This window comes from Phytophthora cinnamomi (assembly GCF_018691715.1).
Source record: "Phytophthora cinnamomi strain GKB4 chromosome Unknown Contig15, whole genome shotgun sequence".
Taxonomy (NCBI): domain Eukaryota; phylum Oomycota; class Peronosporomycetes; order Peronosporales; family Peronosporaceae; genus Phytophthora; species Phytophthora cinnamomi.
In genome coordinates, this window is record NW_027150948.1 from 899239 (window position 1) to 1013439 (window position 114201).

At 53.7% G+C, this 114201-nt stretch overlaps 19 protein-coding genes across 22 annotated transcripts; 12 read left to right on the top strand and 7 right to left on the bottom strand.

The window, feature by feature from the left end:
- Positions 1-16588: 16588 nt before the first annotated feature.
- On the bottom strand, positions 16589-16954 carry IUM83_09578 (uncharacterized protein; the record flags this gene model as incomplete). The annotated part of the gene is made up of 1 exon (XM_067934026.1): positions 16589-16954. One exon carries the CDS (start codon positions 16952-16954, stop codon positions 16589-16591), a length of 366 nt encoding a protein of 121 aa, XP_067796970.1.
- Positions 16955-17405: 451 nt separating this feature from the next.
- On the bottom strand, positions 17406-63005 carry IUM83_09579 (uncharacterized protein; the record flags this gene model as incomplete). Its single annotated transcript, XM_067934027.1, has 3 exons — positions 17406-17812; positions 21821-21972; positions 62839-63005. 3 exons carry the CDS (start codon positions 63003-63005, stop codon positions 17406-17408), a joined length of 726 nt encoding a protein of 241 aa, XP_067796969.1.
- Positions 37744-43875, top strand: IUM83_09580 (uncharacterized protein; the record flags this gene model as incomplete). The annotated part of the gene is made up of 3 exons (XM_067934028.1): positions 37744-37824; positions 43664-43776; positions 43869-43875. The coding sequence occupies 3 exons, from the start codon at positions 37744-37746 to the stop codon at positions 43873-43875; spliced, it is 201 nt and encodes a 66-aa protein (XP_067796987.1).
- A 735-nt stretch (positions 63006-63740) lies between the features above and the next one.
- IUM83_09581 (uncharacterized protein) lies at positions 63741-64035 on the top strand (the record flags this gene model as incomplete). Its single annotated transcript, XM_067934029.1, has 2 exons — positions 63741-63759; positions 63833-64035. 2 exons carry the CDS (start codon positions 63741-63743, stop codon positions 64033-64035), a joined length of 222 nt encoding a protein of 73 aa, XP_067796988.1.
- Positions 64036-64388: 353 nt separating this feature from the next.
- IUM83_09582 (ATP-dependent RNA helicase dbp5) lies at positions 64389-65759 on the top strand (the record flags this gene model as incomplete). Its single annotated transcript, XM_067934030.1, has 3 exons — positions 64389-65294; positions 65369-65467; positions 65544-65759. 3 exons carry the CDS (start codon positions 64389-64391, stop codon positions 65757-65759), a joined length of 1221 nt encoding a protein of 406 aa, XP_067797003.1.
- A 180-nt stretch (positions 65760-65939) lies between these two features.
- Positions 65940-66928, top strand: IUM83_09583 (ATP-dependent RNA helicase dbp5; the record flags this gene model as incomplete). Its single annotated transcript, XM_067934031.1, has 2 exons — positions 65940-66089; positions 66161-66928. 2 exons carry the CDS (start codon positions 65940-65942, stop codon positions 66926-66928), a joined length of 918 nt encoding a protein of 305 aa, XP_067796989.1.
- Positions 66929-67095: 167 nt separating this feature from the next.
- Positions 67096-69858, top strand: IUM83_09584 (Drug/Metabolite Transporter (DMT) Superfamily; the record flags this gene model as incomplete). Of its 2 annotated transcripts, none has more annotated exons than XM_067934033.1 (2): positions 67096-68283; positions 68500-69858. In XM_067934033.1, the coding sequence occupies 2 exons, from the start codon at positions 67096-67098 to the stop codon at positions 69856-69858; spliced, it is 2547 nt and encodes an 848-aa protein (XP_067796990.1). The 2 variants fall into 2 exon arrangements, with proteins under 2 accessions (XP_067796990.1, XP_067796991.1); XM_067934032.1 differs by having other exon boundaries at positions 68974-69858.
- A 1281-nt stretch (positions 69859-71139) lies between these two features.
- On the top strand, positions 71140-72246 carry IUM83_09585 (uncharacterized protein; the record flags this gene model as incomplete). Its single annotated transcript, XM_067934034.1, has 1 exon — positions 71140-72246. One exon carries the CDS (start codon positions 71140-71142, stop codon positions 72244-72246), a length of 1107 nt encoding a protein of 368 aa, XP_067796992.1.
- A 182-nt stretch (positions 72247-72428) lies between these two features.
- IUM83_09586 (uncharacterized protein) lies at positions 72429-73933 on the bottom strand (the record flags this gene model as incomplete). Its single annotated transcript, XM_067934035.1, has 8 exons — positions 72429-72545; positions 72617-72625; positions 72689-72764; positions 72827-72903; positions 72989-73057; positions 73138-73596; positions 73675-73789; positions 73860-73933. The coding sequence occupies 8 exons, from the start codon at positions 73931-73933 to the stop codon at positions 72429-72431; spliced, it is 996 nt and encodes a 331-aa protein (XP_067796993.1).
- Positions 73934-74407: 474 nt separating this feature from the next.
- Positions 74408-75130, top strand: IUM83_09587 (Mannose-binding lectin; the record flags this gene model as incomplete). The annotated part of the gene is made up of 1 exon (XM_067934036.1): positions 74408-75130. One exon carries the CDS (start codon positions 74408-74410, stop codon positions 75128-75130), a length of 723 nt encoding a protein of 240 aa, XP_067796994.1.
- A 481-nt stretch (positions 75131-75611) lies between these two features.
- Positions 75612-76228, top strand: IUM83_09588 (uncharacterized protein; the record flags this gene model as incomplete). Its single annotated transcript, XM_067934037.1, has 3 exons — positions 75612-75740; positions 75815-76068; positions 76129-76228. The coding sequence occupies 3 exons, from the start codon at positions 75612-75614 to the stop codon at positions 76226-76228; spliced, it is 483 nt and encodes a 160-aa protein (XP_067796985.1).
- Positions 76229-79507: 3279 nt separating this feature from the next.
- IUM83_09589 (uncharacterized protein) lies at positions 79508-81232 on the bottom strand (the record flags this gene model as incomplete). Its single annotated transcript, XM_067934038.1, has 2 exons — positions 79508-80433; positions 80506-81232. The coding sequence occupies 2 exons, from the start codon at positions 81230-81232 to the stop codon at positions 79508-79510; spliced, it is 1653 nt and encodes a 550-aa protein (XP_067796986.1).
- A 1689-nt stretch (positions 81233-82921) lies between these two features.
- IUM83_09590 (uncharacterized protein) lies at positions 82922-84128 on the bottom strand (the record flags this gene model as incomplete). Its single annotated transcript, XM_067934039.1, has 3 exons — positions 82922-83809; positions 83885-83950; positions 84075-84128. 3 exons carry the CDS (start codon positions 84126-84128, stop codon positions 82922-82924), a joined length of 1008 nt encoding a protein of 335 aa, XP_067796880.1.
- A 178-nt stretch (positions 84129-84306) lies between these two features.
- IUM83_09591 (DNA damage-binding protein 1a) lies at positions 84307-87744 on the bottom strand (the record flags this gene model as incomplete). Of its 2 annotated transcripts, XM_067934041.1 has the most annotated exons (2): positions 86351-86357; positions 86417-87744. In XM_067934041.1, the coding sequence occupies 2 exons, from the start codon at positions 87742-87744 to the stop codon at positions 86351-86353; spliced, it is 1335 nt and encodes a 444-aa protein (XP_067796878.1). The 2 variants fall into 2 exon arrangements, with proteins under 2 accessions (XP_067796879.1, XP_067796878.1); XM_067934040.1 differs by having other exon boundaries at positions 84307-87744.
- A 311-nt stretch (positions 87745-88055) lies between these two features.
- IUM83_09592 (HAD-like domain) lies at positions 88056-89492 on the bottom strand (the record flags this gene model as incomplete). Its single annotated transcript, XM_067934042.1, has 6 exons — positions 88056-88221; positions 88287-88438; positions 88517-88543; positions 88624-88686; positions 88769-89127; positions 89180-89492. The coding sequence occupies 6 exons, from the start codon at positions 89490-89492 to the stop codon at positions 88056-88058; spliced, it is 1080 nt and encodes a 359-aa protein (XP_067796877.1).
- Positions 89493-89609: 117 nt separating this feature from the next.
- On the top strand, positions 89610-90347 carry IUM83_09593 (uncharacterized protein; the record flags this gene model as incomplete). The annotated part of the gene is made up of 1 exon (XM_067934043.1): positions 89610-90347. The coding sequence occupies one exon, from the start codon at positions 89610-89612 to the stop codon at positions 90345-90347; it is 738 nt and encodes a 245-aa protein (XP_067796876.1).
- A 118-nt stretch (positions 90348-90465) lies between these two features.
- IUM83_09594 (uncharacterized protein) lies at positions 90466-91236 on the top strand (the record flags this gene model as incomplete). 2 transcript variants are annotated; one of them, XM_067934044.1, is made up of 1 exon in its annotated part: positions 90466-91236. In XM_067934044.1, the coding sequence occupies one exon, from the start codon at positions 90466-90468 to the stop codon at positions 91234-91236; it is 771 nt and encodes a 256-aa protein (XP_067796883.1). The 2 variants fall into 2 exon arrangements, with proteins under 2 accessions (XP_067796883.1, XP_067796884.1); XM_067934045.1 differs by having other exon boundaries at positions 90517-91236.
- A 2722-nt stretch (positions 91237-93958) lies between these two features.
- On the top strand, positions 93959-96355 carry IUM83_09595 (Multidrug/Oligosaccharidyl-lipid/polysaccharide (MOP) Flippase Superfamily; the record flags this gene model as incomplete). Its single annotated transcript, XM_067934046.1, has 5 exons — positions 93959-93986; positions 94064-94227; positions 95541-95615; positions 95702-95815; positions 95879-96355. The coding sequence occupies 5 exons, from the start codon at positions 93959-93961 to the stop codon at positions 96353-96355; spliced, it is 858 nt and encodes a 285-aa protein (XP_067796882.1).
- Positions 96356-98074: 1719 nt separating this feature from the next.
- Positions 98075-99892, top strand: IUM83_09596 (uncharacterized protein; the record flags this gene model as incomplete). Its single annotated transcript, XM_067934047.1, has 1 exon — positions 98075-99892. The coding sequence occupies one exon, from the start codon at positions 98075-98077 to the stop codon at positions 99890-99892; it is 1818 nt and encodes a 605-aa protein (XP_067796881.1).
- Between the last annotated feature and the right edge of the window lie 14309 nt (positions 99893-114201).

Below are 114201 nucleotides of genomic sequence, written 5' to 3' on the forward strand. Positions count from 1 at the left end.
ACTCATGCGAATCGCGAAGTGGTCGACCCGGCTAGCGTACCGCTGCCGACGACTCCGAAGAGGACAATCCGCGAAAACCCCAGCCGAAAACCCACCGGAGGGGTGTTTAGCGCGTCAGGAGAGCGATCCCCGTACTTTCAAGACTCCCACATGGTGACTCCACCAACTACGGGCTACTCAGACCGCGCTGGACACACCACCGATGACTCAAAATCGGCCAGGGGCACGAAAAGCAACTCAAGACGGAGCACGATCCGCCGCAACGGGCCCACCGACGACTCGTCGGACGAAGAAGCGGACTTTACCGGCGATGGAGGAGCGCAGATGGGCGAGTACCTGCGCCAAATCCGTGAGGTGACCGAATCCGAGTTGCGCAAGAGCGAGAACTCGATGCAATGGCTTCGCGCCTTTGTCTACGAGATGAAAGGAACACGAGCATCGCCCAACGATTGGTGCATGCCTTTCGAGCTGAGTCTTCGGGACGGCGCTCTACATTGGTACCGACAACTGCCCAAGAAGACCAAGCGAACGTGGAGCCTCTTAAGCGAGGCTTTCATCAAGTACTATTGCTCCCAGTTCAGCCAGTCAGCGGAGACTCGCTACTACTCAGCCAAGCGCGAAGACAAGGAACTTGTTTGCGACTATCTAAACCGGCTCAATGGCTATGCCAGGAACGCCGGAATTCGGTTTGAGAGCAACGGCCGCAAGGCACGCGACCACGTCAAGCGGTTCCTCGAGACTTGCGGCGACCGAGGACTCGAACGGCGCCTGTGCCACCTGCGCATCTCAGACATACATGAGTTGGAAGAGATGATCCAAGAGATACTGAAGATTGACGAGCGTAGTAAGTCCCGCGAGTCGTCGCTGCCTCACTCTCGAGCTCGGGATGCCTCCAGACGACGTGATGACAGACGTCGCGATGACTCGCGCCGCCACGAGCGCTCGGAGGACGCTCGCCGACGTGATGACCGCCGCCGCGACGACTCGCGGGATGCTTACAGCCGTCGCGACCGACGCGAACGAGATTATGAGCGTCGTCGCGAACGACTCACACAATATGCCTCGCGTGAGCCTAGCTGAAGCATCTGTCGCTGGCATCGTCGCCAAACTTCATGGACGGGACACGCGGGACACGCGGAGCGAGCTGCACCAACAACGCCACAGATATGATGGCGACAGCAACAGCGAAGATGGAAGTGAACACGGCAGCGACGACTCACAACGTTGCGGCGAAGACTGGGGTGATAGCTATTCGTCAGACGGAAGCGACCACTACCTTGCGGCAGCCAATGACAACGAACGACGAGTCGCCGCTGAAGGCACGTACGCCCGGTCTGCCAACCGACAACCCTGGGGTGACTCAGCGGGGCGCAGCCAAGGCCGGGACAATCAGCTCCAGAACCGCGGTTACCGCGATGAGAAACCTCGCCAGTATGGACCGTGCGCAGCCTGCGGGGGTCTCTATCACTCGGCACACTACTGCCGACGTCGGTGCAAGCTGTGCAAACAAGTGCACGACGCCAGAAAATGTGAAGTGTTCCATGAAATCACCAAGATCATCAAGTCCAAGGTGGACAAGAAAGACCTCACACCCGAGCTCCAAGAACTCCTGTTTTCGGACCATTTAAACTAGGCAGCCCGCCAACTACGACTGGGTTGGTCCCAACCGGGCTGCCACAGTTAGCCGAGCCCGCAATTGAAGCCGAGTGCATCTTTGCATTTGTGGGCGAGTGCGAATGGACGAAGGTGGTCGGCGCAGAAATTTGACAAGCGTGTAAGGATGCGGACACTGGTGAACGGAGCCGTGAACGACTCGCGCACGAGGATATTGCTGGACACCGGGGCAAACGTCAGTGTCATCTCGGAGAAACTTGCCAAGCGACTGAAACTCCGCGAAGCAGTGGGGCATGGACGTTGCATGGATGTACAAGGGATCACCAAGGGCAAGATGATGACGACTCGCCGAGCGAAGGTGAAAGTCACCCTTGGATGGGAACGCGTTTATGTTTTTGAAGTCTGGATAATGGATCACTGCGCCGGGGTAGAAGTGGTGCTTGGCACTGATTTTATGATCCCGGCCGGTATCCGACTGGACCTCCTACACGCAACGGCCAAGCTCCCCGACGAGGTAATGATCCCGCTGATCAAGACTCAAAACATGATGGACGAGGCCGAAGGAAGCCACGTCGCGTACGGTCCGACGAAACCAATGCAAATACCGGGCCATGAATGGGACGAGTTCAAACTACAGCGGCGACAACCCGAGCCGACGACTCACGTGCCGTGGATCCGCCGAACTGAGACGTTCATCCCGACTGTCACCAGGTTCTACAAGGGACGTCCGGTCAGGATTCGACTTACCAACGCCACGGATAGGATGGCGAGTTGTCCGGTACACTTCCCGGTGATAGTCTGGGTTCCGATTGGGTCGCTGCCGAAGACTGAAGGCTACGTGCGGCTAGATTCCGCAAAGTACAAGGAGTGGCAGGTACTCGCATACGCTGCCGCACGAGACAAGACACTACTCAAGTGGGAAGCTGAACTCTACCAACAATGGTTGGCCAAGCAGCCTCCAGTGGTGGAACAAGTGCGTTACCCGACACCCAAAGGTATCTTGCAGCGACCTGACGAAGACTCGGCCGAGAAACCACCCGTAAACAGTGAACGTGACAGTGCCGACGACTCGTCGGTGACGGATGACTCAGAATGGATAGCGGAAGAACATCACCGACGACTCGACGCTACTGCCGGCGGCTCGACGGGGGTGACGACGACTGACGATGAAGCCATGACTCCAGAAGCAGCTGGATCAGGACTGGAGACTGCTGAGTCGACTGTGCGCCGCGACGAAGACCAAGGACTAGAGTGCAGTCCGAAGAGGCATCCACAGATGACTCAGACTGCACCCAGCCGAGAAGCCGGAGACATCTCAACGACACTCGACCAGACGTTCATAGAAGGTACCGTCGACAGTAGCGACGAGACGGCGGAACACCCGGCGGCGGACATCGAACTGGAAGACTACGCACATGAATTAGCATTCCTCCCCGATTTATCAGAAACGGCGCCGACAACACTCGACTACTCGGCGGTGAACGTCAAGAATCCCGAGTTGTCGGCAGACCAACAAAGGAGCCTGATCGAAGTACTCCGACGCCATGAAAGTATCATGATTGCAAGCGGGAATGCACTCCCACCGCCGGCATATGGCGTTGTCTGCGACATAGATGTGCAGGGGCATGCGCCGATCAAACAGCGGGCCCGACGGATCCCATTCAAGCATCTCAAGAAATTGTACGAACTCCTCAAAGGACTGCTCAAGGCAGGGCTCATCGCGTTCTCGGACAGCCCGTGGGCCTCGCCAATCGTCATTGTCCTCAAGAAGAATGGCCAAGACATCCGCCTCTGCATAGACTACAAGATGGTCAACGCGGTAACGGCAATCCTGGAGTACGCCATGCCGCTCGTCGACGACTTGCTCACATACTTGGAGACTTATCTTTGGTTCTGCTCGCTCGACGCGGCCAGCGGATTCTGGGCCATCCTGATGACTCTACGTGCGCGCAAGATTTCGGCATTTGTGTGTCCTCTGGGGCACTTCGAGTGGCTACGAATGCCTTTCGGCCTCAAGAACGCGCCGATGATCTACCAACGGATGATAGACAACGCATTGTGGGGATTTGTGCAACCTAAGGGCGGCTGGAACGCCTTTGCAGCAAAAATGAAGGCCGCCGAAGACTCGGCAGAACACTGCCGACGACTCGAGTCGTCGCCTCGCCTACCAGGCACTACAGCGACGACTCGAACCAAGTTTGCAGCTGCCCGCGATGACTCGAAGACAGCTGAACCCATTACTCGACTCATTAACAGCCCCGAAGCCGATATGTTTACGACCAACGAAGCCGACGAGTCGTCGCTGGTACCTGTGTTCGACCGGCGATCCTTCGTGGACGATATCTGTTTCGGTGGCGAAGACTTCGACAGTTGTTTGGCGACGCTGGATCGGCTCCTCAGTCGTTTTGAAGAGTGCCGGATCAGCGTCAGCTTTACCAAGAGTACTTTCATGCAAGGACGCGTTGACTTTCTGTCCCATGAAGTGTCAAAAGACGGCATTCGGCCCGATCCGAAGAAGCTGGACGCGATCACTAAGCTGTCTTTCCCACGAACGAAGAAGGGAATGCAGTCTTTCCTAGGTGCGCTGAATTATTACAACCGCTTCATCCAATACTTCGCTGTCGACGGCGCGGCGCTGTACCAGCCGAAGGAAAACGATTTCGCGCCGGAGGGTGACCTCACAGTTGCCCGCCGGAGTTTCCAAGCTCTCCAAGACAAGGTTGCGGCAGCGCCGATACTCCGCCACTTCGACCGCACCAAGGACGTGCGCATCATGCTGTTCGCAAACGAGTGGGCATTAAGCTCCACGCTGCTACAGCTGCATGACGACAAGTTGCACCCTGTTCGCTTCTGCGGACGTGTATTGAAGGAGGCCGAGATGAACTATCATGCGGCGGAGAAAGAGGTGCTAGCACTGTTGCTACTGCTGAAGACTTGCTACACTCAGTTGGCGGGACGGACAATACGAGTTTACACTCGCTTCTCCACATTGGAGTGGATTACCAAGTCGAAGTCACTCTTTGGGAGAGCTGTACAATTCGCGGTATTGCTCTCCCCGTGGCACCTGATCGTCCAACGAGTCAAGGAGAAGGACTGTGCCTTCACCCAGCTGCTCCAGTCGACGGTGACCAACTTCGTGGATCTCGATGACTCATTGGAACTGGTTGCCCCGCCGACTAAAGGCTCACCGACGACTCGCATGGACCCAAACTTGCTCTATGCACGCCTACCGACGACTCATACAGGCTTCGTGGTCTCTTTCGACGGGTCAGCGAAGACTGAGAAGTACGGTGGTTACGGCAGTTGCTCATGGATCGTGTGGAGCCTTCCGGAGTGGAAAATAGTTATTGCAGCGAACGCTTACCTCGAGCAAACCACGGTCAATATCGCCGAGTACACCGGCATGAACAACGGCGTTCTCGCCGCGATCGAACACGGCGCCGAAGACTTAGTGATCGTGGGAGACTCCAGACTCGCGATCCAGCAATCCCTAGGGGTGATAGCTTGCCGGAAGGAATCACTGATGGCACAGCTGAATCATCACAAGGAGATCACAGCACGGTTGCGGTCAGTCAAATACCTTCACGTGGTACGCGAATACAATGCTGCCGCGGACTCGTTGGCAACAGAAGCCTTGGAGTCAAAAGTTTCCAAGGTCATTCTGAGTGAAACCCGGAAGGCAGAGTTGGCCGGACTCAATCGGATACAAGAAGTGACCTACGAATCGCCGCCGCAAGGATCAGAAGCACAAAACCTGGTTCCAGGAGGCTCTATTCAAACTCTGAGCGGCGTCTCGACCGTGAAACGCAAGACATTTGCTGATTTCGAACGTCCAGAACCTGGAATGCTACTGGCGATGACTCGGGCGCAGACCAAGAGCAAGAAAAAACATGTCCGATCACACACGATAAGCCGAAGTCACCGCCGAAGACTCGACCTAACCGGAAACCTCCTGAAATTCAACCCCCGGAAACGACCCAAGCTCCACCAGCAGCTCCTAACGCACAAGACATTGATCCTGTGGAAGTCCAAGAAGAAAGACGACGACGAATAGCTGCCGCTCAGGACGAAGAATTGCGATGGGCTAAGCTGAAGACCCTGTTACGCGGAGATGTGGAGAAACTTGGATACCTAGCCGCCAGAGATGCATGGAAAATCGCAGATAAGTTCTTGTTGTCGGAAGACAATTTGCTACACTACATGGAAACGAATCGTCGGCGTGACGCTGAGTCGCAAGATGAGATCTCGTTGCGTCTGGTGGTACCCACCACGATGATTCAAGAAGTGCTCCAGAATTGCCATGACTCGCTGGAAGGCGGCCATCAGGGTGTGGTGAGAACCTACCAGCGAGTCAAGCGAGATTACTACTGGTTGGGACTCTACACCGACGTGGAGAAGCACGTGAGATCGTGCCCCGATTGCAGCACCAGCAAGAGCCGCCCCCAACTGAAAGGATACTCTCCTGGCAACGTGCTGGCGGAACGGCCTTTCCAGTTAGTGTCTATGGATTTTGTGATACCACTGCCGAAGACTCGGAGGGGCAACACAGTCCTGCTACTCTTCCAATGTTCCTTTACGGGTTTCATCATTGCGAAAGCCATGGCGGATACGAGCGCACTCAAGGTGGCACAAGCATTCGAAGAATGCATATACCGACGATTCGGTGCGCCATCACTCATCCGTCATGACCGCGACCCACGGTTCATGAGCGAAGTGTTCCAAGCGTTTGCAGAAATGATGCAGTCAAGGTCCCGAGCAACGCTGAGTTACCGGCAGCAAGCCAACGGACAGCAAGAACGGTCAGTCAAGACTGTAATGCAATCCGTCAAGGTATACGCCGAAGACCCGCTCCAACAAGACTGGGACGAGATCGTGGAGCGCTTAGTCTTCGCCATCAACAACTCACAAGACACGACTCGGAAGGAAACACCATTCTACTTGGTGCACGGGTGGGATGCCCAGTCAACGCTGAAAGCCATGTCATCCTCGCTCCGACACGGCACGCCAAAGCAGTCAGACGCACTGGCGTGGCGCCGCGAAGTCAACAGACAACAGCAGATTGCTATGGAAATGGCCAAGGAATACCAGGCCACCGAGAAGACTCGCAGAGCCCGGGAACACAACGCCAAACTCAGTAGGAAAGAGAAGACAATACTGGCGAAGACTCGGGATCACGAGTCGTCGTCGGCGGCACAAGACCAACCGTCTACGGGACAGGGGGGACATGTCTCTCGGGACAGGGTGGGTCCACCGAAGACTGGCGGAATTGAGCCGATTGCAGGCCGAAAATCAATGCTACCGGTCCCGTTCGATGTCGGCAGCAGGGTCTGGTTGTACATGGAGAGAGTCAAGCCCGGCCTTACCAAGAAACTGGCACACCGGTGGCATGGACCCTTCCGGATCAAAAAGAGGATCGAAGACTATGCCTTCGAACTCGAGTTATCGGACCGCAGTGGATACCGATTTTACCCAGTCGTCCATATATCCCGACTAAAGCTGGTTGATGAGTTTGGAGATCGACCGAAGACTCGCCTCGCGCCCGGACTCGTCGACGACACGCGACTAGACTTTGACGAAGAACTGCTCCCTGAAGATAGTTGGGAGCCAGATCACGTGACAGGAGAGTATGAAGTTGAAGCCATCCTCGACGACCGTGTGCCGTTGTCCACGGGAACTGAAAGAGCAGTGCGCGAGTTTAGAGTCAAATGGGTCGGCTACGATGAACCAACGCGGGAGCCAGCCGCTAACCTTTCTTGTGGAGGGCTCCTCTATGATTACCTACGGCGAAAACGAAGTGAACAGCGCCTGCAGATGGTTCAAGTCGCCGACGAAGACTAGATGGCTATGAGTCACCGCCATGAAGACCTGTACTTGGGGCAACGCAGCCCAAGACCACAGACGAAAACAGCTACTGCAGTACTACCTTTTTGCATGTGAAAATTAAACGCTACCAAGACGGACAGCTAAACTCAACGGCAGCTCAGAAGCGGAATTGGAAACGAAAACCAAATGGATAGAAGACGCTGCCGACGACTCACTTGAACCCGACTTCAACTCACTGAGGATCGGAGGCAACAGCTGCCCGAGCCAAGACACCAAGCAGACTCGAGTAGTCGGAGCCACAAGGTGCATCCAGAGCTTGTTATTCCGGGGCAGACGCAGCATTCAGCGAAGACTCGGCCACAGCTGGAACGCTAGCATAGCCAAACTCGGCCACCCATTCTGGGCTCAATCCACCCGGTTGCAGCGACGAACTTGGAACAACTCGACGACCAACATCGGCGCGCGAAGAACCAGCCGGGACGAAGAGCGGAGCCGACGGGTTGCACGGGACGAACGTAGTGTTGTAGGGGTGTTGCTCCGGCACATCGATCCAGCCGTTCCGCCAAGGCTCCGCAGAATCCAAGGCCGCAACCTCGCTCAACCAGTCGGCAGTCTTGGGCTCCCAAGGCAAGTACTCCAGAGAATACCTGGGCATGGTCGGCTCAAGCATGAACTCGGGCTTCACCTCCGAGAAACCAGGATCCTGGCTGCTGCCCCCCTTCCAGATGTACGGGACCACCTTGGCGCGGAGACGGTCACTGCGTTTGTTGCGCTCGACCACGTACCTCGACCAGGCGGCTTTCAAAGTATCCAAGTCCTTCCTCGTCCGAGTCTTCCGCGCGGCAGTCCAGTCCATCATGTCCAAGTCAGCGGCAACTGCGGAGAACGTAGTCTCCACTGCCTTCGGAAGGATCCAGTGATCACGTTCCCAAAGCGAGAAACCAAGGTCGACGTTGTCCGAGTCGCCGCTCCCACGAAAATTGCTCCAGTACCCCATCACTCGAGTCATCGGCGAAGCCCGCTGGGATACCGTGGAGTCGGGATCAAACTCTGAAGTGTCAAAAAGACACGCTTGAGACGGGAGTCGCCGGCGAAGCTTCTGCCACGGATGATCAGGGGTTTTGTAGTCCGCGAATGCCGCGATGTCTTCAGGACTGGAAATAATTCGGAGATCCCGGGGCACCGGTGCAGGCAACCGAGCATTCAGCATCTGGGTCCAGCACTTGAGAGCCCCAGGACGCGTAAAGGGCGGCTCGATGTACGGCACAGCCCACTTGGCCACTTGCTTGGAAAATCGGACGAGGGGTAACTGACCCCGCGCCGGCGACGGTACCACCGGATGACGCCGGGGGCTGGAATCTGACCCAGGGGTGGACGACGAAGTGGCGACGACTCGGCTGCTTCCGGAAGACGCAGACTGGCGTAGAACGGAAGAACACCGGAGTTGTCGACGGTGACTCTTGTGAGTGTATTCTTAGGCTCCACACCAGCACCTGAGATAGCTCCCGACGACTCGGAACCTGTGAGCTCCAAGAGAGAAGAGGATTGAGGGACGCCCACCGATAACTCAATCACTGATCCAATGACCAAATTCTCCGCCTCCGAACCAGTGTCCGGAAACCACTCGAGAGAAGCGCCAGAATCAACGTGAACTTGCTCGGAAGGAGGAGAAATAGTGCTCGACGAAACAGCATCTTCATCCGATGTCTCCACCACACGAGACGGCTTGCGGGAAGGAACAACGGGTTTGCTGTCCGACGAAGACTTGGCAGCGGCCCCGGAGAAGGCGGCACGAGCGGGCGGACCAGTAGATCGCTGAGAACGAGCCCATCGCCCCTTGGGTTTCCGCCTCGACTTGCCCTTGGACGACGAAGCCCTGGAAGCACTCGGGGCTTGCACTGCCAACGCGGGCGGATACTCTGCGGCCGCAGGAACTCAATCACTGATCCAATGACCAAATTCTCCGCCTCCGAACCAGTGTCCGGAAACCACTCGAGAGAAGCGCCAGAATCAACGTGAACTTGCTCGAAAGGAGGAGAAATAGTGCTCGACGAAACAGCATCTTCATCCGATGTCTCCACCACACGAGACGGCTTGCGGGAAGGAACAACGGGTTTGCTGTCCGACGAAGACTTGGCAGCGGCCCCGGAGAAGGCGGCACGAGCGGGCGGACCAGTAGATCGCTGAGAACGAGCCCATCGCCCCTTGGGTTTCCGCCTCGATTTGCCCTTGGACGACGAAGCCCTGGAAGCACTCGGGGCTTGCACTGCCAACGCGGGCGGATACTCTGCGGCCGCAGGAACACTTCCGGAAGACTCGACAACCTCCACCTCCAATTCCAAGCGCTCACCATCTTGAGAAGGAGCCCGAGAACCACCAGGAGCTGTCACCGAAGACTCACGGCTACCACCTCGACGGGAAGAAGACGTACGAGAGCCACGGACAGCGGAAGCTGAGTCTTCGGCGGGGCGGCGAGGTCTCTTGCCCGGGCGACTAGCGGACGGACTGCGACGGAGTGACGAGGAACGAACCCGCTTTTGCGACGCCGAACGAGAAACAGAGCTTGACCGACGACGAACATGATGAGAACCGGCTTCCCTTTGCGAGGAACGCTTGCGTGAGTAACCAATCTGCGCAGCACGTACAGCCCGGTCCGCTTCGATATCGGCAGCACGAGTTCCCGGCGTTGTCTTGTTCGCCTCAGCCGACCGCTCCTCCGACGACAACTCAACATGAGAGTCCGATTCCAGGAAAGCAGCGTGGGCCAAGTCAACGGCAATGGCATCCTCGGTTCGAGACGAATCCGCATTGGCCAGCATGTCCTTGAGGATCCGCCGAGTCTCGTGGCTAATGTCCAGCAGGTCCCAGTTCAACTCGCCAGTCGACAAACCTGTAAGGCATGAGTCATCGCCAGAATCAGAATACAAGCCATCACATCCAGCAACACAACGACCAGTACGAACCTTCAGAGATCAGCACGAGGACGTCTGGATCCATGTCTTCAAACTTGACATGCGCCCGAAGAGTCCTGTTGGCGCGCGTGAGCCGCTTCACCTGCTCTTGAAGGTCTTCATTTCGGTGCTGTCGGCGAGTCGACGACGAGTCATTGCCGGCATCCAAGCGAGCCAGAAGATCGTGAAGACGTTTGCTCTGTGCAGTCGACGACGCCACGGCAGCCTTGAACACCGTCTGCTCGCGAGTGAGCTGGAGAGCCATACGCTTGCACTCGTCGTCAGCAACTCTAACGCGGTTCTCCAAGCGGGCGGCCGTCTCGGTGTGCGCATCCACGGCTCCACGAAGACCCTCCATCTCCTGGAGGTAGTGAGCCTCCAGGACCCGCAGACGCTTGACCTCTTTCTTGGAGTGCTCGAGTTCCGCGCGCGCTTGCTTGAGGAACACCATGGTGTTCTCGTGCTTGAACGACTCCTTCATCGCCGAGTTTTCGGTGGCAGCACGCGCAGCTTCAGCGGAGTGCAACTGGCCTCGCATCACGGCCAAATCCAGATTGATGTCATCGTGGACTCCCATGTTGGGCTGAGCCGCCGCCACCACGTCTTCCAGCGAGCGAGCAGCGGCCAAGCGAGAGCCCACGTGGCGGTCCCCACGAATGTTGGGACCCTGGTGCAGAGTGACAATGAGACGACCGATGAGATCCAGCCGAGGACCCAACACCGCGATCACGCGCTCCGACGCCTCAGCACTGGCTTCCATGACGATTTGCTCAAGGGCCTCACGCGACACCGTGATCAGCGAGTCGTCGGTGGTGGAACGACTGGCCTCAGCGCTCGAAGTAGAGCACCGAGCAGCTAGCTCCGACGACTGGATCGCAACTGAGTCGCCGGTAGCACTACCAACAGGCACATCAACCAGGGAAGTATCCTGAATGACAAGAAACGAAGGCAATAACCGTGAAGGTAAGCGAGAGCAGCTCAAGATCAAGGTGCCAGTCAACGAGACGTACCGAAGGAGCAGCCGGAGAGGTGGTCAGAGACGCGGACGACTCAGCGGAAGCGTCCAGCGAAGCTTGGCTCGGCGCATCGCCAACAGCGAGTGAGCCCAACTCCGGAGATGACAAGACAACCTGGGAAGCAGACGCACAAAGCCGCCAAGCATCAGCATCTCACGTGAAGCTAACAAAAAGCGAGAAGACGGCACGAAACTCACCGTGACCGAACTGGCCGTCGACTCAGCAGCGCTCTCATCCTCAGACACCGCCGCTTGCGAGGGAGCAGGAGCAGCAGGCGAACTACCAGCACCAAGCGAGCTTCCTCGACCTGGCGAAGACTGACCAAGATACCAATATCCGGGTTAGTAGTGAAGACGGCAAGAGAACAAGAAGAAGACGGCTTACCTGGAGCGAAGACCGAGATACACCGAGAGCCTTGAGGGCCGAGTTCACGGCGGACTGGGCAGCGCGCGAAGAACCAACCATGGCACAGGAGCACCCCGACGCTCACCAGCACGCGGCTCGAGTCGCGGTGGGGGCAGTTGTGGTATCGGGAAATGAAGCCGAAGTCAAAACCCAAAGGCGGGACGAGGGACGAAGAAGACTCGAGGCGCCGGCGTTAACTGGCAAGTCACAACCCATCGCCAGTCATTGGACTAAACTCCCTGATCGCTGATTGGCCTAAATAGGCCGGTGACGATGACTCGTCGACGGTCCCAAGTCAAGAGCGGGCGGTTGCAGCTCGCTAAGTACGGTGCGAACCTACTGGCAAGACCCGAACCTATGAGTCATCGGCGCCTGTCCCGAGTCGTCGGTGGCGTTTTAGCGGCCGTTTGAGTCGTCGGTAACGCCGCCACGTCTCAGAGAAAGCGCCGAAGAGTCGTGAGTTACAACTGGCGGTCCCAAATGGACGCGTTTATACTTGGTATTTGTATTGATCGATAGGAAACTTAAGAGAAGACAAGAGAAGCCTTTGGGAAACAATAACAGAACAGCTTTTCCCCCAACCACACAAGAGCGACACCGGTGCCTGCAGTGAACGACCTGCAGCTCAAGGTAAACCTTGTAGATAGGATTATGACTGTCGGTGGGTACATCTACTAGTGTAGCGTGTGTTCATCCCTGGCAGGGTCAAGAGTTAGTGGCCGGTGTATTGGTAGCGGCGAGTCGTCGCCAGGAACTGGAGGAGCGAGAGCGCGCTCCATTTATTTCTTCCCGCTGGAGTATAGCTCCGGCACCCTCGTATCACGCCGTAAAAGGCCGGGACCCTTCCTTCTGAGGGCCTGCGTGGTATATTTTGTGTGTGAGAGCGTGCTAGCCTTTGCTCGTGGCTAGTGACGCTGAGTCTTCCGTCGATCGACTAGCGGAAGCTCGGTACACAGGGGAAACATCAACCCGGTGCAAGGGAAAGTTCCTGGGCCTTCAGGTTCTAACCCTAACAAGCCCATTGAGTCTTCGGTGACTCGGTGGGTGTTGTTGGTGGGAAAAGTGTGCCATATATAATTTAGCGCGTGTTCCTACACGACATTACCTCCCTGCTGCTGGTAACCAGCAGTTGTTGCGTTCGAGAGGTCCATTGGCTCCGGACCTCCCGTCCTCGCTACCGGGCGCGGTTGCGGGCTCGGTACGTTTACATGGAGTTTAGCCTGCCCCAGGCTAAACTCTTCTTGCATGGCAAGGGTGATTGCAGCTTCGAGAGTACTCGGGTACTCTCGGAAGAAATAGGTCTTCACGGGCCCATCTCTAAGTCCCTTCATGAACGTGACCACCTTAGTCGCCTCGTCAATTGGATTAGTCACGATATTTGATACCAAATATCGTGCGCGCTGCGCGTAAGCATGGACGTCATGCTTACCCTGCTGAAGGTCGAGGAACTCCGCCCTCGACCGGAACTCGTTTTGCGGGGGCTCAAACGCTTGTTTGAGCTCCTCTTTGAACACTTCGTACGTGCTGAAGCACGTAGGATCGGAGAGTCGGCGTCCATACGCCCAACTCCTTGCGCGTCCGCCAAGGCAGGGCATGGCGAACGCGACCTTCGACAGCGGGTCGACGATGCGTCGAGCCGCTATGGCTGTGTTGAGCTCGACAAGCCATCGGAGGATAGGCTCGCCCTCTCTTCCCACGTAATTGCTTACGCTCAACTTTAATGGTTAAGCTCGCGGTGTCGTCCCTGACGACGCCGTCACTGAGGAAGCAGCATCACGCTGCTCCTTCATGATGAAGCCCAGAGCAACACCATGTTGCTCCGTCGGCGATAGCGTACGCAGTATCGTGGCTATCGCCGCTTCTCCAATGACTGTTGACAGTCGTTGGAGGGCCTCCCACTCTGGATCAGACAGGTGGGGGCAGTCAGCGCGTGCAACATGCGTTGCAGGCGTGTTGGAGCTCTCCATGGGCACCTCCGTGCTCATGTGGTTCTCGGCTCCGCGTTCGTACACCCTGTACGAACGTCACGTAGTCGGTCGTTGGACGGACTACAAAGTGCTACCAGGTCTAGTGGGCCTACTTTGGCTCACTACTTTAGCTTACACGTCGCGCTACGTGTATGAGGAAGCGTAGGAGTTTATTAATAATTTGAATTAATTATACTTGAGTCCACAAATATAATATAAATTAAATAAAACCACCAAGTGACTTAGATTAGGTAAAATGAGAACTGTATTGTTTGTAAATTGATCTTCCTCTAAAATCTGCTAAAAACTGTTTATCATCTATGAAGGGGTTGGCAGCGGCTGGCTGTCAGAGCCCCGCTAATATGCATGTCTCTGATTCGTAGAAAGATGCTGCTTTCTACCAATAGGATCTTTTGGGGTATGTGTGGACCACTCACTGTGGTGGTCCACTTCAATGTATCCATCGGTGTGTCTTACACCAATGTGAGGAAGTATCCAAAACTTTTAACAGATAACCTATCTGTTAAATTCACAAGTGGCTTGCAGCCACTTGTACGTGTAACCCCGTTACAGACTGTTTCAGTCAAGAATCGCCCTAGCAGCTGTGTCAACATTCGCACTCGTACACTCAATCAATTCACAGAGACGCGAAAAGTCATATTTCATGACCAACATATGTTTGCTCTTTGCATTGTAATCACCAATGAATAAGTAGTCCATGTGAAGTGCTTCGTTGCGCTCTTCGGAGCGATACGTCTCGCCCCAAGGTCGTGGTATTGTTTTCCCACCCTGACATGGCAGCACAAATGACAGAGACTACAGAGTTCCCGTGTTCTTGCTCCAACTTTTCAATTAGGAAGTGCTCTTGGAGGTAGTTGATCATCACCTTCACCCCTCGATGGCCCATTGTGTCACAGTGGGCAATCACCAACAGCCTCACGAAGATCACTTCTGCGTCTGCCGGAATCCCAAGCGATTCTGCTTATCTCTCCACAACCCATCACTCAGTTCCTCGAGATGTGTTGGGTGAGTGCACGTCGTCGCTAATTGAGCAATCTTGATATCTTCCTCAGTTGGCCAGTCCGAGTCGTGACGTAGAGGCCAAAGCTCCACTGGCACGTGTTCATCCTGTGTCTGCCAGCGTTTAATCGTCGTAGTCTCCCAAAGTAATTCGCTGCAGGCCCAACGGGATGTCATATCAGCCCACACATTTGCTTGTCCACTGATATGTTCAGTGGTGTACCGGAGTTCATTCAGTTTCAAACGCCATCGCTGCAATTTCCCCGCACACCTCATCTCCTGGTGCGAAGATGAAGATCAAGTTGCAGTGGTCTGAATATAAGCGGAAACATTTTGGACGGGTCAGCGAATAGTCCAGGTCAATCGCTGCTTTAATGATAGGAAATGCCTATTTTCCGAGACGCTCCATTGCTGAGCGGCTCCCTTGAACGTGCTGCTCATGCATTGCACTAGCTGCTGCTGCTACTCAGTAAGGATCCCAGTCCGTGACCACCATCACTATGATTCTCCAATCTGCCTCACTAGCTTCTATCATTAATATGAGTTCCTCGGCGTCATCCGGCGTCACCAAGGTGGTTGAGCTAGCGAGTAGGTGCTTGACTTGTTCAAATCCTCCTCAATGAAATTAATCGCACGCCGTGCTGTAACATTCTTTGTCCGCTGAGTCCCTTCCAAAGCGGTAAGCAGACGCGCTTGTAATGGAGCAGCTACACGAGCAAAATCAATCCGCGAACTGCGCATCCTATGCCTGCTGCACACAACAATTGTTGCAATTCAGCAGCGGTTCGAGGCTAAGGAAGGTCAATCAGCGTCTGTACCTTTTTGCGGTCGTAGCGGTCGTAAGCGACCCCGTCCTCCTTGATTACCCGGCCGTACCGTTTTTTGCCTCTGTAGTGTACACACAGATTTTATCCAGCCCGAGAAATAGGCCGTTCTCCGCCAAAGTGCCGTAGACGCGGTCGAGAACCGACAAAAATCATCGATCGTGTCTACGTAGATAAGAAGGTCACCAACCCACGCCAGTACCTTCTCGTACAAAATGTTTGCCTGTCGCATTATCTTTTCGATCGCTTGCTGAAAGTGAATGGAAGAATCGACAGATCCTTGCTGTAGCCGCGTTGATGTGAAGACGCCATCTTCCGTCATGTGGGACTGCGATTCTTGACTTATCTCAGCGAGCGCCATTTGCCAAAAGCTCTCCAGAAAATCGACCGTTTGCCTGTGTTCATGTTCTTCGTTTGATGAAGCCGAATACTGAGATTGGGCATGGATCCAGCAACAGGTATCACGTGTGCATTAGGTCGACGAAAATCGACTGCCTGACGGAGTCCTCCCTTCTTTCCGGGCTTTTTTCACAAGGCGGGTAGGACTAGCCCATCGACTAGCCTCATTTCGATACACCCAACCAATGGCAACCAGTGATGCGTTAAATGTCTTCATCCACGCGCGCTCCGCAGGTGCGTAGGTGCGAGGTCTCCACCGTATTGACAGAGTTCCATCCTTGAACCGAATGACCAACGGTTCAATCTCCGATGGTGGGTCATTTTCAATGGCGATGCGCCAGATATTGTACCGCATGGCAACTTCAAACAATTCTCTTTTACGCTCTGCAGGGAAACCATTTGCGACAGCGTCGTTGACCAACTCGCAGAGCCGCACAATAATCTTCTTCTTGCCCGGGAGATTGAAGCTGACTGGAGTCTCCGACTCGAACGGATCAAAACCTACCATTTCCTTATTAGCAAGTGCAGACAGTTGCCTCGACATCAATTCCTAGAGCCTTTAATGTCAGTCAGCCCAGCAGGAACTCATCCCCTTCTGTCTCCGTGATGATACAGGTCACTTTGCGCATTCGAGCCTTTCCTGCAGGCGAGATCAACTCCAAGTCCAGTTGAATCGACTCATCGCAACTGATGATTGCGCCTCCAACAGCTTTGCCACCAATCGGTTTTCGTATGCGCGCCACATTCACATCCGGGTAGGCTTGCAGTAATTCCTTCACAGTTCGCCGAGGAATCACATTGTATTTCTTGCCATTGTCTGGGAAGTAGGGCATTGTCACAATCCCATTAAATGCAACATGTATCGAGGTGAGGTCTTCTTCATCGCCCAACACGTGCTTCATTTTAGCCGCTTCAGCGTCTTCGCGTCGATTCATGCGGTCCTTGAATGCTTGTCGAGCTACCTTCTCCTAATCAACAGTGGCTGAAGGACTGTCACTGACCCAGTGAGTGCCCTTGCAATGCAAACAGCGCTGAGCAGGAACACGATCGCGCTTCTTAAAACCCGACCGCTCATCCCGCCTATCATCGCGCAGTGGATGCAGTCAATCTCATTTTTGCAATTTGTAGTTACTGCGATCTCCATTATTGTCGCGAGGATGATTCTTTGTAGTTCTAGTTGAACCTTTGTTTCTGGTCGAGTGGAAGAGATCGAAGGATTGTTGATTCTTGAGTGCCTCCTCCTTGACCACAACAAACAAGTGCGGTACACTGATCTTCACCGTCGGATCGAGGTTCTGATACAGCAAAACGTGCTCCTTCAGTCCGGATAGGTGAAAATTTTCAGTCAACACACGGCATTTTAACTTATCATTGCCATCTACACGCTTATACCAACGCTTCGATGAGTTCGTCAAACTTGTCAAAGTAATTCAAAACCCTGGTCTTAACGTCCTTCTGGCGTAGATCCACCTCCAGGTGCTGGCTCATGATCGCATGAATATCCGGGATCAGATCGCCCATCATGGTAGCCAAAATCTGATTGATCGCTGTAATCAATTTGTCGTTCGCCATCTCGCTCACTGCAGTCTTCAGCTCCAGTTCGCAAAATGTCTCGAGTAAACGGCGGTGGATAGTGGTGATCACTGGCCTCATGACTGTAGCCAGTGACTCACCCGACTCCTGGCAGCGTGCAACCATGGCCGCCTCGTATAGCTCCTCCACTTGACGAGAGCCTCGTGCGAGAAACAGACAATCGGAGGTGGCTCCAATACTGTCCATAGCTTGGTTGTCGGCTGCGGTGTATCACCGTCATCACCTGCGGTGTTCGCCCGACTGTGCTTCTGCTGGAGCCCGCTCATGGCCCGCGTTGGATCGTTGTCCACAGCTAAAGTTAACTGTGTAGTGTCTTTTGACCCTAGCGTACTTGATAATCCGTGCTTGGAGGTGACATGGATCCCGGTATTCTATGCAGCCACTGCGGCACATACCGCAGTAGTTTCTGTTAGTTTATCTTTGCTACATGCCTCCTTAGTATGCAGTATACAAATGCTGAGAGTTCACCCCGCTCTCATGCTCCTTCGTGTCGTAGGTAACGACCTTGCGAAGTGTCTGCTGGATGTAGCGTGTCCCAGGCTACCACTGCAACCTGGGAGAACAAGCTGCTCCGCGTTCCAAATTTGTGGGACCATGCGACGTAGATGGCTGTGTCCCAGCCAACTCCGACAAAAACATTAACACCGGCAAATGCTTCAACTTTCTCAGTGACTGCTGGAACGCTCATGATCATTGATGACGTTGTGGAACGCTTCGGTCAGCAGAATGTTAAGCCTGCGGGCAACCCACGCGCGTCAGGAACGAAGCTGACGAAGACACAGTCGCCTGGAACGGTCAAGGAGGGAGCTAAGATGCGGTGGCGATCGTAACGTTCCCTCATCGGGTGTCTGCTGTACGCCATGACATGCGCCAGACCGAACATCGCTTATGTGATGACGCAGCTGTCGCGGTTCCTGGAGAACCCCGGTCCGCAGCACTGGAGAGCTGCTATTCGCGTGCTACGCTACTTGAAGACAACGCGGGAGCATGGTATTGTGTACCAACGCGGCGATGACAACGTCAGGATTGAAGCGTTCACGGACGCTGATCGGGGAAACAACATTGATGACAGGCGTTCCGTGTCAGGCGTCATGGTGAGGATCGAGAACGGTCCGGTAGTGTTCAAGTCCAAGTTCAAGATAACGGTTGCGATCAGCTCTGCTGAAGCTGAGTACATGGCCCTGAGCCTGTGCATTCAGGAGGTACTCTAGACGCGTGCGATGCTGAAGGACATGGGCAAGGAGCAAGTGGATGCGACGCAGATGTGGAAGACAATCAAGGAGCCATTGCATTGGCTCAAAACGCTGGGTACCATGCTAGAACGAAGCATGTGGATATCCGACACCACTTTATCCGCGAGAACGTGGAACGCGGAACGGTCAAGGTGGACCAAATCGACACGAAGCACCGACATGTTGACGAAGGCGCTCGGGACAAAGATAATAAAGTACTTACGGGACGCCAGCGGGATCATGGCGAAGGTCACCGTGCAGTAGCGGTGAGTGGGAGTGTTGAAGTGCACCGCTAGCACGACTCGGACCGCGAAAAGCGGTTCACCCTGAATCGCCCTAGAACGCTTCCTATTGTCTGATCATGGGATGGTCGGCTTGGTTGGTTCGACGGAGCAGGAAACGGTGTTTACACAAGCTCACACGAGTGGACAACAAGAAGGGCAAGTGGGGAGTAGAGTTAAAAAGGACGAGTAGGACAACTTTGGTAACTTTAATCAACTCACTTCGGCATTTGCCACCAATACCACAAGCGTTCATCAATAGTCTATAGTTGATAGCAGCACCTTATCACCATGATTTTCTATCGTGCACATTACATTCAAACCGTCCTCTTCGTTAGAACGCACTCTTCGGAAATACAAATGCCATTGCACAGCTTACGAACCGCATAACAAGTCACTCACTCGCTGTGACGATATCAAACAGTCAAAATTGCGACTTTTACGGTATTATTTTTCTGCGCCATACGCAGACAAATTCGTGAGGGCTCCAGAAATAACAGTAGTTTGTGTGGCGACCACACAGGTGGATTTTCGAACTTGTATGCACCGAACGCAGAAAATTTGACACAAAAACAGCGAGCGGCGAATAAAAAATTCATGATAATCAAGCGCCTGTTGAACCGAACCAAATGAATCATATTCAACAGGTATTTCGATTGGATAATAATGGCACCTGAGTGGCATCCGCCTAAGGACTCTGGATAAAACCCAGAGAACAATTATTAAGATAAAGTCGTTGTGTCACCCCCATCTATCTAAACTCTGCACCGTTTTTGCCGAAAACCTGACAGTTTTTACGTGTTGCATTGAGGCCGTGCGTTGCGGTAAACCCATGGTTTACGGTAGTGGATGAGCTCCTCAAGAACGAAGTGCCGTCTTAGAAGGCATCGTCCCCGCGTCCAAGGCGGCCAGCATCCAGCTCTTCGTGCTCACCCCTGGCCGTGGTCAACAACGACCACCGCTGTAGAACGGCAATTACGCCGAGAAGAAGATCAACAGGCAGTATCATACTGCAGGATTCCTGCAAAAGGGGAAAAAATATTCCTGCTCAACCCGAAAGTGCTGTGAGTTTCCTAACTTTTTTGTTTTGTTTTGATTTGATTGCGATTCACCCGCTGCTGCTTTGACTCGGTCTCGGTCTCGGTCTCGGTCTCGCCAAACTCTCACACCGCGTCCATTGTGCTGTTCCTCCATCAGGTCTCTGTGATGGTCTTTCCGATACATTTTCCAAGTACAAAAAAATCTTTCGCCGAAGAGACGCCTACTCCGAGGCCCCTCCGGACATTGCCGCTACGAGTATTCCAGCTCAAATCGCAAAGTTTCCCAACTTTTTGTTGTTGTTAGCAAACTAATGATGTTAAGTAAATAAATTATTTAGAGACGAGAGAATAGTGGATCAATGCAGTGGACATGGACGGTAACTTACTTATGGCGGCACGCCTGAACTAGGTCGTCTGCGACTTAGCTGGGAACACCTATGTTGTGAAGTGCAGCTGCAAACATTGATACAGATTGCCGTGACATGGTCGACCTCGAGATCGAGATAATATGTCGACCAAGGAGAACAACATATCTTGTCGATGAGGCCAACTTGCTGCATTTCTCGTTCTCCACCTCGTCGATATCTTCATTCGCTTCAGCATGCGACTCATCATCTTGGTGCAGTGCCGCCATAACTCTTGGATTCCCCTCGACGCCGGAAAATGATTCGACGATCAATTCGGCTGGATTACACACGGTAGCACACAAAAACTTCAAAATAGGGATATTGTGAAATTCTCGTCCACTTCTACCGCAACTCATTATGGCGGTCACGCACACTTTCATCTTGCCAAACTAGGTAATCGCCGGGGGTCACGCACTATAGCGTTCTTGCGTATTATATCTCTCACCCAATTCTATTAGGAACGATCGGATTCATAGTTCAACGTGCAGTCCTCCCGGTTTAAGTTACATCGATCTAGTATAAGCGCTTGATTGTATTATCATATACTTATTTTCGCACGCTCGCCGCAAAATCCAGAGCTGTTGTGAGCGAAGCACGGCTTTGTTATAAATTACGTGTTCCGTAATAAATTACAAAACCAGTAGTGTATACAGAATAACACAGTGCGTGCGCTATATAATCTAGCATATATTAAAAATGATAGCCTGCTCAATTAGAGTGACACTGTCGCACCATGCGTAGGTTTTACGGTTCGAGAAATACTATGCTGCAAATGACGGGTTGAAATTGCCAACGTTGTTCACTGAACATACCTTTTTGATGAGCAAATGAAATGAAAGGCGTACGTTTGGACTAAGGAAAGATCACAGAGGCAAAAATGTAAGTGATGCGATGCTTAGAGCGGCATCAAAGAGAACCAAAACTATATAGTAGTTCGCTAGGATGAAATCTAAATCATTCCTCCCCTCAATTCGGACTTCATAATATAGGTGTAGAATGCATTTCATTCATATCTTCCTATAGTGTTCGCTCTAGAACATGACTGCTCCACTCTTTCCTTTCAAGATGACTCCAATAATTCTCACTCTGTCATTTGTTGGACACGTGAGACAAAGCGCTTGGGCTTCCTGCACCTTCCCCTGTCTTCCTTCGTGACCTTTGGGTTCAAGCAACGCGCCACCTCAAACAAACAAGTGTTTGCGTACAATACGCGATCCGACCCGCACACTGGATCGTAATCGCGCTCACAGAGTGTCGGGCACTTGTCTTCCGGGTCGAAATTCTGGGCCTCAATTCGCGCGCTAGTGCTCGTCACCTGCAGCAGCGCCACCACCGCCAAAATCACCAGCTTGTTCATAGTCGCTCGGTTCTTGTCCCTAATCGCGGTGTCGCCGCTTTTGCTGTTCGGAGCAAAACACAAAGTGAGGGAGGCTCCTCAACGACGAGCAGGATTGGCGCCGGTGAAGCCAGGGCTTGGCTTGATCATCTGTGATCAGGTCAATGATGGGAACGACACAGACAAGCCGAAGCAGTCATGTGTACGGATTAATGTTGACGCAGGGAACCCAGTTGTCTACCGTAGACAGGTGAGTACACATGTAACCGTCTGTAACTCTGACTTGCCTGTCAATGATACTCGCTGGCTGCCTCCGGTTGTATACCATTTCAGGATCAAATTGAGAATTTCCCGGTTCAAGACGAGAAATTCAAAACGAGAAGATCGTGGTAGGATGCTCTTTCTATAGTCCGAAATTCATAATATGTGGATAAAGATGATCTGAGCTATTCTCGTTTTGATCTTGAAAATTCTCAATTTGATCCAGAAATGGTGTACATGTACACTTTTCGAACTACAGTCGTGTAGACCTGGTGATCCCACCTCGTTTATGGGATTAACTCGTGCTGTACGTAAATCAGTTGGACTGTGTACATGTACAGACAATCCTCTTTGTTTGTTGTGGTATCCCAAATAGTGATGTTTTCTCGAGGGGGGAGGATTGTCTGTATGTGGCTCGATCTCGCTCATAATCTTCCCTCGCAGTTCGCTCAGTGCCCTGTCGTAATCCGTGATGAGATCGAAAGACAAAGACAGTACGTAAATACAGTTGACGTAATCGTACATATGTACCGTATAGGATACGGTATTATCGTATATGTATACATGTACCGTGGTGATAATTTACGTGTTCGTGTAACCCGTTATGCTGCACCTAAACTCAGTATAGCGAAATAGCAACAAAATACGGTGTGACACACACGATACCGTACTAGGCACAATACGGGGAAGCCTTCCGCAGATGGATGTGCACCCCGTCTCTCCTATTCGGCTAGCGGAGGAAGCGCTAACCGCGTTGCTCTCCTGCTCTGTCCTCTTCGTCAACCTCAGGCGATCGAGGTCCCGCTGTCTGCCCGCACCGGGAGCTGCGCTAGTGGTTCTGTGTATCATGTGAGCGACAACTGCGGGTTAACCTAACCCTCGCTTACTGCTGGTTCACCGGATATACGTGGATAGGCGTCATCCCACTACATGATCGCCGTGATTTACGGTATTACAATCTGCATTTCGTTGAGATAGAATCTAGCCGATGCAGCAAGCAACCCATACTGTTGTTGAACTTTGGGACATAGTTCACGAAACGGATACCGTTTTATCCCGCATATTAAGTGCCGTGGTCTCTACGCGAATACAACGGGGCACAGGGCTCTATTTGTTTGTAAGGCCTATGTGCTAGACATCGACCAAATTGCTGAAGTCTGCAGAAGTAGGGCTTTCACCTCCTTCTGGTAGCCTGCTCGAACTGCAAGACTCTCTTAATGCCCCACTCACTGCTCATGATGACGCTAATACACCATTGCACGGCGTTATTCTCAAAGTCAACAGTCAAATTCAAAAGTGCACGCTCAAATTCACACGACCTACATTGCCGCATATTTTTCATATCTCGGGCAACGAGGAGGTGGGCAGACCGTGGAATCTCGTTTCGTGACCGCGTCTGGCTGACGACTACATTGCGAGCTCTACAAGCGGACTAATGTGGCAAGGCCAGGAAGACAATTTAGACGTCGGGCAAGCTCTTCTGAAGTCTCTACTAAGACTTTCAAGGTTCCGAATCGAGAACGCGTGGACAAAAACAGATACTACGATCAAGGTGCAAGGTTCCGGCTCCGCCCGCCAAGTCGGCCGGGAAAATTGTACCCAGTTCTTCTTCTGGGCCTTTCTGTATAACGTCCAACATATTGTCATTCACTATGTCATGCTATAGTTCGTGTGGTGGCGGCCGGCGATATGATACAACCGAAGAGAACATGCTACAACTTACTCGCTCTATGCGAGGTCTTCGCGTGCTCAAATTGTGGCACTGCTACCATGAGTGCTGGTTGTTCTCTGGATTGCCTTAGGCTGATGCCACTCAGGTGTCAGTATTCTCCACTCGAATTACCTGCTGAATACCGACACCCCACTTACCGGCACAGTGTACCAGGCAAAAAAAAGCCTTTGCCTTTTTCGGTTACCGGTATGCATACCGAATGAGGGTCGGTTTGAAACAGCTTACCCGTGCCCACTGGTTTCGGGGGAAAACCACAGTTCGGAGATTTGAATGTATTTGAATTTGATCGAATAGTTCTCTGGATTTTATCCAGAGTCCTTAGGCGGATGCCACTCAGGTGCCATTATTCTCCAATCGAAATACTGTTGGTTTGGTGCTTGAGTGGAAGAGGGCAAATGCCGAAGTGAGATTTATCGTTAAGCCTAAATCTACGTTACTGTCCTCCTCTTCCTGTTGTTCCCCTTGTGCTCCTTGATGCCTCTAATCATGTTGTTTACCCTACCGAGGACTCAGTGCCAGTCTTCGGTCCATCCAACCACATCATTGCTAGGCACGTGCCGTGCCCACCGTCAACTCGTTCACCGCGGAGTCATCTCCGGACGAGTCTTCGCTGGGTCCGTCCCGTCTCCGGGTGAGTCTTCGCTGGGTCCGTCCTGTCTACACTGGCGGTACACAATACCATCAGTCCTGTCTACACTCGCGGCGCACAATACCAACACTCCCACTCGCCGCTAGTGTTGAGTAGCCTTGGCGATGACTCGACTCGCCTCGAGCAGGTACTGCAGGCGCATGGTTCCCACAGCCTTCGTTAACATGTCGGCGAGCTGATCCTTCGTCGGCACGTAGTCGACCGCGATGACTCCCCGCGCCACGTTCTCACGGACGAAGTGGTGCTTGATGTCCACGTGCTTGGTTCGAGCGTTGTAGCCTGCGTTATTTGCCAACGCGATGGCTCCTTGGTTATCCTCCCACACTCGCGTAGCTCCCACTTGCTCGTGGCCCAGGTCCTTCAGCATGGCTCGGGCCCACAGCACCTCCTGGGTGCACAGTCCGAGTGCCATGTACTCGGCCTCCGTCGAGCTTAGCGCCACCGTGCGCTGGTACTTCGACTTGAAGACCACCGGCGCCCAGCTGATCATCACCATCGTTCCGGATACCGAGCGGCGGCCGTCCAGATTGCTGCCCCAGTCCGCGTCCGTGTACGCCTCGACCACGATCTTCTCCTCGTTGCCGTTGTAGACGATGCCGACGTCTCGGGTGCTCTTTAGGTACCGGAGCACTCGGACCGCAGCCTTCCAATGCTGTTGCCCAGGATTCTCCAAGAATCTTGACAACTGTGTGACTATGTATCCCACATCCGGGCGAGTGCACGTTGTAATGTACAACAGACATCCAATGAGTGCTCGGTATGGCTTTACCTGCATTGTCTCACGTTCGGCGTGAGTCGTCGGTGACTGAGTCTTCGTCAGCTTCAGGCCCGACTCGCACGGGTTCACCACCACCTTGGCGTCCTGCTGGTTGAACCTCTTCACCACGTCGTCAATGTAACGCGTCTGCTTTATCATGAGCGTCTTGGTCATGTAGTCGTGGCTGATCTCCATACCAAGGATGAACTTGGCCTCGCCCAACTCCTTCATCTTGAACGAGTTCTTGAGCGCCACCTTGACCTCCTGGATCTCAGCAGTCGTCTTGGCCGCAATGATCATGTCGTCCACGTACAGGCAGATGTACACGTACATGTCATCCTTGCCCTTGACGTAGACGCACTGGTCAGCACCGCAACTCCGAAATCCGATGTTCACGAAGACTCGGTGGATAGTCTTGTGCCAAGCATACGCTGCTTGCTTCAGACCGTAGATCGCCTTCTCGAGTCTGCACATCATGTTCCTCGCGTTCGCGACGCCATAGGGCACCTCCATGTACACTCGCTCCGTGAGTCCGCTGTTGAGGAACGCAGTGTCCGCATCCAACTGCTCGACCACGTACGCCTTCGCCACTACCACCGAAAACACAACTCGGATTGAGTTCATGTTGGCCACTGGCGAGTATGTCTCGAAGAAGTCTACGCCAAACTTCTGCTTGAACCCTTTCGCCACCAGGCGAGCCTTGTACCTGATTACTTGGCCGTGCTCGTTGCGCTTCTTCGCGAACACCAATCGACATCCGATCGGCCGAGCATTCGCAGACCTCTGCACCATCGTCCAGGACCCATTGTCGGCGTGTGCTTTTAGCTCCACGTTCATCGCCTTGATCCACTCCGAAGACTCGTTGCTACGCATCGCCTGTTGATACGTGCTTGGCGCGTCGTCCGCCTCACCGACATCTGCAGCGTAAGCCAACACAGCTTCTGCAAGTAGGTTATCCTCGTCATACCTCGGTCGCTTAGGCGATGGAGGCCAAAAGTGATCGTCGTTGTCCGAGTCTTCGCTGCTGTGCATCCTCGAGTCTTCGGCGCCTGCTAATCCATCTCCAAGAATCGCAGATTCACGTACGGGCCGGATTCGTTCCGGTTCTGGGTGGAACACCATTTCCTCAGTCATCGCTGGATTCCCCACCCTTTGGAAGTTCGTCAGATCCTGTACCGATGACTCGTTCAACTCCGCCTCTGGCATCTCCGAGTCTTCGGCGGTGTCTCCCACTGACTCCAATGGGTTATCAGTCGTAGGTTGCTGCGCAGGGTCCGGTAATGCAGCATCCTCTCCATCCTTCGTCACTTGGATGGTCACCGAGTCTTCGGTGGACGCCGTGTCGTAGATGCCATTTACTTCTCGTTCGTCGAGTTTCACCGATCTGGTCACCTTCACCTTGTTTGACTCCAAGTCGTACACTCGGTAACCCTCCGAGTCTTCGGCGTACCCCAGGAACATGCACTTGACGCTCTTTGCTTCCAACTTCGTGCGTTTGGCCTTGTCAATGTGTGCATACCCGATCGACCCAAACACGCGTAAGTGGTCCAACCGAGGTTTCGCCTTGAACGACAACTCGTACGGAGTCTTCGTTGGGTTCATACTGTTGGTCGACCGGTTGGTTAAGTACACTGCCGTGCTGACTGCCTCTGCCCACCCCAACGTGGTCACACCCTTGTAATGCAGCATGCTCCGAGCCTTCTCCATGATCGTACGATTCATCCGTTCTGCCACTCCATTCTGCTGAGGGCTATACGGGACGGTCTTCTGGTGCATGATCCCGTTCTGCCACTCCATTCTGCTGAGGGCTATACGGGACGGTCTTCTGGTGCATGATCCCGTTCTGCCGGCAGATCTCGTCCATCGACTTGTTGACGAACTCGCTGCCATTGTCCGAGCGCAGGCACTTGATGCGCTCTCCCCACTGATTCTGGTACAGCTTCATGAACAGCTTGAACTTGATCGCGACCTCGCTCTTCTTAGTCACGAAGTACACCACGACGTGCCGCGAGTAGCCGTCCACGAAGGTGAGCACGTACCTGGCCCCGCCCTTAGACTTCGTCTTCATGGGGCCCATCACGTCCGTATGAACGAGTTCTAGCGGACGTGTCGTTTTCGTTAACGATCGCGACGGGAAGTGCGTGACCGTCTGCTTGCCCTTCATGCATCCGCCGCATAGGGTCTTAACCGTTTTCTGAGTCATCGGCAGCCCAATCGTGGCTTGCCGAGTCTTCGCCAACGAGTCGCCGTTGAGATGTCCCATGCGAGCGTGCCAAAGATCCCATCCGCTTTCGACCCCCGAGTACTCCGTGTAGTACGCCGTGTTCTGCTGGCATTCCAGCACGTACGCCTTGCCGATCTTCTTCCCTGAAGCGATCGCCGTCGACTTGTCCCAAATGACACACGACTTGCGCTGGAACTCCACGCTCATGCCGCGCTCAGCCAACTTTCCAACCGAGAGCAGTCGTCGGTCGAGGCCGGGTATGTGGAGTACCTCTACCATTCGGATCCGCTTGCCGTCGATGCCCGTCAAGCCTACTGACCCCGTCCCAGCCACGCGAATCTTCTTTCCATCCGCGATAGTCACAAACATGTCCGCCGACATGTCCGCGTACTCGAACAAGTCGTCGCGGTGTGGCGTCATGTGCGCCGTCGCACCGCTATCGATCAGCCACCCTGCTGACCGATCCTCACCAACAGCGAAGACTGAGTCTTCGCTGGTGACACCATTACCTTGCTCCGGGCAGTCCCGCTTCATGTGACCGAATTTGTCGCAGTTGAAGCACTTGCCCTTGAACCTGCCGAGCTTTCGCCCGCCATTGCTCTTCCGGTCGAACCCCTTGCCGACCTTGTTGAACCTTTGGTTCTTACCCTTACCTCCGAACGAGGTAGCCTTCAGCGCACGCTCCGAAGACTCCTTTTTCTCTTGTCGCTCGTACTCCTTGAGCAACTTCTCCTTGACCTCGATGAGCGTCACGTCCTTGGAGTTCTCGACGATCGATTAGATCAACTCGTACTCAGCAGGCAGACTGCTCAGCAAAATAACGAGTTGTCGGCCATCGTCCAGCGGCTCGCCCAGCGTTTGCAGGCCCACGATGAGCTCGTCGAACTTGTCCAGATGCTTCGACATCGTCGAGCCTTCCTCCATCTTGAACTCATGGAGGCGACGAGTCATCGCCACGCGGTTATACATCGTTGTCCGGTTGTAGAACTCTCCCAGAGTATTCCACGCTTGAATGGCCGAGGTGGCCGACCGAATCTTCGTGTGATGCTCCACCGCCACTCCTTGGGCGATGAGTCCGAGCGCCTTCATGTCGTTCAGCAACCAGGCCTCGGTGACCTCATTCGGGTCCTTCACCACTTGCACGTGCGCCAGCAGCCCCTTCCTCGCCAGCGTCATCCGCATAGCGAACTCCCAGTGGAAGTAGTTGTCGCTTCCCAGGATGACTTCGGCCTTCTTGCTGGACGTCGTCATGTCCGTCGTCGTGGGCTTGAGCTTGTGCGGCTGTTAACCTGTTGGTTTGGTGCTTGAGTGGAAGAGGGCAAATGCCGAAGTGAGATTTATCGTTAAGCCTAAATCTACGTTACTGTCCTCCTCTTCCTGTTGTTCCCCTTGTGCTCCTTGATGCCTCTAATCATGTTGTTTACCCTACCGAGGACTCAGTGCCAGTCTTCGGTCTATCCAACCACATCATTGCTAGGCACGTGCCGTGCCCACCGTCAACTCGTTCACCGCGGAGTCATCTCCGGACGAGTCTTCGCTGGGTCCGTCCCGTCTCCGGGTGAGTCTTCGCTGGGTCCGTCCTGTCTACACTGGCGGTACACAATACCAACAAATACCTGCTGAATACGGTTCAGTTGATTCGGTTCAACAGGCGCTTGAGGGGACCGTGATGTTGAATTACCTGTGCTATAATCAAATTATGCTGGCGTGTTGACCCATCCAGTTTTTATTAAGTAAAAAACGCTATTATTTCAAATAACTTGTACTCCAGTATAATACCTGTGACAGATACTTTATCTGATCACTCGAGCGACATCCGCGGGTTTTTCCCGCGTTCAGGTAACATGCAGTCCTCGTGAAGATGAGGGGTGGTCGCCTCCGTTCATTAAGACAAAGTCGTGCGCAGCTCTGAAATTTCGTGGCCTAAATTTGAAGCAGATGAAGCAAAGTTACGCCCTGCATCGATTTGTTTATTTCTCGTAGCCTACACGATCACAGGCAAACTCTAACAAAGCCGTACTTCGCCCTGGATTTTCATTTGTGGACCGCACAGCATAACACTAGGTAGTTTTTGCTGTAGTATAGTACTGCTCTCATCTTTTCTTTAACCCTTTTGCGGTTCAAGGGTGCATTTTTCGCCTTTTAAGCCTGTTTCCAGAACACGGTGCGAAAACGGCCAGTAAAAGGGCGCTCTACGCGCCCTTTTACTGCTAGAGCACCTAGTTTTGTTACTCCCAATTACAACCAATCGCAGCGATTCAGCTGTAGGATCGGCTGTTATATTTCAAGCTTATCGCCACTAAGTACGTAATTTATCTTGACACGTCGCCGGTATCACTGAATAGTTGCCTATAAAAACGGTTTTCGACTTGCCACGTCGTCACGTCGATGATAAAAACCGGAGGGGGGCCTCCTTGGCGCAAGCTGCCACCACTCATTCATGCCATAGAAAACGCAAGATACATGTATATCTGCTAGTCAATACAAACTTCCTGATACACGCAACCTTTCTCACCAATGCGTACAAGCTTTTCGGATTCGGAGGACAAGGCGCTAGTACAGATTGCATTCCTGTTCGAGCGTGAAAGGCTTCGTATTACCTGGGAGTATGTTGCTCGCCAGATGAGGACGAATCGCCCTGTTCGTCAGCTCAAGTGTCGCCTGGCCATCCTCGAGAGGACGTATGGAAAGAGTCTGAAGGACTTTCCACGGTGTTTTTTTGGGAGACGCCTTTTCCGGGAAGACACTGTAGTCTACGGACCTGGTCTACTACCCGTTCGAGGTCGTCAAGCTCTACGTACCGCAACTCAAGATCACCAAGGATCCGCTGAAGCTGCTACAACCGTCCATACTACTGCTCACCCAGCGCCAATCGAAGCTGCTGCTGCTCCGACCGTCACTGCTGTGGCTCTCCCTGCACGCGTCGCAGTTGCTGCTGCAGGAGGAGCTGCTGTAGCTCCTCGATCGTCTGTCGATGCTTCTGCTGCTGCAGCTCGTCCAGCACGCGTCGCAGTTGTTGCTGCTGCTCCTGCTGCAGCCGTTGAAGCACGTCAGGATGAATCGCCTGTTGGTCTTCTGACTCAAACTGAAGCGTCAAGAGCACTTGATTTAATTTTTGGAGACATCAGCGCGGTTGATGTGCGGCAGCCAGCTGGCCGTACGCAGGACAATGCTGGCGAAGTCCTACCACCAGGTATATCAGTCCTCATAGGTGCGTTGGGGCGGATTGATGCGAGCGACGTATTTCTCGATGTTGGCGCTGGGATTGGCAACGTGCTCGTGCAAATTGCACTGACAACAGACGTGCGGGCCTGCGTGGGTGTCAAGATGCGTGCTGATCTCTGTGCGCTTGCTGAGGCGCGCATCCAACAGCACGTCCGGGAGCTTCCGCTGCTTCGGAAAGTATTCGTGAAGGCAACAGATGTAAGAGAACCGCTATAGCATCGCAATCGCCAACACGCGACGCCACGATTGTGTTTGCCAATATTTTTCTTTTTGAGGAAGATGCAAAGCTGGTTGTGACACGTGAGCTGACCGCTTTACCAAGGGCTCGTATAATTGCCGCGACATCAATGTTTTGTTTCAGCCACCGTTCATCGTGCTCAAAGCCATTCTGTTCTAGCTGGAAGTTTGTACGTGCCGTGCAGTGCGCCGTTAGTTGGAAATCAGCGCTGCATCCGGTTTACATTTACTACAAAAACAAAATTAGTTGAGATTCACATCAATGTAGCGTTCACGCATCATCAAAAATCGTTTGACAAATCATTTAGTAGTTGAGCGATTGACGCGCAACAAGCCGCTGTGCACCACCATCTTCAACGACTTCACCATCAAAAATGTGCCTGCTAGCCGCCAATCTCACGTCGAAGGCCAAGAACCACCACATGGACGTCAAGATCGAGCAGGAGGGCGAGGGCCGCCCGTACTCAGCAATGTCGTGGGCAGCGCTACGACCGTGGCCAGCCGCTGAGCCGCACGCTGCGACGCCGGCATCACTGAGACCGAGATGCTGGAGCGCCCCCTCGAGCGCCCCCTCCACGGCTCCAGCGGCGTGATCGGCGACGGACTACCAGAACCTCGAGAAGATTGAGGCTGCCGAGAAGCACACCAACTGCATGCAGTGCTACTTTAGAGCGGCATTCTGGACCCGGTCACCGTGCCCTACCACGTGCACATGTACTTCCTGCAGGATCCCGACTACGTCGTCCCGACGGCCAGCGAGAACGAGACTGACAACAACACGATCGCCGACAAGGTCTTCCTCGAGCGCGGGCGGCCGCCTTAAAGAGATCTACCAGGAGTGCATCATCAAGTCCATGAGTCAGGTGACGCCCACGTTCCACACCGAGGTCTGAACCGAGTCAGACGGCTCCTAGATGGCCCGTGTAGCCATGGCCTACCGCAGCAGCTCGACACACTCGCACTTCTCCAGTATCGCCGGCGCGTGCCACCAGCACGGGCTTTTCTCGCAAGCACAAGTACGACGAGTTCGATCCCAGCGTCATCTACGGCTTCTACTTGCAGAAGCCGGACACCCCCGATGCAGGGCACTGGTAGCTTCGGGGACTGCCTCGCCGCCGTCGTGAACGATGCGTCCATGCACGCCATGCTGCCTTGCACGTCGCTGACGCCCATGCTCACCGGCGGCCTGCTGACCCCGCAGCAGATCGCGTACGCCTACGCTGCCTGGAAGTTTACCTTCCACTTCATCCACCACCTGCCGGAGTCCTTCGCCGTCGTAAGTAAGTCGCTGCGTGACCGGGACCCGTCGTCCTTCGCGCGTCTCGAGCATCTCCGCCCCACCAGCAGCTCTTGGACCATATTCTGAGCTCGACTGACATCGTTCAATATCCACAAGTCCGACTACAACACGAGCAATACCATGGCAACACTGCGAAAGTTCATCATGGCTGGGCGACATCTCTACTTCGTCATAAACGTTCCCCTACAGCGCAATTTGTCGAGCTACGGCTGGCCTAGCAGGAGCACTGCTGGCAACAGATTTTTTTCCCTTAGGTCGCAGCTTTGCTATATCCGACTGGCGTTTAACGTTACCCTTCTCTGTAAAAAGTCCCTGGGCCAAGTAAAACTGATGAAATTTTTCCCAGCATGTGAGAGTCGTATACGGGCACGTCCAAGGCTTGCCGTTTTCTACATGCACAACGCTGCACAGGCACATCGCATGCGTTGAACAGTAATTTGTCACTTCCGTCGGGTACCGACCCTCCCACCTGCACACGATGCAGCGTCGTCGCTTTCCGTTCTTATCGGCAAAAAGCTGCTTTGAAGCCGTCATAAAGCATGCATTTGACCGCCGTTCTTCACTGAAGTTCGATTGCTGGCTTGATGGTGTATGATGTGGTGTTACGCTTTGCTCTCGTCCTTCAGCAGCACCGCTATACAACAGGCGGTCATTGCTGGGAGCGTCGGCCCATTTCCCACTGATGAGCTCTTCAATCAACTCCATCATAAACACTCGGTGGGGGTCTCGAACTGTTGGCTGAGTTCGTGCTAATCGCCGAGTCAAGTAAGCATTAGATCTGGCAACATCGATTAGTGCCAATGCGAGTTTCTTGTGCCAACGTTTAAATGAGTGTCCATCTGCTATCGAAAACCTCCCACGGATCTGGTCTAGTCGGTCCACTCCTTGCATGTTCTTATTGTATTGTGCAACACACACGGGCGCTGAGAATGCTCGGGATTTCTTTCCAATTAATCGCGTGACAGTAGTAGTTTTTGACGCATCAGCATTTGACACCATATTCACGATATTGCCATCGCACCACGAAGCAGCCAGCATGTTGTGGTCTCGGGAGACTGCCTGGAGGTGGTCCACGCGTACACAACCATCGTTTTTGTCCAGCATCGTGTGCGTAGGAAAATGCTTACTGTTGCCCCGGATTGTACCTCGCCCGTACAGGCCCTTCAGACGAAGTTCTTGTAGTAGTTGAACACTGGTTTAATAGTTGTCCATGTTCAGCACTCGGTTAGACCCAAACAATGGTCTCGCCACTTCTAATACATGCTTTCGAATCTTAGACACATTGTCCAGTTCCTCGCGTAGCTGTTGCGCCTCTGCTTGCCCCACAACGCCTTGCATCCGATCAGCAATGTCGCTCTGATTGCAGTGAAGCTGATAGTTTAAAGCTATCCACGATGTTGAGCAGCAAAGCATGTAGAGGCGAAAATGATACTTGCCTGTGGGTTTCATAGGATTGTACACGATGAGATGGCGCCCTTGACGCGCCCGACACGCGACGCTTGCCTCATCAACGGCGACATCTCGCCCCACGTTGATGTACTGTGCGCCAGTAATTTTCAACAAATTCAAAAGCGGGCGAATTCTCGCCGCTGCGTCCTGCTGCAGTGTCGTTGGAACAGCGTTAAAGCTCAAACATCGTCGAAAAAGCTTGAAGCGGCTCAATGCCATCACCCCACCCAGCGAAGTCGTGGCCCCCCCAAAGATCAGGTCCTCTGGTTGTTGACCCCAGTAGTTGGCATACTCCCCTTTATCATTGACAGCCATGTAGAACATTATTCCCAAGAACACCATCAGTTCTGACATCGTGAACGGGGTGGAGAGCTTCACGTCGTTCACAACAGCATATTTGTTGGTTTCAAAGAGAACTTGCCGCCAAAAATAGAGAGGGAGATAGGCAAGAAAACTTGAGCTTGCCGAGTGCTCAAATATGTGCTTGAACTGGGGGCGGAGGTAAGTGGTAGTTGATCCATCTGCATGCTCGTACAAGTAAGAAGGAGCCTCAACTTGAGCAGAAGGATCGAAGCGCATGTTAGCTATTGCTTCAACTTCTTCAATGCTGGTAGGCAGCACCTCTGTTGGATCAAAAGCTTCAAAACTCTCCGCGGTTTCAAGATCAAACAGGTCATCTGAGACTTGGATGGTCTCCGAGGAGTCAGGCTGAACAAGCAACTGCCAGTACGGGGTCTTCGTCAGCGTGACAGCGTCATAGTTCAGAACACCACGCTGGATGACACCAATTCCAACGTGCTCCACTGCTTTCTGGAACTGGCTGTCCAGCCACCGAATCTGAAATAGTGAGCAAAATTTTCCTTTTCGCATTTGCCGACACACTTTACCGATAATATACGCCGTACCGGCTGGTCTGTACGCCTTCGTTTTCATCCATGACTCTCGTTCGGGGGCAAAGGATACCAGCTTGTTCACGTAGACGTCTTGTAGCATGGCAGTAGAAGTACGCGTGGGTGTGGTCTCAGCCGCCGTCAGCGCTTGTGCAGGCGGTTCCATAGAGGTTTCATCAGCATCACTTTCCGACGAGAAATCTTGGTATTCACTCCCCGACGACAGTCTTTCATCACTTTCTTCTGTTGCTGAGTCCAAACGGTAGGTCACATCAACACTTGTAGTACTCATGTCGACCACTGGAGTCACCAGATCGCCTCCCGCACGTTCACCTCGGTCTCTGAGGCGACTACGACCACGGAAACCACCGCGTGTTGTCAGGGCGCCATCACGTACTGCAATAAGAACTTCATATTCGGTGTCACCACGCCCGACGACGGCGGCACGACCCCCAGCACGTCCGCCACGGCGACCTCCCCGACTACCACGTCCGCCACAGCGACCTCCCCGACTACCACGTCCGCCACAGCGACCTCCCCGACTACCGCGTCCACCCTCACGAACCGACACGCTGCCTTCGCTTCCTCCACTGATTACCGCGCCATCTCTGTCAACACCACCGCAAGTGCCTTTACTGGCCAAGCGACCACCACGAGAACCACGACCCCCACGAGAACCACGGTCATCACGAGGACCACGACCACCACGAGAACCACGACCACCACGCCGGCCTCCTCCACGTGCGCCACGACCACCACCGCGAACACCACTCGCCGCTCGACCTGCAGCACCAACACCACCTCTTAGTCAGCCACGAAGCCACCTCCGCCTCTCATGGCGACCACCCACCCGTCAAGTCGACTGCGGCGCTGGCGTCGAGGCTGCCGACCACCTGACTGACACCGTCTGCACGTCCTCCATCGCTCGTCGCAGCACTGGCGCTGCGTGCGCCGCCGTCTTCTCCACGACCTGCAGCACCAACACCACCTCTTAGTCAGCCACGAAGCCACCTCCGCCTCTCGTGGCGACCACTCACCCGTCAGGTCGACCGCAGCGTCGTTAGTCGGGACCTTAGAAGAATGAACAAATCGAAGCACGGCTTGTTCGCCCAGAAAATAGGCGACGCCTTCGACGCCACTTCTTTGATTCCCGCCAGGGCGTATGTACCGATAGCGAGAATCTAAGCTTCGTAGAGGCGGAGGCTTTGCCGTCCATCCCTGTTTCCTCAGTCTTTGCCACTCGAACTTGAAGACGGCTGCCCCACCCAGATTACTGCTCTCCGGACCAGCAGCAACTGGCTCACCCTCGGACGACCGCGTTAGCCGCCGCCGCTTCCTCTGGCTTGCCTGTCCCGCCTCGTCGTGCCTTTTGCGAGCGGTCTTTTCGGCCATTTCCCCCCTCGATTTTCCGAATGGAGGGCTATCAAACAGCGGTTACATTGTATGCATTTGTAAGGGTAGTTTGCATATACTATAGTGCATATAGCTAATCACATGAAAACTTGTATCAGTTTTGAAAGCCAGAGAAGCGCGCCAAAGTTGGCGCCCAAAAATGATCTGAATTTTTGTAAAGGCATACTGATCCGATGTGCAATGCATACTTGGGGCAGATGGGAAATACAACATTACTATCACCATACAAATCAGAAGTAGAATGCATATCTCAGCTGGTGTAACACAGCAACTAATTATTTGATGCCCGAAAGAAGGGCCTTTTTGCTCTCACGGCCCGTCAGCGTGAAAAAAAATCGCACATCAACTAGCCGCTGCCCACTGCGGCATAACAGTGTGAGCACGACAACTAGCCAAAGTACGGGCACCACGACAACCTCGCTCCAACAGCACTGCGACTGCCAAAGCGCTGCGGGTTGATGACGCGCTGTCGCGCTGATCTGCATAGTGTCATAAAAGAGGAGTTCCTGTTATTTATTACCGCGTAATTTACGGAGTCGGTTCAATGTACCGCTTTGTTTTAGCCAATTAGCTGCACTTTCGTGCTGGCTGCTCTCAGCAACGTAATATTAGCCAATCACTGACGTTTCTAAAAGGGCGGTTTCTTCGCCCTTTTAGGGGCATTTGTCATCACTGAACCTGCATCCAGTGAGATGGTGACATCTGTCCTGTCTATATACCCACCTAAAAGGGCGGAAACCTCGCCCTTTTAGCTCCAAATGACCTAACTTTGTATACTAATTTATCCCTGCGAATCGCGAAAGGGTTAATAACAGGAAATAGGTGGTTTGGTTGTTTCTCCCACCGCGCTACTGCCCCAAACGGACATGATACAGTAATCGGACCTAAAACAGAAACTGCATTTCAATACTAAGTGGGAAATTCGCCTTCACCTTTTACCAGTCACACTCCGAGAGAGCACTGCTTGAAACTGATAGTCTATTAGTAGATAAGACTGGAGGTGCGTATGGTCTGTACAAGGAACTATGTCAGTAATACGGACGTGTTAGCTCGCGTGTACCGTACGATGAACCAAAATTGTCTGGGGTTTTGGTCAGATAATTTTACTCGGCACCCAAATCGTTGGACTTTCGAAACCTAAGTCACCCATTTTGATCGAGAAATATTGGCAATCATGAATCATGAGAAATTGCCATCAAGTCACCTATGTTGTAAAGTTTCGTGCTACCAAAAACGTAGTCAATGTCTAGTTCTATCCATTCGTGGACGGTGGCATGCATTCTCTTATTTTTCATTATATTTTCCGCGGATAATGCCGTTTGCGCCCAGGGTGCACTCTAGTTCTCCTCCGTACCTGCAGTTACGGCCGTATTATTTTTTCTCTTTTAGTGGAATATGATATAGTATCTGTTTACAGAGCTACAGCTGACACTCCCAGATTGAAACTCATGTTACGCACCTTAGTTTACCTACGTAGGACACCGTTTCTCCCAAGTTCACCAAATAAACATCCACAGCCTCAACGATAAAAGCGTTGCTTCCCGTGGCCGCCGAATGTGAGCGTCGTACCACGTATTTTCTGTTGGAGTAATTGACCTCACAGAGGAATTAGGACAGAGGAGGACAGTCTGTCACGGGCATGTAGTTATCAAATTTCCAAGTCAGCCTAACCCGCCCTGTCATCCGAAGACCCAAACCATGAAGTTCCTGCCCTTCGTCGTTCTCTTTGCTGTCGCTGCTGCCGTACCCAGCTCTGCCAGGTGGGACCTGGGAGAACATGTGAGCTTTTCGGTGGTAGTTCCAGGAAACTCACGTACATGTCAGTGCCCGTCAGTATTGACTGGGATCGACCCGCTGTCCACGTGGCAGTTGGCCAAAGGGGGTGTTTGTGCCTGGGGCTTTCCTCCTCGTGCCCTAGTGTGTGGTACGTTGCATGTAGCTGAGTGTGGTTGGCTAAGAGAAAGAATGAATCACTTTGGAATTTGCCTCACTCAAGACAAGAGCACATTCTCCTTTTTCTACTACCTCTTCTCGTCAGTCAAGACTCTGCACTACTCGCTGACACCTCGAGGCGCTACGCTGCAACAAGCAAGGGTCGACGCTATTCGTCTCGGAGCGCATTAACTGCTAGGTTATGAGCCCAAGGCTCTAACGGGTGTCAACACGCCTTCTGAAGTGCAAGTAACACAATAAACAAGATGAGTAACGCTGGGGCTGGGAATGTGCAAGGCCAGTAGCAACAGCCGCTCCCGGCGGCCAACCGAGCGAGAGTGAGCAACAAGCCTCCTCGGTTCGAAGGTACATTTGAGCTCTATCGTGCAGAGCTGGAACTATATCTGGCGGAGCGTGATTCGTGGAATGTGGTGACCGGCGGTGTGACGAGACATGCCACGGATGTGAATATGCAACGTCAGTATGACGGATGGGATCGAGTGGCTCGCGCGGCCATCGTGCGCGGCCTGCGCGGATGCAAAAATGACGATGCTGCCAAGGTGTGTGAAATGGCAACGGCTGCGAAAATGTGGAATACACTGGTAGCAGACAACACTCAACGCGACTTCTCCTATGCAGTACTGCTGCGCCGGCAGTTGTATCAAACCTCACATACAGACGGTCAGTCATTGGTCGAGTACATCACAACAATGACACAACTTCGGCAAAAGCTGCGCGACATGGGCCCGGAGCATGGTATTACTGACAACGACATGACCCAGCTGCTCCTGATGGGCGTGGCAGTGACTCATCCTGAATTGCTGGACCGGTTTGACCTGCCTACGCGCCAGGGAAATCCGCCTACACTACTCCAAGTCACCAATGCCTTACGATCCAAGGACGAGCGGACACGCATGGCGGAGCATGTAGGTGGATCGCGAAATGGCAACGGCGTGGTGATGAATACTATGCGAGCTGGAGGGCCCACACAGTCGCCCAGAATGGTGGTAGTGTTCGTAAAAAGAGGAAATGTTTCCACTGTGGAAAGCCTGGACACTACTAGGGGGATTGCTGGCACTTTAAGAAAAATTCGAAAAAGGTACAAGGGGGTGAAAAGGAGGCGAAGCCAATTACCAAGCTGCCAAAGAAGAATGCTGGAGAAAGCGCAGACAAAGGAAACCATGCGGAAAAGAAGGAGAAGAAGCCAGGGGTGATCCAGCATATGCTGTGGCTGAACGGCAACGCTCCGGACGCCCCCAGTGATGGATCAAGAAGCGGTAGCAGCAGTGACAACGACGACGATGATGAACAAGAAATCCCTGCCCTAGGAATAACTGCTGATCTCACTCGTGAAGGCGCGCCAGACTCCTGGATGCTGGACTGCGGGAGCACTACGCATGTTTTGCATTGATCAAGAATGGTTCTCTAGCAGCAAGAAATCTAGGGCAATGTTCAAGGTTTGGACCGGTGAAATTACACTAGGAGTAATGAGTGGATCGGTAATGATCACGAAGTGCAATTCCCGCCCAGGTTGTGGCAATGGAGATATCGTTCACATCAAGTTGGAGAACGTGGAATATTCCCCCTCGGGATCAGTCAATTTGATCAGTCTCGGCGGAATGGAACAAGCAGGTTGGGTCCCTTCATTTTCTCCTTCCTCGGTGCTGCCTCGCAGATGCTGGCTGGACCGTGGTCAGGAACGACTCGAGTTCGTAAAGAAGGGTCATCATTATTGGCTGTACACTACCGAGGTGCCTTCCCAAGGAGACGTGGTGATGACGACCATCGACAACGATGCTAGTCCCCTTATGCTGTGGCACGAGTGTTAGGACATTTAAATGTGGCTGCCATCAAAGGAATGTTGGATCGCGGCGTGCTTGCGGGCATGGAGATACCTGTCGAGTTGTTCAAGAAGAAGTTTTCGTGCATGACCTGTATGGGCGCTAAAAGGAAGCGCATGTCGTACAAAGCAAGCGCTGCTAACAAGCGCACTAAGATTAATTATGAGCGCTTGATGTCCGATGTCTGTGATATGCAGAAGTATCTCCCTGGTGTGAGCAACTATTGGTACTTCCAGCTAATCCAGGACGAGGGATCCAGGTACAAATGGGTGTATCCGCTCAAGAGCAATAGCGACTCTAATGCGAACTCGATCAATCTCATGTCGGAGCTGCTCGCACAAGGCCACAAGATCAAGACATTTACAAGTGACGGCGGGGGCGAATTTGTAAACAACAAACTCAAGGCATTCCTGAAACTGTACGGGAGCAAGTTCGTACCCACCCACCGACATACTCCTGAAGAGAATGCGCTTGTCAAGAAGCTCAATGGAACATTGGCGAACAAAATGCGCGCCGCGATGCATGCTACCGACCTGCCGGAATAACGTTGGCCTGAAGTGCTGCAGTATGTGGTAGACATTGACAACATGAGTGCAACGCGGGCGCTTAACGGGAGGACTCCGTCGGAGAAACTCTTTGGCAAGAACCCAGACATCAGCAAGATTCGAGTATGTGGCTGTATTGGATTCGTATTCGTACCGAAAGCGGTGCGAAAGCACAAGTTGAGCCCGAAAGCAGATCCGGCGCTTTTACTAGGGTTTGCACGCTCAACAACAGGCTACAGACTGTTGCATTTGCGGACGGCGAAGATTGTAGAAGCTCGAGACGTGCAGTTCCGCGAAGATGCAACAGTCAGTAGCAGGTATTTGAGCAAACTCCTGGTGGGCAGACATTGGGGCGAGAAGATTCCGTATGTGCCACTACCGGTGGAATACATTGCAACGGACAGTGAGCGTGATGGTGCTAATCGCGCGGTGGAAGACAGTCTACCAAAGGAAGTGACTTCGAGTCACGGAGGGTCAGCGGTCATGGACGACGCGCACGGACCCGGGGGAGCGACTTCGTCGAATAGCGATGAGTCGGAAGTGGACGAAGTTCACGACACGCGAGCGACTGGACATGGTGCGGTACAAGCACATGGGTCAGCTCAGCCCCTAGCACCAGGTCGGCGTCAATTGCGGCACCAACGGCAAACAACAGGACCACCACCACCAGCAACTCAAGTGTCTTCCCGTGTGAGAACTCCCAACGTTCGACTTCGAGATTACCAGCTGATGGTGGAGGAAAAATTTGTCGGAGATCCGGCGACGGTCAAAGAAGCTCTCAGCTCGCCTCAGAGAGACGAATGGTGGGCTGCCATGCAATCTGAGTATGATGCATTACTTAGGAACAACACCTGGAAGCTGATTGACCCACCGAAGTCATTGCCACGACATCCTGTTAAGATTCTCACTTCAAAGTGAGTATTGTGTGTGAAACGAGACGAGCATGGCAAAATATCGCGGTACAAAGCGCGTCTGGTTATACACGGCTTCAAGCAGCGTTATGGAGTTGAGTAGTTCAAGACGTATGTAGCCGTGGTGAGAGTTATCACAATTTTGCTGGTGCTACTTATTGCTCTTATACTGAAAGTCGATGCGAGGCATGTCGATTTTGACACTGCGTTCCTGAACACAGTGCTGAAGAAGTTTGTTATCCTGATGCAACAGCCTGATTCCTTTGAAGACGGCACCGGTCGGGTGTGTTGGTTGTTGAAGAAACAAGCGGCTCGTTTGTGGTATCAAATGCTTCATAAGTCGCTGGTGAAGATCGGCTTTAATCGCAGCACGTTTGATGTCGGACTCTACTACAAGTACATTGACGGACGGATCACTCTCATCACAGTGTACGTAGATGACATAATTATCGTTGGAAAGCCTCATGACATCGACCAAGTTATCGCCGATTTGATGGTTGAATACGCTTTGAAAGATTTGGGTCGTGTGCGTCACTTCCTGGGAATGGAAGTGCATTACGAACCCGGTGAACTACTGTGCATCTCTCAAACTGCGTACATCGACAAAATTCTGCACCGTTTTCATATGACGGAAGCTCGAACGGTGCGATCCCCCCAAATGATGAACGAGAAGGATCCGGCTATTGAAACTGATGAAACAAAAGTGAATGATCCGTCACTGCCCTACCAAGAATTTGTCGGTGCTTTGCAGCATTTGGCCACGTGCAGCAGACCTGATATCGCAAATGCATTCCGAAGCCTTAGTCGCCATGCCAGTAGCTACACGAAAGAGAATTACGTAAGCGCCAAGCGCGTGCTTCGCTACCTTCTTACCACTCGCACATTTGGACTGGTCTACAGGCGCAGCGAAGATCGCCCAGAAACCACCTGGCATATGAGTACATTTAGCGATGCAGATCATGCGAATTGCCCGGATTCCTCTCGTTCAGTGACTGGTTTTGTTCTTCAAATGAACGGATACAGCGTTGGTTTCAAGAGCAAGATGCAGAAGAGCGTCACTGATGACACGTGCAAGTCGGAGCTAGTCGCTGCCAGCATGTGTATCGAAGATTTACTGTGGGCCAAAAAGCTACTGAAGGAACTTGGACTGTGGCAGCAGAAACCTGTGCTTCAGATTGATAACCAGAGCACGATCAAGGTATGCAGTGAAGCTGGCAACTTTGAAGGTGTCAAGCGCTACGCTAAGAAGAGTCGATGGATTGCAGAACTTGTTGAAAACAAGAAGCTGAAGGTGCAATACGTGCCTATATCAGAGAACATCGCAGATATGTTCACAAAAGCGCTTGGACCACAGCAGCTTGAGAAGCTGCGACGCCTATTCGGAGTTGAAGACGTCGTTGCTGTAGTCGATCAGCGCGTGGGCGCGACGATCGTATAAGTGAAGTCGCCGACGGACGTACACCATGCTGACGATGAAAATGACAAGGATACGTGAGTTCGGGGGAGTATGAGCTTTTCGGTGGTAGTTCCAGGAAACTCACGTACATGTCAAGGCCCGTCAGTATTGACTGGGATCGACCCGCTGTCCACGTGGCAGTTGGCCAAAGGGGGTGTTTGTGCCTGGGGCTTTCCTCCTCGTGCCCTAGTGTGTGGTACGTTGCATGTAGCTGAGTGTGGTTGGCTAAGAGAAAGAATGAATCACTTTGGAATTTGCCTCACTCAAGACAAGAGCACATTCTCCTTTTTCTACTACCTCTTCTCGTCAGTCAAGACTCTGCACTACTCGCTGACACCTCGAGGCGCTACGCTGCAACAAGCAAGGGTCGACGCTATTCGTCTCGGAGCGCATTAACTGCTAGAACAAGCTGCTCCGCGTTCCAAATTTGCGAGACCATGCGACGTGGATGCCTGCAGCCAACTCAGACAAAACAGCAAATACTGCGGCTCTGTCCGTGATCATCCTCTGTACAAATCTTTAAGCTGTGCTGTGTTCAAAGCTGCTCAACTCCCCGTGCATTGCGATGTAGATATCAAGTGGACGGCTGAACAAGCAAAGCAAATCAAGGCATACACTTCGTTGAAGCAGCCAATTTGAGATTATTGTCAACACAAACAATACAAGCCATGCACTCGACTACGCAGTGAACCATCAAAATGAACGTGTCAGACAAATATATATTGTGTGTTACTTTCATTTAATGAAGTCCGCGCGGAGCGGGACGGCGCCTGGGGGAACAAGACCAGAGCTCGGAAAAAAATATTTTATTTTACTGAGAGGGTGGGTCAACCGTCACTGGACTCTGTAGCACCCGCGGCCACGACAGCATCACCAGTCACCTCCATCCTTAGTTTTACGCCATTTGACGAACAAACTCTTGTTTGACTCCAGGTACTGCCCGCATCCAAGGCGGCCAGCATCCAGCTCTTCGTGCCCACTCCTGGCCGTGGTCAACAACGACCACCGCTGCAGAACGGCAATGACGCCGATAAGAAGATCAACAGGTAGTGCCATTCTGCAGGATTCCTGCAGCAGGGAAACGAATCCTGCTCAACCCAGAAATGCTGTGATTTTCCTAACTTTTTGTTGTTGTTAGCAACTAATGATATTAAGTAAAGAAATGCTGTGATTTTCCTAACTTTTTGTTGTTGTTAGCAACTAATGATATTAAGTAATAAAATATTAAGAGATGAAAGAATAGCGGATCAATGCCGTGGACACGGAAGGTAGCTTACTTATGGCGGCACGCCTGAACTAGGTCGTCTGCGACTTGGTTAGGAACACCTGAGTTGTGAAGTGCAGCTGCAAACATTGATACAGATTGCCGTGACATGGTCGACCTCGAGATCGAGATAATATTTCGATCAAGAAGAACAACATTTCTTGTCGTTGAGGCCAACTTGCTGCATTTCTCGTCCTCCACCTCGTCGATATCATCGTTCGCTTCAGCGTGCGATTCATTATCTCGGTGCAATGTCGCCGCCATAACTCTTGGATTCCACTTGACGTCAGAAAATATTTCGACGATCAATTCGGCTGGAATACACACTGTAGCACAAAAATACTTCAACATAGGGATATTGCGAAATTCTCGTCCACTTCTATCGCAACTCGTCATAGTGGTCACGCACAAGTTTCATCTTGCCAAACTAGGCTATCCATCATGGCGGTCACGCACAGTTTCATCTTGCCAAACTAGGCAATCACCGTGGGTCACGCACTATAACATTCTTGCGTATTTTACATCTCACCCAATCCTATTAGGAACCGTCGGATTCAAGCAGCCCTCCCGGTTTAAGTTACATCGATCTAGTATTAGCGTTGACTGTATTATCATATACTTATTTTCGCACGCTTGCCGCAAAATCCAGAGCTGTTCCGGGCGAAGCACGGCTTTGTAGAAAATGGTCATTGTAAATGCACGACAACATCAGCCTAATTGTGCTTCGCAAACATTTTGTCATTTTCACTCTCCAGTTATAATGAATCGAGGTCGATCTAATAAAAAACGAGGTCAATAAAAAGGAAAGATCAATCTAGTTAGGCCAGCTGTATTATCGAGGGTGATCGATCTCCTTGTGGATTTGATTATAGCGAGGTCGATCAAAATATAACGAGGTCGCTCCTGCTAACAACTCTTGTTATACCATGATTTGTGGAGCGGTCGATCTCATAAAACAGGGCAACATTTTATCTACACAGCACAATACTTCTTTCTGCAATTTTCTATTTCCGGTAGTGCGCGATGGCGCCTTGAGGATCTACTTCGGTAACCTGACATTGGGCGCACGACTATGCTATCTGAGCGCAGTATCACCGCAGGCGCAACACTGTGTGCCCCAGGTTGCCTGGCTATCGAGACTACTACGTATTGCTTCTTCGAGTGTGACCCCGTCCACGTGTGCTGGCAGAAGGTCTGGGAACCGTTGCACCCCAGCTTCTAGATGCTCCCTTGGTTGGAAGCTGCTGATCTTCCCGTCCGGCCGCGATGTCCATGACGACTGGCGCCATCTTCGTGAGGTTCTTCTCATTTTATGGCACATCCACACAGCCATTGTGTTCCACGCGCTATGGCGTCTCCGGGACGGTATCCATTTCCACGGGGTGCGTGCAATCAGCCCAAATATTCCCCGTTTGAGCGACTCGTTTCGACAACACTACCAACACCTCTATCGCCGATCAACCAAGTTCAATCTTAATAGTGACGAGATCAGGACAATCTTGCGCCACCTGGGGTTCCCTGAACCTATAGATGACGACGTTCAACTCGCATTTACGCGTGTATGGATACCTGTCTTAGGTTTGATTGAGTTTTGCTTAGCCAGCACTTCGACAAGTCTGGCTCCCAGTTAATCAACTTCGTTCTTCTTCTTCTTTCTTCAATTCAGCTTGCATACAGTGTGTACAGCACCGATAACCTAGTGGTCCCGTAGAGCGTGGTTGCACGATGCTATCCGGTAAATGGCTCGCGCTGAGTAACTCGAGCTCCAACCTGATGAATCAGTGAACGATTAGTTCGACACAACTACGTCAAGCTTTGCCGCAAGCTTACCGGCAGGAAGATCCTGCGTGTACGTTGTCGCGGCTCACCAGCCTTCAACCTTGTTGCCAATTGAGAGCGTGCGAATGAGGCTTGGTAGTCGAGTGAGTAGTTGGAAGGAAATCCGAAAGTGAGCTCGATTTAGGTTAGTGTGTTGGCCAGCTAGCAGTCCCTACTGTATGCAATGTTCCCTAGTAGGCGAGGCTTGTAGATGTGGTCCAAACGATCTCGGCTGCGGTCCAAACGAAGTTGCCAGTCGTAAGACTGATCCGCCTAGTCACGGCTGCGGCTCAAAACGGTTGACTCAACACATGCAAATCATAAGCACCCAAATTGAAGTTGTCGTCCAATCACATTCCAGTATCAGAGATAGTCCAGCCAATCAGGTTGCGAGATCTTCCCATCTTCAACCACAGACCCCGGTGGCACGTGCCAGCACGCGCAGGCCGTCTGCCTCGCGGTAGGGATCCAGTCGATCAGACAGCGAAGTGCAACCTCAACACCCCCACTCAATTCGATGTCTCGAGCTTGGGTCCAACGTTGCTACACATCATCAAGTAGCGGAGTGTCTTCGACGATAGACCCTTCGTCATGAAGTCAGCGAGCTGGTTCTTGGTCTCCACATACTCCAGCGCGACTTCGTTGCTCAACACCTTCTCGCGAATGAAGTGGTAGCGTATGTCGATGTGTTTCGTGTGAGCTTGGTATCCAACATTCTTCGCCAGTGCCATCGCGCCTTGGTTGTCTTCATAGATCACCGTAGCCCCCACTTGTTCAGTGCCAATGTCCTTCAATAGACGGCGCATCCAGACGCACTCCTTCACGCATTCGCTCAGTGCCATATACTCGGCCTCTGTAGAACTTAACGCGACAGTCTTCTGATACGTCGAACGCCACACCACAGGAGCACCGCACATCATTAACATCGTCCTGCTTACGGAACGACGGTCGTCGCGGCTGCCGGCCCAGTCCGCATCTGAGTAGGCGACGAGCTCGGTTCCACGTAACCCATCGTACGTGATGCCCACGTCCTTGGTCTTCAGTAGGTAGCGCACTACCTTGATTCCGGCGTCCCAGTGCTTCTGGCCAGGGTTCTTCAGGAAACGACTCAACTTGGCAACCGCGACCGAAATGTCAGGTCGTGTTCCACATGCCAGGTACATCAGGCTGCCCACCAGCGATCGGTAGGGCTTCGATTTCATCTTGGTCTTCTCTTCTTCCGCCTGCGGTTCGTCGGCCTTGGTCAGATGAACTCCAGCTTCCATAGGCGATGCGCACGGCTTCGAGTTCTCTTGCCCAAACTTCTTGATGATCGACTCGGTGTACGCTTGTTGAGAGATCCTCAGTGTCTTGCGATCCATGTTGTAGTCGATCTCAATTCCAAGAATGAAACGTGCCCGTCCGAGGTCCTTGATTCGAAACTTCTCCGCGATTCCAGCCTTCACCGATGTAATCACCGCATTGTCCCGCGATGCGATCAGCATGTCGTCCACGTAGAGACACACAATGCAGTGGTCGTCTCCATCCCCTCTTGTGTACACACACGGGTCGGCGTCAGCAGGCTTGAATCCCATCACCTTGAGGTGCGCGTCAATCGTGTGGTTCCATACTCGTGACGCCTGCTTGAGTCCGTACAAACTTTGCAGCAAAATACAAACGACGTCCTCTTCACCATCGTCTTCGGCAAGTGTCAAGAGATCTCGGAGTCCCTCTGGCGAGTCCATGTAGATCTCTTCTTCTAGCTTGCCGTACAGGAACGCGGTGTCGACGTCGCATTGCTCGATGTCGTATCCATCTGCGACGCACTTCGCCAGTTTGGCGCGAATCGAGTTCAGGTAAGCCACCGGGGCGTACGTCTCTTCATAGTCCACTCCGTGACGTTGCGAGTAACCCTTGGCTACGACACGGGCCTTGTGACGAATGACTTGTCCCTTCTCGTTGCGTTTCAATGCGAATACCCAATGACAGCCGATCGGTCGTTGGTGAGCTGGTCTCGGCACCAGCTTCCATGTTTTGTTGGCCACGAGCGACTTCAACTCGCTCTGCATAGCCCTCTTCCATTCCACTTGGGCCGCACTCGCCATAGCTGCTTCATATGACGTCGGGACCTCTTCCGTTGCAGCCATTGCTTGGCCACCTTCAATTGCGAGTTGGTCCTTGTTGACCTGAGCTCTCCCTTGCATCATTTTCTGGCGCTTAGTGCCAGTAGTCGAGGGCGCCACGACTTGCTTCTTGCGAGCGCCTGCCTCTTCGGGATCCGTTGTCTCGTCAATGTGGCGAGCACGCGATCGGGTAATCATATGATGTGTCGATCCGTATGGCACGATCGCATCGTTTACGCCCATGTCACGTTGAAGTGGGATAACGTCCCCAACTTCAGAATCCATTGGCACGACTTGTCCTGACTCGTCCGGTTGATACCCACCATGGCTGGGCTGCTCCACCTTGACTTCATTGTCATCCAGCTCCATTTTCTCCACCATGTCATCCAGACTTGTTGTTTCCACGAACTTCACGGTGCGCACGATTTGCACCTTTCCCGTCGCCACGTTGAGAACTCGGTATCCCTTGACACCATCCTCGTAGCCCACGAATCGACACTTGAAGGCCTTAGCATCCAACTTGCGGCGCTTCTCGTCGGGAATGTGCGCGTAGCCAACTGAACCAAATACTTTCATGTTCTTAAGCTGCGGCTTGGTTCCATGCACAATTTCGTAGGGCGTCTTGACGTTCACCGAGTTGGGGAGCCGGTTGATGATCCACGCAGCCGTGTTTACGGCTTCGGCCCACCACTTTTTCTCGATGGCTTCGTGGTAGAGCATACAGCGCGCCATCTCCACCAAACTTCGGTTCATGCGCTCAGCCAGTCCATTCTGCTGAGGCGTGTATGGCACCGTCTTTTCACGCTTGATGCCACTGCGGTCGAGGTAGGCCTTGAACTGCTTGCCCGTGTACTCGCCACCATTGTCAGAACGTAGGCGCTTGATCGCCTTGCCTGTTGCGTTCTCCATTGCCGCCTTGAAGATCTTGAACTTCGACAGCACTTCCGATTTGGCCTTCATGAAGTAGATGGTCACGTGACGTGAGTAGTCATCAATGAAGGTTACCACATACGTGCAGCCACCGGGTGTCTTGGTCTGCATCGGACCCATCACGTCCGTGTGCACCAGATCCAGTACGCCTGCACTCTTGACGAGCTTCTCCGGGTGGCGCGGATAGTCGTCCGCTCTCATCTTGCCCATGCAGCAGCCAGCGCAGACGGTACCACTTGTGACACCATCCGAAACGCAAGGCACTCCGTCTGCCATGGTGAACAGCTGTTCGTAACGTTTGAACGGGATGTGGCCGAGACGGGCGTGCACAACGGCCCATGGCTCCTTACGAGATGCCGTCGCCGCACGACACACCTCGCCCCCCACTGTCTTCAACTTGTAGACGTTTCCAAAACGCTTGGCCTCCATGACGGTAGCATCGCCATAGCGAAAGACACACTTGTCCTTGCTGAATTGCGCGACGACGTCCTTCTCGGCCAGCTTCGCAACCGAGATGAGGCTTCCATCAACTTCAGGGATGTATAGCACATCCGACAGCGTGACAGACGTTCCGTCCATCAGCTTCATTCCGACGGTGCCCTTTGCAACTGCGTCGATCTTCGTGCCATCCGCGATCATGATGCGGACTGGCGTCTTCAGCTCCTTCATGGACACGAACTTGTCCCGGACGCTGGTCATGTGCGAGCTGGCACCGGAGTCCACGAGCCACTCCGACTTGTCCATCGCACCCGTTGCCGTAAACACAAAGTTGGACGCAGCTTGCGCGACTTGCCCACGTTCGTTGTCGACCTTCTTCTTGCGGCACTCGAATTCCTTGTGGCCAGTCTTCTTGCAGTGAAGCACTTGCCGTTGAACCGATGCTTGAAATTCTCTTTCTTCTTCGTAGCAAACGCCTTCTCTTGAGCCGGTGACGATTCATCCGAGGCTTCAACACCAGCGAGCGCTTGGATTGCGTACGAGAGCGTCATGTTCGGCGTGTTCTCGAGCACGGTACTGATCATCCGGTACTCATCGGTCAAACTGCCGAGCAGCAGCACGAGTTGGCGGGTCTCGTCGAGATGCTCACCAATCGTCTCCATTTGGAGCACGATTTCCTTGAATCGGTCCACGTGCGTCGTGAACCGCGTACCGGGCTCCATCTTGAAGTTATGCAGCTTCTTGGTGATGAGGAGTCGGTTCTTGAGCGTGCTCCGGTTGAACTGCTCCTGGAGCATGGTCCATGCATCCATCGCAGTCATCGCACCACGGATGTAGACTTGGAATGTGAGGCTGACGTCGCCAGCGATCACTCCAAGGGCTTTCAGATCGTCGGTCTTCCATGCATCCGTGGTGCGGTTGCTCACCGGGTCGAACTCTGCCTTGATGATGTGGGGCAGCAGTCCCTTGCGCGAGAACTTCATCCGCATGTTGAACTCCCAGTGGAAGTAGTTATCGTCCACGAGCATGATGGTGTCCGCGTAGCTTGGGCTCATAACCAATTGAGAGTGTGCGAATGAGGCTTGGTAGTCGAGTGAGTAGTTGGAAGGAAATCCGAAAGTGAGCTCGATTTAGGTTAGTGTGTTGGCCAGCTAGTAGTCCCTACTGTATGCAATGTTCCCTAGTAGGCGAGGCTTGTAGATGTGGTCCAAACGATCTCGGCTGCGGTCCAAACGAAGTTGCCAGTCGTAAGACTGATCCGCCTAGTCACGGCCGCGGCTCAAAACGGTTGACTCAACACATGCAAATCATAAGCACCCAAATTGAAGTTGTCGTCCAATCACATTCCAGTATCAGAGATAGTCCAGCCAATCAGGTTGCGAGATCTTCCCATCTTCAACCACAGACCCCGGTGGCACGTGCCAGCACGCGCAGGCCGTCTGCCTCGCGGTAGGGATCCAGTCGATCAGACAGCGAAGTGCAACCTCAACATTGCCTTCCAGTAAACCCTGCTACAGATGATGCGTCAGTGAATCTCGCAGTGCACAGGGTGGATCCACGCTGGTATAGACATACGCACGTGTGGTGGCCTAGGCGCGAAAAGCGAAATGAGGGCATTGAGACCTCCGCCTCGACAGGCGTGCCAACTTTCTGGTAGAAATCTATGTGAGCTTCCCAACAAGCGCCAGTCGCACGACAAAATCATTTGGCTTCCGTATCCATGACCATGCAAGACTTCATTACTGTATAGAAATACCAGTATCAGACCGCTTTGGGAAATTATCTGACGAAAATGTGGGTGCGCACGCATCCTCCAAGCAGTGTAGTATGAAGCTTTCTAAAGGACGTGATATCTTTTGGTGGTAATTTGTGGAGAAAGTAGCCGAACCGTCGGATGCATGGTGCACATTAAGCATGTGTGCAATGTGTGTGGTCCGTCAGCTTCACTATTCATGACTGGGCATTTGTATTCATGACTTGACTTCACTATTAAAAATCGATATTTTACCGGTGCGTGACATCAATTGGGGATAAGCAACAATTCTCCACTTCGTTCCGAACTGTGAATATTACTGTATTTCTCAGCACTTAGGTGCCGCCGGGTGCTGGGGCGTTGCCTAGAACCCGTATAGAAAGCGTCCCTGTCGCTTCAACGCATACAGAACCTCCGTACTCGTGACTGTCTTACGATGCCCATATTCCGTGTAAACGACAGCATCTCGAATGAGATTCTCCAGAAATACTCGTAGAACAGCACGTGTCTCGTGGTAGACAAGACCAGAGATTCTCATGATACCAGCACGGCGGGCGATCCGACGTATCGCGGGCCCCGTAATACCTTGGATGCTATCTCGGAGAATTTTGCGATGGCGCGTGGCACCTCCTTGCCCGAGGCCACGTGCTCCCTCGCCCTGGTCAGACATACTAAAGTCACAGTGAGCAGCGCACCTGAGCGTACTGTTCTTCCGTTTGACCATAACGTTTGCGTTGTCGGTGGCAATAGAAAAAGTGAGATGCTAGAGTGCCGTGCATGGCGTTGTTGAAGTGAAGATTCGTTGGCCTCGTTTTTTATAAACGTGACCGTACCCAATACAAAAGGTTGGGCCGTCAAAGCATCAGCAATGACACCGATAGAATATAGTTACTGAAGAACTTTATGATCCTGCTCAAACACTACGGCGAACATGCAAGGGTAGACGGATTGCTTATTGGGCTCCTGTCGCATTCGACTTAGTGGCGACGCAGACGTCGCCGGTTACCCGATCGTATAGACCACCTTCCCATTTTCCGCCTCAGCGACGCAATCGACTGCAGGAGCTCTTTGTGGCGATGGTGTGCTGTACGGCGGTATGACTGGTGGTCTTCCCGAAGTTTGACGAGGTCCTGGTGGAAAGAAAAGCCCCCGTGTGGCGATGCGGGCTCCAAAATCAGGGAATAGCCTCGCGGCTAGACCTCGATCTCAGACCACTCAACTCAGAATCTGAGATTAGATCTCAGATCCCAAGCTGGGTGAAGCGTGTGTTCCTCACTCTTGCAATCCCTTGACTTGGTTCTTCCTAAGGCTACGCTGTGGGCCCAGACTTGCGTCGGCCACACCAACTGCCTCCGAACTCGACAGTTCCCAGATGCCCCCAGACGAAGCTTGCTCCTTGCTTGGAAGGCCCTTGTACGCACGTGCTGAGTCCGCTGTGCCCCGTTTTCTTGAATATAAACACGTTCACTCCACACACACTTAGTCCACTTCTCTTCTCAGGCCCTTGGACTCTGGGCCTTAACAGCCTCCTCCTTGCTCAGCGACTCCTGCTTCGAGTCGCTTCCAGTCATGACACTTCCTCCGGCGGCTCAGACTGAGAGCCGCGCAACGGTCTTCACTCGCCCCTCAGACCAGAGTGGCCCCGAGAGTTGGCTCGGTCTGAGCCTGCCTTGATCCAGGGTTCTCGCTCTGCACCCTGGGACTTCCGCGCACCACGCCTTGATGTAGGCGACACAGCGAATCTGGGAACCACTATCCCAGACTATTCGCGCCACACGGATACCACCAGCAACCCCAGAAACCACTATCCCAGGTGTTGCTCTGCCGAAACCTCAGAGCGGAGCACCTTCCGCCCGAAAATATGAAGCACCGCCAGGAAACCAGCCAACCAGCACGAAAAACCAGCAAAACCAATGTCCCGCGTGTGGAAATACAACAACGAAGGCAAACCGGGCCGAAACACGAAAAGGCTTGGTTGTTGAACTTGAATTTATTTGGAGTTAGCTGAGCTTGACCGTAGAACACTCGTAGCGACTCCACTTGACCTTGCGCGCGCCGGGAGCAGGGACTTGGTCCCTGTAGCAACACGCCCGTCGGCGCAAGACGAACTCCGCAGCTTGCGGTCTTCGGGGCAAAACAAACTCTGATTATTATCATGCACATGCACATACAAAGGGCCTATCAAGTAAGGGGTGCAAACATCTCCTGGGTACACCTTGAACAAGGGTGAGACACCCACTAAACTACTGGCTCGGCGGCGCCCGTGAATGCGTGTCGCTGTCTTGGCGTCCTTCCGCTGGCCTGTCTGGGTCAGTCATCACTTGATTACACTGATTACACCTGGGTGCAAATCAGTGATATCCTGATTACGCCAGGATCTTGTGGCCGGGATTGGGCGGACTTGGTCTGTCATCACCTGATTACACTGATTACTCTGGGTACAAATCAGTGTGTAATCAGGATGACGCCAAGATTCTGCGGCTCCCGTTGGCCCAAATCCATAGGCGACTGGTCAGGCCGAATCTTGTGCCCGACACCAGGGGCCGAAAAGCCACAACGGGGCGACCCTTCAGAGCGACCTTCCAAGCGGCAACCGCCAACTCCAAAGAGCAACTACCGCAGCTCCCAGACCGGCAATGTAGCCATCGCTTGTGTACCCACTTCATATGCGAGGCCACGAAATCATACTTCGGGCTCTGCAGGCACGCCGTAGGCTTTTAGTCACGTCCTAGGCTTGGAGCGTCAGCTGTCTTTCACCAGTTGCCACTTATCCTCACGAACATCGTGCATCCAGACACCAACTTGCGCCCACAATCACCGTGTCTCAGTTTTGGCACAAGTTGAGGGACTGCCGGGCTGAAAACCTGAGCTGGGGGGCAAAAATACGATGTTGATTCCATACCCCGGCTGTCCAACCGATTTGACATGTCTCAATTCTGGCTCGAATTCTGGGACTCTGATGCCGGGAATCTGAGCTGGGGGCAAAATTACGATGTTGACTCCATATCTCAGTTGTGGCACCCCAAAGCCGCGATGAAATCAGACGCCGCACGCCACGCCCTCTTCTCAGACCCCAAACTGCACATCTCAGGGTCTGGTCCACAGGCAAACCTCAGACCGAACTCCAAATCACCAAGTCTCAGACTTTTGCCATCACTCTCAGGTCTCAGAACTCCGGGCATTCCAAACTGTGAGGTCACCAATCTGAGACCTGGGATCTGAGACTTAAGCAGCCATGGGACTTCAAATCACAAACCCAGAAGGCCAGGGCTCAGCTCTTCGCCCAGAGTCCGATTCAAGGCCTGGAACCTCAGATCTGTGGCCTCTAGAGCGATTCTCAGACCTCAGACTCCAGACCGAATTCAAATCTCAGACCTGGGGATCTGGGGTCGCCGCAACTCGACGTTCGCAGAGCTTAGTTTCCAGATGTAGCCAGCACAACTTGAAGTATGAACAAAAACCAGACTTGGGTCAAGAAATATCCACGTTTCAAGTGACATGTGGCCGGTACGTGGTAGGGTTTGGGCTTCTGACTGATGAGTCCTGGCCAAGAATTGGCTCGGACCTCGTCACACCTGGCCTTGCTGCATCTTGCATCTCGACGGTCGAATAGCTCCACCACTGCGAGTAGATTGTAGTCCCGGCGAGTGTTTTCTGCAGCGATCTCCTGTGATAGGTAAGTCATCGACAGCGCTGCCTGTGTATCAACTTCATTGGAGTCGTGGCGCAGGTCTGCGGTTGTTCGGCAGACGACGTAGTACCACAACATGCCATGACAGTAGTTCGCTTCTCCTGTGGTGCTTCGATAGTTAGACTCGCTGTGTACTGGGTCTATCTTGACTCACTACTTTTGCTTACACGTCGCGCTACGTGTATGAGGAAGCGTAAGTACTTAGTAATAACTTGAGTTAATTACACTTGAGTACACAAGTATAATATAAATCAAATAAGGACTACAAGTGACTTAGGTTAGGTAAAATGAGAACTGTATTGTTTGTAAATTGATCTTCCTCCTAAATCTGCTAAAACTGTTTATCATCTATGAAAAGGGGTTGACAGCGGCTGGCTGTCAGAGCCCCGCCAATATGCACGTCTCTAATTGATAGAAAGATGCTGATTTCTACCAATAGGATATTTGGGTAGGTGTGGACCACTCATTGTGGTAGCCCACTTCAATGTATCCATTGGTGTGACTTACACCAGGGTGAGGAAGTATCTAAAACTTTTAACAGATATCTTATCTGTTAAAATCACCAGTGGCTTGTAGCCACTTGTGCGTGTAACCCCGTTACACCATCCCCCCCTTAAGGTTAGACGCGCGGGGTCCCCGCACGTCAATCTCTGAATTGACCACTCGTCAATTCTCCGCGTTTGGAGAAGAAACCCGCGCTCATTCAACGATGAGTGCGCCTCAGAAGAAGTCCACAAAGTCGGTGGGGAGTCATCTCTCCATCGACGACTACTTCGAACGCCAGAAGGCGAAGTACGGCGACGTCGTCGACTTCGACGACGACGATGAAGATATGGAGGGCGAGGAGGACTCGCCCTCAAAGCGTAAAGACTCAGTGTCGAGCGAATCGCGCGACCCTCACGCCAAGAACGTTCGTCCGCGTGAAGGGGACGAATCGGACGCTTCGAGTTCGAAGCGTTCGCGTACTGAGAGCGATACCCCACTCGCTTCCGCTGGGGCTCTCAGTACTCCGCGCGCTGCTGCTGCAGCGCGTGATGTCAAAGCTCAAGGCTCTCCGCGCGTTGCGCCTGCAGCGCGCGATCCGTGGATGCCGTCCGCGTCCGAGATCTCGGACCGGTATGGGAACTCGGTACCTCCGAATGAGGTGCCGTTATACGTATGCAGCGCCATCAAAGATGACGCTGTGGCTGCCGAGCTGCACTTTGATGCGGAAACGCATCAAAGGCGCGATTATTACATCGGACTCTCCCTTGATCTCCGATGGTTCCAAAGCAAGAAGACATCTTCTTGCAGCAAAGTGCCCGAGTGGCAGGCACTTTGTCAAAGTTGGAATGGTTTTGTTGAGAACTTCAACGAGAAGCCGAATGCTTACCGTGATCGGATTAAGCAAGCACGTGATCGCTTCGAGTCGTACTCGAAGCGTGGAAAGTTGGAGCAACTCCAAGTTGCTGCGGAGGAGGCTAACGTGCCGTGCGCTGTGCCCGAGGGTTTTCAGTGCGCGAAGTGCTTCCCAGGCGCGGTCCGCTTGAGCGACCGCGACCTGAACGGGTACACGTCGTTCCGTGTGCCCGAGAGTCTCAAAGAGCTCCGTGCTAAATTCTTAGTACGTGAGGGTTCGAGCGCTAGCGATGACCGCAGCGCTCGCACTACTTCCGCTGCACCAGCGCGTACTGCTCTTCGTACGCCCTCACCATTTCCGGAACGTCCTCCAGCAAGACGTTCCGCGGCTCCCATGTATCTCGATAGGGAGGAAATCCTCTCCAACGAATACGAAAACGAGCCCCTTGAGGGTTCGTTTTCGGGATACTATGGTCAACAATCCGCTCAACAATCCAGCGGGTTGAGCCGCGGGCGTCTCGGATCGGAGGTGGCGGGGGTGGGAACACGCCCCGGGTATGATCAGCCCCGGGCTGATCAGTATGCGCCTCTCCACGACCGGGTGACCGCCGTGGAGCGTCTGCAGGGCGCTGAGTTCGCCGCCCTGAAACAGGAGCTGGCGAACCAGAAGGCCCAAGTCGCGGCGGTCTCGCAGACCGCCTCGAATATCCAGGTCGAGCTGGGGACCCAGATGAAGGGGTTGCTCCAGCGCGTCCGCGCGCTGGAGGAGAGGCTGCTCGTCGCCGAGGCCAAGGCTTCCGCTTCTGCCTCGGCTCCTGCCGCGGTTTCGGGTCAGCCGAGCTAGATGGCTCGTGCTGCAGGTATGTCTTCAGCCGTCCGACGTAAAAGGTCGGATGGAGGCGCATGCTAGACGGTATGTCTAGCGTGTAAGCGTTGCCGTGCCGTGCCAACACAGGGAACGGCCCGATGAAGCGCGGCGCAAGCTTACTTGCTCCGAAATCCGAAACTGCATATTTAGGCAGGTTTTGAGTACCTAACAAAACCAATGAACTAACTTTGAATTCATATGTGTTTCCTCTGCCCACATTGTCTGCGTCCAGCTTCTGTTGATCAACAGAAGCTGCTATTGCATCTTGGACAAACCGAATCACGGCTTGTCTTTTGGTAAGGAAGCTGATTGCATCCGAGCTGAAGTCATTCAGCTCGCTCTCCGCTAGAGGCCCGGCCCCTGCGTGGTGCTTTGCGGTATCTGCGCCCTGCGCAGACCCGTGGTCTTTGTCCTTGTTGCTGGAGGAGTCTGCGCCTGCGCAGACTCATGCGTTTTGTTCGTTGTTGCAGCTGACACTGTGCAAGTGTCAGCGGTTTTCTGCGGCTGCTGTATTGCAGTCGTAGATCCTCCCCCGCTTAAAGTGGGAGCCATCACTCCGAGTAAACTCGGTAAACGTGGATGTCGCATGGCATTCACGTAGAACGGTGTATGCCCGGTCGAGGCATGCACTGAGTTATTGATGGCAAACTCTGTAATCGATAAGCACTCGATCCAGTATTGGAATGAGTGAGCGTAGCTCTTCAAAATGTCGACGAGCACCCGATTCACGCGCTCGGTTTGACCGTCCGTCTGCGGGTGATCCGCAGTCGACATTGAAAGCTGGCTCCCAAGAAGTGTAAACACTTCTTGCCACAGGTGCGCTGTGAAGCGCGGGTCTCTGTCCGACACGATGTTGGTCGGCATGCCATGGTGTTTGAACACCATGGCGACGAACAGACGGGATGTCTGCTTCGCGGTCACCTCTGCCGGCACCGCAGCAAGATGCACCATCTTGCTGAAGCGGTCGACGAAGACCACAACACCGGTGTTCCCTCCGCTATCCGGGGGAAGACCAAAGATGAAGTCCAAAGACATGGACTTCCAACACTCCGACGGAGTCGGTATTGCAATGGAGCCTGCGCGAGTGGCGCAGGCTTCACGCGTTGGCATACCTCGCAAGCACGGATGTACTTGCGCACCCACTTATACTGGTGGTGCCAGTAGAAGTCGCGCGTGAGAAGGACGTATGTCTTCTCACGTCCGACCCACAGCCGGGGCATCGTGATATTCATAAATGATCCTTAGTCGCAGGTCATGGTCCTTTGGCATGACAACGCGGTCCGCGTTGTCGTCGACTGCATTGTAAAGAAACAGTCCGTCGTGCACTCGAAAGCTGTGTGCAGGGGCACGAAGGTGCTTGGGCAGCTTCTGACGGGACTTGTCAGAAGGCGCTGTGCCATAGGCCAGCAAGATTTTCGCGTCCGTGTCGTGCGCGTACGCGGCCTTCACATCGTCCAACAGAGACGATGTGGGTTTGCTCGATCGCATGGCGTCAATGGCATTGACGTCAGCAGCTTCTGCGTAGTCCGGCCGACGTGATAGCGCGTCGGCCACTACATTCAATCTTCCGGGTTTGTATTCGACCCGGAAGATGTACTCCGCAAAGAATGAGAGCCATCTCGCAATTCTTTGTGATATGTGTGGTGATTTCACTGCAGTGCGCAGTGATGCATGGTCGGTGTAGACCACAAACGGTCTACTTCCAAGTAAATACACTCGGAACTTTGCGAGTGCGTATTTCATGGCAAGGCGTTCCTTGTCATGCACGGGATAGTTGCGCTCAGCCGGTTTCCGCTGACGCGATTGGTAGTAGACGACACGATCACGGCCGTCGTGATCGTGCTACATCAACGCGCATCCGATCGCGAAGTCGGATGCGTCGCACACTACGTGAAATGAACGATCTTGGTCAGCTACTGCCAAGATCGGCGCCTCAGTCAAGCCCCGTTTGACTGCATCGAATGCCTTTTGGCAATCGGGTGTCCAATTCCACACAGCTTCTTTCTTAAGAAGTTGTGACAGCGGGCGGATCTTGCCCGCGTAATCCTCAACGTACTTGCACAAGTACGTGGCCAAGCCAAGGAACTGTCTCAGTTCCTTGACACTTGAAGGCGTTGGCCATTCATTGATCACTCTGACCTTTTCCGGGTCAGGGCGAACACCATTCTTTCCTACGAGACACCCGAGGACGGGTATCTCGCTCGCCTCGAAGATACACTTCTTCAGGTTCGCGTAGAGCTTATGCTTCGCATAAGCTCAAGTAGCTTCCGGAGATGCATCCGGTGCATCTCAATGTCGGTCTTCCCGTCCACAGCCCGGCTGTGGATGAACACGTCATCGAAGTAGCTCGGCGCAAAGTCGAGCGCAACAAGTGCGTCACGCACCTGTTGAAGGTCGCAGGGACGTTCTTAAGCCCCCTGCGGCATTACTAGCCACTCCGAGAGCATGCCACTTGGCGTGCTCACTGCCGTGAGAGGGATATCGCTCTCACGCATTAGGATCTGATAGAATCGATCTCGTAAGTTGAGAGCACTGTAAACGGTGCTCCCGGCCACCGAATCGATGATGACATCTTTTCGTGGTATCGGCGTCTGCGCCGGTACTGTCGCATCGTTCAGCTTGTTGTAGGCATGAACGATGCGCCATCCGCCCTGTGGCTTTTTGACACAGAACGTCGGAGCACTTTTCGGGGACTTTGATTTCCGCACTTGTCCAGCTTTGCGACGACTTTCAAAGAAGCCGTCGATCTCCTTCACTTGATCTCGCGGCAGTGGCCACTGCCGCGTAACACAATACTTCGTGCCCGGCACGAGATCAATCTCGTGCTGAATGCCCTTATCCTGCGGAAGCTCCGCAGGAATCTCTTCCGGGAGTACGTCTATGTACTCCCTCAACAATTCGTAATAGGGACTCGACTTCAGCGAGTCCCAGCCTTGTTCCTCGAAGTGCTCTCGCTTCGTCTTCGCACTGAGAGTGTCTTCACTCTCAGTGGTACTTCCCATGAAGAGCTGCCTCAGCTCCTCGCTCTTCGTTCTTTCGATGTCCAATAGAACGCAGACTTGCTCGATGCGTCCACCGTGCAAGTCGCGCGTGAAGCGCTTCCAGCTCACGACTGGAAGCGAAGTCAACTCCGATACCGTCGTCGGAGGATTAGCGAGTTCCATTTCCTGATACTGGAATCCAGTATCGGTACGCGTCGAGACGTTCAGCGTCTCGACATCCGGCGTCACCGCGTCTGTCTGCCCGGCAGACAGTTCTTGTAGCGTCTCGGTCCCGGACCGAGACTTGCGCAGCGTTCTTCGCATGCGCCGTCTTCTTGTTGTGCGGAGCTGGGCTCCGCACAATTGTTCTTCTGGTCCAGGCCCGGCCGTGGACAATTGTTTGCCGGCGGACCCTGTCCGCGTACGCGCGATATCAAGCCCGGCTTGATCGCATGGCGCTTCGTCGTGCATCCCGGCTGCACGACAGCATACAAATTGCGTCAGTACGGGACATTTGCAACCGTCCGTACTGTTTGCAGCGTCAACTCCCGGAGTTGACACGCCTTTGTCACCTCGACGCCAGTTATTGGCGGAGCCCCTCATCACCGAGGGTGCGTCGACCTGACCTCTTCGGGTCAGGGACTGTCCCATGCGTACTTGAACGCGAGTGTTGGTTCCCGGAACCGACACATCCTCATCTTCCGACGTCGGCAGCACCGCCGACGTGTATCCCACTTGTGCGCATCCTCGCGCACTCCGGCACAGCGGCATTAAGCGCTGTCTCGACTGGCGAGTCGCGCGCACCTGTTGGTGCGTGCGCTGCGGTAACAGGGCCATCGCTCTCTGTTCTGCAGTCGCGACCGAAGCGCACGCTCGTGCGCTTCTTCCAGTCTATCACCGGATCATGCCGTGCAAGCCACGGCATGCCCATAACAACGTCGAACTTATCGTCCAGGTCCAGGACGATAAAGTGTTCGTCAAACACCCGTTGTTTGTACGAGAAGCGCACGTTCACGACGCTCTTCTCGGTCTTCACGATGGCACCTGTTGCCAATCGAACTTCCAGAAGACTTCGAGGTACCTTTACCTCCTCGAAGTCAAGACTCGGTAAGCTCCGCAGTCGAACAAAGTTGTTCGACGCGCCCGAATCTACCAGAGCGCGAAGAGAGTCGCTCGCTCTCTTCGACGTTACCTTCAAGATGACCAGGTTCGGCCTGTCATCTTGCTTCTTGTAGCGAGATCTGGTCTCACTGGGGGCTGCAGTCCTCAGTGTCGCGTGCCCAATGTCGGCACGCGTGACTGCATTACCAGTAGGGCGCCCCGCGCCTACTGGATGTTCACGTTTTTTGTTTGTTCGTGGCGATGCCCGGCATCGCCACGACGGCCACCATTGTAGTGCACGGGAGCCGTGCACTCTCTGGCAAAGTGACCGATCCTTCCGCAACGGAAGCATCGCACATTACTTCCGTGCTGCTGGTGACCAGCAGCCGTTGCATTCGAGAGGTCCATTGGTTCCGGACCTCCCGTGCTCACTACCGGGCGCGATTGCGACCTCGGCACGTTCGCATGCAGTTTAGCCTGCCGCAGGCTAAACTCTTCTTGCATTGCGAGAGTAATCGCAGCTTCGAGAGTACTCGGGTACTCTCGGAAGTGATAGGTCTTCACAGGCCCATCTCTCAGTCCCTTCATGAACGTGACGACTTTAGTCGCCTCGTCTATCGGGTTGGTCACGATATTTGATACCAAATATCGTGCGCGCTGCGCGTAAGCATGGACGTCATGCTTACCCTGCTGCAGGTCGAGGAATTCCGCCCTCGACCGGAACTCATTTTGCGGGGGCTCAAACGCTTGTTTGAGCTCCTCTTTGAATATCTCGTACGTGCTAAAGCACATAGGATCGGAGAGTCAGCGTCCGTACGCCCAACTCCTCGCTCGTCCGCCAAGACATGACATGGCGAACGCAACCTTTGACAACGGGTCGACGATACGTCGAGCCGCTATGGCTGTGTCGAGTTCGACAAGCCATCGGAGGAGAGTCTCGCCCTTTCTTCCCACGTAATTGCTTACGCTCAATTTTAATGATTGAGCACGCGGTTTCGTCCCCGACGACGCCGTCGCTGAGGAAGCAGCATCGCGCTGCTCCTTTATGATGAAGCCCAGAGCAACACCATGTTGCTCTGTCGGCGATAACGTACGCAGCATCGTAGCTACCGCCGCCTCCCCAATGACAGTTGACAGTCGTTGGAGGGCCTCCCACTCTGGGTCCGACAGGTGGGGGCAGTCCGCGCGTGCAACATGCGTTGCAGGCGTATTGGAGCTCTCCATGGGCACCTCCGTGCTCATGGGGTTCTCGGCTCCGCGTTCGTGCACCTCGTACGAACGTCAAGCGGTCGGTCGTTGGACGGACTACAAAGTGCTACCAGGTGTAGTGGGCCTACTTTGGCTCAATGCTTTAACTTACACGTCGCGCTACGTGTATGAGGAAGCGTAGGAGTTTATGAATAATTTGAATTAATTATACTTGAGTCCACAAGTATAATATAAATAAAATAAAACACCAAGTAGCTAGTTTAAGGTAAAATGAGAATGTATTGTTTGTAAATTGATCTTCCTCCTAAATCTGCTAAAACTGTTTATCATCTATAAAAAGGGTTGGCAGCGGCTGGCTGTCAGAGCCCCGCGAATATGCACATCTCTAATTGGTAGAAAGATGCTTCTTTCTACCAGTAGGATCTTTGGTAGGTGTGGACCACTCATTGTGGTGGCCCACTTCAATGTATCCATTGGTGTGACTTACACCAAGGTGAGGAAGTATCTAAAACCTTTAACAGATATTTATCTGTTAAACCATAAGTGACAATTTTCATGCACAAGTGACTGTTGTCACTTGTGTGTGTGTAACCCCGTTACATGAAGTCGCCGTACGCAAGCAGGTTGTGGTTCGCGTAGCCCTTGACGCTGGACGCCAGCAGCACGATAGTCATCTCGTAGAAGCCCTTGATCGGCTGCTCGTGCACGTTGATGCCTTCAGCCTGCACGAACATGTGCGCACTCTCCACGGACGCCATGACGACGGTGTCCAGGTTGTTCATGTACTGCTACTCCGTGGTGGGGCTGTATTTGGACAGCCACTGACCCGCGTCCGGGTTGCAACACGGGAGGCAGGGCCCTTGGCCTGCAGATGCACGCGCAGAAGTAACATGCAGATAGCTGACTGCAATGACACACAACAAAGCAGTCAGGTTTGTAGAACAGTGAGACCATGGTCGACCCATGCTTGTGCGTGTCATAGCTGACAGTACCTTGTAGATGACGCTCAAACAGAGTCGAATGTGGCAGCACCACCGCCGGCAGCCAGCGAGCCGCGATGCGCGCTGCCGTTGCTGTTTTCTCCGAGGTTGGAATGCGACACTGAGCAACCAACTGCTAAATCGCCTAACCCTGTGACGATTTAGGGTGATGACAGAGTTTGATTATATGACCCTCTCCGAAGCCGCAAGTCCGACGAAGAGATCTAAAACGGGGCGCAAAATGACAGAAAGACTACTATTCGGTATTCTACGTCAGCTGATCATTTATTACCAATACCAGGTATTAATACTGGAAGGTAATAGCCAGGCCTCTCAAAATTAGGCAGAAATACCAACCAACCTAATTTGACCTCAAATAGGCATTCTGGAAAAGGCTGATTAGGTAGTTCGATACAAACGGCTCAAAATCCAAATTAGGCTTGCTGGTGGTATACTTTATTCAAGTGAATAGTCTTAGCTACGTCCACTCCTAGCGACGCGTTCAGCTAGATCGAGCAAACTGAAGTACTGCAGCGACTGGAGTTTCCGTTGCATGGTTGGTTAAAACTGTTCTCTGCGGGTTCTTGACTTGCTTCAAGACGCTGAACTCACGCAAAAAAAAAAAGTAGCGTCTACCGGCTCGACCTTCACGTCATCTTGCGCATCCAGCGCATCCAGCGCATCCAGCAGCTACAGCTACCAGGCAGCTCATCCGAACGACCTGCTCGCTCGCATGGCGGAGCTGAACCGCGTGGCCGAGTCCACGTACAACACGTCGCAGCAGAACGGTGTCTACATCTCGCAGCATGGGCGAGCGAGGAGGAGGGCGTAGGCTGTAGAATACCATCTAGTTATTAGCTGTAGCATTTCTGACTCAAGCGAAATACATGGACACTCCAATTGTTACATGTATCGCAGGCAGGGCGTGCTTCTACTCACGCCGGAACCAGCAGCGCTTTGCCGGTGGTAACGGCGGGCCCAAACGATGCAGTGCAACGTTTTCAGGCTATTTCTAATAGCTTCAACTTTGTATGGCCGCACGTACAGTGTCCATGTAGCTCAACACCTTGAGAAAGGCGCGGATTGGCCTGCCTTCCGGGCAGTCGGCGCTGATTGGCCCGTGCATATCAAACTCAGGAGTCCTGACTGTCAGGACGTTGCAGTGGAGAAGGCCGAAGTGAGTCGATGGCGACGACGATGGACGAGTTCGAGCGCGCGCAGGCGCAAGCGATGGAGCTGCTGATCCAGCAGTGCGTGCAGGACGGCGCGCCCTCCCTCTCTGCGGCCGCGGTCCCCGCTAGCGCGCGCGAGAATGCGGCGGCCAACGCGACGTTCCTGGATCTGCTGGCGCAGACCTGCGCGGACGCCAACGCGGCGGTGCAGCAGCTGGACGAGGCCGAGGTGGCCGCCGGCCTGGCCAGCGCCGTGGCCGCCACGCAGCAGATTCTGCGCGGCGTGGGGCGCAACGTGGGCACCATCCTGCAGGACCCGGCGCAGATGCGCGAGCTGTGCTACCACGTGCGGCAGGCGGACGCCAAGGTGCTGGAGGCGCTGCAGACGTCCTCAGCGCTGCTGGAGGGCGAGAGTGATGGTCGTGAGAGTGACGGAGGCGAGCTGGCCACGACCACGAGGGCGTCCACGGCGCTCGTCGTCCCGTCCGACGAGGAGAACGTGCGCAACATGATGCTGTTCGCCGAGAGCATGTGCACGACCATGGACCACGCGCTGAGCACCATCACGCAGGACGAGCTGGCTCTGGCAGCGCAGCTGTCGCTGAACATCGCACAGAAGCTGCTGGATGCGGGGCAGACGCTGTTCACGTCGCTCGGGGACGAGGAGCGCAGGAAGGTGCGCGCTGGAGACAGAGGGGAGCGCATTACGATTGAGGAGTTGGAAGAGGAGGAGGCAGTGAAGAAAGATGGAGAGGGAGAAGGAGCAGGCGACCGACCAGGTAGAGTGGAGATCAAGCGAGCGGCGGTGCTGCGCACGTACGTAACAGAACTGTACAACCGGACGCGGGAGGAAGCTGTGGAGCACCCGTTCCTCGCTGGAGCGCTGACTGCGGCGGGGCTGCCGTTTATCGGGCTGGCGGTGCGTATTGTGACGGTTTTGACCGTGTTGGAGTTTGGGTTTGCAGTCTCACGGTTACTGCTGTTATGGTTTAGATTCCTGTTGCGAGCATGGTCGCGCTGGCACTGATGGTCGAGAAGTATTACCCAGAGCACGCGAAGCTGACGCTAGAGCTTTGCTCCAACTTCATCCAGGTAGCAACCCTATGTGAGCCTCCTATGCTGAAGAGCTATAGCGCTTAACAACTTCGTGTCATGTGACGTGTGCTAGATGTCCAAGTTGTGGTTTCTCCTGCTGAAGATCAGTGCACGTCAGGTCAGCGTTGTGGCGAAGGAATGCTTCGAGTCGTGGTACGAGCACGCCTCGACGAATGGCTTTATGGCTACGGGTATGGAGTTGGCTTCGACGGGATGCAGTCTCGGCTGCCTAGGTGTCTCCTACCTCTACCAAATGGCCGTTGGGTTCACCAAGCAAGTTCTCCAATAGCGCAGTTTAAGTATAAGCTGAGCTTGACGCGGTTGGACGGTTGCGAGAAGCGTTCAAGCCAGCATTTTAGTTAGTCGACGATGGCAAGCATTTTGAGCAACGCGTTTCCCGTTATTTTTATCGACTGAACCATCCTTGACGTGCTCATTCGCCTCTGCCAAACGCACACTCGCTTGCACCATGGGGGCAAAGCAGAGTGCCTTGAAGAAGGAAATTGCTGCTTTGCACCAAGAGGCTCGGAAGAGATCTGCTAAGCACCAAGAAGAGTTAGCAGCCGCAGCGAAGGAAAAGCGACTTTTACAAGTGAAAATTGACGAACTGCAAGCAAGTGTAAGTTGTTGCTGGTACCTCTTGCGACTTATGACTATGCTAGCCTATGCTGATGTGAATTACGCGCACAGGTGACAACAGCCCAGGAGGAAGCAGTGAAGATGAAAAGCGAGGCGCGCGAACGAGAGGAACGCATGAAAGCTCTGAAGTGGGAATTGGTTCGCCAGATCAAGATGTCCGGATCCCCTACTTCCAGTCCTCGAGCATCGTTATCCCCGTCCTCATCAGCTCGAATCTCGCTGAATTGGAAATTGAACGACGATGTGACGCTGCGGCATTCTGTCGTGTCGCCAACGAAAAAGCCAAGTATCGGTGATACAGTGGGGCGCTGCATCGAGAAATCTCCCACTCAAGCTGTTGAGGCACCGAAGAAAGAGCCAAACACTGGTGACGCGGCAGATTCCCGCAGCGATACATCCTCTGCTCCTAGCACTGGTCGGTCTCTTTTACTTGCACCTCGCCGATCTCTAATCAACAAACCCGAAGGAGCAGCAGCTTCGCTCGTCAGCCCGAACCAAGCCGCAGACGCCAAGGAAACCAGCCAAACGTCCGAAATGGCGTCTAAACCTTTCGATTCCACCTCAGAAAGCAAACCCAGCAAGGTCGGTCCTCAAAAAGAGGACGACAGATCTCCCCGAGAGTCCAAAAACGAGAGCAGCAGCGACGACCTGCCTCCCAAGCCCACCACTTCCAAAGACGCGGCCGAAACGAAAGAACGCAGTCCTCGTCCATCCAGCGCCCGCGCCGCCGAGAGCAAAGGTAGCGACTGCGATGGCGGCCCCGAGACGAACGACGTGCTCCACTTCTCTCAAGACGACAGCAGCAACGACAGCAGCTAATCAATGTAGCCATCTCCCACTTCAACTTGATGTCCGCCACACCACCATTTACGTGCGCCACACCACCGCGGAAGCAGGCAGGTATCATAGATCATCGGCGGCCGTTGCGCTCCAGTCGCGGCCATCGTCTTCCTCTCCTCTCTCGCCCCCGACAGCGCCGCGCAGCCATGGAAGGCCGCGAGCGCCTGCAGATCGACACGGAGGTGCCGTCCAACGTGTACGCGCTGGACCTGCACAAGCTCAGCGAGCTGGCGCACATCCCCGAGGCGGAGCTGGTGCGCGGCATGCAGTCCGAGGACGCCGTGGACATGCAGGGCGTCGTGGTGAACCGCGGCCAGGAGGTGCCGTTCGAGGCCGTGGGCAAGACGCCCGAGGACGACGACGACTCCGTTGGCGCCGCCCTCAGCCCCGACGCCGGCCCGTCGCCCGTGGGAGTCGCTGCCGACGCCGGCGTCAAGCAGGTGCTGCTGACTGCGGCGTCCAGCACCATGTGTCTGGACGGCTCGGACACGCCCAAGTGCCTCATCATGCTGGGCGAGTACACGCTCATCGAGCACATCCTGGCGCAGCTCTTCGTGGCCGGCATGGAGCGCGTGGTGATCATCATCTCGTACTTCGGCCACGAGATCATGGAGCACGTCAAAGAGAGTTTCCTGTACTCCAAACTGCAGATCGAGTTCTTGAATCTGGGGGAGGAGACGCCCTACGGCCATGCGCGGACGCTGCTGTCCGCCAGGGAGATGTTCACCAAGCCCTTCCTGATCCACACGGCGGATCATATCTTTGACAGGGCCATTATCAGCCGCATGGCGCACTTCGAGTTGGAAGGGTGTGTGGCCTGCGTGCTGGTGGACGCGGACAAGGAGAAGCTTAAGGGCCTCCCGTCCACGGCGGGCAAGGTGCTGCTGGACTCGACGAACGGCATGATCAGGAAGATTGGAAGAGGATTAAAGCAGTTTGATGCTATTGATGCCGGGTTGTTCTTGACGACTGGCAGGTTGTTCGCGGCGCTGGAGATGCTGGCGTACGAGAAGCCTAAGTTTTCGCTCGCGGAGGCGCTGAATGTGCTGCGACCAAGTTATGGACTGAAGTATTTGGAGACGGACGGAGACGCCTGGCTCAGTGTGGAGACGCAGGAGCAGCTGGACGCTATTGTGGCGAACGATAGCGTGGCTTCGTTGTCGCCCTGGCCGGTGTTTGTCGCGAAGGAGCCGACGGAGAAGGTGCCTGCACGACCGATGACTCCTGGCGGCAAGAATGTGTTTTTGGCTGTTTCGGCTGCTGACGATGACTCCATGTTGCGCGCGGTTGACGCGCATGTGCGTCAGTCAGCGGACGTGTTCGAGGGATTTGTCGTTGGTGTGAACCAGCTGCAGGAAGTAGATGAAGGCACCACTCCGGCGCCTGCTGGGGCATCAGTGCAAGCACGCGAAACCACACCGCTGCTTGGGACTTCGGGGAGATCCCCCTCACGCCGCGACCAGGATGCACCCTTGTCTATTCGGCGTAAAAGGAGTTCGTTTTTGGAACAGACGGAGGATTCGTTTGTGTTATCCATACCTTTTGAGCAGCCGCCAAATATCAGCGTGAATACCGGCACCTCACGCGATGAACACGGAGTGCCGTCAATTATGGAGCGGAACGCGTACCTGATCGAGCTACCGCACGTAACCACAACTGGGGGTGGTCCTAGTGCTATCCAGGAGACGTCGCAGCAATTTGTGTTGGCTGTGCCCGACAGTGATGCGCTGTACAAACGCCCTGGTCTATTGCGTCGTTTGTCATCGCTACCCACAGATGTGAGGGATATCGCTGTGGAAACAGTAGAGCTTCGCAATGGAACGATGGAGTTGCAGCTTCTTGTGAAGCGCCAAGTGCCTTTCATCGGTTACGTACTTTTGCTGGCAGCGCTATTCACGATCTCGTCTATGGGTGCGGCGTTGGACCTGCAGCGAAATGTGGACCCATTCATGAAATTGTTCTGGCGCACGACGGCGTCTCTGATAATGTTCATTCCGCTGGCTGGCGCTGCGCTGTATGACCAGGGGCTACCGCAGTTCTCGACGCGGAATATGATCCTGTTCCTGACGTGCTCGCTTTCTTACGCGGTCTTCCTCATGACGTTCCTGTGGTCGCTGTCGCACACGTCCATCGACCACGCCTACATATTTAACAACTGCCACTCGCTGCTCATGGTGGTGGGTCGCCTGCTGCTCGGACGATACGTTTCGCAGTTTGAAGGCCTGGGTACCGCTATCGGTGTAATCGGCGGTGCTCTTACGACATTGGATCACCAGCAGTCATCATCGTCAGAGGCTGAAGTGGTGCAGGTATCGTTAGCTGGAGACCTCGTGGCGTTGGTGGGCGCGGTGGGAGGCGCACTGTACCTCATCACTGCTAAGAAGTTGCGTACTGAGATGGACATCAGTATCTTGTTCGTGGGTATGTTCACTCTTCTAGCGTTGTTAATCTTCCCCGTGTTTTCGCTGTTGGATATCCCCTTCGAGGCGTCTCGGGATCCTGAGATTGGGCTCTTCGGGTGGCTGGACCCATCGCGCGCTGCGTCGGAGGCATACATCGTCCTCGTGTGCACGCTTGTAGGGACGCTAGGCTACATCGCCGTCATGAAGTACTTTGCCCCGATTGTCGTGTCGGTCGTGATGCTCGTGGAGCCCGTGCTGGCCGCCTTTATGGGCGTCGCGGTGGGCGTCGACGTCTTCCCTGGCCTGCTTACGATCGTCGGTTCGGTTCTGATCATCGGCGGCACTGCACTCGTGATCGTGTCCAATTCCTCCAAGACGCAGACCATCGACGCGACGCAGGCCATGTCGTCTACCTCCACGGCTCTGCCCAAAGGTCTCAGCTCGGCCACCGCCGCGGGCCTCAGGCTGCCGCAAACTACCCCTTCGACGAACCTAAGATACGTCTAACCAAGCACTCAGCGCGACCTAGAAGTCTACGGCAGCAGCAAAGTAGTAAGCACTAGCCATAATAGTGTCATCGCATTCGAATACAACGTTGAAGTTACCTACCTGATAATTCGCAGTTCGAAGAACTGTCGTTTGGGGCTGTTTTTCGGATGTCATCAAGTAACGTTGGTGCAACATTCACCAACTCCAGGGATGTCATCGAGTAACATAGGTGCAACACCAGCCATCAGGGCGGTTAAACATCAACATCGTCCAGAGATCTACGACTACTTCGGCATTCGACAACTCGTGGGCCATGAGGGACGTGCTGTTCTCGTCGCTGCAGGGAGAGTGCGCCTTCATGAGGCCCCCGCCGCACCGGCTGCGCCGCCCGCTCACTACGGCCACCTGGCCGGTTTCTTCGTCTGGCTCATCGACGAGCCCGTGAACACCTACGTCGAGCATAATTTCGAGCTCCGTTTATTGACCTTATCGATGGGATGCCTGTTCAAGTTACTCAGAATGACCGTCCTACCTAGGGTGCCGCTAATGGTACTTTGGGTACTCTAGAACATGTCGCCTTCTCTGCTAATACGACCTTCAAAATTATTCATGACTCGAGCGCTGGTATTGATGTAAAGATTGCCTCCAACCACCACTTTACGCACTCGTCCGTATTGCTCGGGTCCCCAATGCGGTCACTATTGATGCAGATTCCGCCATATTACCACTTTTCTACGACGCACAGGCGTACTCTTAGACTTCCATCTCTCTCTCCAAGTCTGTCACTGGTGTGAAAAGATCGCTATCTCTTCATTTGCAACAGCTCCCAATCATTTCTGCGTTCGCTTCTACCATTTATAAAGTGCAAGGGGAGACACTAGAATCTATGGTTGTTGGTTCTCGCGTCATTTCTCGTTCGGCTTTCTCGATTTGATGTCCCTTTACTCCTACCCTTGCTCAGTGGTTCAAGCATCGGCATTGCAAGAAGAAAAACGGTTATGCGCTCTATCCGCTTCCGTTTTGCAATATTTTGACACCAATTAATCTATTCCTTTTCAGTCTATACATGTATGTCGTTTGTTTCAACCTTCGAACAGCGCGTCCCCCACCCGGGTCCCCGAATAACGTTAGCTGTACAATTGCATACTTCCAGAGACCAATTTGTGCTCCAAGTTCGTCAACTCGAAAAGTATAAGTTGGTGTGCGCCACCCGACTTCTCCAGGAGACCGTCTCTAAGTTGTTCTATAGATTCCCATACATTCTCCAAGTCACGGCCGCAGCCACCTATCTAGATCGGCATGAGCTCCGCCGCCTCGTCGCCAGCAGCTTCAACCAGTGCGGCTTCGTCGGCGCGCGGGCCGTCGGGCTCCGGCTCGGGCGTGCGCCGCCAGCGCGTGCTCTGGGACAGCGACAGCGTGACGCGCGGCGGCAAGACGTCCATCGGCGTGCTGCTGGAGTGGCTGGCGGCGCCCGGCAACTACGCGCGCTGGCGCGACGGCAAGTCGCAGACGGGCGAGACGCGCGAGGCGCTGTGCTCCGAGATCAAGAGCGCCATGCGCCAGCACGGCATCCACCACCGCGCCAACGCCAACATCCGCACGCAGATCAGCGAGCTGGAGCGCTCCTTCGACGCGGCGCGCGCGTGGCTCAAGGACAACGCGCTGGACCCGTACACGTTCCGGCGGCTGGACGCGGACCAGCACGAGGAGAACAGCAGCAATAACAACAATAACAATGACAATAGCAATGGCAATAGCGGCGACGGCAACGGCAACGGCAACGGCAACGCAGCCGCCGTCGTGGTGGACGCCAGCCAGACGCAGGCCGAGGCGCACGTGCTGCGCATGTGCCGCTACTACCCGACGCTCAACGGGGTCTTCGGCCAGGACGAGGACAAGGGCATCCGCGCGCTGCGCTACCAGCGCTCGTTCGTCATCCGCAAGCGCAAGCTGCCGGGTGACGAGGACGACGAGGCGCTGGAGCCCAAGAGTGTGGCTGTAGAGGACGACCACAGGGTGCTCAAGACTGCGCCCGTGCCAGTGCCTGTGCCGGTGCCTGTGCCCGTGCCCAGCTCGACTGCCCCCGTGCCCATTGCTGTTGCGCCGCCCGTGCACCTGGCGCAGGCACCCGTGAACTTGGCGCCGGCACCTGTGAACGCTGCCATAGCAGGTAGCTGGAACAACTTGGAGAGCACGCAGCGCATGCTGGCCGAGGCCGTGAGGGAAGAGCGCGACCGCAAGCGGTTCTGCATGGAGGAGGAGCGCAACAAGCTCGAGTGCGAGAAGCTGCGGTACGAGGTGGAGGCGGCCAAGTTGAAGCTCACGATCGACCGCGCGCTAGCACGTAAAAGGCTGCTGGACGAGGGGCTGCCGGAAGCGCAGGTGAACGAGCTTTTCCCCAAGTAAGCAGACGGAAGGAGATGGTACGCATCGTATGTTCTCCCCTCAAGTTATAAGCCAAGAGCTCTCACCAGTTCTGCTACGTGTGACCGGCATCTGTGGCGTCTTCCAGCAGTTGTATAAAAGGCGTACTCAATACTTTTTACTCGGTCAAAACTGCTGCAGTGTCGTACGTATGCTAGCTATCCTCACAGCGCCAGGTGCGCCCGCACACGTTCACGATACTCACACAACAAGTACTGGACGTTATTATCGCGTACAGCGATCTCCGCGAGGTCGGTGGCGGCCACATCCGGAGTTAGGAACTGTAATCATCAAGAAATGGAGTAAGCAACCTCAGAAGGTAATCTTTATCAAGTACTTCTTGACGACTCACCTGGACGCGCTGCAAACACGTGGATTCCGGATCGCAAAATAGTCGCACCATATGCGACTTCAAAACTCGTACCTCAAGGTAGTCGTCGGCAACCTTCGTGATCTCCATTCCAGACAGCGATTCCTGGATGCTCCTTACATGGTCATACCTGAGAGCGAAATGAACAAGTTAATATCCGTACCATGCAGTACAGCAAACGGATTAGCGTACCAATGCTTCATTTGCTGGAGCGTCATGTAGTCCTGCTCGCGCTGCTTCACCTCAGCGTCCTTACTCCTCAGGTCGTTCTGGATACGGATAGTAAAGGCAAGTCATACGAATAAGTCGTCCACAGAGCCGCGACTATCCACCATATTGCCGAATGCAACGCACCTGTCTGGACAAGTTCTCAATGGTTCGCTTGGTCCGCTTCACCTGGGTGCTAATATCAATCTTTTCATCCTGCTCCACGTCACACAATACGCAGTCATTAGACCGATTCGAGTCCATCCTACTAAAACCAGCACGTCCGCAGCACCAACCTCCAGCAGCTTTTGCTTCTGGTGCATTTCCTGGATACTCTGCGTCTGCTGGTCCAGCACGCGGCTGCAGTCGTCCTCATCCGTGATCATGACGCCAGTCGCCACTTGCACCGCCGCCTTGCGCCGCGCGTTTCTCCTCTGGATCTCTTTCCACACCTCGTTCAGCTGCGCCAGTTCGCTCTCGTGCGCCCCCCTCGAGCGCTCGTGCTCGACCACGTTCCGCTTCTCTTGCTCCACCTCGTCCGCCATCCTCTCGAGCAGCCGCAGCGTCTCCTGCCGCTCCTGCACTGCAGTCTGCAACTCCCTCATCTCCTGGTCGTAGCAGGCCTCCGTTTGCGCCTTCCTGGATGCCGCAGCCCTCTGCAGAGCCTCCAGCGTCTCCACCTGCGCCAGCCGGTCCAGCAGGTTCTGCTTGGCCTGCTTGGCCACGAACTCCTGCTGCAGCTCGTGCAGCTTGAGCTGCCACCAGCATCCAAAACCCATTAAAACGTGTCCATATTGTATAAAATGACGCTAAAAAAGTGGCAGATAAAGTACCAGGGCGGCCTGGAGCTTGATGGCGGCGGCCTGGGGCGTCTGGTTGCCCTCCCGGAGCTTCGCCAGCAGCTTGGACATGTAGAGCTCCGCGAACTGCTGTGAGGCGTCACCGTCACTGCGAATTAGGACGTCGTTAGCATATAGAAAGGAAGGCGTTTATCTGGCGATCCAGACGCGCGTGTTACCTGATGTCCACGGGCAGCTCAGCCGCGGGCGCGGGCACCTCGACGTCGACGTCCATGGCGCTGGAGTCCTCCATTATCGTCTTTTACTTATGCACAATTTCTGTTCGAAGTATGTGCGCCACACATTATTGCGCCTCTTTTGGCAGCGTTAATTCCGGCAGAATTAGATCCACCAAAAGACTACCGACGCTTATTTAATACTTATTGTGCCTAAGATTGTGAGTGGTTCCTCTAACTTCCGCTCTCAGCATTTAGCACGGGTGCCGCTCGTAAAAGTCGGAATTAACATGTTAATTAGCTAGCCGAAAGACATAATTAGGGTCGGGGAAGGATGCGAATTATGGCAGAGTTACAACGGCAGAATAAGTGCAGGGCGCAATAATTGCAAATCACGTTCTAAGTCCAGAGAGAGAGGCTCCATCGCACCAGAATCTGGCCCAGATGCCCTGCTCTTATACCACGACGCCATGAAGGCGCCCGGCTGGGCCTATTTGAACATTTGACGCTCCGCATCAACAGCCCATTCGCGCAGAACCCAAAAGACCAAAATGGCGAGCACAGGAAGGACCAGCTCTGACGCTGACGGCAAGCCCAAAGCGGCCCAAAGCGCCCACCCGGACGAGCCGCTGCCCCTGCTGGCCGCCGACGCGCGCGACAGCCTCCACGGCGCGCTGCTGGAGGACAAGACGCCCGAGATCCTGTTCCACGAGGACGCCATCGGCGACACGGACTCGGAGCACGAGGACGACGACGCCGTGTCCACGGACGGCTCGCTGGTGCTGGACGACGAGGCCCGGCTGGTCATGTGCAGGTCCACGGGCCGCGTCGGCTCCAAGGAGCGCTGGGGCCACGAGCCGCTGGCCGTGGACTTGAAGCTGCTGAGCGTGGGCGTCGCCATCACCGACGGCGTCGTGGTCAAAGTAGAGGGCTTCTACCTCCCGGACGAGGGCGAGGAGGACGGCCTTGAGCTCTTCGAGCTGCAGGAGGACGAGCTCATCACCAAGGTGCACCTGTTCCGCGTGCGGCGCGAGATCCACGCCATCCAGTTCGTGACCAACCACCGCACGTCCGAGCGCTTCGGCGGCACCAAGCACGGCGAGCTGTGCAAGGCCGTGGAGGCCCCCGAGGGGTCCTACATCGCCAGCTTCTTCGGGGACGTGGCCAAGGACGAGGCCGACATCGACCTCGGCGTCCGGTTCGCCGACAGGCCCAAGAGCGACGATGACGAGCCCGTGCACGTGGAGGTGGCGGAGATCGACCAGGTCAAGTGAAGGGGAGACGAGAGGAGGAAGAAAAAGCTTACGATTAGGGAGGACAAGTGTGCGTGACGGCCTAGTTAAAACGTTGCTGCGGTAGGTAGTTCTTCAACATTGAAGTCAAATTTGTACGATGCTAGTAGGGTGAACTTGCTTTTCTGCTTGTTTATTAGCTGCTTGTTCCGACACTGGAGTGCTCGTGCTGTACGATGCCTCGACGCCCGTTTGCATAGGTGGAGCCGTCGTTCAAGCGTCGGATCACTCGAAAATGCGCTCGTCGCGAGGTTGCGACTGCTGCTGGGCGGAGCTTCTGCGCAGTCATCGGCCGGCCTCCAGGCTTTTCACTTGTCTGCGTGCATGGAGATATGTCGCCTTGCAGCACAAGCACCGGCGTCAAGCCCCGACACCTCGAGAATGGCAGCAAGCACGCTTCTTCGAGGTTGTTTGCGACGTCGTCGCTTGACAAGTCTTCGAGGCTCATGTTTTCTGTCTGCAGATGGAATTGCCGTTGCACGCCGTCGTAACAGCCTTAGATCACGATGATGACGCGATGAACGAGGCTTTCGAGCTGCTCGGGAGCTTCTACGCGCTATACCCCGGCTCAACCGAGTTGCTGGATCACCAGGTACGAATTTGTCGAAGTACCATTTGTAATTCCTGCTTGAAGTGAGAACTATTCGTGTTGCGACGGTATGGTAGCGACGGCCACCGTTGTACTATGCGTTGGAGCGACGTTGGGGACTGGAGAAGTTATCGTGGCTTGTGGACAAGAGTTTGGGTGTTGTGCTGGAGAAAGACTCGGACGGACTGGCCCTCGTCGCGCACGCGATCGTGAATAAGTGTCCTGAGGAACTGGTTATTCGTCTCGCAGTGGCTGGAGCCTCGCGGTGTATCACCGCCGCTGATGAGTTACTGGATAGTCAACACTTCGAAAGCGCTCGTCGGGTGAGTATGTGCGTCGGATTTCAAAGGAAGGCATAGTGGCTAATGCTTTTCATTTTCTTGGAAACCAGTTTTGCCATCGCGCCCTCGTCGACTTCTTTCCCGGGGTCCCCAAATTCCCACATGCTCGATGCCGTGAAATACTCGGTGGGCGTCGGCAGTTCGGCGTAGGTCAAGCTCGCGTAGCTGCCACAGCTATCAGAGATCTATGGACACAATTCATCGACACCTGGGGACATTTTGGTAAGAGGTTTCATATCACTCAACGTAGCTATTCGCCTAACTTCTGGTCGTGCGGCTCAGGTGCCCCACTGCTTCAGCGCGACCTCCCTGAATCCCTTCACCCCGTTATCGATTCATTTGTTGAAGTGTCTCTCGTTGCAAAAGGTGAACCGCTAACCTATCAGTGGTTCGTGATGCTGGACGGCCAAGACGAATGCTCTCCGATCGAAGGTGCTACCCAGTCGTTCATATTCCTATCCCCCAGTATCCAGCCGCACAACGACGGAGTGTATTATTGCGAGGTGGTGAACCGCCGGGGACGCGTGATTTCCACTCGAATGGTGGTTCGCGTTGTCGACGATCGTGTGCCGCCTGACCCAACTCTGAATTTCGTTGTGGATAGAGCACTACTGACAACACAGGACTATAATTTACGGTGCTTGAAGGCGAGTGCCGGTGGATGGGTTCGTCACTCGCAAATGGATGCAACGATAGTGTTTCAGCCGGACTTCTTTACGTGCTTGGATCGAGAAGGTTACAACGTGTCAGACACGCACGGAGTTGAAATTGCGATTTCTCGTCGTACTGACCTTGAAGCGACACTACGGTTGCGTCATGGAGAAAGTCTTGTCAGTTGTGTGGTAGAAGTTATGCCGACATCGATGGGGGAGCTGCTTCGCCCTGCGTTGCTTTGGCTGCCGCACTGTCTCGAAGTGGATCCACGCAATAGTGCCGTGGTAGTGGAGATTGAGACAGAATCTGGACGGATATTGCGAGACGTGGACCATGGCTTTGCTAGCGAGACATTTACTCGTGTAACCATTAATCGGCTCGGTACGTTCGCTGTTATTAGTCGGCGGAAAGCTCTGCATAATGGTGAAAATAACTCGGGTTTCTTTGTGGAATCCGCCAAACTCTTTCTAATGCGTCCGAAGCATTTATCCGCAAGTTCACCGACAGATACAGTCATGTTGTCGCTAGCACTCGTACGGGACCTAGAAAACTACTGTGTTGAAGCAAAGGCAAAATTGAGAGACACGTTCGGAAGTCCAAATAACCTAGCATTGGAGGGGACAATCGATACATTCAAGGTGAGCATCCGAGAAAACTTTTCCTTAAACTTAAGCATCGGCGGAGGAACGCGAGTAATTTTTCGGTGGCCTCCTCCTTCGCCCGAGGCTATGATCACTGACGTGGAGATTTCCTCCACAATTACGAACTCGGTCGCTATGCACTGTGAAAGAAAGCATCCAGCATTTTTCGTGTTACCCATTCACGCTACTGTGAATAAAACCCCTGCACAAACGCGGACACGAGTGAATACAGCCGAAACCAGGAGCTCCGAGTTAACGCCAAACAGTGACTGGACCCTTTTCGAAAGCGATTGGAATGTGTTGATTCCTTTCCTGCGAGATGCCAATGTGATATTTGCGGTTCCTCCACCCACGCCGGCATTACTTGAACGAACAGAGGAACGTCTGGTGCTGGACTTGGTCCCAACTGAAAATAAAAATGATGCCGATGAGCCTCAGATTGAGAATCAGCAGGCAACAACTCAAGTAGTAGACGAAATGAACACCTTTTCTCCATATTTCTACGTTGTGGAGATAGCAACTTTTTCTCCAACTTTCTGGCGCCGCTATGACCAAACCTGGTGGTTCGACAAGACGAAAACCAATGTCATCGACGGGATGTACAAAGTGGTTCACCGCGGTTTTGGCACGAAAGTTACTGTTTCTACTACTGCTTACGCTGGATGTGTGCGAGTGGCGTGGTGTAGCATTGATCGCTTCGGAGCTTACAGTGAGCCATTGCTGCTGAGACCACTGCCTGAAGCTGATCTTGATATCGAGTTACCGTCAACAAGTACTCGATCATTTGAAAGTTACACAGCAGAACTCGAGAGCACAAACTTCAGATTAGTCCGGCTCATGAAAGATCTTCGAATCGACCTCGGCACACTAACCACGGTGTACGGGTTGCCCCGCTCTGTTAAAACTGCTACTGACGTGGCAATGCTGTTGGTGCAAGACGCTAAGGCGTTACTCAGAACGTGCAATTTTGAGCTAGCACTGTTGCTGTCAGGCTTCGAAACATTGGAACGACAAATTACTCGGATCAAGATTGCAAGTAGTTCGTATATGGTATTCTTAAAGCGATTTCTGGATGTACAACGCGCAGTACCCGAGTTGGATTGCTGTCCTGAGTCAACACTACCGATCACGCGGAGGTTGCACAAACTGATGCGGGTAAGTTGTAGCTAATTTTTGACTTCATTCCTGAGCTTTTAAGACTTGCTTGTTGTTCTAGGAAGCTTTTGTAGTGGTAGCAAAGCTTTCCAGTCCTGGCTGGATGCAGTAGTACGTTCGTTGCTGATTTAACGTTACAGAGTACTAGTTCATAGGGTTGCTCTTTTGATGCGTGGATGCAGCTTTCTCGCGGACGAATGGTTTGAGGACACGTTAAATAGAATTTGCGCGGACACAGCCAAGCTTCTTGCTAATGAAGGCCGAGACTTGGACTGTGCTGCAGCGCTTCGAGGTCAACTGGACACGCCTACCAGGGAGAATATTCCCTGGACCACGAAGACTTCGCGCTCATACCTACTCATTGCACTAGGTCGGCTCCAAGAAGCAGCAGATCAGCATATGAAGCTCCTGATCTGTCACGAACTTTGCCACACCCTTGGACTCTACCCTTGTGATATTTCCCAGCCACAAGAACATGATGAAGAGCTAATGTCTTCCGCAGCATCAGAGCTGCTGAGCGAGTTTGAGTCTTCAACGTCAAAACAGGCGCTTGTAGCTCTGCGGCAACAGGATTGTTTCGCGAATCACCTTGTCCAGATGACGCCCAGTGATGGGGAGAAATGCGCTCGAGTCCCTGAAGCCGTTCATTTCGACTTAGACCCGTTCATTCGGGGCGTCAACCGCACTGGGATGCACCTCGTTATACGAGTATCAAATGTGACCCTGGACAACTGCGTTGTGCAGGGTAAGGCTACCTTCACTGAGCAGACTGCGCGGCTGAGCTTCTTCCCAGCAGCCGAGTTTGAGCGTAAAAGTCGCTATCGGGTCACCGTGCGAGAGCGCGAGATATTGTCAAGCCTAGGAGGAACTCTTCCCGACAGACCACCATTTACCATTCACTTTTCAACCCCAGCATAAAGATAACATATAAAACTACATCTATGAATCATGACTCACCCCGCTAATACTTCGATCGCCGTCAGCAGCCCGCACCACCAGTAAATCTTAAGCAAGAAGTGCTCTTGAATATTGACATGAAGTTGGCGATAAGAGCCGCGAAGAAGGCAACCCCGATGGTGGAAAACACTGACAACGCCATGGCCTTGCTAGATCCACCTCGAGCTTTCAATTCCCGAGCATCACGCTTCTGTCCAGGCAGCAAAGGCAGCGTCCCCAAGCCTACCAACGCTCGTACAGTGAACAACACAGCAAAGAGGGCACCAGCCCGCATGCGAACATCACCCGAATCCAGCTCGATATCGGCGTCGAAAACCCTGAAATGAGAACCAAGCTCATTGCTCAAAGCAGTAGCGACAGGATCCGCGAGGTTGTAGACAGAAGTCACAAGTCCGTAGGTGCTGCTCTCGAACCCTGGCTCTGCGATTTCCACGACTACGAGCATCCTCATAACCATGGCAATGCAATCGGCAAAGCCCACTATTTGTGTAGCGATCAGGAAGAAAAACTTGTTGCGCCACACGTCGAAGACCACTATCATCACAACAGGAAAACCGATAACAAGCCCACCAAGCAGCGCTATCAGAATGGACGAGTGCCAACTCGTAGACAGAAGACAGCGGTGCACGAAGACGGACGCTGCGACGCACACTCCTCCGTTCGAGAGCGCTAGAAACAGGTTCTTTGTGAATGGGTTTGTATGCAGCCAGAACTCGTGAATGGCCTGAGAGTGCGAGGCCGAGTCGATTGCAAAGGACAAACTCATTTTCTGCAGGAAGCCGAAGCTTGCGATCTGCCACGTCGCGCGCTGCTGCATGATGCGCCAGAACTCGCCGAGCTTCGACCGCAAATTCGGCACCGCTACAGCAACCGGAATTGTGTCAACACTGCCCATACGCTCACACTTGTCCTCACTGAACCCCCACGCCGTAGTACCCAACGCAACGACTGCGACCACAATCAAAACCACAAAAATCGCCCTTAGCGACAGCTCGAACGCGAATCCGCCGCCGTACTCACTCGAGTTCATTCCAACCGCGACAAGCGTCGTGCCCAGAAGTTCCGCAACGAACCTCACGGCGTGTACAGCACTCTGCGAAAGCCTGGAAGACCGAAACAAGTCCTGCTCTTCAATCTGACTGTCTCGATGCACGGTTTCCACCATCAGGCCATCGCACGCTGCGTCAACCATCAAATACCCCACCGAGGCCGCTGCGATCACGAAAACGAGTCTAGGTGCATCCAAATCCCCCATGTCGGGGTGAAGTACCAACGCTATCCCAAAGATCAGTAGCACCAGCGCCCACCCGACATACAGGTAGGGCGTGCGTCTTTGGCCGCAGATCGGCACGCAGTCCGTCAACAGACACAGCAGAATCTTCCCGTGCCACGCACAGCCCAGCAGTGTCTGCGTTGCATTGGCCTGGTAGCCCTGCAGCCCTAGTTGGATCTTGAACAGCGGATACACCAGTGCCGGCACCACCCCGTGGAACAGCCCCGCCGCGAAGTAGTTGACCAGCAGCGCCATTGCGCGGTGCGATCGGTGGTGGAGCTCCTGTTCGTGAACTGTCGGCAGCGGGGAGAGCGCCGCCTCGTAGAACCCACCATCGTCGTCCAATGCATTGGCCGTGACGGTGGAGGCCGCGTCGAACTTGGCGCGGCTGGCGGTTGGTGCGGTGCCGCTGAGGCTGAAGGTGCTGCTGAAGGACCAGGACGAGCAGTGCGGACTCACGAGTTCGTGGGCCATGGGGCGTAATGCAATTGCTCCCGATTGACGGATGCGCCTCCTGTGGCCTGCGAGAGCTTTTCCGTAATGAAGAAGAAGGAGATGTACCGGGATCTCTCTTCTCCATTCACACCTTAGACACGGACGGATCACCGGGCGTTCGACTAGCTGACAACATGACGTTCGATGGGTCGGTTTCGTTAGAATTAGTGTGGCGTGGCAGTTCTCGACCGTATGCCTGAGCATAGGGACGTTGAAGTGGTTGTGCCTCTCAGCCAATCAAATCTTTGGTACATCGACCAGGACCACGAAGCCTCAGACTCGGCCCGAGTGAGTCAGCCTGCCAACTCTGCGTGGTCCTCCAAGCGTATTATAGTCGCCTTTGGCACTGCGCGAGAATGGATTGACACCTGAGGCTTGATGCACCCGTGGGTTATTATGATAGCGGAGCTTGCGGGCGTTCCATCGTTCACGACCAGTCGATCTTTGCTCGATTTGCTTTCGTGACCTCCCTCCGAAACCATTGTCTGGCCTCACGGCTTCTGCCTCGCTTCCGCCCGATTTACAGCAACGCCGGCGGAACTGGCTGGATAGGCTCGCAGTTAGGCCTCGCCACGCGGCTCGAGGCCGCTGAGATATCAATGAGACCCCGTTGGCACCTGCGCGCGTGGTTTTTCGACTCCGCTGCGATGTTGAGATCTGACCACGGCACGCCTCCGTTCTGAACGGATAGCAATGCGTAGCCATCTCGACGGCGGCGCCGATCTTCTACGTGAGGGTGATGCTGACCGCGTTGTCCTTCGCGGATGCTTGATCTCTACTGGGTCCTTTTCGCTGCTTGCCTCTTCACCGAAAAGATGATCGACATCAAGGATGTGTTGGTCGAGAGCCTGAATGTGCCAGAACGGAGCCCGTGAGGTACGTGTCATGGATCCAGACGAGGAAAATTGACTTGCCACGGCCTTCGCCATGTTGATATCATTCGAGCAAGTACCCCGCCACGCTGCCACTTGCCAGATTGAGTCGCTTTCGAAAGTCGTGCATTAGGTTCAGCTTGATACTGGAGGATGGTAGCCATCTTTGCCACGTCGTAGCAGCCAGCAGCACGGCTCAGGATATCGGTAGCGGTCTTGGGGCCGTAGAACTGAGCATCATACGAGTCCTAGGTTAAGTTTAAACTCCGGAAATTTCTCGGTTAGCACAACAAGGTTTGAGCTCAGATCGCTGACTGAGAGAATGAGTGTATACATGCATACACACATCGTTGATGTGATATAAAGGATGTAGTAGTATTAACGGTAAGTGTGCGTTTTTAGGCCTGCGATGAGCTCCCAAAAGTAAAATGACGCGCTGAAGAGGTTGTAGCCTACTAGGATCAGAATCGTGACGGTGAGAACGTCTGGGAGGCTGGCGTAGCTGTCTGGTGGTAGTGCACACTGCTGCTGACCTTGCTGCCTTTCGAGCTCCCAATCTAAAGTCAATCGATGTTACCTTGGGACTTTCATTGCTGCCTTTCTAAGCGAGCCAACGAACACAGCCTGAATTGCCGCCATCAGGGCTTGTGACTCGCTCTTCCAAGAGCAACGCAGCCACCCACAGAACGCAAAATTGAACACGAATAGGATCGCCGTGGTGACTGTTTATCGCACGCTCCGCTAAGGCAGTACGTCGACTATAGCCGCACCAACGGGTTTACCCCTCTGATCTCCGTTAAAAGCCCTTCCACCCGTTCTTCGTAGCCACCGCAAATCGGGAATGCCAGTCACGACAGCCGTATTCATCCACGCACGGATTGCCGTAAATACAGGAGCACGACTCGAAGCCGCGGCCGTCATCCTTGTTCGCCTTCTTCTGCTTCTGAAGCTCGCCGTCCCAAAGCGCCTTCGTGGCCTCCTGATCACGGCGCAGCTGATCTGCTTCCTGCTCTACCACAACGTAGTATGTCTCGTCCTTCACCAAATCGTGATAAGTACCGCGGGGGTCTTCACGCACGAGACTATCGAAAATACCGGACTCCTCCCGCTGATAACGTTCAGGGTTTGGATGCTTTGAGAGACGCACAAGGCAGCTGGGCATCACGAACGACAAACAGTATACCTCGTCGATATTTGCTTGTGTTGTTGACCCGTCCTTGATCGGAAAAAGCTCATCGTAGCTTTCGTAGATCAGCTTCACCATGCCATTCCCGTTTAGCTTTCGAAGGCGTTCAGCCTCCTCCGCTGCGGCTGCAGCTTCTGCTGCAGCAATTACATCGGGAGACGGCTCAACGGGATCTGCAGGCGATCTTTCGGTTGATATTGACGACGTCTCAACCTTCGAGTTTGCTGGCTGTAAGTTTTCAGCTACGAGTGTTGCATTGCTGTCTCCAGTCGTTGGAACGGCACTAGCTTGAGGGCCAGAGCCTTCTTTGGGAGGTTGGATTGCTGTAGTTTGAGATGTAGCGGATTGGGCTGACTGGGTCTTCACGGGTGTCGTCAACTTTGTCGGTGTACTGCGCGCCGTCGGTTTCGATGGAGATTTTAGTGGGGGTGCCTTAACTGCTTTTGCCCCGTTGGGCGTTGGAGTTGTTGGCTTACTCGGCATCGAAACATCCTTGACCTGCCCATAAGGGACAAAAGGCGAGGCGATCAGAGATATCACAGAATCAATGGTAAAACTCAGAATCTACGTTACCTTTCTGTTCGGTGAAGAGGACGATAACGCCGGCAGCTTGACTTCTTCCTTCTCGCCGCACTTTGCCTAAACACGCCAAGATCGTTAATACTTACAAGTATCCCTCCACACAATGACAATTTCAGGAAAACACTTGTAGCCCGATCACGGTATGTGATGCATCGCGCAGACAGGAGCTGCTTGCGCGCACCTTCTTCTGCGTGTCAACACTCAAACGCGCAGTTTTGCCATTCCGCTGTGCCATCGCTCAACTGAGTAAATGCGCCTCTACCGTAAATGTAAGCGATAAGAATAAAACTAGCACGGGTATTTCAAGTGCAAAACATATTGTGATTGATCGGCCAACAACCGCAGCACGCCCACTCAACGACAGGTTGGCGCCTACAGTATAATGTGTTCACGCGCCATAGTTTTGGAATGACTTAGTGTAGTTGGGCCAGCTCTTCAATGCGCAAAGTCAAATCCTCCACCGTAACTTGGTCTGTGCCATCCAGCATGCCATCGTTATTCAGTTTGCCCACCACTTTCATCATCTGAGGCTTGGGCAAGTCCAGGAAGCTTTCTACCAGATCTCCGTCAATAAAGTTCCGTGCCTCTGACACCGATCGCCGGTTTTCAAACATTCTCCAGTCCTTGTGAGAGAATCCTCCGACACCTTTGACGACCTGCGTAAGTGCCTGCTGAACCCGTAGGAGGAACGCGTACTGATCTTTAGTGATAGGCAAAATGACACCAATCATGCCGCTGACCGTTCCGAAAAGCATCGACTGGCTTTGAACCGTTGGAACAACAGGAGCTTGCTCGCCCACGTCAACCATGTCAGTGGCGCCGGCACCAGCTTGGGCAGCTGTAGCATTGTTCTGCATAACTAGCGATCCATATCGGAAGCGGTTGACAAACTCCCCTAAGTGGAACTCTCCAACGGTCTCCAGTCGGCCACGCTCTTCATCAGATGCAGCCCCGCTATTGCGTTGCACAGTAAATAAGTTGAAATCCGTTTCACTTCCGATGTATGTGTCGTCGTCGATGATGCCCAATGCTGACATCCAATTGGAGTTGAGGTCCTTCGCGATTTCTTCAATCGTCCCATCAAGCTGCTTATAGCTCAACAATGAAACCGATTTCATCAGATCTCCTACCACGATGAAGTCACCGCGCGATTCCATGTAGAGCACCAACGTATGGCCGTAGTGACCACACTCGGAGACCAGCTCCTTCTCGTTGTCCGTGCTCTCACTCCATTTGTACAGCTGTGCCTTGCTGTTTACTCCTGCCAATACCTTTCCGTTGAAAGCGTTCAAACAATACACTGCACCCTTCACTTCCTTTTCAGTCACCAATTGCAATTTCCGCTCACCGTGGATGCCAGTTACAGCAAATACTAGAATACGACCTTGGTGCGGCTCAGCTTCTTCTTCGTGCACATATGCAGTTCCAACCACGAAATACGAGCCGCTAGATGAATCGCCCGAGAAAGGACATACGACCACAGAGCTAGGGGTCTCAAACGGATCCAGCCGGTACGAGTGCAATACCTCGAACGTTTGGTCATCGAACAATCGCACGAAGCCCTGATCCACTTCTTCACCCGTGTCATCCACCGTAAAACTCACTGTCAGCACACCAAGCGTGTGCGATTCTGGGTCGTGAGCAATCCGGCGTGCCCACTCATTCAAGTGAAACGTCTGAATGTGCAGCTTTTGGATATCATCTACAGTTCCGATAGTCAACTCCTCTTCAGAAGACAGGGCAAGACACTCCGGGAAAGACTCGGAGTCGAATGGACACATCACATTGACCTCCTTGGAGTTGATGTTGGAGTAGAGCAGCTTATTGTTGTTGGAGTAAATGACAGTCGGGCGATCGCAGGCAGCGAACACATGAGTCATATTCTTGGATCGGAAAGTTGAGAGAGATAGCGGTTGGGAGCCCAGCGATACTCGCTTTCGCGTTCCAAGCGTCCCTTGCTCGGTGTTCAGTTCATAGTTCATCAGGCTACCGTCGCCAAGTCCGACCAACAGATAGTCCTTACCCTCGAATGTGTTGCACAGGACCGATCGCGGAAGCAAGTCAGTCCCTAGCGACTCGGTAGTCAGCTTCTCGAGCGTCGGCAGTTTTAGCACAGACACCGAAAAGTTGGTCCACAGACCAACGACACAAATCGAGCTGTTGGGCGCGGCCATATCCCAGTGCGTCGATGAGCCTGTCATTGAAACGTCACCATCTGCCGCTCCGCTACGAGCTAGCGGCGTAATATCAACGCAAGCAATCTCGTGCTCCATTTTCACCTTCGTTTTCTCCGTAACCTGGCCATTCTCGACTTCCAGGTACACAAGCACGCCACCTGAAGTTGCGACCGCAACTTGTGTTGGGTTCGCAGCAGCAACAGTGATTCGCGATCCCGAAGGGGGTGACCAGGTCGAGCTTAACGAAAAAGTGGCACAGCTAATAAGTCGCACTTCTGACTCAATCACTTGCAGCCACACGTCGCCATACATGTTTCGACACAGCAGGGTCTTGACGTTGGTGAACGCCGGGATTTCTTTCTCCTCCATCTCGTCATCATCACCAATTGCTAGAATTCGAATTTCACTCACGTAGCTCTGCAATAAATACTTGTCGTGCTCCGCAGCGAACGTTTCACGAAGCGCCCACATGCCCTTGATACCAGGCAGCTCCGCACTGGCTTGTTCGTTAATTCCGATTCCGTTACGAATCACACGCAGTGTTCCGTCCTTGTCGGCACCACTGCACGTCACGATTTGCCCCTGGCCCTGCCGATCGAGGTCCATCACACAAAAGTCAATAATCGGGCCGACGTTCACATACGTATCCAACACTTCAATGTACGATCCGTTCTCATCCCGGTCCGCGTTCAGCTTAATCAGTTGCGAGTCACCAAATGTACTGCCGATGAATACCACGCCATTGTCCAGATACGACAGGCAAGACGCAATGTTCGTCTCGCCTAGCACTTCCAGATGCACCCCCGTGACATCCTTCCCGGTGTGCTGCAACGCCACCACCGACAGCGTTCCGTACTGGTCAGCGAGCAAGAACCTGGATCCGTCCTTGTCCACGGCTCCATACACCTGGATCACCGTGCTCTGCATGGGGATCGCGTGGAACGTGCTCCCATTATGGTACACGATCGTCTGGTTCGAGACGATGAGCACGCCCCCCACGGGGGCAGGAACCGGGATCAACAAGCTCGCGCCAGCCTCGACATTGGACTGGCTCCACGGGCCCTCGGCGAAGTCCTTCTCCTTGAGCAGAATGTGGTACGTCTTCAAGTGCCTCGCGGCCTTGTAGTCCTCGTACAGCACACAGATCGTGGGCTTGTTGTAGCCGTGCAGGAACTTGATATCAATCACGCGCAGCTCGTCCAGCCGGATGTTGAACGTGTCCTTGAGTATGCCCTTGCCGCTGTCGATGGGGATGACCTTGAAGTACCCCTCGTACAGGTTCATGCCGATGAGGCGGCCCTCCGGGTCGATGTTGCCGCTGGTGACGATCTCGCTGCTGCGACCGATCGAGTCGCGGATGCTGCCGTGCGCCTTGGTCACCACCTGCTGCGTGGCGGCGTCATAGGCCAGCACGCAGAACTGGAAGCGCTGCGTGACCACGAAGAGCCAGTCCTGCGGCTCGTTGGCGGCGCGGAAGACCTCGAAGATGGCGATGCGCCCGTACAGGTTGACGTCGTGCTGCGGCGAGAGGCCCTCGGGCGTCAGCAGGTGCACCTCGAAGCGCGTGCTCTTGGCCAGCAGCAGGTTCGTGTCGTTCGGGCCCGTGAACGCGGCCGTGAGCGAGTGCGTGACGCTCGTGGGCTTCTGCGCCGTGGCCACGTAGTTGTACGCCATTTGGCGCGAGATCTCGGGCTGCAGAGCGAGCTGGGCGATGCGACTTGGATACGGGGAGAGAGCACGCGCACGGCTTCCAGGACGACCAGGAGCGGGTGCGAGTCGCGGGTCGGGGGCGGAGATACGAGGCGCGCAAGCGGGGATGGAGACGCCCGACGGACTCCTTCCGCGTGCGAGTCAAACGAATCTTCTGCGTGCGGGTGGTGTGGCACACGGAGCTGCGATTCGTTTTTGAATTGACTGGCCAGGACAGGGATGGTACACTCGCCAAGATGGCTACAAAATGGGGTTTGATGGTGGTTTTTGGGGCGTTAGAACTCGATGGAGCCCATTTTGATCTTGTCGCGGTAGGACACGCCGTTGAAGTCCTCGACGAGGTGCTGGAACTCGCTTAGGTGCGTCAAGTGGTAGTGCGCCGTGTGGTTCGGGATGGCCTTGTCGCCGGGCATGTAGTGGCACACGTGTGTCCCCGCCGCCCTGTTGCAACATGCAAAAGGTTAAAGGTTGACGACATCGAGCAGAGCAGAGTGTCAGTTGCGTACTTGGCGGCCTTGATGGTGGGTGCGTGTCGAGCGAGTACCAAAACGTCTGCCGGCTTCAAGCCGAACTCGTCGCAAATGTGAAGGATCGGCTTCGGGTCCGGGAACTTGGCTTGCTCTGCCTTCGGCAAGAACATGTCGAATTGGCCCTCCATCTGAATGCACCACGAGCTGGTTAGTTGTCCGTCGCTTAACTGCAACAACTTTAACGCAGTGAACTACACCACGCCTACCTCCTTCAGGAAGAAATTGTACTCGTCCTGTGCATAGCCAACGTCAATCACATTAGTCATCCGTATACCGTTGTCCAAACTTCACTTCGCAAGCATCTTCATCGCACATCCTGCAGCGGGTCACTCGGAGGGATCACGGCCTTGAACAATCCGCGCAGGTCCGAGTAGCTCTACAAACACCACACCAGAATAAAACATCAGCATCACACCTGTCGCCTCTTCCTTCGTCCACTCTCGGAGCAACCACCGTACCAGCACTTCATTCGCTCCATCATTCACGACCCACGTGGACAGTCCCGCGGACGTGGTCGCCCCCACCACTTCGTCCATCCCGGTGGTCTTGCTGGCGCTCTCCTGCTTCTTCTTCTCCTTGAGCCTGTTGATCTTGTCCATGTACTTGTCCCTGAGAGAGCTGGCCTGGCTGCCGCTCTTGACTCCGAACCCTTTGCTGCTCCACTGCTCTCGCTCCTCCCTCTCTTCCTCCTTCCTCTGCTTCATCCTGGCCAGCTCCTCGGACGCCGACTGCAGCTGCTTCTCCAGGTAAATCTCGTCCTCGCTCTTGCCCGCCGCCGCCTGCTGCTTGTCGCCCGAGCCCGTGACTCTGTCCAGAACTGCACCGCGTCAGTCTCCACCCCGTGTGTGCCAGGCTATCGGCGCGCTCACTCTGGCTGGGCAGGCCCTGCAGCGTGCTCTGCAGCCGCTCCTTGACCGCCCACGGCTTGCCGGTCGAGTCCTCGTTCAGCTCCTTGAGCAGCCCGCGCACGTCGCCCACCAGCATGGACTGGATGCTGCTGGGCCCGAAGAGCGACGAGCCGAAGCGCTGCTCGCGCTGCTGGCGCGCCTGCTGCGCCGCCTGCTTGCGACGCGTCTGCTCCGCCTGCTCCGCCGCCGACTTGCCCAGCAGCGTGCTGCACAGCACGTCGTACTCGATGACGACGCCCTTGAGCTGCTGGGCCGCTGCCTTGGCGAGCTTCATGGCCGTGGCTGGTGTCGAAATGGCATCTTCCTCTACAAGGACAAACAATGGTGTGATGTACATGATGTTTATGTTCACGTATCTTTTCGGGGTGCGTGTTGAAGTGGATTGGATCGGATGAGGAACCCGGGCTGGGACGAGGACGGCGTGGCCGATGGCCCATCGTCTATGGAGGTGTTGTTGCGGTGGCTGAGGACGGGAAGCAATGCGGAGCGCTGGGTGGACTCGGCGGGCAAGATGGACGGCTCACGGATGGAGCTGGCCTACGAGGCCCAGGACTTTATGGGCTTGTATGGCATCAGCTACCGCACGCCACACGGAATCCGAGCCAGATTGCTGGCGCTGGAGAAAGGTCTACGTAGCGCGGAGGTGTGGATGAAGAGCAGGGGGCTGCGGCATCATGATGTTAGTGAGAAGACCGAGCGAGCGGTGCTGCAGATGTGCCCTCACTACGTCGAGATCAAGTCCTTGTTGCGGCCGACCAAGAGACTGTCGTCGGATGCGCTGCGTGGACCGAACTACTGCTACCAAGAAGACGTTGCGAGTACAGAGGGGGAGACGGAGGGCCATAGTAGTGACGACGCGGGAGGCAGCCTCGGAAAGCGAGGGAGACCCGAGAGATGCATCGACGTATCGAAGCGCGCACGGGTGGAGACCCAGTTGAAGCACATGAAGGCAGAGCGTGCCAGCTGCGTCGCTGTGCTTGAGCCTGAGCCGGATGAGCGCCGCGAATTCTTCCAGTTGGAGCTGCAAGTGAAGCGCGACAATGCCGTCTGCGTGAGGGCCAAAGCCCGCAAGGAGTTATTGGATCTGGGTGTTCCCCCGGAGCATGTCGACCGACTGCTGCCCCTGTAAACACGCAACGTGCACTGCAACCATTAGAAGTGCATGTTGAAGCGATACCTCTCTCTACAAGAACAATGGCATGTGCAGCATCGCTTATCACGAATTATTTGCCGTTGAGAGGACACGAATGAGGCAGCGGAACTGGGAATCCGACGGCGTCGGTGGCGGGCCGTCCTCAATGGAAGTTTTGCTGGAATGGCTGTCGATGGCTGGGAATGCAGCGCGATGGAGACGGTCGGCGGGCAAAGGGGACGGCTCGCGCAGTGAGATAACCCACGAAATCTGCGACGTATTGCTGAGTTACGACATCGACTACCGGACTCCAAGCAGCATCGGCGCTAGGCTCTGGGCGCTGGAGCGCCAATTGGACGAGGCCGACGAGTGGCTCAAGAGGAGGGGGCTACGCAACTACGACGTCAGCAGGAGGACGGAGGACGCGGTGCTGCAGATGTGTCCCTACTACCCTGAGATCAAGCCCCTGCTGCGACCAATGCAGCCAGCGTCAGCAGCACGACCGCGCGTCAATAGATTTACAATCTACAGCAACGACAAAGGCAGCGCTGGAGACATGGAGTACCACAGCAGCAGCAGCAGTGACGACGACGAGGAGGAGCTGCCCAAAGTGGGCACCAAGCGAGAAGCCTCATTCGGCCCTCATGCGTTGCATCCTGAAGACTCAAAGCGCGCTCGGATAGATCAGACGCTGCAGACGGTAAAGCTGGAAGACACCAAGTGCGTCGCTGTGCTGGAAGCAGACCCGGACGAGCGCCGCGAGTTTTTCAAGCTCGAGCTGCAGGTGAAGCGCGACGAAGCCATTTTGATGCGCGCCAAGGCGAGGAAAGAGATGCTGGACTTGGGCGTCCCCCTCCACGACATCAACCGCCTGCTCCCCCTTTAATCCCTGTACAGGTAGAAAACCGTTGTTTGCCTCAATACATTGACAACCTCGACGCTACCGCATCTTCCTCTAGAAGAACACTTCAAGATACGCCGCAGAAGCCTCGACTTGATCAATGACCACCGTTCGTGTAATCAGATGGAATGGCGACGGTGTGGATGGCGGTCCGTCGTCCGTCGACGTGCTGCTAGAGTGGCTAGAACGGCCTGGGAATGCTCCGAGGTGGCTGGCAGCACCAAGCCGAAAGGACGGCTCGCGGGTGCATCTGGCCGCCGAGATACACGACCTGCTACTGAGCTACGGGATCACACATCGAACTCACCACGCCATCGTCGACAAGTTCTGGTACTTCGAGCAACAGCTAGGCAAGGTTGAGACGTGGCTTCAAGCGAGGGGATTGCAACCCTTCGAGCTCGACGAGCAGGCAGAACGCGCGGTGCTCCAGCTGTGTCCATACTATCGGCAGCTCGCGCCGCTGCTTCGACCGTCATGGTTTCAAAGGTCCGACCTTTGCAATTCCGAGGTCGGGGTGAGCAGAAATGTTGATTTTGAGACCAGCGACGATGAGAGTGACGACGCTCCAAAGCGTTTTGGTGCTCCGCGTCGGTCCCAAAAAGTCGAGTATGCTTTCAACCACGCAGCGCTGGTTAGATGGGACTCGGATGGTGAGGACGGGAAACCGTCGTCTTTGGACGTGCTATTGGAGTGGCTGGTGGCTCCTGGGAATGCTGAGCGTTGGTGTGCCGCATCCGTTAAGCGAGATGGATCGCAGATGGCACTGGCCAGCGAAGTCTACGACTTGCTGCTGGTCCACAGCATCACATACCGCAGTCGTGCTGCTGTCATCAGAAAGCTTCACTGGTTGGAGGAGCAGTTTGATAGAGCTGAAGGCTGGCTAAAGAGGACCGGGATTCAGGATTTCAACGACTCATCCGAGTCTGAAGACATGTTGCTGAGCATGTGTCCCGTGTACCCAACGATTGCGCATGTGTTGCGGTCGGCACGTCGATCGGTAGCCAACACAAGTTCACAAGCCAGTCGCAATACATCGGTGGGTGCTAGCTTTCGGCAAGCTACGCAGAAGTCTGCAGCAGCTCGTACGAAACGAAGTTATCCCAAGCGTCCATCGAGCCATCCTCAACTTGATTCAGTGGGTGCAAAGGGGGTAGCTATCCTGAAAGCCGAACCAGAAGAGCGTCGCGAGTTTTTCAAGCTCGAGCTCCAAGTCAAGCGTGATCAGGCCATCTGCGTCAGAGCGAAAGCACGGAAGGAGCTCTTCGATATGGGCATGTCCCCCGAAGATGTTGATCGGCTGTTGCCGCTATGATTGTGTATTTCGAAGTGTTGTCTGGTATGTGTTGTTTGGTGCCAGTGATCCTGGAAAATTGATGAGTGTTTATCCGACATTTCAGCAGAATTGGTTTGTGAAAGCGCGGGCCGCAGAGTCATAATGCAAACCTGCATGGCATCCTGCGGTCACCGTGGCATCTTCCTCTACAAGAACATTGCTGAATATCTTGAAAAGACACAATGCTGAGGGGCGAGTATTGGGATGCCGACAGCGTTGGTGGTCGGCCGTCGTCGATAAACGTGCTATTGCAATGGTTGGTTACCCCTGGGAATGTCGTGCGCTGGTTACAAGCAGATGGGAAGCGGGATGGGTCGCGACGCGAGCTCAGCACTGAGATCCACAAGGCATTTGTCAGCCATGGTATCACGCATCGCACCCGTTTGGGTATCGAGACGAAGGTATGGGAACTAGTTCGACAAGTTGAAGTGGCTGAAAAGTGGTTGAAGGACAGACGTCTCAGTCGCTATGATGTCGATGAGAAGACAACACGCGCTGTGCTACAGATGTGTCCATATTTCAGAGAGCTCTCCCCTTCGTTCCGATCTACTCGGTTTGAAGCGATAACACCACCATCCAATCGTGAAGCCGAGATTGAGACTAGCAGTGATGAAAGTTATCAAAACAGCGAGGAGGGAATTGGTGCTGCCCGAGGGATTTCGCACCGCATACTAGCAGAAGATCGCCATAGGAGACAGACCCTCGAAGACTATACGCGCACAAAGTGGGGCTCTGATGGTGTTGATGGGAGACCATCGTCGCTGGATGTGCTACTGAAATGGGTTTCAACTCCTGGGAATGCCGCGCGGTGGCAGGAAGCAGTCAAACGTGCAGATGGCTCGCGACTGGTGTTGGTAACGGAAATTTACGATTCGCTATTGACCCATGGTATCACGCATCGCACTCTTCGCGCCACCGATTCAAAGCTTTACAGTCTGGAGAGGCACTTTGACGAGGCCGAGAACTGGCTCAAAGAGAGAGGGCTCTGCCAGTTCAAGGAGACGAAAGAAGCTGAACGTATGGTGATGCAGATTTGCCCAGTGTACGCGAAGATTGAGCTTTTATTACGGTCGGCTCGGCGAGCTGCGTTGTTTGTAAGGACTCGAACGAGTTCAAATACTGTGATTGACATCCGGTTCAAGAAGACTGCTTCTAAGGCCGCTGAACTACCGGGGACAAAGCGTACCCGTGTCGAAGGCCCCAGGGACTCGCTCCAACGGGCAAATGCTGTCGGACGCCCCGTCGTGTTGAAAGCCGAACCAGGTGAACGACGAGAGTTTTTCAAACTGGAGCTGCAGGTCAAGCGCGACCAAGCAATATGTGTGCGAGCTAAGATCCGCAAGGAGATGTTGGAGGTTGGTGTGTCCCGTGAGGATGTCGACCGACTCCTACCGCTGTGATTGTACGAGGTAAATGCATTTATAGAACTCATTTACGAATATGTACTCACGAAAATGAATTGTGCATTACTGTGTGTAGGTAGGCGAGGTAGCATCCGTATCCCATTTGAAGGGGAAACTAAATATCCCTCTACAAGAGCATTTGACTACCACTCAGCAGGGACCGCCATCGATATCTTCCGCAAGATAGCTCGAGCAGATATCTTTTCGCTGACATGGCGACCTTGTACTGGGACGAAGATGGTGCCCACGATAGACCTACTTCATCGATGGATGTGTTGCTGCAATGGCTTTCGATTCCAGGCAACTCTGAACGATGGCTGAAGGCGCGGAATGGAAGGCGGGTTGCTCTGATAGAAGAAATCTACACGTTGCTCGTGAACCGAGGCATCACGTATCGCACGCATAACAGCATTGCTATGAAGCTTTGGTCTTTGATGCACAGTTTTGAGAAGGTCGAGCACTGGCTTCAGAAGAAAGGCTCCGTCGTTTTGATGACAACAGCAAAGCAAAGAGCAAGGTGCTGAAGGCCTGTCCCTATTACCCGGAGCTAGTGCGATTGCTGCGGCCATCCACCTATGTGTCTACCACAACATTTAATGCACACCGGCGAGACGCGGTTTCTAGAGACCTCGAAGGGTATGGAGCGTTCCGGTAACGATGAGGCCGATCCACCCGAAGTTTCCTCCAAACGAGTGCATGTTTGTTACAAGAGTGACACGAAGCGTGCAAAACTGTCTGGTCAAGCCAACGTGGGTACTGCTGAGGAGGCAAGTCTGCTGGAAGCTGAGATAAATGCTCGCCGTGAACTCTACAAGATTCAGCTACAAGCTAAGCGCGATGAGGCCATCTGCGTAAGGGTGAAAGCGCGCAAGGAGCTGTTGGATCTCGGCGTCTCTGTGACCGATGTGGACCGACTCATGCCGTTGTGGAAGTCCAACGCTCAGGTTGAGTAAAAATGCTCGTCGTTTTCAGCAACGTCGCACGGAAGCTATGAATAATGCATGCTCATGGAGTTAACAACAACCTTGGAGCAGTGAATCAATTCGTATTGGGTTTCTCCAACTGAATCAATCAATGCATTCATCAACGTCTATCACAAAAGTTAAAGCTTCTCTTCCTCTAAAATACTTTAAGTTACAATTGAAACTCGACGACGTACGTACTTCAGGATCGTGGCGGCATTTTGAGTAGACCATCGCGTACACAAAAGCAAGTTGAGAATGCCGAAAGGTGACTTACTTCGAATAAAAATCAATATTCATTCCTTCAAACTTTCGCAGACAACTGCACTTAGTTTACTTTTTCGATCCGCTCTTCCCAAAATGTACCCAGTGGCCAAGCAATACGCAATGACCAAAATGAAACCCCGCGAGGATGCACTTAAGTCGGTGTATTCGCATAATCCCGTTGTTGCAGTCGAATGCTCCGCTAACATGTAAGTACACTGTCTTATTTTGCGGCTGCTCAGTACCCAAGACATGATTGACCAAGTTGACAAAGAAGGCGATAGCGATTGTTTTGTGACAATCACTTCACCCCTATGTGGGGCTCAGCTTGACTACATTGAAGAACCGAAGCCACGAATCTCCGATGAAATCAAAGTTTTGTTCAGCCTCGTTGGTCCAGTGGTGCGTAATTCTTCTCCAGATTGATAATGCATTCGGACTTATTCATAAACCTGTTGAGATACTCGAATATTACCCCATGCTTGTAGATGACGACAACGTTCTTTGAGTTTTTGCCGGAATTTATTTCGGTCGTGTTCGCTGGGAACATCTCCTCGATTGAATCGCAACATTACGTTGACGCTCCAACCTTCTCCTTCATGGTACGAAGCTTCGATGACAATAAATTGATTCTCTAATGACTAATATTGCTACTTTCTTTGCAGATGATCAACCTCACCTCATGTTCTGTAGGACTGGGTCTTGAGTCAGCTCTGGATACACTTTGCTCACAAGCATACGGAGCCAAAGCTTTCGAGAAGATCGGATTATACTTCCAGGCCGGAGTTCTTGTTCTTGGTACTGTTCTCGTACCGGTCTTTGTCATTAATTGGTACACGGAGTATGTGCTGCAATGGTTCGGCCAGGATGAAGAAGTCGCTCGGTTGGCGGGCCAGTTTTCTCGATGCCTGCTTCCAGGGATACCATTTCTTTACACGTACGAGCTAGTGCGTAAAGTATTGCAAGCCCAGAACATAATGTTCCCGCTCGTTGTAATCGCAGCAATGGGAAACGTTGTCAATGTCGCTGCGGGCTATGGATTGGCGTATCACACCTCACTTGGTTTCTACGGGATTGCTATCGGCTGCAGTCTGGGCAACATGACGTTGGCGCTGCTTCTTGGTGGGTTTCTCCCAACATAAAGGCCGCCACGCGTTGCATCGGTACAGTCATGCGTTTTGGTGTTCCCAGCATGTTTATGCTGGCGATGGAAATGTGGGGGTTAGAATCGCTTTCTATCCTTTCTGGGTTACTTCCGGATAGTGTGGTTGCTGTTGCAGCCCATTCGGTGCTGGTGAATGTTAATCAACTGGTGTACACAACGTTCGAAGGGCTTTCCGTAGCTTCCAACATTCGAGTCGGCAATTATCTTGGAGCTGGGATGGCCAATTCGGCAAGGTTAGCGACCATTACGGCGCTCAAAATAACTATCACGCTGTCCTCGATATTTGCGATATTACTGTATGGCTTCAGCGAGATGATTCCTCGTTTGTTCCTCGACGTGAACGACAGTGTTGATCTCGCCTCCAAGGTACTGGCGATTTGGTCACCTTTCACAGTCGTGGACGGGCTCAATTGTGTCCCCCTGGGCGTTTTCCAAGGCGCTGGAAGGCAAAAATCCGCTGCTATCACAAACGCGTCGGCGTACTATGCTGCTGGTATTCCTGTCGGTGCGTTTTTAGCCTTTCAGTTCGGCCTCGGAGTCGAATAGGGACTGGAGTCGGAGGTGGTCTGGTGCTGATCACCTTAGTGGTTCTGATGGGTGCGTCGCTGGAATTGGGAACAACTCGCGGAAGACGCAAAGGAGCTCTCCGAGCTCTGATACGCGAATTTGTTAATTACATCGTTAGCTTCGATATGCGTTTCCTTCAACACAAACATAAATTCCCACAAAAGTATCTGAATCTGCATCAACAAAGGGGATCTTCCTCTATAAGAACAGTTGAAAGGCTTCAACAAAGATACCTATCTTGCTGCAGATACCTTGTCGTGACTACATGCGTGTGCACTGGTACAAGGACGGATATGATGGGGGGGGGGGCCTTCGTCGATGGATGTCCTCCTTCAATGGCTTATCGTTCCCGGGAACGTCGCGAGGTGGCTCGAGCCAGTAGTGGTGAAGGACGGGAAGCGGACGGAGCTGTACCACGAAATCTACGACTTGCTCCTGGCCAACAGCATCACGAACCGCAGCCCCCGCGCTGTCCGGAAAAGGCTCTCACGTATGCGGGCGCGATTGCAGAAAGCCGAGAAGTTGCTTAAGAGGCAGCAGATCTGTCACTTCGACGCGAAGAGCAAGGTGGGCCGCAAAATGGCGAATATCTGTCCGTTTTACCCGAAGATTGCAGCGCTGCTACAGCCACAGCCATCTCCACGAACCAGCAAGTCGCAGCCTCACGGCAAAACTGCCATGGTAAGTACTCGGAGGTCGCCTCCGCGAAACCCGGCGCGGGAACAAGTCTTCACGCCGAGCAGCCTCACTTACGAAGACGAGGCCGTAGGGACCGCAAGGCGCGCACAGCGATTTGACAAAGCTGATGTAGACGACACAGAGCTCTTCGCTTTTCAGGACGCAGGGTCAGACGTCCGCTGCGAGTTCTTGCGGCTGCAGATCCAGGTCAAGCGCGACGAAGCCATCTGCGTGCGGGCCAACGCGCGCAAAGAGCTGCTGGACCTAGGAATCTCAATCAGCTCTTGTCGCTATAGCCCACACACAGCTTGACCTATTACCGCTTCTACCAGTGTTCAATTCTACCTGGTAGTATCCCCTACCAGTCCGCCTCCGCAATGTCTTCCGAATGTTGCTCCAGCTGTGTACCAGGATTCCCACACAAGAACGGTAGAATTCATTTGCTAGGAAGATGGCGAGGGCGAAGAAGCGCAGGGGCTCGCGCAAGTTCAACCACTGGCACCTGGACAAGGCGTCACCCGAGGCGCCGTCGTCCGTGGACGTGGTGCTGGCGTGGCTCACGACGCCCGGCAACATGGAGCGCTGGCGGCGCGAGGTGCCCGGCAAGATGAAGCTGAGCGGCGAGATCCACCGCGGGCTGGAGGCCAACGGCATCAGCAACCGCTCGGTCTGGGACGTGTTCGACAAGATCCGCAAGATGGAGGCCAGCTACATCACGGGCACCGCGCACCTGACGGTGACCAACCAGCTGGCCGCCTTCCTGAAGGGCGAGGCTGGCGCCGAGGTGGAGGAGCAGATGCGCTGGACCTGCGCCATGTACAGGGAGCTCACGCCCATCTTCGGCAAGGACGTGATCGGCAAGCTGCCCAAGATGCCGCCGCTGCCGGAGCGGCCCGAGGTCTCCAGGGCCAGAGAGGTCATGGAGGCGGCCGCGGCGGCCAGGAAGGAGGAGGCGGCGGCTAGAGAAGAGGAGGAGGAGGAGGAGGAGGCGGCTGCAGCTGCAGCCAAGAGCAAGAGCAAGAGCGCGGCCGGCAAGTGGAAGGAGAGTCTGGAGAAGAACCGGCCCAAGGCCGAGGCCCAGCAGAGCGGCGACGCTGCCGGCGAGAAGCAGGCGAGTGCTGGTCCTGCTGCTGCTGCCAGCAGTGTGGCGGCTGAGAAGACGGGGGCTGTGGCTGGAGGCAGCGTTGATACGGAGAAGAGCGCGGAGGGTGCGGGTGTGGGTACTGAGAAGCCGAGCAGTGTTGGTGAGAGCAAGGAGGAGGGGGTTGACAAGCAGAGCAGCGGTGCGCGTGTGCAGGATAATGGTGACGCTGTTGACAAGGGAGATGGCGCTGATGACGAGAAGGGTGGCGAAGAAGGGGACAAGGATGCGCAAGGTAACAGAGCTCGTGACGATAGCGAGAGTGAGGACGATAGCACTGAGGAGGAAGAGGTGGAAGTTGTTGTCGAGGCGAAGCGCCCGGTGGAGAAGAAGCAAAGCGACTCGGATGACAGTAGCTCTTCTGATGAAGACAGTAGTGACGAGGAGAAAAAGAGTGAGAGCGATGAGGACGACGACGACTACAGAGAAGAACAGATTCCTTTAGCGCAACCAGATGAGGTGGACGAGGACGAAAACGAGGTGGATGGAGAAGAACCAGCAATTGAAGTCCAACAGGAAGAGGAATTTAATACTGACGAAGAACGGGGGGAACAAAAAATGCCGAACGACGAGGGAGATGATCAGAAGGAAGAAGCGGAGGAGGATCCAGAGCAAGGCAAGGCAAGAGAATTCAGCGGCGATGCAGCCAGCAGCTCAAGTGAGAGCGAGAGTGAGGATGTGAACAACGAGATCGAGGGCGCTCCAACTGCTGCAAAGGCAGTTTCCGATGACGAAGAAGAGTCGCAATCTGAATCTCAAGAGGAGGACGGCGATGAAGACGCCAAAATGGAAGTGCCCGCCGAGGAACAGAGCGACTCCGAGGCCGAAGCCCCCGTACGACGAACCCCTCGGAAACGTAGTGGGCCTACGAATGCGCCTTCACAAGATGCCAAACGCATTCGACAAAGCAACGCCGTCACGAGAGATCTCGAACGCGAGACGTTCATCGAGCGCGCAAAGCAGGAGCAAGCCCAGCGCCACGAGCTGTTCGAACTGGAGCGTGCAAAGGTCGAGTGCGAGCTGCAGGCGAAGAGAGTGCAGCTCGCGATGGAAAAGTCTCTTGCACGAAAGAAATTGCTCGGTGCTGGCGTTGACCCCGCTGAGGTCGATCGCGTACTGCCTCTGTAGGTCCGCATGCAGCATATAAGTCGAAACATCGTGCCAAATATTGCATTTAGTGCAGTACACTTTTGCATAGCCTTTTGCCTGATACCAGAGTCACTCCACATGTATGTTGGAATTCTAGAACAGGCTTTGCGGGTTCTGGGGTGCAACCCCAGGTACGGCATGAAATACGAACATTAACAAGTTGCTCCACTCTCGAACATGAAAATATAGGTGCCAGGTAACCACCGAGAATTCACTCTGTGCGGATAGTTGAAACCACTTTGAACGTACACGAAAGCGCAATATGCATCAAAGCGAAGGTACTAGGATAAACAGAGGTAAGAGTGATGATATAAATCTCATCATCAAAATACCGAGGCGAAAGGCTCGTTCGCTTAAAGGTTTGTCGCTGATGCCGCCTTCGCAAATATCGCGCGGTTCTGCTTTGCTCGCGCTCGCGACGCTCACTGTCACAGCTACCACAAGAAGAAATGGAGTTCTCGGCGGTTTTAGCCTGGAAAGGACGGCTCGAATCAGGTGTGCCTTCTAATGATTCACCGCTTTCAACAGCACACTACTACATAGTATCTCCGTGTAGACGTTCTCTTATTCGTTTAGACGTGAACGAACCTTCTAGTACGTACTGTCTCCAATCGGTACGCTACTACATGTTGCTTGTTCGGTACTTCGAAGCACACTCTTGCTGGGTGAGCTCGCCCTTAGTCGGATAGAGTCATAGTTGATTCTCCCAGGCTTCTTCGTGTTGTTTTGTTTGGTCACAAAGTTGAAGTACGCTAGGTACTTCCCGTACTTGTGCGTTTTGACGAACCTCATCACGTACCCGTTATTATTCTGGGCTCGCACGAGTTTGGCGGTAATACCCAGCTTTAGGGCGTAGTCGCCGACCGTATCTTCATTGTCAAACATTTCTTCATCTTGTCTTAAGTCGAGTGGGTCCTCGTGGCGAAACCGCTTCTGAGATCTTGGAGGCCGTGACCAGGAAAGTTGCTGCGACCACCATCAAGGCCTGAGAAAGACGCATGTTGCTATTCGTTGGGACTGGGAGCTTGGAGGCCAATTGCAAAAAAGTGAGAATTCGGGCAGGATGCCAGTCGGTGGTTCCTACGATAGGAATCCTACCAGCCCTCGGTGCAATGGATGGAACCCCGCAATTTGCGGGTCTCCATACATTGCAGGACGCAACACACGCAAGATCTCGTCGATGGTTCACCCCATCCCATTCGCAGGCATCTGGCTAGTCAACTGCCACTGGTGCTGTACGTCGCATTCTTCAAGATAATCGGAGATGTCGTTTCGTGTATTGTCTATTGAGCAAGTGCCTTTTCAACTACATAGATTTCCCTAACTGCTGTTCTTGCATAACCCTATCACGGTCTTGTTTATTAGGTGTAATCAAGGCGTCTACCACAGTACTTCAAGTATTTTGTAACAGATGGGCCCGGCCGATGGACCCATCTGTAGCGGATGCTGACAGCGGACGGTGTCGAGGCGTAAATAGTGGCGACGGTCAACTAGATGAGGCAGACGTCCGAGCCGGGCGTCGGCCTAAGAACGATGGGTGGCACGGGAGCGGTCCTGGAATGGTCGACGGCGCCGAAGGGCCACTTTTGGGTGGCTCAACCGAACGAAGAGTCGCACAGCGGCAGTACGAACGAGCTGTAGTCGGCGGATTCCGTCGAGTCGACGTTGAAGCTGCGCGGGTTCGCACGAAGTGAGGCGGCACTTACAGAATCTGCGCCGGACAGCGCACGCGAGGTGAGACGGCGTACGGAATTGGCGCTGGACAGCGCACTCGGGACCGAGGTGGCTCCGAGCAGTGCGGAACAACGCACGAGGCGACGAACGAGAGCGTCCGCTCTCCTGTGGCGAACAAGGCGAATGAGGGCGTCAGCTCTCCTAAGGCGAACGAGGTGAACGAGGCGGACGAGTGGTGGCTACGGTGGTCCTCGGACTACGCGTGGTTGGTGGCTGCGGTGACCTTCGGGTTGTGCGTGGTTGTGAACGAGTTAGCTGCGGCGATCTTCAGATTGTTAAAGGGTGATGCGTGCGCGTGGCTTCACACTTGGCGCACCATTGTGTGTGCGTGTGCGTGTGCGTGTGTGTGCGTGCGTGTGCGTGTGCGAGGCTTTGTGGCGGCGTCCAATGCTCAAGATGAGACGCGCAGGCTGCGTGTGCTTGAGGACGAGCGCATGGGAGCGCGTCTGGATGTTCAAGCTGTGTGGATGCGTGTGTGCGTGCATAGGATTTGCATATATAGGAGTATGGTGTACATGACTTCGCACAAGTTTGTATTGCTTAGTGGGTTAGTACCGGATCTTTGACTCGAAGGTCGTGGGTTCGATTCCTACAGATGTTTGCTTTTCTTTTTGCCAACAAGAGAGCATAGTAGGCAGGATAGAAGCTAAAACTCAATCAATCTCACTTTTGGTTTTGCAATCTCGGCCCGAAGCCGTCTTTAAGTGTTTCAAGCTCTACAGCTCGTAGTCCAACTTTCTTTTGGTTATGAGCCCAAGTACCGACACCAAGTTCAAAGCCGAGCCTTTCGACGGCTCGAACTACTCGCTGTGGAGCTACAAGATGAAGATGTACCTGATGTCCAAGGGATTGTGGGATGCGGTCAGCGGAGAAGCAGGGGTGGCCTCGGCGAAGGAGCAGCAAGCGCACGCGGCGATTGTTCTCAACCTCAACGACTCGCAGTTGATGCACGTGGTGACGTCCAAGACTGCGAAGGAAGCGTGGGACACATTGAAAACGTTCCACAAGACTCAAGACATGGCGAACCGACTGTGGCTCAAGGAGAAGTTCTCGGCGTTCAAGTTTACAGCATCCTCTGTCAGCAATCACGTAACGGAGTTAGAGAAGCTCGTGATGGATATGAAGAACGCGGGGTGTGAGCCGAGTGAAGAAGACGTCCGCGCGACGATGTTGCGGAGTCTACCATCGAGCTACGAGAGCCTGGTTCAAGCATTTCGCACGTCAGTGAGCGATTTCAAGCTTGCAGACCTCGTGAGCAAGCTGATTGCGGAAGAGGTGCGTCAAAAGGACTCGACGCGCGTCGAAGTGGCGACCGCGCTTCTTGCCGGTAAGGGCAATGGAAAGCAGCAACAGAAGAAGAACACACGCCGGGGACGCAAGAAGGGATTCTCCGGAGCGTGTTTCAACTGTGGCAAGATGGGCCACTATGCGAGGGATCGCCGTTTAGGACAAGTCCCGATGAAGGTATCCAAGACCACTCAAACGTTGCGTTTAACGCGACCGACGTTTTTGCGAGCGAGAGTTGGGTGATGGATAGTGGTGCTTCGGCACACATGTGCAAGACACGCGACGCCTTTCACGAGTACTCGGCTATAAAGACTGCGCGCAGCATATTGAGCGCAAAGAACAGTGCGAACTTGAAGATTCTCGGCTTTGGAGCAGTTGTTTTGCGTGTCTGGACTGGAAGTTCGTGGATAAACGCGCGGCTGGAAAACACGCTGCATTTTGAAGACTTAAACAAGAACCTGTTCTCTCTGACGGCTGCAACAGCACGCGGTATGACCGTGACTATGGACAGCGAGCGGTGCGTTGTGAAACGCGGCAGCCAAGTGGTGGCGACGGGTGGGAAGCAAGGCAAGCTGATGTACCTCAACACTGATGGTGGTGAGGAGTGTCATGTGGCTGAAAACGACGTTGGTCTGTGGCATCGGCGACTCGGTTACGTTTCTTTCAGCACGTTGAACTCCATGGTTAAGGACGGAAAACGCAGTGGTGCGCAAGTAGCACCTGGAACCGTGTGTGGTGTATGCGCGACTGCGAAACAAGCACGCAAGCCATTCAGTTCAACCGAGAAGGAGCTCGAAGCCAGGGAGAGTGTACGCAATGACACCACTGTGTGCTCTGATGTGTTGGGGCCTGTCACCCCCGCATCCAAGTCGGGCTACAAGTATACTGTGAGCTTTATTTTGATGAAAAGCCGTTTTGGGACGATCTATCTACTGCGCAAGAAGAGCGAAGTGTGTGAGGCGTTCAAAAAATTTCTCATAGAGGCAGAAACAAGCGCGGGCATCAAGATTAAGGTGTTACGCAGTGATAATGGTGGTGAATATTGCAACACAGCAATGGAAACTCTTTGCGACGACAAGATGGTCAAGCAGTAGTTTACGGTACCATACAACCCGCAGCAGAACGGTATGGGAGAGCGAATGAACCGTACGCTGGTCGAAATGACACGCTGCATGCTGAAAGAGAGCGGGATATTGACAAGTCGTACTGGTGTGAGGCTACGATGACTGCAGCAGACATTCGGAACGTGTTTCCTAACACTTCAAATCCACACTCAAGTTCGTTCCAACTGGTTTACAAAAGGGAGCTATGTCTGGAGCGCATGCGCGTTTTTGGGACCGAGTGCTACGCCCATGTGACCAAGCAAAAACTCAAAAAGCTGGATGACTCGGGTATCAAGTGCATTTTCCTCGGCTACGCCAAACAGCACAATGCATATCGACTGCTGGACCCAACTAACGGATCAATCGTGATTTCAAGGAGTGTGATGTTTGCTGAAGCCCCACTCGCTACGGTGCGTAAGGAGGGCAGCCTGGAGGTGATCGATATCATCCGCAACGACGAATAAGAGGAGCGCACGGAAGAACCCAGCGTTGAGGAAGGTTTCCGCACGCCCCCAACTCACCCACGCCGGGAACCTGATAATCACAGCGGGCCTACTGACTCTGTGCCGACGCGTGGCTCTAGCACTCCGGGGAGAGATGGCGAAGAGGAGTGGATGGTGCGTCCGGCACGCAAAAGGCGCGCTACCAGGACGAGTACCCCGGGGCTCGACGTGGTGAGTTCAACTTGGACGACTTTGAGGGTGAGTTCGATCCCCTCTACTGTCTACATACCGAAGACGACGACGGCGAGCGTGCCGTTTCATACGACGAAGTTATGCGCAGCAAGTTCAAGGACAAGTGGCTGCGTGCCATGGAAAGCGAGATGAAGTCGCTTGAGGATCACCGCACCTGGACTTTGGTGGATATGCCATCAGACAAAAAGGCAATCGGGTGCAAGTGGGTTTTCCGCATCAAGCGAGACCCGAGCGGGAAAATTATCAAGTTCAAGGCTCGTTTGGTGGCAAAGGGCTTCACACAATGCCCAGGGGTTGACTACACGGAGACGTTCGCTCCTGTAGCACGCAAGGTGTCCATCAACATGGTTGTGGCAATTGCTGCAGAGGAAGACATGGAGGCTGAAAACGTGGATGTTGACACCGCGTTTCTATACGGTGACGTGGACGAGGAACTCTATATGGACCAGCCAGATGGTTTTGAGGACCAATGCAACCCGACTAAGAAGTGTTCGCTGATGCAAGCACTTTACGGCACGAAGCAAGCGGCACGTCAATGGAACAGCAAGCTGAATAAGCACTTGGAAGGCCGAAGTTTCTGTCGATCGGCGGCGGATCCGTGTGTGTACGTTCGGCGTTCTGGCTCAATGTTCAGCATTATTGTCGTCTATGTGGACGACCTCATGATGTTCAGCAGGACGAAAGCAGATATTACTGGGGTCAAGGAGGCGCTGAAGCGTGAGTTCAGCATTAAAGAGCTTGGCGAGCTAATGTACTGTCTCGGCATCGAGATCCACCGCGACCGTGAGAGCAAGGTCATTATCATGAACCAACGAGCGTATATTCAGCGACTCGCAGAAAAGTTCGGTGTAGAAAACTGCAAGGCAGTGCACACACCAGCGGATAGCAACTCGAAACTAGTGAAACCCTCGGAGGACGAAGTTTTCGCGCCTAAGTACCCGTACCGCGAGTTGGTGGGGGCTTTAATGTACCTCGCAACTTGCACCCGTCCGGACATTGCTCAAGCTGTGGGTGAAGTGACCAAGTTTTGCGAGTACTACAACAAGTCTCACTGGGTGGCCGCAAAAAGGATTTTAAAGTATTTGAAGACGACTCAAGACTTGGGGCTTGTGTTCGACGGCGGGAACAAGGGAGAGCTGTTCGGCTACGCGGATGCGAACTGGGCGGGCGATCTGGACACCCGGCGCTCGACTACAGGCTACATGTTTTTCCTGAATGGGAGTGCGACTTCGTGGAAGTCGAAGCGGCAACCGACAGTGGCAACATCGAGCACGGAGGCAGAGTATATGGCCCTATGCAATGCCACCCAAGAGGCAGTATGGCTGCGTCAGCTACTAAAGGACGTGGGGTCTGAGTGTGTGGGTGCAACTACAATATTCCAGGACAACCAAGGATGCATTGCGCTGGCCAAGAACCCAGCTTACCACTCACGCACGAAGCACATCCACTTGAAGTATCACTTCTTGCGCGAGAAGGTGGAAGACAAGATCATCGTGTTTGAGTACAAGCCGACAGACGAGATGGTCGCGGACGGGTTTACCAAGGCGCTGGCACGACCCAAGCACCGCCAGTTTATCGTCGGACTTGGCATGGACGACTAAGACGCCAGGCACAGCGCATCAAGGGAGAGTGTTAAAGGGTGATGTGTGCGCGTGGCTTCACACTTGGCGCGTCATTGTGTGTGCGTGCGTGTGTGTGCGTGCGTGTGCGAGGTTTTGTGGCGGCGTCCAATGCTCAAGATGAGACGCGCAGGCTGCGTGTGCTTGAGGACGAGTAGTAGGCAGTCTAGAAGCTAAAACTCACTCAATCAATCTCACTTTTGGTTTTGCAATCTCGGCCCGAAGCCGTCTTTAAGTATTTCAGGCTTTACAGCTCGTAGTCCAACTTCCTTTTCGGATTGCGTGTGCCCCGGGAGGTTGTTGACGGAAGTGCGGTGCATGTTGGCATTGAGGCTGGCGGTCACTGTACGAGACTGAGGTGTGAACGAGTTAGCTGCGGCGATCTTCGGATTGCGTGTGCTCTGTGAGGTTTTTGAAGGAAGTGCGGTGCACGTTGGCATTGAGGCTGGCGGTCACTGTACGATACTGAGATCGGCGGAGGTTGGCGTTGGCACGAGGTCGACACTAACCGAAGTCGTGATTGTGGTAGGAAGCGGAGGTTTATTTATTTAAACTTTCTAATTCCTTAATAAAATTCGATCGGAGCACTGAGGCGGACGATCGGGCGCAGCGGCTAGTGTCGCTGTCGGTCAGACGGTGTTGAACGCAGTGGCTCGCACGAAGGACGCGGACGCAGCAAATTATACGACACGCTCTCCAGCCGAGCGAGATAATTGGCCGTGACAATTTTATTTTCAGGTTTCACCTTAAAAACGCTGTGCTTAGTGCCACTGTTTCTTGCGACGTAGTGTCAAGCTCAGGAGTAGATGCAAAATACATCCATGCAGTGAGTGCGATTGGTGTAATATGTAATAGGCGTGAGTGCCGAGATGCCGATGTTTATTGTGAATACGCGCGTGATAAGTTGTACCAGGTCAGATGATGTTTCGGGGGATGTCAAGACCAGGGTTTGGTAGTACCGTATCGTTTTAGTCCTAGGCGTCACTTCAATAGTACAAGGTGCAAATCACTTGCATCGACATACGCAAGCAAATCTTGATTTTACTGAGGGGTGAACTACAAACTACTGTCGACTCCAGTATCACTGCTAGTATTCCCACCTGCATCAATGTCGTCATCCGACCCAACTTCACCGTCGGCCAAATTGCATTTTTCCAGCTCCTCAACAACGCAGCTTTCAAAAGCTCAATATTCTCGATGGGCGTTGTTTCGACCACGCGTGTCATTCAAAACTCCCACGTTGGCAAAGCCGCTCACGATTGTCTCCTTTGAGAGGTCTTCCCAGCTTGCAGATATCCACTTAGTAATATCAAACCGGCTTGGTGGAATCAGTTTAAAAGGTTCAGTAAGCAAAGGGAAATTAGTTTGGCTATTCCCCTTTGTGGAGGAGTGACGGGCAGCGAGGACGATCAAGAAGACGCTCAAGAGGACAGATGCGGCGCAGCGAGGACGATCAAGATGACGCTCAAGAGGACAGATGTAGCGCAGCGGACGATCAAGGACCAGATACAAATGACAGTAGTGCGACGGAGAGCGAGGACGAAGAACTTACGAGTATCACCCAGACAGTCACCGGCTCGGATGAGCTCGGCAGCTGACGGGCGCAATCTGGGTCCGTAGAAGGTTACGGTAGCATGCGCGAGGTAACGCTGGATACCGAGTGCCTGTAGAGTAGAGTCAGTCTAGAATTCGCCGGGTGACACGCAGTTACCAGCGATGTCGCGCCGCCGGTATGGCGAGCAGCGTTCGACGATGCTACTAAATACATGACGATGAAGATGAGTACGCGGTTCCGAAGAGCAGGCGTGAAGGGAGTGCTCGAGCGGTATCAGCAGCCCGCGAGGAGGTGGATGCTCCGGTATCGGCAGCCCGGTGGAGAGTTCTCGTAGAGTGTGGTGTGGAAGAGCAAAGAGAGGTATCTGCAGCCCCGCGGTATAATAGCCCGCCCGCCCCATGCCCACAAGCGTCCTGCAGAACCCGATGGCGCCGGTTGAAGTGTGCCCACACGGTGGTCGACTAGCTGTCGTGCATGTGATGCATGTATAGGTGCGTGTAATAGTGGCAGCTAGTAGACTTGTCCACCGGAACCTGTTCCGACGGCCGCGGAAACAGACCGGCGTGGAAGCACTGCAACGACAAGGAACCGTACGCTTACTGTTCTTAGTAAGCACTTATTAATTTGTTTTTTCCGAGGACGAAGCATCTCCTTGCCCTCCAATTTGCCATAGAATTTCTCTAAAGTCTCGTCTAGATTATGGCCGGACTCTCTGTAGCTTAGGACCTCCTGCTTGTGGGAATACGCCACTGATGATCGCTGATAGGACTTGCGCTTCTTGCCTTGCCCTTTGAGCCGAGGGTGCCCCATGCTCCTCCCATGCACACTCCGAAGAAATGCGGTATGGACCGTGGTTTGAGCAGTGCTTGGGCTTTGTTAAGGTTTTGGATCGGACATGTTAAAGGAAGGAATAGCAGAGGAATATAACAGCGGAGGACAGCGTGAAGGTGCCGAAGGAAGAGGTCTTGGAGGAGGAAGGATGCCCGGAGGTGCTGGTGTATTAGCAGTCAAAAGACGGAGTGAGGACTGGCGGTCCCTGGCGGGGGAGATAATCCCCCTTATTCTGCAACTAAATAAGTGGTCTACATTGTACGGGACAGTTCTATGAGCGAGTCCCATGTTCTCCTGCAAAGCATGAGATGCGCAACTTTAACAGGCTTAAAATAGATAAGGTCGGAATAGTGTGTAACTCAGCCATCTGCTTTGCATTCGCTGCTTCTGATTCGCCACATCGACACGGACCCTTAGGACTAAGACGATACGGTAGTGTTAGTGGTCATACTACGACTACTATCCAAATTCTGTCAATAGTAGAATGCTATATCTACTAGTAGGGAGGCACAGCGGTACTAATATGACTACTACTATTACTACTAATATCATTGAGATCGAGCAAACATAACTGGCGCTTGTCTCCATACGGTTTATCTCCAGCAGGTTGTGGCGAAATACAAGCTACCGCTAGTTCGTTGTTGGTTATGTCGTTAGAGGAGTCATCACGAAAATAACGGTTGAGAAAACGTCATGATTCCCATTTCCTCTGCTCATTGAGCAATTCGCCAATTCGAATATAATGAATACTCAGAGTACTCAGAGGATCACCGCATGTTGGCCTACGTCAATGTTCTGGACGATAGCCTAGGTCTCGCTGACTTGGGACGCTACTGGCCCACTAGCTGTAGTTGTGCACCATGGCCGTTTACATCCTCATCTATTGGTATGCTTCATTATCTTCGGTAAACTTACTGTCATGTAAGTGAGTAAAGTGGACTCGGAGAGCTACATTTTGCAGACCTACGAAGGGCCTGTAAAATATCTAATAGCCACATATTCACGCGTTAGCTCTAGTTGCTTGGGCATATGAGGCTCGTTTTTGCTAGTGCCTCGTGGCTTGGTAAATGCTGCTAGATCCCCGCGGTAGAAAACTAACTCGGAGTCACAACAACTGATCCGATCGCTGGAATAACAGGCGCTGGGTCCGTCTCCGCGAATACCGCGCGGGTGTAATTTGGCTACGCGAACAAGTAGGTACACGATCTCGTTACCGCTTACTACAGTACCAATAATGATTTCCGTTACTCTGTGGGAAACTTTCATATTCATCGTGCTAGTAATAATAGCAGACCGATATGCCCAACGCCGTCAGAACGTGGTACACCTCGCAGCACATTAACGTGTTATCGGTTTTGCATCTCTATTGCTTTTAGACATAAGCACATCAACTTCACGCTGAGCTGAGTAAGTCAACTACTCACGATCTAATCTCTTTTACTACCTTCACCTCTCCCCCCCTTGCCACGACTCTTCGTCCTTCCCCACTTCCTCCTTAAAAATAGCAACTTCTGCAGCGGTATTGTCTGGTGCGACTGAGTACTGGTCGTGCCTAGCACGGCTAGTTGCAGAAGTTTCCGCGTTTATCCATGGCGCTCAACTCGCCATTTCGCTCAACTCAATCGTCTTCATCTGCGATCAGTGCAGCCCAAGTCGCAGGAGCACGGCACCGTGCCCAAACCCGTCGTGTCTGTTACGAGCAACTGGATGGCATTTACTTCTACTGCAGAAGACCTGACGAGAACGCGCGCGACAGCATCTGTTTGTTAACTATCTTCGTACTACCATCGTGACAAAAAGCGATTGTGAACATTAGTGTTAGCTTACCTTTGGTACACAGTTCGTAGCTGCTAATGAGAGCTCATAACAAGGAGAGGTCTCCGATATGGCACTCTAGTGACAAAATCGATGAGGGGTCCTACCAGCAGCGGAGATCACGATGATAGTATAGGTACATTAGTAGTGAATATAACGCTACTATTTATGATTTTGACTACTATTCAATTGGCACTACTAATTACATCAACACCAGTACTATATTAGTAGTAATGGTAGTAATTATATGTCTACTAACATTACTCTCTGGAGACTACTTCCAAACCCTGGTCACGACTACCGGCTTAGTATCCGATAGAACAGTTTTGAAAAATTAAGTTCTCTGGATTTTATCAAGAGTTTCCAATCCCTACATTAGCACAGATTCCTGAATCACTTATAAAATGACAAATAATAATGTATCGGGACGAACCTGCTAGCTTTATACAGGGGTGGATAGTATAATATACTAATATTATATAACACGCAACTGAATAATATCATTATCCAGTTGCGTGTTGCTTGAGTCTTTTAGGAACGACATTCGCGAGACAAGATGTTGCTTGTAGTCATTTAGTGTTAACTTTCGCTTAACATGGGGGGAGGGGGGTTACAACTCTATCTAATGGAACGACTCACACTGGATTTCCTACAAGAGGCACTGGCAGAAACAGTGAGGCTGTGTATCTAAGAAACAGAACTTACGTCATGGTGGGGTCCTGTTGCATCATCATTTGTAGCTGATTTCTTACGTTTAGCTTATTACTATTATGGGGGCGTTGTGTTACACTATTATTGCAAGCGGTTAAGCAATCACCACCGGTAAAGTAATCCTCGCCTTGTTGATTGCCCGACGCACGGCAAGTCCAAGTCATCGGCGACGCAAGAGACAGAAGGAGGAGAAAGCGCCTTGGGTGCTTTCATATTGTGGGGGCGGTCTTCTCAATCGCCGACAGCCCCACTATCGGTACTATGCCTTCAACGACCCCAGCCAACAGCCACCCACGCATACCGTACGCCTTCCTCGGCAACTTCGGCTTGCTGGTCTCCAAGCTCTCGCTCGGCAGTTGGCAAACCGAGGCGGTCAGCCATTTCACGCTCTTCGCGGATCTCAGTGGCTGCCCACGAGCTCGTGCCTCAGTAGAAGGCCCAGCCTTGCGCGATCACGAAGTTCATCGCGCGTACGGTCTCCTCAACGGGGGTGTATGGGTCAGGCTGGTTGCAGAAAATGACGTCCACATACTCTTGATCGAGTCACTTGGGCGAAACGTTCGTGCCCTCGATGATGTGGTCGCGACTGAGACCACGGTCATTCGGGCCCACCGAGTCAACGCGCTTCGAGCCGTAAAAGATTTTGGTAGTGACCACACGGTCCTCCCGGTTCCAGACGCCATCGGAGATGCCCTTCTTCACCATGTCCTTCTCAGCGAGTCCGTCACCGTACATCTCGGCGTAGCCGAAGAAGCGCACGCCGTGCTCGAAGGCGGCCTTCATCATCTCGTACCAAGCTTCAGGTGTGTACTTGTCGCTAGCATCTACCCAACTGCCCAGCGCGAGTTTCGACACCAGGAGGACGGAGTTGCCGAGGAAGCAGTCGGTCATGCGAGTAGGCTTGTTGGTCGAAGTAGAGTCTATGGCAGCGTGTGGTGGTGGACTGGGTGTCGGTGAATTCCAAAATGGCGAGAAGGGGCGATGGCGTCACCAACCAGTTACCACCCGACCGCTATAAATCTTACGGTATGTCACCGAATCTGTCACCGCACAGTAAGTTTGTCTTGTCGCGCCAGCGATTGCTCCCGAATAGAGGCAAAACGAGGGATCTGCTGCATCATCGTCGCAGTCCGATCGGCACGTCCACATCTTCCGGAACCTACTGCAGTCGATCTCACCGGTACCACACATACAACTTGGTGCTGTGCACGAGAGGCTCGTACAGTCGAAGCATAGAACGATGAATACTGCTGTGTTTGGTGGCATTGCCGCAGAGGTTGAGCACAGGACCAAACCCTGCAATATCGTGCCAGCTACGACCGAAAATAATTGATTTTAAGAACGCCTGTGAAGAGACCTAGCAAAGTCTGACAAGACCCGTACCCTACAGGTGCTGCGAGCGCAGCGCGGCTGTTCCGCCCGGCTTCGACAGCTCCGGCACGAACGGAATCAGCACGTCGATCTCCGCCTTCACCTCGGTGGTGATCTTGTCCACCGCCTCCATCGCCTTCAAATTTTGCTCGAGCTGGGCCAGCGTCTTGGCTCCGATCATGACTGTTGACACGTTCTCGTTGCTGACACACCAGGCCAGAGCGAGCTCCGCCATCGACACCCCCAGCTTGTCAGCCACAGGTCCAAGCTTGTCCGCCTTCTCGACACGCTGAGCGAAGTCAGGGGTGAACTCCTTGAACACCGGATTCTCCATGCGAGAGCCTTCGGGTGTGCCTGCACTGTACTTGCCCGTGAGAGCTCCGAACGCCAGCGGCGACCAGGTCATAAGACCGAGCTTGTACTTCTTGTACAGGTCGACATACTCGAAGTCCACTTTGTTGCGGTCCAAGATGCTGTAGATGGATTGCTCCACGATGGGGCGAATCAAACCGAGGCGGTCAGCCACTTCACACGCTTCGCGGATCTCAGCGGCTGCCCACGAGCTCGTGCCCCAGTAGAAGGCCCAGCCTTGCGCGATCACGAAGTTCATCGCGCGTACGGTCTCTTCGATGGGGGTGTATGGGTCAGGTTGGTTGCAGAAAATAACGTCCACGTACTCCTGATCGAGTCGCTTGAGCGAAGCCTTCGTGCCCTCGACAATGTGTTTGCGGCTCAGACCCTGCTCGTTCGGCCCGCACTTAGCCCCGAAATTCTTAGGCCCAAAGAAAATATTGGTGGTGATGACCAGGTCCTCGCGGCTCCACGTGCCCTCGACAATGCCCTTGTTGATGGCGGCGCCCATGTTCCTCTCGGCGAGGCCACCGCCGTACGCCTCGGCGTTGTCGAAGAAGTTGACGCCGTGCTCGAAGGCGAGCTTCATCATGTCGTACCAGGCGTCGGCCGTGTACTTATCGTTGACGTCCATCCAGCTGCCGAGCGAGAGCTTGGAGACCAGCAGGCCTGAGTTGCCCAGGAAGCGGTAGGTCATGCGGTTGGGCTTGGCGTCGGTCGAGGCGGGGGCCATGGTGCTTGAGGTGGTGGTTGGTAGTAGTCGTTGTATGACGTATTGCGCGCTTTAATGTAGATTGCGAAGTGAGTTCATTTAGTGGTTAGACAGAACTTGCTAACGCTACTTGCTCACAGAGGGGCATGCCCTGTGGCAGCGCCCTCCAGCTCCTCATCACTAACCGCTGGTGCTGGATTATGTAGCGCCGCGGTTGACGCGGCGTAGATTATGCACACTATTACTGTAAAACCTGTGATTGTGCCCAACGAGTCCAGTGTGAAGTGCGCCGGCCTCGAAGCTGGGGCACAATCACAGGTTTTACAGTATGTAAACAAAGTCGTGCTTCGCCCGGAACAGCTCTGGATTTTTAATTTGCGGGCCGCACAGCATGTAACAATAATAGGTAAATTCTTGCTGTGGTACTGCTCTCATATTTCCTTTAACAACAGGAAATAGGTAGTTCAGTTGTTGCTTCCACTGACTTACTGCCCTAATCGAATC